The 136,059-nt window shown below is 34.8% G+C and overlaps 3 protein-coding genes across 3 annotated transcripts in view; 1 reads left to right on the top strand and 2 right to left on the bottom strand.

Moving 5' to 3' along the window:
* LOC133322001 (poly(ADP-ribose) glycohydrolase) overlaps positions 1-2,748 on the top strand; it is a 19,392-nt gene extending 16,644 nt beyond the window's left edge. Inside the window, exons 3-4 of the mRNA XM_061531069.1 lie at positions 51-1,615; positions 2,245-2,748. Coding sequence (XP_061387053.1) covers positions 51-1,615; positions 2,245-2,748 — 2,069 coding nt within the window. The remainder of the gene's footprint in view (positions 1-50; positions 1,616-2,244) is intronic.
* A 1,651-nt stretch (positions 2,749-4,399) lies between these two features.
* On the bottom strand, positions 4,400-5,940 carry LOC133322002 (histone acetyltransferase KAT8). The gene has a single exon (XM_061531070.1). The coding sequence runs from the start codon at positions 5,938-5,940 to the stop codon at positions 4,402-4,404; it is 1,539 nt and encodes a 512-aa protein (XP_061387054.1). The 3' UTR covers positions 4,400-4,401.
* A 29,151-nt stretch (positions 5,941-35,091) lies between these two features.
* Positions 35,092-105,165, bottom strand: LOC133322003 (mannosyl-oligosaccharide alpha-1,2-mannosidase IA). The gene is made up of 6 exons (XM_061531071.1): positions 104,308-105,165; positions 38,799-39,411; positions 38,513-38,737; positions 38,307-38,445; positions 35,761-36,022; positions 35,092-35,421 (listed from the first exon to the last, which is right to left on the bottom strand). Exons 1-6 carry the CDS (start codon positions 105,163-105,165, stop codon positions 35,272-35,274), a joined length of 2,247 nt encoding a protein of 748 aa, XP_061387055.1. The 3' UTR covers positions 35,092-35,271.
* Between the last annotated feature and the right edge of the window lie 30,894 nt (positions 105,166-136,059).

A 136,059-nucleotide genomic window follows, 5' to 3' on the forward strand; every position in this document is an offset into this window, starting at 1 on the left:
TTGATTTTCTCCTCTAAGCCGCTAGAATTGACAGCTGGTATAAATTTCAGGTCAAAATGAGGATACAACATGGCGTGGCTGTTGTATGGATGAAATTTATAGAAATCTAGATCCATTCGAATTGGAACATGTGGCTCCGGTTAAACCGTCTGACATACATACGGTGCTACACCACTTTCCCATACGGGACGATGACAAAACGCCACCAAGGCCTCTGAAAAGCCACCCGAAGTGGGATGCCTTCCATGTAAGACTGCCGTGTTCGAATAAATCACAATATCCAGTTGTGGCCGAAGATGGCACATCATCCATAGAGAATCGCTGGGAAATGATTGAGAAGGCATTGTTAAGACCCATTGAAAATTCGCGGGATTTGGAATCGGCCATATTGTCGTACAATACAAAATACGAAGGACATTGGACATTTCGCGCTTTACACAAACTCTTCGAAGAAGAATTGGATGAGGATGAGTCAAAGGTTTTCTTTGAGGATCTGCTGCCGCGTGTCATACGCTTGGCGCTTCGACTGCCGGAATTGGTGCAGGCACCAATACCTTTGCTTAAACAGGGGAAATGTCATGCGATAACATTGACACAGGAACAAATATCATGTCTACTGGCAAATGCATTTCTCTGCACATATCCACGTCGCAATACGCTAAAGAAGAAATCCGAATACAGTACCTTTCCAGATATTAACTTTAATCGATTGTTTCAATCGTCTGGATCTGCAGTACTGGAGAAAATCAAATGTATTTGTCATTATTTTCGTCGGGTGTGTCCCACAGAGAATGATCGCTCCAATGTGCCTACGGGATGTGTTACATTTGAACGGCGTATTATACCGCTAAGCGAACTGCCAAATTGGTCAGCCTCTGGCAAGCCATTGGGTGTGACACCCTTGCACATCAATTCGGCTGGCACGATAGAAGACCAGGGTGTTGGTTTGTTGCAAGTCGACTTTGCCAATAAATTTCTGGGTGGTGGTGTTTTGGGCGGCGGATGTGTCCAGGAGGAAATACGTTTTGTTATTTGTCCAGAGTTGATTGTATCGAAACTTTTTACTGAATGTCTGAGACCCTCTGAAGCATTGGTAATGGTGGGCTGTGAACGTTATAGCAATTACAGTGGCTATGCCAACACATTTCAATGGGATGGAAATCATGAGGACATGACACCACGTGACTCATCGAGGCGACGCATGTGTCATATTGTGGCCATTGATGCGCTACTTTTTCATCAGTCGTCGCATCAATATCGCGAGGAGTTAATGCTGCGCGAATTGAATAAAGCCTATGTGGGATTTTTCCATCCTCTAAGTACCACAGCACCGGGTGTTGCGTCTGGAAATTGGGGTTGTGGAGCATTTGGTGGTGATGCAAATCTTAAAGCCCTATTACAACTTATGGCCTGTACGGTGACTAGCCGTCCATTAGTATATTTTACCTTTGGCAATGAAGAGTTGCGTGATCAAGTTCACAAGATGCATACATATTTCATAGAAAATAATATTCTTGTCAAGGAGCTATGGGCGGTATTGAAAAAATTCTATGCCAGTAAATTATCCGGAACGGAATTGTATAAATTTATATACTGTGAATTGGATAAATTAAAGGTAAGCTAATACGATGTTATGTATGTTTGATTGTAAGTATGGAATGTTTTGTTGGTGGTAGATTGATTTCTTGACGTTTTCCTAACATTTTCACAGGTGAAGAACAGTTTGTGTTGTTTATTTCATTTCGTTGATTGAATTTGATGACAAATGATTTTGCATAATTTACTACTAGCGGGACCAACCAGCAACCAAGTTGCAGAATATTTTTTATTATATGATAATATTTATAGTAATCTAGTCCATATAAATACATATGTCTATAAGAAATATGAACTCAAAGATTTAAATATGGTATTAAAATAGATACATTTTTTTATTTATTTTTTAAAATTAATTTGAATTTTATTATAATTAGGATATGTAAAAACAAAACAAGCAAACAAACTATTATAATTTTTAAAAGGGTGGAACTGTTTTTAAATATTGGACTTTATGATCCTAAAGCGAGAACAAAGTAAAAATACACATAATTCCATTTTTTCATTAACGTAACATTAGCCATTTGATTCCTAATTTACTGCATACAAATCACTTTCATTTATTCTCTTTTTCTAAAAAAATACATTATTTTTCGTTTCCTTTTCCCCGCCTTCTTTTCTATATATCTCTCTATGGTATGTTTTCAGCGTAGTCAGCAGGAAAAACCAAACAATGCAACCGAAACCCCCCCGAATAATGTTCCAACAGCAATGTCAAAGGTTGAAACCAAGGAACCCAAAACATTATCGCCTAGTAAATCCCTTTCCCCAAAGCCAAGCACGTCCTTGAATGCAAAACGTAGCTTAGAGGAAAGTCTGGATGTATTCGCTTCGACATCCTCCGAAGCTGAGAATAACTCAAATATAACACCGCCGCCAAAGGTAACGGCTATCGATCTAAGTATATCGGATGATAGTGATACCGATCAAATGCTAGTGGCTGCCACCGATAGAGCCTGTGAAACCTTGACGCCAAGTAAAAACAAACAAGAAAAACAATCACCAGCAGCAGCAACAGCTAAACAAGGATCGCCCGGTATATCGAAGCCAAGACAACGTACACTTTTGGAAATGTTGGACCAGACATATAACCACATTACCGGGCCGGCAACAAAACGTTATTGTGTTAATAAATCACCTCAAAAGCCGTAATATAATAAAAAAACAGCAAGAAAATATACATCATGAAGACACACAACTAAATTTTAAATATATACTCAACTTTTTTTTCTTTCAATTTCAATTAAATTGTTAGTTAATCAAATGTCCCAATATAAAAAAATAAACAGATTTTATCTAAATTATGATAAAAATTATTTAAAATGGATGGAAATTGTATATAGACTTTATTCAAAAAAAAAAAAAAACTTTGATATGTAGGACGGAAGATCCTAATCATATCTAGGACTCGGAAAATATTGCAGACATCACTTTCATACTCTACATGAACTACCAAAGATCAACTCCAAGAACAGTGGCCTTAATCCTAACCGAATATACTTGTATATTTTCACATAGCGTCCATATACCTTTCTGTAATTAAAGGTAATATGCCCTTATAAAAGCTAAACTTATAGTAGAGTTCCGAGCTCTGGTTAATTTAAAATAAATGTTTGTTTTTAACCTTTAATTACTAATTTGATTCTACATTACATTGATAACGAATTCATTTTTCAAACCTGTGCTTGTTATAATAGAATTATTGCTCCATCGATATATTCCTTGGTATGGGAGGACAGAAGAGAAGCTTTACAAGGATAGATTTCTGGCAGAACAATGCATTTTGAAGGGATTTATTCCGGAAAAGGTTAGAATATCAACATCGTGTCTACCAAACAGTTGGTGTACTGTGCAACAAGTACTTGAAACCTACATAGAAATTGTTCGATCTTTTAAATTTTATTGATCCTCCCATAACCGGCTATAGACTCTGTACTCAGATTCCCATACCCATATACTGTCAGCTTTCAGGCAGATCTTTTAATTTATTTTTATTAGCAGATTGGGAGATTCAGTTTTTGCAGAGCTATGGATTTTTGAGGGATTTATTCAGAAGAAGAACAGTTGGTGTATTTAGCAATGAAGTATTGGACATCTACATAGATGTTCGACCACTTCCATTTTTTATTCTATATTTCAGCTTTCTTGCAGCAGATCTTCGGAATTTTATTTTAGTCAGATTGGGAGATTATTCTTTTATTTTATTTGGAACTTTACCAAAAGATATAGCGGATGGAGATTAAGGATCACTTTCAAACCAGCTTGACGTGTACTTCTGAGGACCCTACTAGTAGAAAGTGATGTCGATTCTTGCACTCTATCTAGGTCCCATTCGCCTGATATGGATATATAAATATTGAAATTTTTTACTCTGATTTGTCAATATTGAAAATGTTGAGCATTTGTAGGGAGTTGCCAGAAGAAGTGGACCAATAAAAGCAATATTTCCATGAGACACATGTTTGCCGTATAAAAGTGTATATACCCTCATCAATCATAAGGCTGAGGGTATAACCGATCTGATCATATAAGAAATTTACTTTATACAATAATAAAAGTAGTTTGATTATTTAATATTTCAGAAAAGGTCAAAATACTTTACAATATTCTTAATTATAAACAGTACTCTTGATTTATAATACTAATTAACCCAGTCTGCCATTCAAAACATTTCAAAATAAAAAAAAAAGAAAAAACAATTTTTTATGTCATCTTCATAAATATTTTCCAAATATTTAATAGTTTCTTATTTTTTTCTTTCTACAAACAAATTAATATTCTTTTTCTTATAACTAAATCTTAAAATTACATTTTCTTGCCAAATTTTCCACTGGCATTCCGTTTGGGCGGCACCCAACGCAAATAGGCAGGATCAACGGTAAGTTTTGGTTTCTTGAATTGTGGCAGTTGTAAATGTTCCAATATTGTCTTGGGTGTAACACAAATGACATGTTGACCCTTCCAATATTTGACCATTTTCATGGACTGTAATGTGTAGATAATGTCATCATGCGTGATGCCACTCAACTCACTCAGCTCTTTGATGCTTTGTGTTGTGGCACGGCAATCCTTCATCAACTCCAGCAATGTGTATGCCCAATAACTGCGATAACTAAGACGACCCAAATCCGATAGAGGTTTTTCGGGACTGCCAACAATACCTTCACGTCGTGACAGCTCATAACTAAATGCTATCAACAATTTACCGTAGCCTTTACGTTGATATGGTGGCAATATTAGGATGCAAGCAACATTATTGTTTTCCGGAGATTCTTTCTCTTTGGAAAAGTAGCCGACAATGTGGGCACCTTTCTTATCGATTTCACACAGGACATAGAAATAGAATGGTTCCACATCATAGTACAGGGTTTTGTGATCCAAAAACAATTTGGCCATCAGACACAGCAGTTGACAGTATAGTTTGTGATCCTTGCCATCTATTTCGAATATTGATATGGTTCCCTTGCGATAAATCTCATTACCAGGTGGTTGTCTTTGTGTACATTCTGAGGCATGATAACGATATGTTTTCTGGAAACGCATATATTTCAAACAGTATTCACACACATACAGGGTGCCCACTTTCCCATATTCATCTGGGTACGGACTAAAGTACCATGTATCGATTTCAAAGTGTCCAATACGCAATTTGTCAATATATTTCACTTTGGTTATGGCCTCGTGTTCCTTTTCCAAGGCAGCTGTTGTTGGATCCATTTCGGCGTATGTCTTTTGCACATGATTGATTTCATCGTGACGTCTCTTTTGATTTCGAGTTAATTTCCGATCACCATTCTCAGCCGCTGAAGGATTTTCCAAGGAGGCAATTTGTTGTTTGCTAACTTGTTTTATGGCCTTCGAACCACCCACAGTCTCGGAGACAACTGTGCCATTTCCCGCGCTACTGCTGTCAGTTTGTGTGGCATCTGTTATCCGATCCCGGGTAACCCATTCATCCAAACGTCTATTCAGTCCAACATAATGGACATAATATTCCGCTTTGGCACTGGAACCGGGTTCGGTTTCACGTGACTGAATTATTTGGGCGGGATGACAATTACCATCTGCCCTCTTGATCATATAAACATCTCCAGTGTTAATTTCCATTTCATCATTTGCTTCTGCAGAATCTGTATTGTTTGGAGGAGGATTTGTTGGTGTCTCGTTATTGCCGGCGGTATTGCTGCCGTTGTGGTTGTTCTTATTGCTGGCATCGCTGGCGTTGTTTCCTGCTTTCTCACTGGCCTCTGGTATTTCATCACAATTCATGTCTTCCACTTTGGTACCATCATTCGGCTGTTGATTTTCCTTTGCGGTTGTTGAATTTTTACTTTCGATAGCCATGTTTTCATCTATTTTCTTCGGAATTCTTAATTTTTTCTCACAAAAACATAAACATTTCACAACAAATTGATCAAAACAAAAAATGCTGTACAGTTTGGTGTTGTAAAGGTAGCGGTTACTTAATGCTACCAAATATCGGGTAATTATGATGGGGAAATCATGTTCGGTTGTGATTTAGTTGTTGCGATTAGTAACGAAGTATCGTAGCATGATGTTTTTGATGAGTAAAGACACAATCCCAATTTCTGCATTCTACACCATGCGATGTATAAATAAATTAATAATTTTGAATAAAAATTTATTTTAGCGTGAAGCTAAGGTAGTATAGAACAAGATACGTTAATAAAATTAAATAATATATAGAAATTCACTGATAGATGTATTGTTATTTTTAGTGTTTTTTTTCCAAAGGACGGTGGCGCCAAATGAGTTTAGATATAGAATAGGGATTCTTAGAGCGTTCCTATTCATAGAGATGCCTCTCGATTTTTCTTTTTTAAGTCGGCTATTTCAAGTTCCATAATAATTGCAAGTTTAATAAAAGGTGTTAATTTGTATTTTGAAAGAAATATAAAATTGTTTGAAATAAATATTATTTATTTAGTAATAAATGGGAATGTAAAGCCCCAAGGAGCTTGTGTCCCAAGGAGCGTAGTCCTTGGGGACGAATTCGAATAGTCGATATCAAGAATACCACCATTCTTATTGGAAACAAGTTCGGATAACCTAGCAGATCCCAGGTTGAGGCGCATAAACGGAATAAATGTAATCGGTTTGAGTAAACTGTGGACAACGATTAAGTCTCTCGGACCCTGAAAGGAAGGATGACAGGACTCCAGCCACATTTAATGACGTGAGTGTGACACATTCGAAGAAATCTACTGGCCCATTAGATCGACCTGAAAAGCATTCTCACCGTAGGAATGGTGTACTCGTAGACCATCCATCATCCGAAGTAGCAGCACAACTAAGATTAGGATAGTGCAACCGCCTTAATTCCTACTGAGGACCATACTTAACAAATGCCCAATCAACTGCCAGCTAAGCATACTGAATTCTACGAATTCTCTATGGACGCACGAGTTCCAAGCTCTTTCTTCAGTCATGTATCGTAAAAAATCGGAATATGGGGTTTGAAGTTCTTCATACACGTTACTCAAGCCAGTTAGTGTAGACTTTCTCACAGAATATAATACGGATATTGGTAATGTAATATACAATATGTTGTCAGTCGATATTTCAGACGAATCCGACAGTTCTTTGTAATCTAAAGGTAATCTAAGGTTTTCTGAGCAAGAATCAAGTAAAATTGAGAATGAGGCCTTTTTAAGATCGGCCGGGCCGAATTTTTTATACCACATGGTGTGCATTACATTTTTTTTAAACTTTCAGGGCCTTAATATGGGGCTATACCGTACATTAGGTGGTAATAGATTTTTCATGTACCGGAAAATAAACTATAGAATTGGGATTGAAAAATCTGCAAAAACCGGATAACCTAAAAAGTGGACCAATATTTATTATATTTAGTAGGAAGATTTTTTAAACAATAAGAACTCACAATACCAAATTACAGAAAATTAAATATTAGCTTGAATTTATAATAGTCAACATATTACGGGTGTATCGTAATTTGGGGACTATCTCGAAACATGGGTCCATATTGACAATTTTAGTAGGGATATTTTTCAGCAATTGAAATCTCGTGTTTTGTTGAGTTTTGGCACCATTTTATGGTACTTACCCTTAAAATAGCAATGTATGTGCAAAGTCTAAAACCGATCTCTGTCGTGGCTAAATCGATATAGAATTTTATTTTGACCAAAAATTTATGGGATCCGAGGAGAATATTTCGAGGTGTTGCATAGCCGTGCACAAAGACATACGGAGGTTTCTTTATGTACTTTAGAGTTATTAGCAAGAAATTAAAAAAAAAAAAAATAATAATAATAGGTCTATAGACTTTCTATTGATGTGTGATTAATTTTGATTCGTAAAATCCGTATGCAGATTAACTTTATAGGCATCCAAATCCGTACCAAGTTCGGCCTTTTTGTCTCTATTATTACATTTCTTTGGATTTTACGCAAATCTGTAAGGCCTTCTAGGGTAGTTGACTGGACTGTTTTACTCCTTGAAAACAGAATTATTTTTGATTCTTGTAAAAAAGAATATAGAGAATAATTTAAAATGATTATTCCGTCGATTTTGCATTTTCTTGATATTGGACTTTTATTTTTCAGAAAAAATGCACTATATCTCACGAATGCAAGGATGTAGCGATACCAAATTTTGTTCATATCCTATTTAGGATAGCTGCATTAAATCTGTAAACAGAAAATTTTTCTATGATTACCGAAAAAATCGTTCGACAAAGTGTTAATACAAAATATCCCTTGGGTCCTTGACATAGGTTATGAAACTGAATACTGTTGTAAAGTTTTCATGAAATAATTAGGTCATATCTCAGTAAGTAAGGACTTCCACAATAAAATATATCGCTGTAATCAGAAATCTAAGGGCTACTTGTGATAAAACTTTGGAAATTATTTGCGACCTATCCCAGTTTAATTTGATGGGTAGGATTATAGCGATATTGCAACTTCCTGTTGTTTTGTGCTAAAATCGCTGGTGTTTTCAAAATTTAACTACAATTATTAAGTAAAATCTAATTGGTGCTTTCCCTCTCAAACCAATATTTACTATTTTACACCGACAAATCGTCAACGTTTCCAGATAAAAGAAGATTGTTATAATCTTTGTGGTCGGTATAAACCATTTTTTGATATGTCTAGAAAAGTCAGGATGTCGTAGAACGTGAGCGGATGTTTGAACCTTTTTCAGACCTTCGAACGTTTTTATTGCTGCACCGGACATTTCGAATTTCTTGCATACTTTTCAAGGTAGAAGAAATTGTGCATACGGACTTCACGGGAGCTTTGAGGCAATTGAGTATTTCTGATCGCTGTAACTTTGCCGGGGTCGGTTTTTTGCTTCCCATCGCCAATGTTAAATCCCAAATAAAGGCCGACCGGTAACCATAAACGCTAATTCAATCTGTCAAAATGTAACTTTTAAATCGACTCTGCTAATATTATAGGTTTCGTCGATTCTGCTTACGATGCCATCTATATTTTGGTGCGACCTAGCAATAGAATTTAATTCTTAGATACAATTTATTGAGTGCATTCCTGCTCGTCCCAGCATTCACTTTTTTAGACCGGCGCCACCGTCATAATTTCCAGATAAAATTAGATCGTTATAATTTTTGCGGTCACTACAGATTTTTTTGAATAGAGTTAAGTAAACAAATTTGGAACAACACGCATAGAAGGCATCTATGTGTGTATACAGTTTTGTTAGTGACATTTCTATGATTGTATCCACATGACAAGTCTAATGAAATCAAAATAAAAATAGATTATTCATCTTCTTCTTCATCTGCAACGTTTCCATGATATAAAAAAAATGTTTTTTAATTGATACTTAAGTAAAATATTGATGCTGTTGCCAAAACAAACAAATTTCCATCATTCCGAAATTATATCAGATTGATATAGACACATACATATATTAATATAGATACATATTCATATATCGTCAACTGAAAGATCATGCGACAATATTTAGAATACGCTCGATTTGCGTGCCCATGTGTGTATGTGGGTATTTTTTGTTTGTTATTTTGAATTAGCGAAAAAGGGGCACGTTTGCCTCAGCACGTAAGAACATAACAATATTTTGTTAGTTTTTCGGCATTCACCAAGTGCCAATTTTTTAATAAAAACATGTATTGATAAGATTAAATACGTCACAGTGGGTGGAACTTTTAATGACTTTCGAACAAACAAAAACATATTTTTTTTCAGGGGGGAATTCACTATTTTTAAATACACACACACATACACACATCAAGAGTTCTATATATATATACATATATATTCATAATTGTATGTAATACCCTCATAGAAATTTGGAAACTGTGGCGACCTCAACCTAATGAATTTTCAATAAATTATTTATGTTTACATTTCAAATATAGGTTGAATGAAATTAAGAATAAGATTTTTTAAGATAATATTATGCTATTTAAAAGAAATCTAAACATAAAGGGGGAAACACGAGAATTCGGGCCTGGCATTTTAAGTTGGCTTTGTATGAAATGTAAATTTATAAAGGAATATCGAAGTCAATTTTGATTTTGGACGCCGTTCTCTTTTATTCTTGCACAATAAAATAAGCCAACTTAACATGCCAGTCCTGTAGGCCTATTCTGTAAAATTTTTAACAACATTCGACTGGAGTCTTCTTATGTGTTTTCCCCCCTTAACTCCGCACAACAATTTACCGGCTTGGAAGCATATCCTTATACTAATCTCTACGCCTTTTTCCGTTTTATATTTACAATTAAAAACGTCGTTTACTTAGCTTAACCCTTCACCCCGATTTTTTCCGTAATCATAAACAATTAACTGTTCACATGTTTAATGCACCTATCCTAAATAGGATATTAACAAAATTTGGCATGACTACATCCTTGCATTCCGGAGATACAGTACATTTGGTCTGTTCCCGTTCTGCAAGAATCTACTCGATTTTACTATTTTCTTCGATATCATAAAGGAAAATTCATTATCGTAGTAAAAAGTAGTATATTCTTGCAGTACGGGAACAGACCAATTATTTCTGAAAAATAACTCTGTGTGACACGAAAATTATTCAGGGTTTCTAATGTACCAATTCTGCTTAGTTGGAGTTTCTGGACAACGAAAATACCTTTGGGTTTTCTGAGTCACTTCCAAAATTTTAGTTTTATAACTGTAAATGTAGAGAAAAACATGTTTCATAGATTTTCAATTTAAAACTCGAATAACTTCTTTTATTTTTAAGGAATTTAGAGTAGAATCCCTGAATAATATTTTTTGTTTGTTTTTTTTTTCATAGCACAGTTTAATACCAAATGCAAAAATCGACGGAAAAATCATTTTAAATTATTCTCTTTAGTTTTTTTTTTTTTACAAGAATAAAAAATAATTCTGGAAGAATTCCTACAATTTGAATACGAAGTGGTTTAAATAATTTACTGTATGCACAAACGAGACGTAATTCAGCCCGCTCTGCCTAATTTCGTGTAAATCGATGGATACATAGAGAGTTCGGTGCAATAGTTACCTAAAATCGGACTAAAATATATATGGAAACTATATCTAAATTTGAACAGATTTTTCACAATTTCAATAGAATTCCAGCTCTGTCTGTTCATCAAAAACCAAATTGTACCAGATTTGGCACTTTTCGTACCCATATTCCAAACTTTGTCAAATCTACACTCCCACAGTAACCTAAGTTGCAACTTTCGGGATTCGAATTCTACCCGTTCACCAATGTCCAATTTGTATCAAATTTTGTGCTTTTTGTACCCATAAGTACGAATTTCCAAAACTACCCCAGTAATGTTATCCAATAATAACCTTTAGTCCACATTTAAGGATTCCAGCTCTATCCGTTCACCACACTCCAACAGTAATTTTAATCATAAATTTCAGGATCCCAGCCCTATCCGTTGACATAAATCCAAATTATAGCATATTTAGTACCATTTAGTACTTTTCGTACTTTAAGTTTGAATTGTCAAAACTGTCTCAATCCTGTACTCTAACAGTAATTTTATTTTCAAATATAAGTTTTTTATCCCAATCTAAATAAACTTAGTACTATTTAGTACACATAATCATGGAGTTTCAAAACTACCTCAATATCTCAATCCTACACTCCACCCTTAATTTTGATTCCAAATTTTAGGGTTCCCGCTCACACAAAACGAATTGTACCCTATTTAGTACCATTTAGTGCTTCACGTATAAAAGAGTTCGAAATTCCAATACTACCTTAATTCTTTGATTTGCATTATAAATTTAAGTTTTCCATCTCTATCCATTCACTCTGATCTAAGCTGTACCAAATTTAGTACCATTTAGTACACGAAATGACAAATTTTCAAAACTACCGACATATTTCAATCCTGCACTCCAACAGTAATATTAATTTAATCAAAATGTCAGGATATCAACCCTATCCATTGGTACCATTTAGTACTTTTTGTTTCTATAATTAAACTACGTCAATCCTACACTTCAAAAGTAATTTTAATTCCAAAATTCTGGAGTCCAACTCTATCCACTTAATCAAGTTGTACCAAATATTGTACCGTTTAGTACACATACGAACTATGCTTCCATGCCTTAATTATATATTCTAAAAGCAACCATTATTCCAAATTTCAGGTTTCCAGCTCTCCCCGTTCACCCAAATCCAAATTGTACCATATCTAGTGCCGTTTAGTACTTTTCGTACACACAAATACGAATTTCCACAGATGTCTCTATAGCTTAATCTTCAACAGTAATCAGAATTCCAAATTTCAGGTTTTAAGCTCATCCGTTTAAGCAAAATTCAAATTGTACTATGTTTAGTACGATTTAGTAATTTTCGTACCAATAAGTGCGAATTTCCAAAACTACCTCAATTCTACACTGCAACTGTCATTTTAATTCCCAATTTCAAGACTCCGGCTCTATATGTGAACCGAAATCCAACTTGCACCAAATTTAGTACCATTAAGTACTTTTCGTACACAAAGGTACTTTTTAAAAAACAAAAGTACGAAAATCTTAAATCATTTCTATACATCAACACCACTTCCCAACCTGTATTCTATATAAAATTTCAAGATTTTAGCAATATATGTTCAATATTTGTAGAATTAGAACTAAATTTAGTACTTTTAGTACACTTATAGGTCGAATTTCCAAAAACCCTTTTGTACATCTTTCTAACTTTCCATCAGTGACCCACATTCCAAATTTCAAATTTCTAGCTCTTCCCGTTCGCCTAATACAAAGGGTACCATATTTGGTACATTTTAGTACTTTTCGTACCCTTCTAGTACGAATCTCCAAAAACCCAGCCTTATCTCACGCCTACACACCAACAACAACACACACTCAAAATTTCAAGCTTCTAGCTTTAGCCGTTTCGTCTGGGCGATGATCTGTCAGTCACTCACTCACTCACTCACTTAACACTAAGCTCTTTTATATGTATAGATAAGCTCTAAAACATTTTGTTGCCTGTGGGCAATATTGGGCCACAAAGGATTAAATATAACCACTGTGGGAAAATTGTGCCACAATAGGGTTCAACTTCCTCCTCAGCAAAGGTCCTTAACCCTTAGTGACCCGAATTTTTTTCCGTGATCATAGAACAATTTTCTGTTAATAGATTCAATGCAACTATCCTAAATAGGATATGAACAATTGCTACATCCTTACATTCGGGAGATACAGTACACACATTCTGAAAAATAAAATTCCAATATCAAGAAAACCAAATGCGAAATCGACGGAAAAATCATTTTATATTATACTCTATATTCTTTTTTACAAGAATGAATAATAATTTTGATGGCAGAATTTGTATAATTCGAATACGAAGCGATTTTAATAATTTGGACTGTATATACAAATTAGTACTGTACCCACTTTGATATGTTCTCTATATTGAAAAGCTCATAACAAAAAATAGAATTTTTAGATTTTTCTTTTGATATGTGACTTCCATAATCAGGTCTCTACATATGAAATCCAAAAAATATATATTTATTAGCTGTATATAAAATATAAGCTCTAAAACAATTTGTTGTCTGTGGGCAACATTGGGCCACAAAGGGTTAATAGACTATTGATAGTGGTAACACACAGCTGCGGTAATAAAATGGGGAGTCCCTTGTCCTACTTTGTCCCTGGCATTTATGCCTTGCTGTCTACAGTTTATTCATCTATTCCTTAGCATGTGGCTGACCCAGGCTATGATTGCCTGGTCGACTCGAAAAGTCTCTAAGGATTGGATATGTTTTTCAGTGCCGACTTTATTGAAAGCTCTCTCGATATCAATGCATACAGCTAAACTAAACATTTTCTTCTGGAATGTGCTTTTAATTTGTGATCTTCCCTTTACGTACGCGTGATGTTTGTACTTTAGCGTATCGTCACGCTGGCCGTAAGGCTAAGGCTTATAATAGCCATCGACAAATCAGCTCGTCATAACTCAAAAACTTGATCTATGGCGAATTTATCCTTTTGGGGTTTTTAATATACTTGCCAAGGGTTTTATATGCCCATAAGGAATATTTCGTCAACCAAATCATGACCTCGATTTTGTGTCGCAGTGTTATTTGATAAATTACAAACTACTTTTACGAAGGACAACATTATTTTTATTGTGATAAGATTTGTGTATACCACTGTTCGTAGACTTATAACCATATTCAATTCAATTTTAATTTTGCCAACCACATACTAATATATGTATATACGCTACGAAATATGCACAACCTTGTGATAACAGTATCTAATTGTGATAATTTTTTTAAAAGAATTCAATTTTTTTGTTTTTTTTTACAAAATAATTAGGTAAACTCTGGAATCCTTATCGCAACACTTATCCGAAACTTATTTAGTCAATAATAACAATAAAGATGTTTTGTTTTCATTATTTTGAATTAATTTTTGTTTTTAGAAATGGGTGCATACAATAAAAGAACTGCAAATGTTTATACACAAAAAATAAGATTGCAATATATATATATATATATATATATATATTACAGTACTCGAAGAGATTAATTTGTTGAAGTAAGTGTAAACAATAAATGATAAATACTTAATATTCGTATTTATTTAACGCGCCAAAGCTATTTATATACGACAGGCTAATTATTGAAGTGCATTTTTTAGATTGAAGATCCCAAATCCTTCTAAAGACCACTTATAGATATAAATTATCAAAATCTCTTACAGATATAAATTATAATATCTTTATGAAGGCATGGATTTTAATATATATATATATATATTTCTAAAGATCAAATAGGTGTGAATTTTTTAAGGAATATTTTTTTAAAGGTCATTGAAAGGCGTGGATTTTTAAAAGAATATTTTTCCAAAGACCATATAGGTGTGGTTTTTTAACGAATATTTTTTCATGGCCTATAAAAGGCGTGGATTTTTAAAAGAATATTTTTTCAAGGCCTATAAAAGACGTAGATTTTTAAAAGAATATTTTTTAAAGGCATATAAAAGGCGTGGATTTTTAAAAGAATATTTTGGAGTTTTTAAATAATATTTTTTCAAGGCCTATAAAAGACGTAGATTTTTAAAAGAATATTTTTTAAAGGCATATAAAAGGCGTGGATTTTAAAAAGAATATTTTTTCAAGGCCTATAAAAGGCGTGGATTAAAAAAAAAATTTCAAGGTCTTTAAAAGGCGTGGATTTTAAAAATAATATTTTTTCAAGGTCTATAAAAGGCGTGGATTTTTTAAAGAATAGTTTTTCAATGCCTATAAAAGGCGTGGATTTTAAAAAGAATATTTTTTCAAGGCCTATAGAAGGCGTGGATTTTAAAAGGAATATTTTTTCAAGGCCTATAAAAGGCGTGGATTTTAAAAAGAATATTTTTTCAATGCCTTTAAAAGGCGTGGATTTTAAAAAGAATATTTTTTCAATGCCTTTAAAAGGCGCGGATTTTTTAAATAATTGTTTTTTAAGGCCTAAAAAAAGCTTGGATTTTTTAGGCCTTAAAGTACAGGTCGCATTTATGATCCGATTTGGATGAAATTTTCGTCTGATTTAAGGTAAATGGGGCACCAAAGTCCCTATATATCTTTCGAATTGAACGAAATTTCCGATCATGTAGCTCATCTCGAAAGAGAAATTATTAAAAAACATGTACATGAATGATCCTTCGCCCTAAAAAGGCATGAAAACAAAAACTCCAAAAATTCAGCTTGAGCCCAGCTGGGATTTGATTTGGAACCAGGGTTTCCCATGACATCTGTTGATGTCCGGCGCCTTAGCGTTCAAAGCCACCTCCTTATCTTCCTAAGGTTGCACAATATGGAGTTGCATACCACTGAAGAAAAATATTGTAGTCTGTATTGGAAAAAAGTCCGTCACTACAAGAAAAATCTGCTCTGAAAAGGAATGTTCTGGTGTGATGCCAAATGTCCGAACCTTGACACAGTTGAATTTCATTCGTAAATGCAATTTCGCAACAATAGTAGACATAAATACAACTTATCAAGTAAAGACATTTGTAAGCCACATTGCCCAATATGTCTGATGAGCCGCTTAACCAACGGCGAAACGCGTCGCATAGTGGTGGTAATGTAGTATCTCTCTGGCTTTCCTTTTCATTGCAACTCCGATCATGTAGCTCATCTCGAAAGAGCAATTATTAAAAAAAAGAAACTTGGCATAGAGTACTGAATTAGGTCCAGAATGATGATCGGTTCAGATATAGATTTAGCTCCCATATATATTTTCGTCCGATTTAAGGTAAATGGTGTACCAAAGTCCCTTACTATCTTTCGGTTTGCACGAAATTTGGCACAGCGTAATGAATCAGGTTTGGAATGATGTGTGTTAAGTTTCCTAAAATTGGTTCAGATTTAGATATAGCTTTTATATCTGAAAAATTTAGTATCGTTGTGTTTATGGATCCAATTTCAATTTACCGGTCCTTTTAAATACGACGTCTGTTTGGGTTCATCTGTTGAATATACCCAAAGTGGTGAAGGGTATCATATAGTCGGCCCCGTTCGACTTTACTACTTTCCTTGCTGGTTAAAGAATATTTTTCTAAAGCCCACAGCGTGGATTTTTGAAAGAATATTTTTCCAAAGGCCATATAGGCGTGGATTGTTTAAGAATATGTTTCTAAAGCCCATATGGGCGTGGATTTTTTAAAGAACATTTTTCTAAAGCCCATATGGGCGTGGATTTTTTAAAGAATATTTTTCCAAAGGCCATATAGGCGTGGATTTTTTAAAGAATATTTTTCTAAAGCCCACATAGGCGTGGATTTTTTAAAGAATATTTTTCTAAAGCCCACATAGGCGTGGATTTTTTAAAGAATATTTTTCTAAAGCCCACATAGGCGTGGATTTTTTAAAGAATATTTTTCTAAAGCCCACATAGGCGTGGATTTTTTAAAGAATATTTTTCTAAAGCCCACATAGGCGTGGATTTTTTAAAGAATATTTTTCTAAAGCCCACATAGGCGTGGATTTTTTAAAGAATATTTTTCTAAAGCCCACATAGGCGTGGATTTTTTAAAGAATATTTTTCTAAAGCCCACATAGGCGTGGATTTTTTAAAGAATATTTTTCTAAAGCCCACATAGGCGTGGATTTTTTAAAGAATATTTTATTTTATTAGAATGATATCAAAATCTATAAATGGTTCACCATGTGAAAAACATATAATCGCCCATATAGGTTGTGAATCACATGATCACTGCCCATATATATCATAAAATTGTTTCTCAAAATTTCCATACTATTACCTGGTGTGTGTGTGTAAACGCCCTTTGTAACCTCAACAACTCAAGCAACAATCACTTGTTTACATTCTTCTTATCGCTGAATTGTAAAAAACAAACAAACACACGTTTCACTTTTTCATTATATACAAACATATATAAAATCATTTTTGTTTTTATTTTTAAATTCATTGTTGGTGTTAGAATTAGAACTGCCACAATATTTCTAATGGAATTTTTTCAAAGAATGAAAAAACAACTTTTATAAAATACACAAATACCATGATATTGTTGTTGTTATTGATAAGTACATACAAATATTTGCGTAAAAAGCGGTTACATGAGATAATATTAATTTTGTTATATGTATGTATTTTTTGACAATTTAAAATTGTATTACTTCTACTTGAACTTAAATACTAAGTATTCTTAAAGCTATTCAGACCATCTTAAATGTTAATAATAATTTGACATTCATAATGAATGCATAAAAATTGCTTTTGATTGTTGACAATTGCAGCGGACCATTTTTACAGACGTTAGATAAATATATTTTCTTAAAAATCCGGCTTTTCAAAAACTCCATCTTCAATAGTATCGTTTGAAATTTGAAAGATTCTGCCACATTAATCTGGTAAATAATTCGGTGTGGGAACTTCCATGATTCTTCAGAGAGCTGCTGCCGAAATTGCACTTCTTCCAACGAACGAAATTCCATTTAATTGACGTTTGTAAAACTGGCCCTCCTTATATGATTTTTAAATGCTATTAAATCCGTTACAATCCATTATCCTCAAATTTACAGCGAAGTTCGCTTTTTGTTTTCCTCCTCCCGACAAACTCTACAGAATGGCATATGTTCTGGAGTGGGCGGAGCTGTACCGGATATGGATCCAATGGTCGAAACAACAGGAAAGTGATTCCAGTGGGGGCATGGCATTTGCTTGGGAACGGCCAAAGGGAAAGGCATTTTGATGGTTTTGTTTTTTAGTTGGGGTTGGTAATTATTTTGTAAAATGACAATCTGAGATTTATGAACTAAACTAGTTCTGCGCTTTTGTTATTATTTTGCGTTTTTGTTTTGAATCTTTGTTGCGCTCTTCACTTTGGAGTAATGTTCTTAAGCGTTTTCTTTTTTTGTTTTTGTATTTTGAAGCGCACACTTCTCACACTGGTATTCTCACTTTACTTGTTGTCGCCTTGAGTTTTCTTTGTGAACTGAGCTGCTAAATACGCGTGGCTGGACATAAATAATTCCGAAATGTTGAATACATAGCAAAAACAACAACACATCTACACTGACGCACACACACACACACAGGCAATGCTATAGGAAAAAATACGACGTAGTATCGTTGTGATTCGTCTACCCTGCAATGTTGTATGGCTGGCTGTACTCCATGTTTAGTATGCCTCTCCTCATGCTGTTGCTTTTGTTGTTGTTGTTGAGATTGTCTGCAGCCACGGCCAGCCACTTGTTTTACAACTCTTCGAATATGAATGAATACAATCAATACGTTTGTCGTTTGAAAATGTTTTTGTTTTTCAAGACCCTAATAACAGATAAACTGAGTGGTTATAGTAGAACTGAAAGTTAAAAAAATAATAATAAAAATTGTTTTATTATGTCGTATAAAACCTTATAAATTTTACGAAATGAAAAATTTACGAAAATGAAATGAAACAAATCGACTGCATCTGCGGGCGACGAAAATCTTTGAACACAAAATGTGTTCCTGATGTGCGGAAAAAACGGAAAATATTGGGCGCCAATCCAGGGCGGAAAAGTGACCAATTCAAAGTTTTGGCCGGTCAAAAAAGCGTTGCTTTCATGATTTATTTGAAATTCTCGCATGATCTTAAGAAAAACAAATTATGGTGTACCATTCCGACTTTAATATAACAAGTTTTGTAAAAAAAATCCACAATCCAGGCGATGAAAATCGTTGACTACGCAACTTTTCTCGAGATGCGGAAAAAAACCTGCGCCAACACGGGATGGTCAAAAAGGATCTCTTTTAACCGTGTTTTTCGAAATTATCGCAAGACTTCAGGAAAACAAATTATAATCTACCATTCATAATTTAACTTCTAAGTTCTTCCAGCTGAACTATCCCAATATGTATAACCAGTTTCACCAAAGAAATAATCGCCCTTTTGCTCGCTCGTCTTCGAAGACCCACACACACGGTCGACTGCTTGCTTGAATCAGGTTCTTAGGCATAGATCCATGATAAACCGAAGTCATTGGGCGCCAACTCATGTCAGAAACTTCATCAATTCCAAATTTTAGCCGGTCGCTGCATTGACCTGTTCGTTTTGAAATTCTGCAAGATTTCAGGAAAAAGAAATTATGGTGTACCATTCAGATTTTAACTCATACATTCTTCAAGCTGAACTGTCTCAATATGACCAGTTTTGTAAAAAAAACTACCGAGCTTAGGCTTTCAAAAACTTATGCCAAGAACAACTTCCATTCGATCCCGCTCGTGATAGTTTCAGGCTCTTATGCATGGAACCATGATTCGTCACCTTTGATGTGCGGAAATAAAACGAAGCCATTGGTCGCCAATTCAGGGCTGATAAGTCATCAATGGTGCACCATAGATCGAACAAGATATATGGTGCACCATTTACATAAGATCTGATGAACCAACTGTCGAAACACAATTCCACTCCGATTGACCTGACCCAAAATCCTGATGTTTTAACGCAACAATAGCATCTTCCGCGCGATCTTTTTTATGTGCGAAAATAAATGATAATAAAATTAACATTCATATAATAAATGATTTTCATTGGGCGCCAAAAGTGGTCTGCGTGGCGGATAAGCCGTCAACTCCACGTTTTGGGTGGACAAAAACACGCTGGGTTGAGCCGATATGTGAGACCTCGCAATCCCATGGTTCATAATGATTCCACTTCCCTTGTTCATCAAAGGAATTATGTATGATGTGCCACTGAGAATTTACCCACTATCAAGACCCACCGGTCTATAAATTAATGATTTCATTATACAGAACGATATGGGCCTTTTTTGGTAACGAGAAAAACGTTTTTATGGATTGAATTAAAACTGGTGGAAGTAATGATAACGATTGTATCTCACATGATCTTGCATTATCAATTCCCGAACGTCTTCAATATTCCCCTGCACAACAGTCATTTTTGGACGACATTTGTCTTTGGTATTTTTGGAGTTTGGGGACGCATTCCGGTTTCTAGAATGATGAAAAATAGGCATATGCAACAAAAGTTCAAAGTCGTAGCCCAATTTATCAACCCTAGTGTTTGTATTAACCATATTAATGTCCTGATCCAGCAACGTACACAGGATTTCATTTCGAGGGGGGCCCGGCAGTACAAAATGGAAAAAAATCGCTGTTGCAAACATAAATTTACTGTGAAAAATTTTCATTTCGGGGGGGGCCCGGGCCCCCCGGGCCGCCCCCCTGCGTACGTCCCTGTCCTGATCGATATTTGGTGTTTTGAATGTCCACCTCATTGTGGAGGATATAAAAAATTTGGCACATCTGAATTTAAAAACGATTTTAGATAATGTTTCCTGTAATTTATTTATAATTTTTAATATATGGACATGATTTCTCATATAAGGTATTCTCATGGTCCTAAAAACATATCTAAACGATGTGGATTAAAAAAAACTTCCAATAAATAGGAAAAATTGACATAAACCACTTTCTAAATAAACGACTCATATAAAGATACCACCCCTATTCGTTATGTCGAAAGTCGTAGCATTTTTTAAGCTGAGTGTGTAACTTGGCATTTAAATGTCACAGAGGATAAATAACCTCTAGAATCAGGAGATCCTGAATAAAGGATGTTCGTGACCGATTTTATATATTCTGAATTCGTTTCCGACGACCTTACGTTTTATATAACATTTTCGTGGTATTTTAAAGGAAATAATTTTCGTTATTTAAATCTTTCTGACCAGATCTTCCAAACGAAGGGGCTATTATTCTGCACTTCGCATTATTATAGGTCTAGGCTTTTACAAATCATTCATGTAATGGTCCCGATCATTTTAGATATTATAAGTTTGCAGATCCAATTTAAACCCGGGTTTGAGTGCACAGTGCATAAACATACTGCTAGCAGACAACTTTGAACGTTCACTACATGGTGGTTGGTATAAAATATCGGTGTATTTACTTGTTTTAATATAATATACTAAAATATTAAACTCTGTATATCTAAACAACCATGATATTATAAAAATTGTCCTATATCTCCAGAGAAACCATATTCTGTTGAACGACGACGTTTTCATTGTGTTTTTCCTATTGCCTCACATTTTCTTTTTGTCTGCCAACCAACCAACAAACATGTTGCTGTTGTTGTGTTACCGCCATGTGCCGTCGTTTCTTATCGTCATAGTCGTCCGGACGAGAGCTGTAAACTCTCTATGTTGTTCTTTGTTTTTCTTTCGAATATCTGAGAGATATTTGTTTTTGTCGTTGTTTGTTATTGTTTCTATTTTCTGCCGGTTGATTCTATGTTTTGTTTTTGCCACAATCGTTGCTCGTTGTCGACGACGAGGTCTTTCGCCTGTATTCCATAAGGTCTTGTTATTTGTTTTGTTATTGTTGTTGTGTTTGGGTGAGGTAAGACCTCATAGATGGATGGATTAATGTAGGCAACAAAAACAACAGCAACACATGGCTGGCTGGTCGACGACGGGTAATAAAATCAAAACATAACGTAAGCAGACTTTCTAGTCATGCCCACCCACTAACTCAAAACGCTTATGTATTTATACGCACTTTAAAAGAGGGGTGTGTTAATGGAATGGACAAGCATATACCTGCCAAGTATACACTCAAAGAAAAAATAAACAAATATGTGTTTTTTTATCAGAAAGACAAAGACATTTTTATTTGATTATGTATTTAGATAACTTGTATGGGCAACATATAAAATAGTAAAGACTTGACAGAATGTATGATTAAAGTGATATGATATTGGAAAATAAGTAAAAAAACTTCAATCTGTGAAATCAGAAAACTAAAATTTGGACCGAAAAGGTTTTGTGTCTATGGGCAGCCTGAATAAATTAAAAATTTTAATATTTCTTTCAATTTCCCATTCTCGGGGTCAAAATGTTTTCAAGCGAAAATCTCAAGAAGTCTTGAAGATATAGCCGATTTATTCAGTCAGCATCAAATGACGGCTGGATGGCTTCTCAATCTTTAAACTCGTTTTCTCTAAACATTGGTTTTGCGAATGGCGGGCACGATAATTCAAAAACTAATAACCCAATCGCTATCAAATTTTTACTCGTTTCTCTGTGATTGTATAGCTACCGTATGAACTAGGATAAAGCCAATCGGTGAAGATCCTGCTTATTTGTAACTTGGTTTTTGGCCAAAAATAGGCGATTTTCCAAAAATATTTTTTTCAAATGTCCGCCATTTTGTTAATTTTAGAGCTAAGTCATACGAGAGCCAGACATGTACTCTTTCTAACACCTTGGAATTTTCGGATTCCGATGTTCCAGTGCGGAGTTATCATGCCTGCCATCAAAAAATAGGACTTTTCTTTAATTACATAAAAACAACAACAAATCAATCCCTTAAATCAAGTTCGAACATGGGGAATATCGGACTACTCCTATCCAGATTTCATTCAAACTTTGCACAACCTAATATTTTTGCCAATCCTGTATTTTGTTGGATGATGAGTCTCTGCCATCAACATTTTCAATTTTTATAAACCAAATACTAAGAGAATGTATTGTCCGGTTTGACCCATAATTTGCATATCGTAATATTATATTTTTATCAATCTTAGTAAAGGTCCGAAGATGGATCCCATCGGTTCACTCCTTCGGGTACCACTCCCACGAATGTTCAACATTTTGTGAATCCAAAAACAATCGTTTGGAATGTTCGATTTGATACAATTTACCCAAATTTTAATATTTCTCTTAAACATAAATCAATTTCGAAGGTGGTCCACCCCTTCTGGTCAACATAAAATTAAAATTAATTTTATAATACCATGTGAAGGATAGATGGATGTGAAGGTTTTTTTAATACATTTTGGGTATATTCTACAAATTCACCTAACATACTTTTCGAAAGAACATTGACATGAAATTGAACGAAAGATATATAAGAACATTGGTGCACTATTTACCTTAAATCAGACGAAAATATTACTTACTTACTTAGCTGGCTTGTTACAGAACGGTTGTTCCATAAGCCGAGCTTAAAAAAGATTTCCAAGCGCGCCGGTCTTGTGCGCAAGTCCACCAATTTGGAAGACCACGTTCCAAGATGTTGTTTTCTACTTGGTCTTTCCATCTAATTCGTGGCCTTCCCCTTCTACGGGAACCATCCGTAGGCTCATTTTTATATGCCTTTTGAGCTGGGGCTTCTTCATTCATCCGCACAACATGGCCTAGCCACCGTAGTCGCTGCAGCTCAATACGACTGACTATGTCGATGTCTGCGTATAAATTGTAGAGCTCGTGGTTCATTCGACGCCGATATTCACCGTCGACGCAGATCGGCCCGTAGATCTTTCGGAGAATTTTTCTCTCAAACACCCCAAGCGCTGCCTCATCTGCTTGCGCAAGTACCCATGCTTCTGATCCATATAATAGCACGGGTAGTATCAGCGTCTTGTAAAGTGTGAGTTTGGTCTGGCGAGAGGTGGCCTTGTTTCTAAACTGCTTACTTAGACCATAGTAGCATCTGTTGGCCATCACAGTCCTTCTCCGAATTTCAAAACTGATATCATTCGTTTTATTTATGGCGGTACCAAGGTATATAAAGTCTTTAACTACCTCGAAGCTGTAGTTCTCAAGTTCCACAGTTGGTCCGAGTCTACTGGACGTCTTGCGCGTTGATACCATCAGCTTGGTCTTCTCGCCGTTTACTGCCAGACCCACTTTGGCAGACTCCTTTTCAATTTGTTCAAAGGTGGCTGTTACCGCTCGCAATGTTCGACCCATTATATCGATGTCATCGGCGTAGGCGAGTAACTGGTGTTGTTTGGTGTACAGAGTGCCATTTCTGTTCACCTTTGCGTTTCGTATGACCTTTTCCAGTAGGATGTTAAAAAGATCACACGACAAACTGTCACCTTGTCTGAATCCTCGTTCGGTAGTGAAGGGCTCCGATAGGTCCTTTCCTACTTTAACGGCTGACCTTGTGCCACTTAAAGTTATCCTGCATAGCCGTATTAATTTTGCAGGAATGCCGAACGCAGACATGGCTTTAAACACCTCTGAACGGATAGGGCTGTCGAATGCGGCTTTATAGTCGACAAATAGGTGATATGTGTCGATGTGTTTTTCGTGGGTCTTTTCCAGGATTTGGCGCAGAGTGAAAATCTGGTCTATGGTGGATTTGCCAGGTCTGAAGCCGCATTGGTATGGTCCGATGATGTCATTGACCATTGGCTTCAATCGTTCACACAGCACACTGGATAGCACTTTATATGCGATGGGAAGGAGACTTATTCCTCTATAGTTGGCACATATCGTCTTGTCTCCTTTTTTGTGCACGGGACACAGGATGCTGAGGTTCCAATCATTGGGCATGCATTCATCTAGCCAAATTGTGTTAATCAGCTGGTGCATGCTCCTGACCAGCATCTGGCCACCAGTCTTGAATAGTTCGGCTGGTAACCCATCGGCTCCTGCTGCTTTGTTGTTCTTGAGCCGATTAATTGCTTTTATGACCTCATCTTGGCTAGGTGGTATACACTCTATACCATCATCTCCTATTGGTTCTGGGGTATCTTCTTCATCGCCACTATTTGATACTAGCAGCTTTTCGAAATGCTCCTTCCAGATCCTCAACACGCTGTCTGTATCTGTCACCAGGTTTCCTTCTTCATCTCTACAGGAGGATGTGCCTGCACCAAAGCCTTCGGTTTGGTGTTTTACTCGTTGGTAAAATTTCCGGACTTCATTCTGACTCCTGTACATCTCGATTTGCTCACGCTCACGTTTTTCTTGTTCTTTCTTCTTTTTTCTGAAAACACGTTTCTCCTCTCTCCTTTTCTCCCGATAATTCTCCATCACGTTACGTGTTGCTACTGTCTGCAGGGTTGCCCTATACGCTGCGTTTTTCACATCAGTAGCAATACGACACTCCTGATCGTACCATGGGTTTCTTGGTGGTGGTTTTTGGTACCCAATTGTTCTTTTTGCTGCAGTTTGTAGGGAGTGGGCAATTCTTTGCCATTGTGCTTCTATACTATTATCGGGACAAGAAGTGCTTTCTTCAAGCAGATGGGTAAGTTGAGCGGAGTAGGCCTCGGCTACCTGTTGTGTTTGCAGCTTTTCGACGTCGAGTTTCCGTGTTGTATTAGATCGCACCTTTGCTGCAACATTTAGACGGGTGCGTACCTTGGCTGCCACAAGGTAATGGTCCGAATCGATATTCGCTCCTCGGATCGATCGGACGTCTAAAACACTGGATGCATGCCTTCCGTCTATCACAACATGATCAATTTGATTTCTCGTTACTTGATCAGGAGAAATCCAGGTGGCCTTGTGTATATCGAGATGCTTGAATCTGGTGCTGCTAACTACCATGTTTTTTGCTGCCGCGAAGTCAATCAACCTCATGCCGTTATCGGATGTTTCTTCATGAAGGCTGAATTTTCCGACGGTGGGGCCAAAGATATTTTCCCTTCCGATTTTTGCATTAAAATCTCCTAGCAGGATTTTAATGTCATGGCCAGGGCAACGGTCATATGCTGTTTCTAGGCGCTCATAAAATATATCTTTGGTCTGTTCATCTTTATCTTCGGTCGGAGCATGGGCTCAAATTAGACTGATGTAAAAGAACTTCGCTTTTATACGGATTATAGCAATTCGCTCATCTACTGGAGTGAATCTGGAGACAAGGTCTTTTATTCTCCTGTTAACCATAAATCCGCAGCCAAATTCATGTCTCGTTTCATGGCAGCTATAATACAGGGCGTAATCGTCTGATTTACTTACGCCGAAAATATATGGGAGCTATATCTAAATCTGAACCGATTTTCACGAAACATAGCACACATCATTATAGACTCAATTTAGTATGCTTTGCCAAATTTCGAGTAAATCGAAATATATTTAGAGACTTTTGTGCACCATTTACATTAAATCGGACGAAAATATATATGGGAGCTACATCTAAATCTGAAACGATTTTCACGAAACTTAGCACACATTATTATAGACTCAATTTAGTACGCTATGCCAAATTTCGTGCTAATCGAAAGATATTTAGGGACTTTGACGCACCATTTAGCTTAAATCAGACGAAAATATATATGGGAGCTGGAGATATATTTTGTACTCTATTCAAAATTTCGTGCAAATCGAAAGATATTTACATTAAATTGAACGAAAATATATATGGGAGCTACATCTAAATCTTAAGCGATTTTCACGAAACTTAACACACATTATTGTAGACTCAATTTAGTACGCTATGCCAAAATTCGTGCAAATCGAAAGATATTTAGGGTCTTTGACACACCATTAAAATTAAAGGGTCAACATTGCCGTGGATTTTTAAAGAATATGTTTTCAAAGGCCACCGAATACGTGGAATTTTTAAAGAATATTTTTTAAAGGCCACCGAATGCGTGGAATTTTTAACAAATATTTTTTCAAAGGTCACCGAATGCGTGGAATTTTTAGAGACTATTTTTTTAAGAGTACACACATGCGTGGATTGTTTAATGAATATTTTCCAAGAGTCAACATAGGCGTGGATTTTTTAAACAATTCTTTTCTCAAGAGTCAACATAGGCGTGGATTTTTTAAACAATTCTTTTCTCAAGAGTCAACATAGGCGTGGATTTTTTAAACAATACTTTTCTCAAGAGTCAACATAGGCGTGGATTTTTTAAACAATACTTTTCTCAAGAGTCAACATAGGCGTGGATTTTTTAAGCAATACTTTCTCAAGAGTCAACATAGGCGTGGATTTTTTAAAGAATTTTTTTCAAGGATCAAAATAGGTGTAGATTTTTTAAAGAATATTTTTTATAGGGACACAGAATGGCGTGGATTTTTTAAAGAATATTTTTTATAGGGACACAGAATGGCGTGGATTTTTTAAAGAATATTTTTTATAGGGACACAGAATGGCGTGGATTTTTTAAAGAATTTTTTTCAAGGATCAAAATAGGTGTAGATTTTTTAAAGAATATTTTTTATAGGGACACAGAATGGCGTGGATTTTTTAAGAAAATTTTTAATGGGCCCAGAATGGCCTGGATTTTTTATAACTCCTCACTAGAACGTCGGAACCCGAAAATTCCAACGGTGTTAGAAAGAGTACATGTCTGGCTCTCGTATGAACTAGGATTATTGACTTCGCTCTAAAATTAACAAAATGGCGGACCATTCAAAAAATTTTTTTGGAAAATTGCCGATTTTTTACCAAAAAACAAGTTAAAAAATAAGGAAGACCTTCACCGATTGCCTTTATCCTAGTTCATACGATATCTGTACACTCACAGAGAAACGTGTAAATATTTGGAATCGATTGGGTTCTTAGTTTTTGACGTTTAGTTTGCTGACGCAATAAATCGGCTATATCTTCAAGAGTCCTTGATATTTTCACTTAAAATTTTGGAGGGACATTCATGAATTAGTTTAGATTCGAATTAAATCAAAAAAATTTTTGATCCCGAGAATGGGGGGGTCCCCTTAAGGCATTTTTAAAGCCCAATTAAGGCATGTATATATAAGTGTCTCGTCTAAATTTTGGGTTTAGACCCCATGTTGTAAGATAGGGCTTATCGGTCCAACCCTTCTGGTACTTCCTCCACAACATTTTCAACATCATCGTCAACATTTTCAACATCATCGTATTTTTCCCAACTCTAAATCGAGTTCGATGATGGGACCCACCGATCCATTCCCTCTGGTACCTCGCCTACGAAGGGCCAAAATGTTTTTTTAATCCAACAACAATCGTATGGAATGCTCGATTTGATACAAAATACCCACATCGTAATGTGTCTTTCAAACTTTAATCAAGTTCGAAAATGGGATCCATTGATCCAATCCTTCTGGTACCTACCACATAAAATTGTCAACATTTTACTTAAATAATTTAGAATGTAATCATTTTTAAAGTAATTTTATATTTTTTACTATTTGTATTTGTTAATTTATCTCTATAAAATGTTTTCTTTCCACGAACAATTTTCATGTAACAAAATCATTTGCGTGTTAAGTGGACTTCGTCACATGGCGGCATGCTATTTTAATTACATATAACCCGTTGAAGTGGTTCTCAAGTAAAAAATAAACATTGGCAATCAATTGATATTTAATAATAATCTACGAACTGAGAAAAGAATACTAATATTAAAATTGCAATAATAATTGGCAAGAGGAAAAAATATGTATTTGTTTACAGTGAACTCAAAACAATGTTATTGATATGTGTATAGTATGAACGTGCATTTAGAAAATTGCACTACATGCTTCATAAGAAAGAAAGTTGTCAAATATAAATGCGATATTTAACATTTCACAGACCATTTAAATAAACTATTTTCTATTTCACATTCTTTTCATTCAATAAATTAAAATTAAAATTAATAAAAATTAACATTATCACATTGAAATAGATTGATTGTTTATATGCACGCCTAAAAGTATGCTCCAGAAAATATCAAGATAAAACATGAACCCATTGAAATTAAACTACCTTGTATTGTATTTGTTTTTAAATATAATTTATTTATATTAAAATTTTCTTTAAATATTTTATTTATTTATAATAAATTTAAACTATTTTATTAAAGTGTCACTTTAACAAAATTACAAAATTATTAATTAATTATTACATATGCACTGCAAATTATTAATATCCTCTGTTAAATATATAAATATTTAAATTCTTATTCGACAAAAAAATGTATATAAATATTGGAATTTTTCATATATATTTGTCATTACAAATTATTAACAAATGACAAAATATTTGTTAATATTAAACATAAGTTGAAATAAAAAAAAATAATTACTGAAAGCAAATAATTAAAATGTAAAGAATGTTTGGCTGCAGATCAAAGAAGAGACACAGTGAAAGTAGTATTTAAGACATATAGAGACAGATCTAGAATTATAAGACATATAGAGACAGATAGTGTAGAGTGTAGGGACATTGATTTTCAGTTTTTGCTAATTATTAGGTATGCCATACATTTTTTATTGGCAAATATAAGTTTGAGTTGTAATTGGATTTTTTGATAATGCTCTTTGTAGGTGTTTTTTTATTTATTTTTTCAAGAGTGATTTTCTTTACGGCAAAGTTATTGATAGATTTTTAAAAAAATTGTGGCTACAGAGAAAATTGATAATTTAATCTAATTGTATTTATACTAATTTTTTTTAGCTGGTATTTTAAATTTCTTTTTTTTTTTTAATTTTTTTAATTAAAAAATTCTACCTTTTTTGTATTTGAAATTACTATTTTAATATTTATTATTTACAACAATATTGTAATATCTTATAAAAAATTTACAATATAATTATTTTTTAATATTTATGTGTATCTTTTTTGCAAAACTTTCAACTTTTGCCTAAGATACAGCAAAAGAAAAGTTTACAAATTTATTCCCATTACTGTTAGGGATTTTATTTAATAAATTTGTATGTTTTATTTTTGTTGCTATTTAATACTTAAAAAATAATATTTACTTTTTTTCCATGTTATATATTGTTTTTCAAATACAAACACACTTTTATATATAATTTTTTTTTGTTTGTTTATTGTTTTTTAATATTTATGTATATCTATTTTATCTGTCATTTATTTTTTACTTTACACTGTCATTGTATTATAAAGCTTTCTTGTTTTGTTTATTTTTTTAATATTAATTAATTATTGTGTAATAATAAATTTTTTTGTAGTTGTTGTTTGTTAATAATTTCAATTTAGTATAATAATAATTATTATTAACTATATTTGGCGTTGAAGAAAACCTTTTCTAATACATTTTCATTGTTGTCGTTTTTTTATTATTATTTATGATTTATATCTTGGATAATAATGCAACGCTTTTGTTGTAATTCTTTGATACAGTCAAATACTGTTATGACGAACTTGTAGAGAATTTCGGAAATATATTCGGGTAATTGTTTGTGTATATACCCTTTGGAACGATTGATTTTCATGCGTTCGATTAGTTATAATTTCAATCCACATTATGGGTATATTTTTCTTTTTGCTTTTACACAAACAATTCGATTTTTGAAATACAATTAAATGAAATAAGGTTTAATAAAATCGACAGAGGGAAACATTGTGGATATTGTAGATTCCTTGTTTAGATACGTTTTGAGAAGTTAAAAAATCCTTCAGGAACTCTTGTTTTGACTTACTAAATCATGCGTTCGATTAGTTTTAATTCCAAACCACAGTTTTGGAATATTTATCTATTTATTTTACCCAATCTATTCGATTTTTGAAATACAATTTATGAAAACGAAATACCAAAAATTGGCCTAGGACCAACAAAATACCTAAATTGTGGTGGAATTTTAATATGCGATCTATGTCAAAACATGAACCTATATTAAAAATTTTTCCAAAGAAGTTTTATGCCCAACAAGAATTCGGAATATCAATACCTGGTAAATGTGCTTAACTATAATAAAAAGGTGGACCGGTATATAATTTTCAATGGTTAACATCCTATGAATTATGTCAAAGTATGTGCAAAATTTCAAGGCTCTCCGTTATATCTGAAGGATATACAAATCAACTCTCGCTTAAAATGAGTCAATCGATGAAAATTGTTCGATAAGTTCTTTAACCTGTACGACTAATATAATCTAATTAAGAGCAATATTTCTTTTTAATTTTTTTTCGCCAACCAAATGCGATTGAAATCAGTTTTAGTCAATTTCCTTTAAAAAAAATCCAAGGTTTTTCGGATCAGAATGAATCCAGTGTGGTTATCGAACACAATATGAAAATTATAACCTAAATAGTGTATATGGAACCGTGTTTATCCAACACTTACAATTCAAATAAGACTGAAATCAATAATCAATTGTTATGAAGAAATATTTTGAAAATTCTTAAAAAAATCGGCAAACTTTTCTTAAATATATAGGACAAATACAAATTAGCGCATGTATTGTTTTTCTGAGGAACACCCCTATTCTAATGTTATTCATAGATCTCAATCTGTTGAGAATTATATAATAAATAAAAACAAGTAAAGAAGTGTCAGTCGGTGTTGCCGTCAGATATATACCCTCACCCTATGGATTTATAAATATTGAAAATGTTGACCATTTAAGTGGGAGGTACCAGAAGGAGTTTTCCAATGGGTTTCATATTCGGACATAACTGGTTGTGCAAAGTTTGGTTCAAATCGGACATACCATTCGCCTGATTTTTGATTTAGAAATATTGAAAAATGTTACCCTTTGTGGGGGAGGTGCCAGATGGAGTGGACAAATGGGTGCCATCTTCCTACTTGATCTAGGCTTGGTAAATATAACAGGTTGTGCAAAGTTTGTTTCAAATCGGACATTCCATTTGCCTGATATTGGATTTAGAAATATTGAAAAATTTGACCCTTTGTGGGGGAGGTACCAGAAGGAGTGGACCAATGAGTCCCATCATCCTACCTCATCTAGGCTTGGTAATGATAATATGTTGTACTAAATTTTGTTAAAATCGGATAGTCCGTTTGCATGTTATTATATAATTAATTTTTAGCACAATTTTGACCATTTTGTGGGAGAGGTACCAGAAGGGGTGGGCCGATAATCCCCATCTTCGAACTTAAACTAAGTTTGAAAAAAATATTAAGATGTGCAAAGTTTGGATGAAATCGGTTACTCCCTTCGAGAGTTATCATGCGCACCAGTCAGACACACATACATACGGACGGACATGTGTAAATCGACTCCAAATATTCTGAAACTGAATTGCTCCAAAGAAATGTAGGGTCTAAATCCGTTATTTCGATTTTCACCGTATCAAAGTGTATATACTCTCATTAGCCATAAGGCTGAGGGTATAATAAGTAAAGGTCTGTCCTGTGATATCCTATACAACTGCCAAAAATTTGTCGGCTTCGGCTTCGAGTTTGGCCAAGATTTCGAGACATTTGCTTCTTATAGTGCGGTGTATTGTATAAATACTATAAATCAGGAAACTATAGCCAATATCGGGTACTCCATTGGTTTCACATTAGATTTGACTCTTTGTATGGGAAATACAAGAAGGAGTGGGCCGATTGGACACATATACCCACACGTTTGGTAAAAATCGTGTGACGCGAAAACGTTTGAAGCAAGTTGTATACTCAATTCTTCATATATCGAAGGTATCAGTATTCAACATATTGACTCTATGTCGGCTACAAGAGGGAGTAGGCAGAGCAATATATTCTTTCCACTCTCTTTTTCTTGTTTTATTTCTCAAATATGTGGCTAAAACACAATGGACCAGGAGCCTCAAGAAAAGTGCATCAGACCGTATAATTTTTCACTTGTCTTTCTAAACAGCAGTAAGAAAGGGTGAATGCCTTCAATCACTAGTGAAAGTGGTTTCGTACAACTTGAATCACCTTTTACAGTTTTGCTTAACAATTTTTGACCATAGGAATGTAAAAAGTAGTGGGGAACAACAGCAATACCTATTCAGCGGGTATGGAGAACACAATTGTTTTGAAAAACTTTAAATATTTGAAGCATATTCTGAGAAATATACAAAAAATATATACTTGAACAATTATGGATCAAAGGATTTCATTCTTCAGTATATACCCAATCATAGATTGGAAGATTCCATTTTTGAATATATACACTTCCTAGAGTATATACATGACAAGACTGATTCTTATTAATCTTGATTTGAAAACGCATTAAAATAACTCGATTTAAAATTAAATAACCATAATCGATGAAGTTAATATGTTGAATCACAAAAATGTGTTTAAATTAATGTAATACAAACTATATTAAATATATAATCATCATTTTTTTAAGTTACATTTATCAAATTAAATTTCAAAACATATACAGAGTTTTTATTTTATTTTCATTTTTAATTTTTTTTATTCGAATACAAATATCAGCCATTATTATTTCTATTCATCTTTGTTTAATGTTTGCTAAATTATTAACAAAAAATTAATTAATTTATTAATTTTACTTAATTAAGACATTTAATTATATATGTATGTATATAAAGTTGCCTCAGTTGCAAATATTGAGGAAATTTTATGTGCAGGTAGGTAGATAATTTAAAAAAAGAACTATGAGGAGAAGACAGTATTTATTTAGTTTGTTTGTTGTTGTTTTTTCTTGTTTTAAGTAGAACATAATATAAATTATGAATAAAAGAAACTATTAAGAATAAAATTCAAAAAATAATAACTAAAACTTAAGAGACAATAAAAAATTATACTACAAAAAATAATTAAAAAAACATAATTATGAATGATTTTAAACTTTTACATATTACAAATATTTTGACTTTCAGTTATTTGTATTTAGTATGTGTATGTATAAGACAATAAGTAATTTACAAAATAGAAAAATAATTCTACATTAGGGTGAAATTGGAGTAGATTATAGCAATAGCATAGTTACAACTATATAAATGTGCGAATTATTTTTCTTAAAGTAAAAGCTATTATTTGATGTTTTTTTTTCAATTATAAAACAAAAATAATAATAAAAATCAAAATTATAAAAAAAAACTAATTTTTTTGTCAAAACGCAAAGGAAAAAATTAATTTTTTGGAAAATTATTTAAAAGAAAACAATAAAAATAAAAATGCTTTGGTGAAACTCAGGCGTGATGTTGAGGTCAGATTGATTTGTTTGAAAATAATTATTGGGGGATTTTTAAGTGTAAGGTAATAAATTTGGAGAATTAGAAATTATTGTATAGTGAGATTCTGTTTTTAGTTAAATAGATTCTGCAATATGCAAAAAGTGCATATTTAATTTAAGTATTTAAACAATCTGACCATAATATAAGGGTTTTGCAATTTATTTTGGTTTCCAAATCCTTATTGTAGTCGACTAATTGGAAAATAAAATATTTACGTTCGTAGCATTTAAAAATATCTCTCAAGAGACACAGTGTGGTCCACATTTAGACATGATGTTCAATGATAAGAACATAATATCAAAAAAGATTTTGTCTTGCATTCGAACTGTTTTAATTTTATCAAGGGAATTATAATTGATCTGGTTTGTATCAATGGCATAACTTACCGCGAAGACTTGGAAGGGTATAAACAATGAAAACAGAAAATATTAAATAGGTCTACGAAGCATTCAGGTTGGTTTTCAAGTTGATGCCTTAAAAAGGGGGAAGTTCATAACAGTTAAGTTATACATTTGCCATTACTTAGTTGGGGAATTAGATGTCCAGGAAGTGGGTTAAAATTTGTATAATAATGGATAATAAAGAAGTAAATGGTTCATTCATTGACGAGTACAAACTAACAGTTTAGACTGTCAGATTTTCATTCGATTTATAAGTGTTCAACAACAACCCTGACTATTCAAGGTTTTTGAATACTTTCGTGGACGCTTGAAAATAAATTGTCACACTATTAAGCCAACCAGCAAACTGTTATTTAATAGTGATAGTATTGACTCCATTTTCGATAAGACTGAAGAAGATAGTGATTACCAGCCAGATCAGATTTTTAGAAAAAATTCGAAAATGTGGTAAATTGTAAACATAATGGTTATGGTAAACATAACTTTCTTTTTTCCCCAATTAGTTTCATTCTACATAAGGATTTTCATATTGCAAATTATAATTACCAATAGCATTACGATCTGAGATTAACGAAAACAGCGATAATAGATATAGAAAAATAAACTTAAAACAATTACGAGCAGCATATGGAATAGATTTGTATCTAAGGCGATATCCCACCATTTGGCTATATTTGCATTTTAGGAAGCATTCGTTGCTGCGGCCGATGTTGATGCCGCTTGGCGATAATATATATTTGCCCCCTTGACGGGCAATGGATGAGCTTCAGTATTAAATACCCATTCGTCTAGAGGTATCAGCGAATCATCCGAGAACAAGAGATATAGATACTAAATGGGAAAAAGGAGAAAGAGAAGACAATAATTGTGAATAAAATTCGTTTTTAATATCGACGCCTCCGAACCATAGTATGCTAAGTCTGAAAAGTGAGTTTTTCAGTAGAAGTTTTCAAAGTATTGAAGTTTCTTTAATCGTACGTGCCATACTAAGTACATTTTTGCTTATAACTTTGGTTTGGATTGGCCGATGATTACCAAAATTTCAGTGAATGTAAATTAAGGACCGTAGTATCTAAAAACGTAAAGAACTTTAAAACATGCTAAGTCGACTTAGCATACTATGGTTCGGAGGCGTCGATATGTATATAATTTTTATTTGTTCAACCTTACCTTAAGTGTTTCGGCCAAAAAGAAACTCTGTTGTACATCATCTTTTTGCGGTACCTCCTGATAGACATTCTTAATACCGGAATAACCATGTGGTGTACGACAATGTTGTTCCAAGGCTTGTACAGCATCCCAGCCCCAATCACGATATTTTTGATCGTGCGTCAAACGCCACAGTACAAAATAGCTTTCAACTGTTTCGGGTCTTAGAATATAGTATTTTTCATTTGATTTCAAGGCACGTGCCTCGGCGGCTTCACTGAAGCTGTAATGAAAACAAAAACATGATGGAAAGTTAATAATTTATATCAGTAGTGTTGGCGGCGTATTTGGGATATTATTTATATTTTGTTATAATTAAGGGATATCTTTTCTTCAGAATACTTCATTAAGTTCGGAAGAATTTAAGGAATGTTCAAAAATAGGTTTCTTAGCAGCACACTTCTGTTTTGATAAAGTAAAACATTGTTACGGGGACCAATAGGTCAATATTTCGTTAAGGCCCATAAAAGTGGATTATTAAAAGAATATTTTTTCGAGGCCCATAAAAGGAGTTGATTTTTAAAAGAATGTGTTTTCGAGGTCCATAAAAGGTGTGGATTTTTAAAAGGATATTATTCGAGACCCATAAAAGGCGTGGATTTTTAAAGGAATATTTTTTCGAGGCCCATAAAAGTCGTGGATTTTTAAAAGAATATTTTTTCGTGGTCTATAAATAATCGTTTGCACTGAGGCGAAGTTTTGAGTCCCTATAGCTAACCAAAAATCATGGGATCCTAGTCTTATGCCCTAAAGGATTACTCTCTTCCACTGATGTAGATTTGGCGGTATTACACACTCAATCTCAAATTTCACAAGAGCTGAAATGTAATTATGCGGACTCTAAAATATTACTCCCTTCCACAGATGCAGATTTGGCGGCATTACACACTCAATCTCAAATTTCACAAGAACTAAAATGTAACTATTCACACTCGGAATTTTTAAATGCAACAAAAATCGTGAGTTCTGTCCAATTGCGGCAGAATACGACTTCATTGTCACCGCCATCAGCAATTTCATTCTCTAGTTGACAAGATGTGGGCTCTTCAAAAATGGAATGTACTGGTTGTATGTCGGCTACTGGGCGGACAGGAGATACGAGTGGGTGTCCCAAAGAAACTTTAGAATCTTAGACAGTTGGCTCCAGCACCCAAAAGTGCCAAAGAAAATACTTCGGGTGCAATTTGCTATTGTCAACGATGTGTAGTTAAGAACTGCAACTTGATCAGCGAGAGGAATTTCCTTTGAATCAAGATGCACCTTGAGGCCGTGTGGGAGTATGACATAGACTATCTTCACAAGGCCACTATGGAACTTCAGGTCAATAAAATACCCTCTGCCTCTATGATAATGGGAAGACCTCTATTGAGAAACGAAACTTGACAGTATTGGCAACTCTTAAGTCTTCCAAAGGTGTAGAGACGACAACTCGGTATATAACCAGAGAGTAATCACAAGCCTGACCCCGATGAATGGATCTATTCAATTGTCATCTGAAAATAATTTTTCAGAAGAACGGAGTGGGATTAGCCGGAACAAACAGGGCCACAAATAGTGAAAAAGGAGTCTACTGACTACCTTTTTAAGATAAGAAGTGACCTTGAACCCCTTTGGAAGGGTAGTAAGTTATCTCTTGTATCGGTTGATGAGGTCCCGTGGCTTCGTGGTGGATTCCACCTTCTTTTATTGGAGCTTTATTAAACATTGAAATGTTTTGGAAACAGAACGTAGATCTTCGAAAGAGTGAGTTGAGAGTTCTCATCATTTGCAACGGACAAACCATAAAAACTAAGAAATGGACTAAGAAATTGTTATGACTTCTGGGATACTTTTTATTGAACATCGAATATATTGGTCCACGTTTTGGTATGTCTCCCGTATAACGATACTCTCAATTTTTGATATTGTATGCTTATTTTGGGTTTTAATTGGTTGTCGAATTAACTTTGGTCCACTTTTTTGGGTAGCCACCAACAACTCTAAAAGTACTGTATTTTGGGAGCTCGGGTACGTTTTTTCAACCAAAAATTATCAATCTTGGTCCACCTTCCAGTACCATAATACGGTACCTTCCAAATGTTGGATTTTTTGGGAGCTTGGACAAAGTTTTCAACCGAATTGGCTCTAAATTGAAAATTACGGAGATTTTGGACCAAGTTTATAACGATATGGTGGGGAAGTTGGCTCCAATTTGGGTTTTATTTGGGTATCAAATCTTCTTACTAAATCATTATTAAAATCTATTATAGATTAGGTATATCCTTAACTTTAATTTGTTCATATTCAAAAGATTTCGGTATGTTCAAGTGTCTGTAGTTTTGCACGACATGACACTCATATAAAAATTCCAATCGATTTTAGGATTTTTTTTTTGAATGTGCACCTCATGATGAAGGTAATAAGTAGTTCGATCAGGCTGAACATTACGATATTTTTATTTGATTTCGTTTCCAATAGTTTGTATATATTGTAGTTGAGGACGTTTGAAATGTCGATTAATCACGTACCGGAAAGCTTCTGGTCCTAAACGTGTTGTTGTTCTAATATAACTTTCGTGACAGGTATTCGTAATACCTTTACCAATGCTCATGAATTTCTCGGTATGTTCGTTTTGTCTTGTATTAGCACCCAAGGCAAAAAGGCCACCTATTAGAAAAAAAATATAAAATATATATTAACTTACATGTTAAAATTACAAAATGTATTTACTTACCAGCAAAACAGGCTAAATGATCCATTTTATGTTCCAAACGATCAAATTTCAAATCGGAAACATAGGTTAAGCCATTGGGACTTGTGCGCACCATTTTATCAATAATGGCAACCATGGCATCGTCAAACATTTGTCTGGCTTCTTCGTCCGTTTGTCCAGATTGTATCCAGGCTTTTAGGAGATATTCATAGAAACTGTCACCCAAGGCGCCCAGAGACATGTGTACTGAAATTTAAAAAGAGAGTTATAAAAAATATTTTCGGAATATATATTAAATCAAACTCACATTGTCCCCATTTGCCAGTTTTGGGATTCAAAAAGTTGGGATATAATCCTTTGGGTTTTTCAATATCTTTCAAAATCTGTCGTATGGTCTGGACGCGTTCCTTGTACAATGGATTGCCGGTGATGTCACTCAAATAACTAAATTCCAAATGTAGTGTACCAAATTCGGATAGAATTGAACTTGCACCCGATGCCCAACCATAATTTTTACTCATACCAGTTTTAGGATTAACCAAACCATATGGAATACCAGTTGGTGTTTGGAATGCAGGTAATAGCTTATCGGCAACATGTTGTGCTTTGTCTTTGTATAAATTATCCCCGGTAAAGGCGTACATGGTTAGTAGGCCGCCAATAAAACGAATATTCGTTTCGAATACTGACAAATCAGCGGTAACATTATCGAGAGAGAATTTACGTTCAATCCAGTCACGACCTTCTTTATATTCATTCTCCAGACCCATTATGTAGAGAGTATCGAGACCATCGATTATTGTGGCACCCAGCTCTTGGGAACCAAATATGCTACCGATGTGGGCACGTTGTGATAGTGGGCGCAGCTCATTTTTACCCCATGCGTAAAGTTTGTAATTTTGCCAGGCATGTTGCATCATCTGAAAAAGAAGAAGAATTGGAAAAACAATTAGTTTATGGGTTGGTCGAAATCGTAGATGCATGGGCAGGTATTTATTAAAAATCTGTTGTGTTAAAATTGGGGTGGATTTGTGTTGAAATCAAATATTTTTCTGAGGTGCCTGATATTTAGCCCTATAAATAAATACACATTCTCAGCAGGAAATTTGCAATAGAAAAATACTACTTATCCTTCATAAAAAAATATCCGTAGCAACACATTTTGGGGGGCCTCTGGAGGATAACAAGTTGGACAATTCAATAACTGACTTGCCTAGTAGTCCCATCAGCAGCTCTTTGTTTTAAGCTATTAAAACTTTCTATTTTTTGGTCATTATATTTAATCTCCTGATATTAATTTATTATGCCCAATAGTATGCAATACTCTGACATTTTTTCTAATGCCCCTAAGATTATACTATGCCAAATTGATATAATCCGTATAAAAACGAAGTTCTTCCAGATTAGTCTGACGGAAGACAAAGATGAACAGACCAAAGACACATTTCATGAGAGCCTAGAAACAGCATATGACCGATGCTCTGGCCATGACTGTTATGAGATTTTAATGCAAAAATCAGAAGGGAAAATATGTTTGGCCCCACCATCGGAAAATTCAGCATCCATGAAGAAACATCAGATAAGGGCATGAGGTTGACTGAATTCGCGGCAGCAAACGATCAAACAAAGAGAAATCAAATTGAACATATTGTAATAGACGGAAGGCAGTCATCCAGTGTTTTAGACGTTTGATCGATCCGAAGAGCAAATATCGATTCGGATCACTACGTTGTAGCAGCCAAGGTACGCAATAGTCTTAATGCAGCAGAAAAGGTGCGATCTAAAACAACACGAAAATTCAACGTCGCAGCTGCAAACACAACAGATAGCAGAAGCCTACTCCGCTCAACTTAACCACCTGCTTGACGAAAGGACTCATTGTCCCGATAATAATATGGAGGCAACATGGCAAAAAATTGCACATTTCCTACAAACGGCAGCAATAGCAATACTTGGGTACCAAAGACCACCATCAAGAAGTCCGTGGAACAATCAGGAGTGTCTTAATGTTATTGATGTGAAATATAAGCAGCGTTTTTCACAACCCTGCAGATAGTAGCAATTGAAGTGCCTGATATTTAGCTCTAGAAAAATACACATTCTCCGCATAAAAGGGTTATAAAAAGTTGGGCAATTCAATAACTGACTAGCCTTCTATTCCCATCAGCAGCTTTTTGTTGTAATCTATTAAAAATTTTTCCCATATTATTTGTTCATTTTATTTTATCTCCTGATATAAATTTATTATGCCCAAAAGTATGCAACGCTTTGGCATTTTTTCTAATGCCCCTAAGGTTATACTATGGCAAATATCTGCCAAAGCAATAAAACGTTTATTAAATATTTAAAATAATAATCTCACAGCAATTAAATTAATATATAAATAAACATTTACATAGTTACAACAACAACAACAATGAAAAAATACCACCAACAACAATTGCTAGCCAAAATCACACCATTGTTGTTTTTATGATGTTCACTATTAGTGAAGTTCTCTAATACCTTAGGAAGGAATAGCGGTTGGTCGGTGATTACATAATTTGGTCCATAGGTATTTCTGTGTATTTTTCGGTGGTTTTCGGTTCATGAGCCAGCATATAATACAAGCTAGACAAATGCAGCAGCAGCTTACCATAGCCAACTGGTTGGTTGGATGACTGGCTGGCTGGTTGGTTGCTTCGCTGTCTGACTGCCTGGCATTGTGCCAGGAACCATTTCAAAATTTTTAAGTCAAACAATGACAGAATGCCAACATCAAAGCCTCAACAATGTCGCTCTTGTTCATTGTTCCATGAGCATTGTGTTTTATTGCTGATGTCGTAGTAGTAGTTGTTATTATTTTTTTTTGGTTTAGTTGTCAATGTTTGTTCCCTCTCTCTCTCTCGCTTAGCAGCTTTATTTTAGTTTGCTTGTGCTCCAGACAACAATAGAACTAATGGCCTAAAATGCTCGCCACCAAACTCAGACAATAGCTGGAGGAGGCGGAGGAGGCTGAGGGGAAGGAAAAGCCTAACGGAAGGTTGAGAAAAGCTGCTTAAATGATCATTTAAATAAATAATTGTTATTTGAAACTGTCTCCGGTTAGCTAAGGATTTAATTGAAATTAATGCCTATGGGCAATATAATATATTTTATGTGTATGTATATAAATATATATAAAGGGTAGAACGGAAGGGCAAACGACAACAATTTATTTGTGGCGGATTAGATAAAAGGCTAATAAGTGTAAACATTTTTTCAAGATAATATTAAAAAGTCATTTGAGCGTAGTGTTTGGTGCAGGGTAGGGTATTGCGGTTATCAAATATCTGGCGAATGGATACGCAATGTTTATTATTGGTGTATTTTATATGTGACAATCATGGATCATGTAGGGGATGATAGATACCAAGCAACGGCTCTGATTGGTTTTAGCATGGCAAAGCTCAGGTTTATTTTGGTCCCTCATTTGTGGACACCTACCTACTACTACTAGCTACTTTATATCATCCATTGAAATAGAGAGCTGATATTTGCCGCGAGTCACCCATAGAGCTATAAAAAAGGGTGAGGCGTATGGCTAGTTGTCCACACTAGTAAACCCCTCCTACTATGAAAAAGTTAAGAAAAAGAAAACCAAAGCCCCTAATGTTGACGACCCCCTCAAGCGTACATACATATATAGGACCAAGATCCGCGAATCTGCATATGGAATCTGCGCAAGTTGTACAGAACAGGCACAGTTTTCGCTTTGGCTGATGTACTCAAGAAGTACCAAACCGGCTTTGTTGCCTTATAAGAAATGCGATGCCAAGGGACTGGCGTAAGTAAATCAGATGATTTACTTCATGTTCCATGGCAGCTATAATAGAGGTATGTATTATAGCTGTTATGAAACGAGATATGTATTTGGCTGCGGATTTATTGTTAACCGAAGAATAAATTACCTCATCTCGGATTCACTCTGAATTGCTATATTCCGTATAATAGCGAAGTTCTTCTACATTAGTCTTATTTGTGCCAAATATATATTTTTCGGGTGTCTAGAAAAAGGATATGTCCGCTGCACTGGCCATGACATTAAAATTCTGCTAGGAGATTTTAATGCAAAAATCGGAAGGTGAAAATATTTTTGGCCCCACCGTCGAAAAATTTAGCCACCATGAAGAAACATCAGACAACGGCATGAGGTTGATTGACTTTGTGGCAAAAAAAAACATGGTAGTTAGCAGTATTCGATTCAAGCATCTCGGTATACACAAGGCCACTTGGATTCCACCCGATCAAACAACGAGAAATCAAATTGATCATGTTATGATAGACGGAAGGCATTCATCCAGTGTTCTAGACGTCCGATCCGGGGAGCGAATGTCGATTCGGACATATAGAAGCAAAAAGGCAAAGAATTGCCCACTCCCTACATACTGCAGCAAAGGCAACACTTCGGTACCAAAGACCACCATCAAGAGCCCTGTGGTACGATTGGGAGTTGTGTAATGCTACTGATGTGAAAAGCGCAGCGTATAGGACAACCCTGCAGACAGTAACAATACTTAATGCGTATTTTCAGAAGAAAGAACAAGAAAAACGCGAGCGTGAGCAAATCGAGATGTACAGGAGTAAGAATGAAGTCTGGAAGGAGCATTTTGCAAAGCTACTGGTATACACATGGTGGCGAAGAAGAAGAGGTGTTTAAAGCCATGTTTGCGTTCGGCATTTCCGCAAAATTAATACTGCAATGCAGGATAACTATAACTGGCACAATGTCAGCAGATAGAGTCGTAAAGGACCTCTCGGAGCCCTTTAATACCGAACGAGGATCTAGACAAGGTGTCAGTTAACATCCTGCTGGAAAAGGTCATATGAAAAGCAAAGTTGAACAGAAATTACACGTAATCTGGCGAGAAGACCAAACTGACGTTCAATAGACTCGGGCCTATTGTAGAACTTGAGAACAACAGCTGTGAGGCAGTCAAAAAATTTATATTCCATGGTTCCGCCATAAATAAAACTAATGACATCAGGTTTGAAATTCTTAGTAGAATAGTGTTGATAAACAATTCAAAAACAAGGTCACCTGTCGCCAGAACAAATTCACACTATACAAGACGCTGATACTACCCGTGCTGGTGTATGGATCAGAAGCATTGGTACTTATGCAAGCAGAAGAGGCAGCTCTTGGAATCTTTGAGAGAAAAATTCTCCGAAATATCTATGGATCTGCGTCGACGGTGACACACATGTCTAGATCGACGCAGATGGTCGAGATATAACTACTAAAATGTGGGTCTATGACCAATATTTCGCGGCGTTACAAATTCTGGAGGCCGTACAAAGCTATAATATGGCGGGTGACTCATCAATTCATCAATACGGCGGATGAGTCATCAATTCATCAATACGGCGGATGAGTCATCAATCAAGTTGTGAGCGGTAAAAAACGGGTGTGGAAGAAAGAGACGTGAAGAAGCATACCAGCAGCTATTTTCAACAAGAGTAAACGTATTTTACTGTCTGGTGCTCATGTTGGTGAAAGAAGCGCTGTTTATTGGAAATTGATTGTAAATAACACAACACATGGTGGTACGCATTAACGCGTACTGAGTATGTTTATCACATAAAATGAAGAGGTATGAGTGCCAGACCTTGCTTACTTATCTTCAAAATATTTTTTCCTAAAAATCGCTCAATTTCGAATTTTATATTTGATTTACCCTATCCAAACTCAGGGAAAGTTGTAAAAATGCACATTCGACACTATGTTAAAAATGTGTTGAAAATTTAAATCGACAGCCTTGAAGTTTTTTTTTCAAATATTTCTCTCTCTTAGATATATGTAGGTGTAAAATGTTATACTTATATTACAAATTATAATAGATGTTATAACCACATCCAACAGCTCACGTTACCATACACATGGCAGTCGCAGAAAAAAGGTGAAACTAAGCCTAATTGAGATGATATTAAAATGCATGACAAAAAAAAATAAATAAAAAAACATACAACAAGACCAAACAATTAAGCCTTTGTAATATGAGATCTGTCTGACTAGAAACGGACCCGAGTTTGAATGTAAAAAATAATAACAACAACAAAAAGATATCAATCTATTTCCATAGGAGAATCACATTCATACATCATCCATGTCTCATCAGCAGATAGGCGACTAAAGTCAATGTCATTATGGCGGCTACAAAATTGCACAAAAAAGGGGCAATCAATTTTATACACCGCGCCAACGGCAACAACAGAAAAAAACATTGAAATGAACAATAGCATCACAAAACTATTTAATTAAACCGCATATAAATTATTTCAGATATTATACCTCTGCAAATTGAACTTTAATAGCGCAATGTAAAGATAAGGGGAGAAAAATGAAAACGATGCACAAAAGATACAATAATGTTGTTCGGTTTCTTATCGAAAAATTAAAATCTTTGGAAAAAAGAGATTTACAATAGAAGAAAACAAAATCAGAAATAAATTATAATTAAAAAAATGTGTATCAGATGGAAAGTTAATATTGAAAATCATTGAATATTATGTTGCTTTTATAATTAAGGTAGTATAACACAATATGAAAATGAAAATACTTCGAAGTGAGAGAATAAGTCCCAAAACCTTTATACCCACCCCACAGAATATCTTAAAATTAGAAAAAGTCAGGAAATATATATATATATATATATATTAGGGCGGAATCTAATATTAAATCCAAAAACTTCGATTAAATCCAGTTCCTAGGATGATTGTATGAAAAATTCTAGGCAACTTTGGTGAAGGAACCATAAGTCTATCTTGATCTTCATTTTCAAAAAAATGAATTTTTACCTATAACACAATTTTGATTCAAAATTCGGTTCGACAATATTTTCCGGGGGTGAACATATATGACATAGCATGAAATTTTTTAATTTCGGTTTTCTTGCTGAATATTTACCGATCACTATCAAAACAGCCCTTCTGATTAGTTGGCCAGATTCCCTTCCCCATGGAAAGTTTGCCATGTTTCTCGAATAGTTGTGATGTCTAGAGCGTCTGAAAACCCAGAAAAAAAAAACAGTGGGCGGAGCAGTATAATCGGACGGGGCCGACCACATGATACCCTACACAACTTCCACGAAAATCTAACTTTGTGTGGTTCTATATTCCGATCTTGGGCAATATTTGCACTCTCTTGGCCTTCACCGTGGGTTGAGTTGTTATTCGGTTTTCAATTGGGCCTATAGACCGACTAGAAAAAAACACAAAAAATTAAGTTTTAGGTCCACTTTATCCCAATATTATTATCTGATAATCATCGAAAATTATAGGCGTTATCTTTGGCCATACCTGGATCCTCATGGCAAATTTCAAAGCGATCAGCGTTATATTTTCGCCCCCTAGGGTGGTTACCTGTAAATATTTAAGTTTAACTCCCACATCTGAGTACATACCAAAATGTAATTGGTATCAATTTGAAGCTCAACCCTCACTCCTCTTGGATATATTGTCAACTTCTGGGTCTATGTCATTCAGGGGTAAATATATACGCTACAGAATACAAATTTTGTCATTTTTCACACAAACGTTAGGGTCCATTTGGCAAAACAGGCATGCTTATTCTTTGGATCGATCCCCTTCTCCATGTAAAAGTTTGTGATGTTTGGCCCATAATTGCGGCGACCTGGAGCGACCAGAAAAACTGGTCCATAATCCACTAAATATTAACCGAATCATCCACTAAATATTAACCGATCTTTACCAGAAATAATAGGGGTCTTCATTAGCCAGAACCCATCCTACATGCAAGATTTCGTGAAGATTGGTCCATAACTGTGGCCTTGTGGAAAAATTGGTACAAACACAGAATAAAATCGGTTTTGACACTAAAATGAGTTTTCATATTTTTAAGATTTTTTAAGTTTAGGCAGATCTTCGAGTATGGGTCCTTCTATAATCCCGTTTTAAATGATTTCTGGAAAAGGGGACAGAAAAGGCCCCACCAGAGAGGCGACTGTGGGTTAACTTATTATACAAAAATATTTCTCAAATTTATATCAGCAATATAGCCAAAAACACCTTATTCCTTAAAATTCAAGAATTTTGAGAAATCTTAATCCGAATATTTTCAAATGTCTTGGAAATGGGAAATATTACATGCAAATTTTCGTGAAGATTGGTCCATAACTGTGGCCTGTACGGACGGACGGACACCCATCATCTAGATCGACTATGCTAGTCGGGATATGACGATCGGCATACTTAAAGGTGTGTCTAGGACCAATATTTCGCGGCGTTACAAACTCTTGGGGCTGCACAAAGCTATATATAATACCCTGACAACATAGTTGTGTAGGGTATAATAAAGTTGTGGTCCACGTTATCCCCTAAATGTCATCTGATCACTAGTGAAAATTATAGGCGTCGACCTTGAACATAACCGGAACCTGAAGCAAAATTTCCTAGCCATCAACGCGTAATTTACGCCCTCTAGTGTGGCGATGCTAATACTAAAGATAATAAAAATAAAAATGGTATCAATTTAAAGGTCAACAACTATACTTGGATATACTATCAACGTCTCGGATCGATGAGTAAATATATGGACAATAGAATACAAAATTTGTAATTCACATAAAAGTCTGGGTCAATCTGACCGACTAAATATTGACCGATTTTCATCAAAACAGTCATGCTTATTCCACGTTCAGACCCATATCTCTGTGTAAAATTTCGTGATCTGCGGGTCATAATTGTGACCTATAGAGCGCCCAGAAAAAGAGACAAAAATAAAGCTTTTGGTCCAATTCGTGACCTAAATATTAACCGATCATTATCAACAACAACAGGGGTCTTCTTTGGCCAGATTCCGTCCTACATGTAAAATTTCGTGACGATTTGTCCATAAATGTGGCCTGTATTGTGCTTACAAATTATAATGGACAGAGATATGATGATCGGTATACTAAAAGGTGGGTATAGAGCCAATATTTCCCAGCGTTACAAACTCTTGGGGCTGCATGGGGGTTATAAAGAAACTGGGACTTATGTTGAAAATGTGAATCAGTTGTTTATCATCCTATGTTCAGGAGTGCCGAACATATTGTGACAGTTTGTAATAAGGTTTGCCATGTTTAGAACACACAGTACTTACTATTCGCTTTATATAATTGAATATGTTTTTATGAAAGAGTTTGTCATCTGTGGGGAGGTACCAGAAGCAGTTGACCTATAGACGAATCTAAACCAGGTGAGTAGAATGAGTGGATCGATGTGTCCCAACTTCAGACATGACCTAGGCTTCCTAAAAATAATACGATGCGCAAATTTTGGAAATTTGATAGTGCGTTCGCTAAATATGACATTTACTAATTTTCAAAATTGTTTTGTGGGAAGAACTAGAAGAATTGGACCGATAAGTTGCACTCTCCATTATTATGCAATTTTGGTTAAAATGTTAAAAGCTTGGTTCCAATCGGATAGTCCGTTGACCATTATATGGAATAGTTACCAGAAGATAGGTATATAATGTTCGATTTAATACAATTTGTACATATTAACCTTAACCCTTTGTGAGGGAAGTTCCAGATGAAGTGAACTCATGTGTCACCTATCTTCGGACCTGATTTAGAGTTGGTAGAAATACTATATCCGGATTAATATGGAATCTAAAAATATTACAAAGTTTGACATTTTCCAACCGAAAGGGCCATAATACATCTGTGCAACAAATTACCATTATAAGGCCAGGTTTTGACATTGCCCCCTAATTAAGGTTCCGCCCAATTTTCGACATTTATAGACTTGTAGGCATAATTTACACCCGAGAAAGCAGTACTTAGGCATTTCATATTTTTGGTAAAAAATACGTCTCCCTAGAAAATGTTCAAAATAGGTCAGTTTTGTGTTAATACATACCAGCCTAGTTTTCCAAACTTAGTTTCTGAAATTTGGTATAAAAACATAAATATAAAAGTCCCGACTTGAAAAAAAAATCTTGAATGTACAAATCATGGCTTTGGGGATAAAAAAAGTTGTCAAAAAATTGAACCATTCGACTCACACAACATCAGAAACAGCTTTTTATACCCTCAGCCTTATGGCTAATAAGGGTATTTACATTTTGATACGATGAATATATGCCTCATCGAAATATTGGTTTTAATTTTCTTTTGACTAAAAAAATGTTCCTCTGTTAAACTTTGCACATCTTAATATTTATTCCAAATGTAGTTCAAGTCCGAAATGGTAAATATCGATCAACTACTTGTGGTATCTCCCACACAAAATGGTACAAAAATTATTTGTATAATATAGGAAGATGGGACCCATTGGTCCAATAGTTTTGGACCAATTGTGGTATTTGGAAAAAATTGTGGAAAAAAATGAATTTTATAATATCGTTCGAACGGGCTATCCGATTTGAACCAAACTTTGTACAACCTATTACCTTTACCAAGTCCGAAGATCGGACCCATTGATCCACTCCTTTTGGTACCTCCCCCACAAAGGATCGACATTTTCAATATTTATAAATCCCATATTAGGCGAAAGTAATGTCCGATTTGAACCAAACATTGCATAATCTATTATATACACAAAGCCTAGATCAAGTTCTCCCCCAGAAAGGGGCAGTATTTTATAAACTTGCAAATTTAATAAAATTGAAGGGAATTGAATGACCGATTTGGTCAATATTGAAACCGAAACTTCTTTGACAAAAATGTATACCTTATATTAAGCGATTAATAAAACCTGTGCGTAATTCCGAAGACCCCCGCAAACCATAGTTTTTTACTTGTTTATGTCGCACTTTCGTCAATTGAAGCATGTTTGTAATTTCGAACCATATAAACCAATTTTCTAAAGTCAAACCTAAAAACAATTAATGGAAATAATGACCGATCTTATGCCAATTTAAAATGGCGAATCTATCCCAAGGGTACTTACTATAGTGTTGTTTACTTTTTCCTTTCAGTCTCCAAAGAAAAAAAGTTTTTACTTACTTTAATAAAAAATACATTGCAAGTATAAAATTTATATTTACGAACAGAATAAAAATATTACAAATAAAAAACATCTATAGAAAAGTATTAAAAACCGTGCAACTAAATAGGGATTTTAAACTTTAAGCCAGTTATTTATTTCGATACTCGATACCTACGTATCAAAACTAGTGATGTACAATGAGACCTTCAAACCGAAAACGTCATTGCAGAAAGTACCCTAATGACCAAGATGCCCCAGTCTCCCCTACTATTTGAAAATCATGTAGGGGAGATTGTCCTGTATTAATAAAATGGTGAATTGGTCATTACTTTACAAAACTCGCCGAAAAGACTCAAACGGAAGATTTACTTTGGCTGAAGATAGAATGTGTATAAAGCCTTAACATAAAATTAACCATTTCAATACATTTCCAATACCCCAAAAGTAGGCACCTATATTTAATAGTCTACTCAAGACAATAATAAAATAAATATTTCATATATTTTATCGAATTAAACTAATTTTCCCACATCTGCCCTGGAGGTCATCTCCTTTTTTTCTCACACCTAATATTTCACAATTTGTTTCGTGTTGCCTATACGAGTATTTTATGTCCATTTCAATTTTATTTCTATTTCATTTTTCTCTTTTTGTATTCTTTTTCTTTGCAATTCAGCAACGACTTTAACCTACTTCTTTAATTGTTATTGCAATGGAGGGCATCAAATGCAGTTGCCCGTTGTCATAGTCAGGGTCCACCAAAATACACAACACTGGCTATCGCCATTGTAGTTGTAGTCGCCGCCATCGTCGACGACTTCGTTCTTGTAGTGGGTGATTTCTGCCATCGTTTGAAAGGTTATACTGCCGTCAATGGCTAGCTGGCTGACTGACTGGCCTAAGTATGTGCGAAACTTTGTTTGTTGATGTTGTCGACTTCGACGACTAGACGACAAGCATTAGTTTTTATTATATCTTCTGGAGGGCATTTGACACTCATGACCATTGTCATTATCATGACTGTCGCTGGGGCAGGAATAGCAAAAGCTCGGTACGTACACAATTTGACTATTTGTCTGTCAGTCTGCAAACAATGCCGTTGAGTAGCTGGACGATAATGACGACAATAATGAAGATGCCAATTTGTTCTTTCAAGTACACTTTAAAAAGGTTGAAAAATTAAATTTGATTCGAAAATTAATTTATCTTTGATTAGCAAAAAGGGATTCCTGAAAAATTTGAATTCCTGAGAAATTTGAAAATGAAATAAAATATTCTAACTCAAAAGCATATACATTTGGTGTATACTGAGGTGATGGTATTGACCAATTAAAAGGGACAATCTTCGTTGTACGATTCCTGAAGACTCAAGGGTGATTTTCTGCTCACATACTAACCTGCATTAGTAAACTGGCTATATCATCTAAATTAATACAACATTGTGGCCGGAACAATTATGTGGGCGACGGACAAGATTTTCTCGATTTTTGGAAGACTATCCCATTTAGGCAGGGTGATCCCGCTACTGGTAATTTACGAAATTTTGCATAGAGAAGATGATCAGGCCAAAAAGTAAACGTGCCTGTTTTGCAAATTTTGTATTCTATTGTGGATAAATTTACTCCTGAAGGACATACCCTGATAATATACCCAAGGGAAGTTGTAGAACATTAAATTGATACCAATTATATTGTTGCATGTGCTCTGATGTGGGAGTTATACATAAATAAAGGTGTCTAAGTGTTATGATATTGTTTAGTATTACTAGAGGACGAAAATGGTGCGCGGATCACTTTGAAATTTTACATATGGCGATTGGTCCATAACTGTGCCCTGTATCGTGTTTACAAATTATACAGACAGACGGACGGACACGCATGCCTAGATCGTCTTAGCTAGTCGATATATGACTATCGGTATAATTAAGGTCTAGGACCAATACTTTTCGGCGTCGCAATATCTTGGGGCTGCACAAAGCTATAATATCCGGACAACATAGTTGTTTGTGTTTTTTGAGCCTAAAAGTATACACCACATACATAATTGGTTACTCTATATTACACGAACTAAACGCTTTAAATTTGGAATGCGAATTGAAATTGAAAACTTTACAAATATTTTTTTTCAAGTGTACAATTTCTATTGTTTTGTTAACACCACGTTATGACTTTGACCATAGTTGCTGGCCATAGCCCAGTTGCCATTCTATCAGCGTTTATTTCATTTTCAATGTTACCATTGTTTATATTTTTACGTGAAATTTAAATATGGACTATGGATTTAAAGCGGGGACAAACAGAGCTATGATTGCATAGGAGGGATTAACAATTTATTAAAATTTTAAAGAAGGTCAAATTTAAAGAATATATCGGACAATTTTAACGAAGTATGATTCTGGAATTTTATGAATTTTTCCACATCAATTTTTTATGGTTTGCAATCACGAAATTAACAAAAAGAAGGGAATTGTTTGCTGATCCCAAATACTAAACTTTGTTTAGAAAATGTGATAGCCGATTCCGAAATATTTTTGGTGTCATATTTTGGTAAAAATTAGGCGGAGAGGTATACATTTGTAGATTTTTGGCTTAAAAACAACACAATATAAACCTAAAGAAAACTGTAACCTAAACACTAACACGTGTTTTATTCCCTCAGCCATCGAGGGTATATAAACTTTGAGACGGCAAAAATATGCCTCATCGAAATATTGGTTTTAGACCCCATATTTTATTTGGACCAAATCCGTTTCAGACAATTCGAATTCGATTTACAAATGTCCTTTCGTCTGCCTGTACAGCTGGTGCGTACGATGACTCTCGAAAAAAGTAACCGATTTCATCCAAAATTGGCACATCGTAATGTTTCTTCTAAACTTAATATAAGTTCGAAGATGGGATATCTCGGTCCACTCCTTCTGGTATATCCCACACCAAATGATCAAAATAGTGCTAAACATTATTTTTATAATATCATGCGAACGGACTATACGATTTGAACCAAACTTTGCACAATCTTTACCAAGCCTAGAGCAAGTCCGAAGATGAGATCCATTAGCCCACTTTTTCTGGTACTTCCCACACAAATGACAATATTAAATCCGAAAACTATTTGATAAAAATATTAGTTTGAGGAAAAAGAAATCCATTTTTTGTGTAAATGGTTTAAAACAGTTATGGTAGATTTTTAGCTCCTGGGCGTTGATACGACTGCTAACATGCCGGTCAACTTCGATCATTGCTCCGAATTAATCGACATTTTCGACGACCGGTCTACCTGTGCGAGGTACATCCTTAACATGATAAATTCCTGAACGGAATCTACGAAACCAAAATTGCACATAATTGGCTGTTACAGTAACGGAACCATAAACACCATTCATAATTTTAGCTGCTTGGTTTGCATTTTCGCCTTGGTAAAAGAAAAACTTAATACCCTGTAACTCACAACGGAATGCACCAAACAAAATAATTTTTTTTTTTACTGTGAAATCTCACCCTTCCAAGGAGCATAAATCTGAAATTTATGCTCCTTGGATGAGAAATCTCTCAGTACAACCATCTGCCAAAAAAATGGGTTTATTTTTCCCCAACCTAATATATGCCTTATTAAAAGCGATGCCTTAAGCATCCGACTAAAACATTAGTTGTTTGCATGAACCCGAACCATATCCGAAATGTAAAATGGAAGCTCCTAGAAGAAAACTCATATTATGATAGGACCTTGAACATACCGAAAATACATGAGAATAGGATGATTGAAATTCCCAAAATATCTAATAGTGGGGGCTGCTCTTATGTGTGGATATAACAAAAATGGAGATCAATATTGATTTCTCAAAATACCGACTTGGGTCAACGTTAATAATTTTTAGTGCGAATTAGTGCCAATTTGATTGAAAAATGTGTCAAAAATGGGTTGGAAATGTGTTATACACAGAGAACTCAAAATAAAAATTACGGTCACGTTGGAAAACGTGCTCAAAATACAGTTATTGAATCTTGAGTCAATATTAGTAATTTTCTGTACGGATATGTGTTATACAATGAAAACCGAAAATAATAAATTTGCAGCCAATTCGGTTGGACCGTGTCCAAAAATCCCCAGAATACCAAATACTGGGGAGTACTGTTATATGGGGGCTACCCAGAAACATAGGTCAATATTAATAATTTTTGGTATGACGATGTGCTATACAATAAGAATCTAAAATACCAAATTATAGACAATTCGGTTGGAAAACGTGTTTGAAATTCCCAAAATTCCAACTATTGAGGGGTACCGTTATGTAAGGGCTACCTCAAAACGATATATCCTATTTGTAATACCGAACATTCTAGGAGTAACTGCAAGGTCTGTGCAAAATTTCAAAGACATTGTCTGGACAGACAGACTAAGAGGCGAGAATCGACATTGAATATATACTTTATGGGGGTCTGCGATGAATATTTCGAGATGCTGCAAACGGAATGACAAATTTCATGTACAAAAAAAAAAAAAAAAAAAAAAAAAAAAAAACAAGAAAAAAACCAGTGAGCGGAGCAGTATTGTCGGACGGAGCCGACCATAATCCACCAAAATCTAACTTCCTGTGGTTCTATATACTGACCGTGGTCAATATTTCGCCATATTTGCACCCACTTGACCGACTAGAGGTCTACAAATATTACTAATATTCAGTACAGCCCTTCTTCGACTGTAATGTTGGGCTTTCAACTGTGGCCTATAGATCGACTCCAAAAACACAAAAAATAAATTTTTTGTCCACTTTATCCCAATATTTTTATCTGATCATCACCGAAAATTATAGGCGTTGTCCTTGACCATACCTGGATCCTCATGGAAAATTTCATAGCAATCAGAGCTATATTTCTGCCCTCTAGTGTGACAACGGGTTACTAAATAATATCTGAACATGCCGCCTCTGGCGTTGATGACGTATTGTGACCTTTTTGCTGCATTTTCCATAGCTTTTGCCAACATTTCGGCCGGAATAGCGGCTATTTCTTCACGAATGTTGTCCTTGAGCTCTTCTAAGGTCCTTGGCTTGTTAACGTAAACCTTTGACTTCAAATATCCCCACAAGAAGAAGTCAGGCGGCGTCAAATCGGGCGAACGCGGTGGCCAGTCCAAATCACCACTTTTCGACATCAAACGGCCCGGAAACAAATTCTTCAGAAAATCGATTGTTATGCGACTTGTGTGCGGTGGAGCGCCGTCTTGTTGAAACCAGAACTGCCTCTTGACTCTTTGGATGAATAATTGGCATCACAACATTGGTCATCATGTCGCGATAACGCTCCTGATTGAAGGTAACAGCATGGCCATTTTCATTTTGGAAGAAAAACGGTCCAATGACCGTTTTCGCACTAACGCCGCACCAAACTGTGACTTTTTCGTCATGAAGAGACACTTCTTGAATCTCCTGAGGATTTTCAGTGGCATAAAAACGGCAATTTTGCTTATTTACGGTCCCATTCAATTTGAAATGGGCTTCATCGGACATGATAATTTTGTTCCAAAATTGCTCGTCATCTTCGGACATTTCGATGACTCTCTTTGGGCCCATTCCAATCGACGAGGCTTGTCCGCAGGCAACATTCTTTGCGTCAATTGAATTTTGTACGGGAACAAATGCAAATCAATGCGAATAATCCGTTGTAAAGTGGACCGAGCCATTCCCAACTGCTGAGAACGGCGTTTTTGGGATGTTCTTGGGGACCTCTCAACACTGGCTCGTACGGCAGCGATATTCTCGGCCGATCGCCTTGGTCGACTTTATATGGCCTCTTCGGATTAGAAAGCGACTTACCAGTCAAAAATTTTTCGTATAAACGCTTAATGGTGTTCTTAGAAGGCGCACTTCTCACATTTTTTAACGTTTTAAAAGCACGTTGAGTTTTCACAATTGACTTCTTCTGTTGAATGTAAATATCAACTATTTCAGAGCGCTCGCGTGGCGTGCATTGGTTCATGGTAAAAATCTGCTTGGGCTGACGCTTCAAACGCGATGTGACATCTCTGCCAAAAGTTATGGCGTTGCCAGATGGGTCCGTCGAAGATGCGCAACCCTGTTTATATTATCAACTTCTTGGGTCTATGTCCTTTAGAAGTAAAAAGTATATGCTAGAGAATACAAATTTTGTTATTTTTCACACAAGAGTCAGGGTCCATTAGAGCTTCTAAATATTGACCGATCTTTATCAAAACAGGCATGCATATTCTTTAGCCCGGTCCACTGCTCCATGTAAAATTCGTGAAGATTGGTCCATAACTGTGGCCTGTCACACATGTCTAGATCGACTCAGCTAGTCGGGATCTGACGATCGGTATTCTTAAAGGTGCGTCTAGGGCCAATATTTTGCGGCGTTGGGGCTGAACAAAGACAACATAGTTGTGTAGGGTATAACAAAGAAAAAAATACGTGCTTAATTTCACCAAAAAAAAAAAAAACAAATTTTTGGGTTCCTAAATTTTGAAAAAATGTTGCAAGGAGATTTGATAATGTTTGTAATAGATTCATAATTCCAAGCCCCAACATCTAATTATCAACTCTACAGTTACGTATAATTATTGTTTGTCCATTTGTTTTTATTTGTCAACAAGTTAGCCTTATTAAGGCTTTCATTTTTATCTCAAGTACTTTAGAAAATAATAAAAAACAAACACATTTACATACAGTTCTCTAAACACTATTTAATATTTACACAACACAATATTATCCTTGCAGTCCTCACTTTATTGCTGACCCTTTTTTCTGCACTAGATTTGTTTGCAATTTTTGCCATAATTTATGTATTTCATTTTCTATTCCTACAGCATTCCACCCACCCTGTCGACTTCACTGATTTTTGTAACATTTTAACAACAACAATTGTGTTCATTTTGTTGTTGTTGTTGCTGTTTTACTTGGTTATTAATATTCATTTGTACTTGAATTGTCAACATTCATTAAAAGATGTCAGTGTTGTGGCTATTGTTGTTGTTGTTGGTTTTGTTGTTGTGGTTCTTTATCTTTTCGTTGTTTAGTGTTTGTTTTATTGTCTTTTGTTTTGTATTGTATTTCTATTTACATTGTCTTAATGTTTTGTCATTTGTTTATTTGTTATTATTGTTGGTTTTATTGTTCTTGCAGCAAACTGTTGTAGTGAAAGTGTTTTTCATCGCCTTAACGGTCATTGTTAATGTGCCAAAGATATAGGGAGGGAAGGAGAGGACGAGAGAGTGAGAATGTAGGAGAGCGAAATCACAATCCAAGCCTGTAATTAGCCACTATCTATTTAACTGACTTTCATTTGTTAAAAAACTTGGTTAATTTGTTACTTGTGTTTGTGTTGGTGTTGAAGATGGCGCTGATGGTGTGGTGGTATCAGTTAATTAAAATCAATTGCCATTTAGTAGCATACATTTAGGATGCAGGTAAATAAGTACAATTATTTATTTATGTCGTTAAGGCGTAGCAGTGTTAACGATCTTTTCTTTGGCTTAGAGTGTTCTCTAGAGGTCGATTAAGGACTAATCACGGACATGAATATAACACGTGTCCAATGCGTTACGTATTTTTTTTTGTATTTCTGTATTCTTAGCTTCTATAAAATTAATACATTTGAATTTTTTATTTATTCCGCCTTGGTTTTCCGTTTTGTTGAATCTGGCTATGATTATTAGATGCGTTTCAGATTTGACATTAATAAATAAAAGTTAAATTAAAGTCTATAAATCTTATTGGTTGCAGGGTAGGTCTGTAACTTGGGTATACGATTGGGTATAGACTGATGGCATTCCTATTGCAAAGTCGACTTGCATCCAATAGCAGCCAGTGAAATCCAGCAATGCAACTCATGTATGTTTCTCGAAGATGTGTGTTGCTGCATTTGTATATCCTCAGCCTTATGGCTAATAAGGGTATAAACCCTTTGTTTCAAACAATTTGCAGTCGATTTACCAATCTCCGTTCATCCGTCTGTCTGGTCGGCTGGTGCGCACTATAACTCTCGAAGGGAGTAACCGATTTCATCCAAACTTTGCACATCGGAATATATCTTTCAAACTTAGTTTATGTTCGAAGATAGGGTATATCGGTTCACTCCTACTGGTACCTGCCCCACAAAATGGTTAAAATTGTGCAATAAATTAATTTTATAATACAATGGAATGGACTGTCCGATTTGAGTCAAAATTTTTACAGCCTATTATCTTTACCAAGCCCCGAAGATGGACCCATTGGAACTCATTCTGTTACCACCCACAAATGGTAAAAAATTTCAATAATTTCAAACCAATGTAAGGCTCGATTTGAACCAAACTTTGTTCAGCCTCTTATCTTACCATGCCCAGATCAAGTTTGAATATGGGACCCATTGGTCCACTCATTCTGGTATCTCTCCCACAAATGGTCGAAATATTTACACATCTAATTTATATGTATATACATCCAATATCGAATTTTGTATTTTCTTTACCAAGCCTATATCAAGTCCGAAGGTGGGACCAGTCGACACTCTCCTTCTGATAGCTCTACAACAATAGGTAAATATTATAAAAATAGAAAATCAAATCAGTATTTGATCAACATTAACTCCGAAACCTCTTCGATAAAAACGAAGCAAATAATAGAACTTGTGTGTAGTTCCTGTCTGCAACACCGATTGACACTTTTTTACTTGTTTTATCAAATCGTATATTTCCATATTTAATCAGACAACGTATCTGTGTATTATCAAAAATTTGACCACCTGTCGGGGAGGTACCAGGAGGAATAGACCGATTATCGATATCTTCGGATCAGTTATGGATATGTTTAAAATATTATGATGCGCAAGGCTTGGATCAATTAGCAGCATATGAGATGATTGTGAACATCTTTACCCTTTGTGGAATAGGAACTAGAAGGAAAAATCCGAGAGATCCCATCTTTGGATTTATCGTAGTTTTAGTAAAAATTATAAAACGTTTGGATCTCATATTGTGCACTCCATTTGCTTTATATAAAATATCAAAATTTTCAAAATTTTGACATTGATGGTGCGCCCCATCATGCGACCTTATGAAGATCTACAATGTGCCAAGTTTGCATCACACCAGACACCAAAAATGGTACCTACCTCCCAAAGTTTCATATCTTTGACATATAAGGCAGTTAAGAATATTACGTTGTGTGATACTCGATACAACGTTCCTAAAATTTGGTTGGGGAACAAACTGCCAATTATATGCAATTTTGGTTTCGTAGATTCCGTTCGGGAATTTTTGATGTTAAAGATGCACCTCGCACAGAATATATCTTTCAAACTTAGTCGAAAATGTCGATAAAATCGGAGAAATGATCGAAGTTGACCGGCATGTTAGGAGATGTAAAATCGTCCAGGAGCTAAAAATCGACCATAAAACTGTTTTAAACCATTTACACACAGCTGGATTCAAAAAGAAGCTCGAGGTGTCGTGTTCCACCAGGACAACGCAAGTGACTCACCAGAAACTTCGAGAGCTTGGTTGGGGAAGCTTTTTCACGCATTGCTAAATTTCTTTAAGCCGAATAGTTCTGTAATTATTTTTATCGAATTACGGAATGAAACTTTCAGCGACTCTAGTTTGTGGGCCGCTGAATTCAAAAATTTGATTTATATTTTTTTCTTATCAGGATAATTGACAGGATCAATTTTTGGTGCTCGGGTACAGGTTTTTTTAGATGATTTATTGATCGTATTATGAGTGTGACCATATGGTCACACTAGCACAGCTCGGGTTAATGATAAAAAATTGGTATCTAGGGAGGATTGTGAAAATCGACTCCAGAGTTTTTTGCAAATAGACAGCAGGACTTCTATGAGAGAGGCATTATGAAGTTACCTTTAAAATAGCAACAAATCTTACAACAAAACTGTGCATATTTGGCCGAAATCGGACATTCGGAAGTATGTTAAATAAAGTCCTATAGTTCATATAAAAATAATGGATTTTTCCCCCACCCTAATAATTATATTATCGATGTCACCGAACATTTCTAAATCGACTCCAAATTTCTTCGAAGCATGAAATGATCTGAAATTCCATCAAAAATTTTAGTTGGGTTGGTGTGGCCTATTTCCTCCCGGGGGCTACGCCAATAAGCAATATTGTCGCAGCTGGAGCTTGGAAACTAGCTCATCCAATTAACAGCAACATTGTAATTCTCAAAATACCAAAAATGTGGGTTTCCGTCAAGTGAGCGCTATACCAAAATATAAAAAATATAAATTCGGTTGAAAATCGTGCCCATAATACTAAGGTGTGGAAGGTATACTATGGAGTCGTCCCAGAAACTTTTGCCAATCTTGGTTTTTGGTAACGAGATTTTCTACCCAATAAAAAGCCTTTCTTTCTGATGACCTTTTCAGGATTGGCAAAATAAATCAAATTTTCCTAAACAAAACCATTGGTCTACTCGTACATTACACATGAAATAAATACCACTAGAGAACTTTTGCATGTCCTGCCACAAATCCCTAACCAAAAGCCTTTTGTCCATGTCACGTTTGTTGATTTTAAATTCTAAAATCCATGGGATTGCAGTATAAAGCCAATCCATTATCATTAGCATCATTCAGTCGCATTAGATGGAAATTGTATCATGCGGCTATTATCCACAAAATTCCGATACAGATATTATGAGCTTGTGTGTATAACCACTATTTACCTACTTCTATGCACATCTATGTATATTTAGCACATTCTTGAGAGGAGTACACAATTGAATAGATCTGTGAGAGGGTGTGTGTTTTATAGGCGCCATCGGTTAGCAAATAAACCATTTTTATTATATTTTACATTCACAAAACAACTACATTCATCATAGCCTGATGACAATGGTATTTAACGATGACGATGATGGAGGCGTAAAATAATCAGAACAAACATGAAAGGTTCTACACAACCATTCATCGGTCTATGTATCTATCTAAACATCCATTCTTCTATCGCATCCATTGAAATAGTCATTCAGCATGTTTTCCATTAAAAGGCTGGGCAGAACAACAAACCCGACAACAAACATGTGCTCCTCATCAGCACCGTCATCTATTCAGAGACCGATAGACAGGCAGACAAATAGAAAGTCATTTCGACGAGTGCGTCTATCTTGTTGCGTACGATGTGCCGGCGACACTTAGCGCCACGACACTTTATAATTGAAGATAAGCAAAGATGTTCGAGAGCCAGTCATATGCTGCGCCTTCAGCTACCGTTCATAAAAAATGACAGATAATTTTTCAATTTTAAATTGAAAAATTTTTTCGCTACGATTGCACAATGGGTTTTTGTGGCATTGGCTGGCGCTACTCTGCGGTTTAATACTCTACAAAGAAATTTATTGTTTACATCTTTGTCGTTTATTTAATTTAAAAACTATTAATTTTTATTAATTTGTTATCATGCGAACGGATTAGGGAGCAATAGATGTGAAATATTTTATTAAGGAACAAACCACTGAGCGGAGTGGTATAGTCGGACGGGGCCGACCATACGGTACCGTACACAACCACTACGCAACTCTAACTTTATGCGGATGTTTATTCCGAGCCTGGGCAATATTTCGTGATATTTGCGCCCTTTTGCCCGATTAGAGGTCAACAGCACATCTTCCTTACACTGACATATTTTCCGAGTATTACTAATATTCAGTACAGCCCTTCTAATTACTTGTCCAGATTCTCTTCACCGTATGTGTTGTGATGTTCGGCTTTTAATTGTGGCATATAGATAAAAATACATAAAAAATTAAGTTTTTGGCGCACTTCATTTCAAAATTATTATTTGATCATCACATAAAATTATAGGCGTTGTCCATGGATTGGAACCTCATGGAAAATTTCAAAGCGATCCGAGATATATTTCCGCCCTCTAGTCTGGTAATGGTTTACTTAATAATATATGAATACGTAAACAACTAAAGTGATTTGCGTAACTCCCACACCGACAATATAATTGGTATAAATTTAAATGTCAAGCACTCCTTTTAGATATACTATCAACTTCTCGGGTCTATGTCCTTCAGGAATAAATATATACACCATAAAATACACATTTTAGCATTTTCACACAAAAGTCAGGGTCCATTTGACCCTCTTAATATTGGCCGACAGAAATTACCATTTTCGTCTCGGTGGCTTCATCTGCAAGCTACATTGTCGCATCTGGTGCTCAGAAAACACAAGAGTTTTTGTTGAGAAGTCTCACCGTCCACAAAGTGTGTATGCTTGATGTGGTTTATGGTACGGTAGGGTTATTGGATGTTACTTTATCGAATATGATCATGGGTCAATATTGGATTACGCCATCGAGAAAAGATTTATAATTTTTATAGTGAGAATTGGATAGAAAAATATTTACTTTCAACAAAACGGAACTGCGTGTCAAGCAAGCACCGAAACCAATGCTCTTTCGTGGGAAAAGCATCCGGATCGCGTTATCTCTCAAGGAGTTGATCACAATTGACCAAGGATATTCTGTGATTTAAAATCTTGCGACTTCTTCCTTCGATACACAATTTCAAGACAAGGAATTTCTGTAAAATCCAGGAAGCCTTAAAAAACATTTGGCCTTCAAACGACCAAGATGTCTTAGGATGTTTTATAGAAAGTCAGGAGGACTTTTATAGAAAGTCAGGAAGTATTTTTATTATAGACGATCTCCTTGTTATAGCAGCCCAAAAAGACTTATAGAAGACCAGGAGATTTTATTATAGAGGGCTAGGAACTATTTTTATAGAAGACCAAGACGTTTTTTTTAGCAGACATGTAGGCCTATTCTGTAACGTTTAATAAATATCGATATTGATATTAATTTTTATGTCGTTGTTGTAAAAAAGTAAAAGAATTCAACTACTGCAATTAAGTAACTTATAACGGTCCGAAAATTTACAATTTAGTCTTCACATAAAATCGTTTACAGTAACGAAAATACCATTTGGTAAAAATGTAGACATGGGGTCTATTTGGAGTTATATTGAAAATGTTCTGTAAACATGCCAAAAATATGGTTAATTCGGTGCGTAAATACGCAGAGGGCCGTTATACCAATAACTATAAACGAGCTGGACCTTTCGGGAGTTATACCCACAGATCGAACGTCATTAATAATGTTTGTAGGTATTTACCCACCCTGTGAGAATAAAACATCAAATTAGAGCCAATTCGGCGGAAAAACGTGTGAGAATACGAAAAATTGGGGTGTCTTTATACTGAAGCTTTACCTCCATTATTAGAGCTCCATTCTCATTTTAATCGTAGCACGAATTTTTAAATAAGAGCCAATTCGGTAGTACAAACATATCTGAAATCTTAAGAATACCGAAAATTCAAGGGTATTGTTTTATAGGTTCTATATCAAAATGTATATATTGACCAGTTTTAGGTAGGAAGATTTGTCACCTAAGTAGAACTTAAAATATCTCATTTCTCTTCAATTTCAAAATAAAAAAAGGATATGCAAAAGATATTTCAGGTCCTAGTACTATAAAAAACTGAGGAAAATACTCTTTATAAAAAAAAATTATATGGAAATCATTTTTCAGGTCCTAGTACTATTAAATTAAAAATTATAAAAAAAATATTCCGAATAATGGAATATGGGAAGATTTTGTAATCAGTGATTCGATACCCAAAATACCAACGGGTTTCGTAAAAAAAAACATGGGGGACTAATAAAACCAATGTCATAACAACGTGTATCAACCCTCCATAACCATGAGGGCGAGGGAATATGTCTTATAGAATACCAAATTGTATTCTTATGGAATACTCAAATGGCTTTTTATAGGCGGCCAAAAGGTCTTATTCCTTCTTAAAAAATCGAGAAAAAACTTCATTGGAAAATCAATAGTTCCTCTTTTGGTCTTTAAAATTCCTATTGGGATGGAGTAACCTCAGGAAACCCTAGAAGGAAAAAAAAACGTCATAGATCCAAGGTCGGAGATATGGCGAATAATAGCTAACATGAAGATACAGTTTTATAATCGAGTTAGAAGAACAAATGTTCTACAAAAAAAAATCTCAATATCACTGACAAACATTAGGAGTTTCGTGCACCATTTACTTAAAATCGGAAGAAAATACATATGGATCCATATCTAAATCTGAATCGGTTTCAACAAAAATTGACACACGTTAGACTACACTAACTTCAGTACGTTGTGGAAAATTTTGTGGCAATTGGCCTAACATTAGGTCTTTGGTGCACCATTCACTTAAAATCGGACGAAACTATTTATGAGCTCCTTATCTAAATATGAATCGATTTTTACAAAACTTGGCACATGTTTGGCTATACTAATTCCAGTACATTGTGCACAATTTTGTGTCAATCGGCCTAACTTTGGGTCTTTGGTGCACCTTTTATTTAAAATCGAACGAAACTATATATAGGAGCTATATCTAAATCTGAACCGATTTCAACAAAATTTGTCACACGTTATGTCAGAGTAACTTCAATACGTTGTGCAAAATTTGGTTACAATCGGACCCACTTGGGGTGTTTGTTGCAGCATTTATATCTAACTTCTTGGTTATACTAACATCAGTACGTTGTGTAAAATTGTATGTCAATTTTGTGTAAAATCGAACGGAATTTTATATGTGGAAGCTATATCTAAATCTGAACCGATTTCAACGAGATTTGCTAGAGATTAATTTTTATTAACTACAGTTCATTGTGCAAAATTGTGTGGAAATCGGACAAACTTTGGGTCTTTAGTGCACAATTTACATAAAATCGGAAGAAAATATATAGAAGCAGTATCTTAATCTGGACCGATTTTCACGAAACTTAGCATACATCATCCAAGAATTAATTCAGTACGTCGAAATCGAAAGATATATCGGGACTTCGATACACCATTTACATTAAATCGGATGAAAATGTACATAGGAGCCATGGACGTACGCAGGGGGGCGGCCCTCCCTCCGAAATGAATTTTTTTCACAGTAAATTTATGTTTGCAACAGCAAATTTTTTCATTTTGTACTACCGGGCCCCCCCGAAATGAAATCCTGTGTACGTTGCTGATAGGAGCTATATCTAAATTTGAACCGATTTCAATAGGATTCGTCCTTGGGCCAAATAAGAATTCATCCGATACGGATCATAAATGCGATCTGTACTTTGTTTACAATTTACATGGACAGACAGACGGACGGACATGCATAAATCGATTCCGCAAGTGATTCTATGCATATTCTCAAAAGAAACAATATGTCTAACTCGTTTCCTTTTGCCTGTTATCACAAAAAGCGCGGTATAAACAGAAAAAGTTAAGTGCTTGGGAAACTTCCATCTCTGTTAAGAACACATGTTCAATTTAGTTTCGATCTGGCAACTCCTTCATATAGAAACAGTTGTTCAAAAAAGACGCATCCGCAATGGAAAAATTTGAAATGCGTGATTTCATTGTAAAAAAATGCAGATGTGTCTTTTCTAAACACCTAATTTAACATATGTTCAAAAAAACATATGTTCATAACAGAGATGGAAGTTTCCAAAACACTTAACTTTTTCCTGTTTATATCGTGATTTTTGTGCTAGGCTAGGAACTTTCCGAACTGCCATCGTAGCTACATAATAGACATCTAAGGTGGCCAGGAAATAAATGATCTTACCATATATACGAACTTTGATTTTTTCCTTCAGGGGGTTTCCATGAACCCACCATTTATCTTTAATCCCCAATAGAAATTTTCCACCTCCCCCAAAATCTTGTCGCACAGTGTTATTTATCGAATTTCGAACGCTAAAACCAGAAGACAGTTGACCTCTATCTCTCTCTCTCTCCCCGAAAGGACCTTCTTCTAATCCCACCAAAAATTACCGCACTTTGTCATCTCTGCCGCATACGGCGAATACTTTTGCATTTGGCACGTTTCATTTCAGCAGTTATTTACTTATAGTTCAGTAATCGCTTAAAAGTGTTTTATTATGCGTTCTAAATCCCAGCATGGTTTGTCCATTTGGAATGCAATTTATTTTCCATTACCATAGCTGGCTTTGTTAGATGCGCTATTCGCATTTATATCCGCCACCCTCCACAACATCAGAAATTCGCAGAATACACGAGCTGTTATTTGGTTTTCAGTTCATTGCGAGATTCCATGTAAAATAGTTTGCTAGGAAGCAAGCAAAGCAAGGGAACAAAAATACAAACAAAAAAACTATTTTCGAAAGCAAAGAGCAAACAGTTAACCGCTAACAAAATAACAACTACAACAATGAAGCAACAAACAAGCTGTTACCAGCTGGACTTTATTAGATGACTTGGTTTAATTGAGTGTAAAATTGGAAGTGTGGGTGAGAGAGAGAGAGTGAAAACAGAAAATTTTATGTTGTAGAAATAATTTTCCGAGCTCGAACACACACGCAAAAGCAACAATACATTACTTATGGTAATTGCAAAAAAGTAATGCAAGATTTTATAAAATCTGATAAAAAAGGATGTTCTTTCCGAAGGATCTTTCATATTCCTTAAAGAATAGAATTAAATTTTTAACATATGTTTCAATACTTGCCCCATTGGCTGAATGTGTATCCCCTTCCGTTGACTTACCTAAAATGAAAATAAAAAAAATTAAATTAATATTATATTGAATTAATATCAATACCACACAGCATAAATTTAAGATATTCAATATGTCCATAAATTTAATTCTCTTTTCACATATTCAACTGAAGGACGATGCATTTTCAACTTCAATTAAATAGAATCCTTTTAAATTGATAAATGCAATTTTGTGATGATTCCTAATTACTATTCATTGGAAATTAATAGACTATCACATAAATATATATAAATACATATGTCATAGTATTCGGTATACATATGTAGATTAATGTAAATATTAAAATGTTTGTGACAGGTCATATGTATAAGTACATATTTACACATACACACATGCATAAATAATTTAAGCATAATGTCACATGGTTATATTCGGAGAATTTGGCAAGGTTGAATTTTCTGCTTATGGGATACACACAGTAATTACATTATAGGACATATTAGTTCGGAGGGTGGAATAATTAATGTGGACTTTAAGGGTCGATTTTATTTATTCAAGATGTTTAATGGGCTGGTAAATCAATACCAATGCTTGTTAAGGTTTGTAACTTTGCATATATATATTTGAAGATTTAAAAGAGAAGAAAAATAATTTACAAAAAATTGTTGTTGTTGTTTTTTGTAATTAAAGAAAAGTCCTTATTTTTGATGGCGGGCATGATAACTCCTCACTGGAACATTGGAATCCAACGGTGTTAGAAAGAGTACATGTCTGGCTCTCGTATGAACTAGGATTATTGACTTCGGTCTAAAAGGATTATTGACTTCTTGGATTATTGACTTCCGACCTTTGAAAAAATAATTTTCGAAAATCGCCGATTTTTGACCAAAAACCAAGTTAAAAAATAAGGAAGATATTCACCGATTGGCTTTATCCTAGTTCATACGATAGCTATACACTAACAGAGAAACGTGTAAAAATTTGGAATTGATTGGGTTATTAGTTTTTGAGTTATCGTGCCCGCCATTCGCAAATGTGAAAAACGTGTTTAAAGTTTGGGAAGCCCTTTAGCCGTCATTTGATGCTGACACAATAAATCGGCTATATCTTCACGAGTTCTTGAGATTTTCACATGAAATTTTGTAGGAACATTTTTGAATTAGTGTAGATTCGAAATTAATCAAAAAAAATTTTGACCCCGAGAATGGGGTGGGGGGTCCCCTTAAGTGGGTATAATTTAAAAACCACTATAAGTCAATTTCTTCTTATATCTTAACAACTTTGTTGTGAGGGTATTATAACTTTGTGCAGCTCCAAGTGTTTGTAACGTAATATTGGTCCTGGAACCTTTAAGTATACCGATCATATCTCTGTTAATCGAGTCGATCTGGACATGTGTGCCTTTCCGTCCGTCTGTCCTTTATAATTTGTAAACACGATACAGGCCACAGTTATGGAACAATCATCACGAAATTTGTTTATGTCAGACCGGTTATGGCCTATGAACATCCCTATCGTTTTTGGTAAAGATCGGTTAATTTTTGGGGAATAAAATGGACCAAATACCTAATTTTTCGGGTTTTCTAGTCGCTCCAGAGTTTGCAATTACGGCCCGAACATTGCGAAACTTTATATGGAGAAGGGGATCGGGCCAAAGAATAAGCATCCCTTTTTCGATAAAGATCGCTCAAATAGACCCTGACTTTTGTGTGTAAAAAATTACGAAATTTTGATTCTATGGCGTATATATTTACACCTGAAGGACATAGACCCGAGGAGTTCATAATATATCCCAGAGGAGTGGTTGACCTTTAAATTGATACCAATTATATTGTTGTATCAATTCGGATGTGGAGGTAACACTTAAATATTAGGTTGTGGAAAAAGAAAAATATTAGGCAGGTCGTCGAAAATTTCGATAAAATCGGAGAAATTATCGAACTTAACCGGTGTGATATCAATCGTAACATCGTCCAGGCGCTAAAAATCGACCAAAAAATGGTTTTAAACTATTTTCACAAAGCTGAATTCAAAAAGAAGCTCGATGTTTGGATGTCACACCAATTAACAGAAAAAATTTGGATGGATCGAATTTCCATCTGCGAAGCCTTGGCCAAACGGAATGGGATAGACCTATTTCGTAAAAGGATGGTGACTATAAGCATGTGCAAAAATCGTGTCAAAGAGTGGTAAAGCACTTCAAACGGTGGTCAAACCAGGACTAACGGCCAGGAAGGTTCTGCTATGCATTTGGTGGGACTGGAAGGGGATTATTTATTATGAGTTGCTTACATATGGTCAAACGCTAAATTCTGATCTCTACTGTCAACAACTGGACCGTTTAAAGATAGCAATTGACCAGAAACGGCCAGAATTGGCCAACAGGAGTGGTTTCAATGCTACGTATTCAAATATTATTTAGTAAACCATTACCACACTAGAGGGCGGAAATGTCGCGCTGATCGCTTTGAAATTTTACATGAAGTTCCAATTATGGTCAACGGCTACAATTTTCGGTGATGAACAGATAATAATTTTGGTATGACATCGACCGAAAACTTATTTGTTTGTGTTTTTTAGAATCCATCTATATGCCAACAGCCGAACATCACAATACAACCCACGCTGAAGGGAATCAGGACAAGTAATTAAAAGGGCTGTACTGAATATTGGGAATATTCTGAAAAAATGTCAGTGTAAGGAAGAGGTGCCCTCTAATCGGGCAAGAGGGTGCAAATATCACGAAATATTTCCGTGGCTCGAAATAAACATACACAGAAAGTTAGAGTTCCCTGGAAGTTGTGTATGGTATCAGATGGTCGGCCTCGTCCGACTCCGCTCCGCTCACTGTTTTTTTTTTTACTTTTTTAGGATTACGTTTAAGTTTTTTATATCCTCAGTGTAGTGTCTAATAAGGGTATATACACTTTGCTACGACAAAAAATGTGCCTCATCGAAATATTGGATCTAGACCCCATGTCGATTTAAATCGTAACATTACTCCCAAACTTAAAACAAGTTCGAAGATCGTGAATATCAGCCCATTGCTTCTGGTACCTCTCTCACAAAATAGTCAAAATTTGCGGAAAATTAATTTTGTAATATCATGAGAACAGAGCAAAATTTGTCAGACCACTTCCCGTTCTGAACCATTAACACACATTCAAAGGATGCAGAAAAAACATGTGTTATAGGTGCGTGGGAGCAATTGAAGGTGTGTGGATTAATTATCCAATAAAAATGTGCTTTGAAAAAGATTATTTATAGAGTGAAGCCAAATGTCGGACCTTAATAAAATTGAATTTAATTCGCAGATGCAACTTCGTATTAACTGCGACATAAATACAAGTTTTCAACATACAACCTATGTTAACTCGCATATCCCAATATGTCTAATGAGCCGCTTAACCAACGGCGAAACGCGTTGCATAATGGTGGGTTCGTAGGTTCTTCTCCCGGCTTTTGAGAATCGAAACAGAAAAACTGATTTAAAAATTTTCGAATGTTTACCTTACCTAGATCAAGTTCAAAAATGGTACCCGTAGGTCCATTCTCGCCAACATTTTGAAAAAATTTAAATGCAATATCAAGCGAATGACTTTGTTAAATGTAAGTCAAAAGATGTTACAGAATCGGACTATAGGACAAAAAATTAAATGTTTGGCCTTTAATTTCAATTCTCCTTTGGTCATACTTTACGAAAATGTTCTAGTAATATTTTATTTCATTTCAATTATATATGATTTTCCAATTCTATTTATAGATTGTATCACTTCAGTATTCTATTGTAATTGATAATTTTCAATTAATTTTGTACTCAATTTTTAATTGAAATTTCGTAACTAGAACGGAAATGCATTCAAGTCATTAGGGTGGGTGACTGGATGTGTGTGTATACACAAACGAATATAATTGCAAAATGCAGTAGCCCGAACATGTATGATTGTCGAGATCGAAAATAAAGAGCATAGAAATATTTAATGATTGTGTCATTTTTATTGTATTGTAACAATGAGGTATTGCAAGGTGAGAGGCAAACAATGACATGTTCAGAGGTCATCTTTCAGTTGGATATCATATACTACTCTTCGAAATATATGACGCCTAAATATATGCACATTGGTGTGTTATAAGTAAACACCAACTAATTAAAAAGAGCCCGAGGTCATTATTTTGGACGGGGCACTCATGGTAACCCTAATAGAAGTTAATACCACATAATAAGTTCCGATTAATATTTAAATCCCATACTGTGAAATCCCATGTGCATCAAAACCTTAACTGAAGTTTTATGAAGATAAACAGAAAAAAGTTACATCGATTGTCTTTGATAATTTAGAAATGATAGTTGGGAACGAATTAAAATGTCCTAACAACAGTTCAATATGAACCGGATGAGCTGTAAGGCAAAAATTATGTATTCTCTGAAACATCCTTCCAATTTATCTGAGGAGGCAAAATATCCTAGACATAATATCGAAAAGCTACCAGAACGCAAAATAGGAAGTCAATGAAAGTCTGGCAGTATGAGCCTTCTGAATGTCTCGAACTGTGAATAGAAGAGGGGTTCACATCAATACTGTTAAGTATTGATGGATTCTAGTCTAGCAAATTTAATGCTAAATCAAAAACCATTGAGAGGAGCATTATAGTCAGAGGGGGCGTAGCATATCATACCCTACACAACTACCACGAACATCTAACTTTCTACGCTTCTATATTCAGAACCTGATCGATCTTCATCAAAGCAGTCATGCTTATTCTTTGACGTATAATCTCTTGGTGGCCGATTCATAATTGTGGCCTATAAAGCGATCAGAAATACAGACAAAAATTAAGTTTTTGGTCTATTTCATCCCCTAAATATTACCGGATCATTACCAAAAACAATAGGGGTCGGAAAAATGTGGGAAGTCTTCTACAAAGAGAAACAAGAGGACGGTACTTTCGTTGCGATTGGCTTAGACGATATGCCTTCATAATCAACACGATGAAGGCTAAGATCATGACATTTGATGTCTTAAAATGCTATTTACTTCAAAGTCTACACTGTGGTGTTCGAAAAAGCGAATAAGCCACGAAGGAAACATTGAACTCCACTGGTGTTTGTAATCAACAAAATATTCGTTGGATACTATGATCACAATAAAATGGTATTTGGATATGTCTATCTGTAGAAATCATGTCGGATGTGTCGGTTCATGTTTAGGTATAGACCATATATAGAGAGAGAGAGAGAGTTCGAAGAAACCAGAAGCCAGAAATCAAACATCTTTAGCATTAGGGAAAAGGTGCGAAGTAATGAACTAGTGGTACGATTTTTCGAGATGTCTGTATTGGTCGCCATGTCCTTCATAGGGGGAGGGAATAAAAAAATTGTCACTCGGTTTGTTATACCATAAAACATTCTTTGTATACTTCACGATCACAATAAAATTGTATATAGATCTGTCTGTCTGTCTGTACAAATCATGGCGGATGTGTTGGTCCAACTTTGAGTATAGCCCTTTTATGACGACACCTCCACATATTCGAAAGATATTCTTTAGGTAATGTAATGGTGTCAGGCCAAATTTTCCAAACGAAGTGACCGTAATTTGGCATTGTGGGATGTTATATTGTAAAAATCTTGATTGACCGTATTGTACATGAATAAATATCTTCATATCTTGATATGTATGTAATTTTTGACATTACATGTCTTCAGTAAAGTCCAATGAGCACATTCCGTTCTATTGACTCGATTAAAATCCACAAATAAATCCTCCCAACATCTATTAATTTAAATTAATCGCAAAACCCCAATTCAAACCATGACAACAACGCCTAAATGTATGCAAACACATTATGCCACAGATAAATGTCAACATTGAATTTATGCAAACTCTCCTCCTCCTCCGTTCATGTTTAAACGATATTGCCAAACTTTTGACACAAACACGTTTTTAGTCAACAACCACAATCTATCGTTCTGGATTGTCGCCCAAAAATTTGGATTTCACCTGCCGTTAGCAATTTCATAGTCATCATTTAGATTCATTGTTATGTAGTAGACCACACACATACACACATTATGCAATAAAATTTGAAAAAAAAAACACACAAATTTAAACCATTTTGGTATCACACACTCTCGTGTCGTAAATATATTTCTAACAAATGTGAATGCATAAAATTTATGGTTGTCTAGCAAAAAATATGGACTATTGTGTAAAAAGTTGAAGAAAAACGAAGAAAAAGAAGAAATGTCAAACACACACAAACATACACCCACATCCATAGATATAATGGGGATGTCATTGTTGCCAAAAACACTCATACATATACACTTTGAATGGGGGAGGAGGATAGCATCCTTGTTCAGGGTAGGCTGGTATTTAAAACATATGTCCCTACTGTAGCACACACACACACATAAAGATATACACATACAAATACACACTGACACCTTCTACACCTTTAAATCCCACAATTTACAACCATCCTTTAACTTAAGTTGTAGGATAGTCAAATTCCATGTCACATAGGCGGTATTTATATGTATGGCAGAGTGCATGTGTGTGTGTGACAACGTTTAGCTTGTTACCTTCTTTCAGCTGCAATGGAGTATAAAACGTGACTTGTTACCTTAAACACGTGCTTAAGAATCCAATCCTTTAGCCGCCTGCTGTGAGTTGGCCTTAGGGAAATGGAACAAAAAAAAAGTAACAACAATGTTATGTTTACGTCATGGGCAACCACTCAACTTTTTTTTTGTAAAGTTTGTAGGAAGAATACAGTGCCATGACATATAAGTGAGCTCTAAGAAAACAAAGTTTATGGAATTTAAAGAGCCTGGTGGAAATTGTTTTCAGAACAGAAATGCTGATATGAAAATTTCAAATCATAATGGAATTAAAATTCCGATTGTATGTTTTCTATGACAAAAATTTGCCTCTTTGAAATATTGGAAGCGAAGTTTCTTTGCAAAAACTGCGTTTTCGAAACGGTTATCTTTCTTCGACAAAAATGTGTCTTTTCGAAATAAGGGTCTAAATTAGCGAAGTTTCTTCGAATCAGCCATCTGTCTACTGGGTGGTGCCCACTATTACTCTCGAAGGGAGTCGCCGATTTCATCCAAACTTTGCACATTGTAATATTTCTTACAAACTTAAATCAAGATCGATATTTCCCCGTAGTCTATTCATTCTGCTACCTTCTAGTACCCACAAAATGGACAAAATTTAGCTGAAAAGTTTATAATATCACCCTAACGGAGTATTTGATTTTAACCAAACTTTGTACAATCTAGTATGGTATGGTACTTATAGATCCACATCTCTGGAATCTCCATCACAATTTGTCAACATTTTCAAAAAAAGGTGTTAATTTAATTTCTGCTATTCCGAAATTTGTATACCCTTCACTAAGAGCTGAAGGCCTCAATACCGTAATAAATTGCCGTCAGGATAATACGAAATACCAAAATGCAGAGACTCAGATGGGAAAATTGGGGTAGGACCTTGAACATGCCGAAAATGGCGAGTGTTGGTGGAGAAACATGTCAAAATCCTGAAAATTCTAAAAATTGAGGTAACAGTATTGATCATGTTTGGCAAGAAGATCCCAAATGAAAGCTTAAATTATCGGATGAAAAATGTGGCAAAAATACTGTATAATGGGCGATATCGTTACATGTGGCCTACACTGAAACTTAAGTCAATATAGATAATTTTTGATAGGAAACTTCATATAGATTGAAAAACGTGCCAAAAACATTTTTTTTTTGATAGGAAACTTCATATTGATTGAAAAACGTGCCCAAAACTCCCAAAAATATTGAAAGTGGAACTATTTTGTTTGGCTGGAAGATTTGCTATTAAATAAGAATCCAAAAATTCCAAATTTGGAATACGGTTAAAAAATGTGTCCAAATTTCCCAAAATATTGAATATTGGGGGGAAACGTTATGGGGGCTATATCAAGTGACTGTGCAAGATGTCAAACTCTATCTTAATATATAAATCTCTTATTAATATTTAAATCTCAATAGATTTCAACAAACAGACCGACAGGTGACCATAGAATTTTGTGCGGATTTTTTGGAAACAGATTGACAAATTTCTTATACACTTTACCTCCACAAACGTCTGAATCTGCAATATAATCGAATAATCAAAATGACTTGCGATATGCTATTAAGCGGAACTTTCGCATGCGGAAGAAACAAGAAAGGCTCTCCATCCTTAACGTTTAGAAAGTACACGTTGATACGGATTATGATCCGACCAAGTCGCTGGATTTTTCTTTTTTAGAAAATGTGATTGGATCAGCAGTTACGTTAAATGGATGGCAATTGTAGATTGAAGATAGTATTGATATGTAAAAACGGCCCATGTAAAATATAAGATCTACCCAAACTGCTCAGAATCGATGTAACAAATCGGAAACTCCTGTATGAGAGCTATGCTTCTCAGTGTGCCAACATCCACCAACTTTCGAGGGAAAAACTTTAGAAGGATCTTCTTAAAATCGAATATGGGGAGGTTTACCGATATGCAGCAAGAGTCAACGAACCAGAAATCACAACTATGTAGTTAGTAATGGTCCTACAACCTGCTTTTGGTATATCTATCATAATATCTAGAATAGCTGAATCGATGTGCGTCCGTTCGTCAGTCCATTATAATTTTTAATCGAATTCCAGGCCGCAGTTATGGATCGTTCGTTATGAAATTTTTAACGTAGCTCCGGTTTTGGCCAACGCCGACACCTATATAGTACGCGATCTAATAAATGTTTAATATTTAGGTGTTGACATGTAAAAAAAAACGTTTTTCGTATGTTTTTCTAATCAACAAACTATTTGTTCCATAAGCCGAGCTTAAAATAAAATTCAAGGAGCATCGGTCTTATGCGCAGCACTTCCAATTTGAAATACCATATTCCAAAATGCTGTCTTCCAGTTGATCTTTCAGTCGAATTCGTAGCCTTCCCCTTCTAAGTGAACCATTAGTTGGCTCGATCTCACAATATGACCTATGCAACGTAGTCGCTGCACCTCGATTCGTCTGACTATGTCGATGCCCGACGGCGTTATTTACCGGCGATGCAGATCGGTCCATAGATCGTTCGGGGAATTTTTCTCTCAAACACTCCAAGAGCTGCCTCATCTGCTTGCACAAGTACCCATGCTTCTGATCCATTTACTGCCAGACCCATTTTGGCAGACTCCTTCTTAAATTGTTCAAAGGTGGCTGTCATCGCTCGCAATGTTCGACCCAATGTCATCGACGTAGGCGAGTAACATATTTTGTTTGATGTACAGAGTGTCATTTCTGTTCACCTTGCCTCTCGTATTACCTTTCCCAGCAGGATGTTAAAAAGGTCACACGAGAGACTGTCACCATTTCTGAACGATCGTTCGCAGCTTTATAGTAGACGAATAGGTGGAATGTGTTTTTCGTGGGGTTTTCCAAAATTTGGCGTAGAGTGAAAACAATGGTGGATTTGCCAGGCCTGAAGCTGCATTGGTATTGTCCAATAATGTCATTGAACATTGGCTTCAGTCGATGGGAAGGAGTCTTATTCCTCTATAGTTGGTACATATCGTCTTGTCTCTATTTTTGACACGATGCTGAGGTTCGAATCATTGGAGATGCATCCCTCTAACCAAAAGGTACGAATCAGCTTTTGCTTGCTCCTGTTCAGCATATTACCACCTGTCTTGAATAGTTCTACTGGTAACCCATCGGCTCCTGCATCTTTTTTATTCTTAAGCCAAATTATTGCTCTTCTGACTTCATCCTGGATAGGTTCTGTTTCTGGGGTTTTTTGTTCACCACCACTATTTGATACCAGAAGCTCCTTCCAGATCCTCAACACGCTATCTGTCATCAGGTTTCTACCTTCATTTCTACAGGAGGATGGGCTTCAAAAAAACATTCGATTTGGTGTTTTACTCGTTGGTAAAATTTTCGGACTTCGTTCTGACTCCGGTACATCTAGATCTGTTCCCGTTCATTTTTTCTTCTTTTTTCTGAAAATACGTTTCTCATCTCTCCTTTTCTCCCGATAATTCTCTCTCGCATTACGTGTTGCTACTGTCTGGCATTGGTTGCATTGTGCATATCGAGATGCCTCATGCCGTTTTCGGATGTTTCTTCATGGAGGTTAAATTTTTCAACGATGATGCCAAAAATATTTCCCCTTCCGATTTTTGCATTAATATCTCCTACCAGATCTTATTTTGTTTCTAGGTGTTCGTAAAATATGTCATCTTGTTCTTCCATTGGAGTTTGACCACAAATAAGGCGGATGTAGAAGAACTTCGCTATATACATATGTTTTCCACCTTTTGGAAAAATACAAAATCCATCCTTACCTAAAATCATTAAGAACGATTCTATTTCGACAATAAAAAAGTATTTTACAAAATTGTTTTTGAACATATGTTCAAAAACAATTTTGTATTATATAATACAAGAAAATTACTTTACTAATACATATGTGGATACTGTATTGACATTTTTAGGCCTTTTGTAACATTTCTACAAATTGTTTTTTGTTTCTCTCTTTCGAATTTGTTATTTTTGTTTCCCCCCCTTTTTAAGATATTTTACACCATTAACAAAATAATATATACAACCTATTGTTGTTTCGGATTTTACAAAAGACAACTTTTTTTTTGCAAAAAAAAAAGAAAGTTAAACGCTCAAATGAAAATGTTACATAAAAGTCAAATATGTATACACATGGTAGACAAACAAATTGTAGTCTACTTTTAGGCAATATATCTTTGTGACAAATGATGCATATTTCAACTTTAAGTTGTGTGTACAAATTTGTATTGCAGTTTTTAAGGTAAAATGTAAATTTTGGAAGTCTTTAAAAGTTTGTATGTGTGTGTGTTTCCTTTTTTTGGCAATAAATCAAAAATGTTAGAGTACTAATTGAGGAGAATAATTAAGTTTTATTGACTTAACTTCAAAAGCAATCGCTTATTCTAAGCTACTTTTGGGAAAACGAAGGGGTATACATTAATTTTGAAATATACTGAGGGAAATTTTACGAATGTTTTAAATAAATATAAAGATGTCTTAAAAAACAAATCCGGCTAAGTTGAGAAAAACAAATTCTTATTATTATTATTGTTGTTTGTGAAAAAATACGATATTTCGATAAATTTAAACTTCCGATAACTAAATATTCGTTGGAAACTACATTACACTTTTAACTGCAACTTCTTTTATTTCAAACATAATTTTCTTCAGGAAAACTAATTTCTTTCAATTTTAATACTTCATAAATCTCAAATCATTTGTCGTGCAAAAAGTAAAAATAAAATATAAAGAAAAACATGAAAATTTTCCCAATGAAAACGAATGATTTACGGAAATACGCAAAACATTTCCTGAAAATTATAAAGAGTGGAAAAAAGTAGCAGTTTCCGTAAACTGTCAACAATGACAAATAACTTTTTTTATATTATTGTTCGTTTCCATAGAAGTCAGCAACGTAAGGTACGGAATTATATGGAAATCGAAAAAAATTAGAAATACGTCTTCGACAGTTGAAAGAAAAGAAATTTTGGTATGTAGTATTTAAGTTTTAAATACGTAGTATTTAAGTTTGATATCTTCTGATTTAATATCAACCGAATGGGCTGTGGCTTGATATTTTAGGGTTCCCATTTGGTAGCCCGTCCGTGCGTTGTCCGTCTATCTGTCTGGCTGGCTGGTGCACACGATAACTATCGAGGGGAACAATCGATTTCATCCAAACTTTGCACATCTTTATATTTCTTCCAAACTTACTTTAAGATCGAAGATGGGGAATATCGTTCCACTCCTTTTGGTACCTCCCCTACAAAATGATCAGTATTGAGATAAAAATAAATTTTATATTGACATGCAAACGGATTATCCGATTTCAACGAAACTTTGTACAACATATTATCTTTAACAAGCCTATATCCAGTAGGAAGATGGGACCCATTGGTCCCCTCCTTCTGGTAAATCCTCACAAATGGTCAAAATTTTCAATATTTATGAATCCAATATCAGACAAATGGAATGTCCGATTTGAATCAAACTTTGCACAACCTATAACATTTACCAAGTCTTGATCAAGTTTGAAGATGGGACCCATTGATCCACTCCTTCCAATCCTCCAAGGTTCCCCACAAATGATCAAAATTACCAATATTTATAAATTCTTCTGCTACCTCCCCCACAAATGATCAAAATTTTCAATATTTATAAATCCAATATCAGGCGAATGGAATCCGATCAAGTCCAAAGGTGGGACCAGTCTGTCCCCTCATCTGGTACAAAGGGTAAATATTATATATTTGATCAACATAAAATCCGAAACATGTTCGGTTGAAAAACGTGTCAAAAATTCCCAAAATACTAAATATTGGAGGATACCCTTACATGGGATATATTCCAATGTCAGCAAAATTTCAGCTCTAACTTAAATATTGCGAGCTCTATCGTAATATCTATTGCGATTTCAACAGAAGGATATGCATAAATCGATACAGAATTTCTGATCAGGAATATACTTTTGGGGTCTCCAGTGAATATTTAGAGTTATTGCATATTTAATATAATGGTGGAGGGTATAAAAATCAATCACGAATTTTGGACCGAACCATCGTTATCGCGCTTCAACCCTATTATTCACCGGACTTGACCCTCACTGACATTTTCCTTTTCCTATAATTTAAGACACCGATAAATGGGAAGTCTTATGCTTGATTGAGGACACAAAAATCGAATCAGGCGCTGTCGACAAAACCAAATTGTGCGTTTGAGAAGTGTTAAAAAACCCTTTGCGTAACATATTATATTAGAAAGAGATTATTTTGAAGGGGACATTACAGATTATGATGGATGCATAGACACTTTTTTGAAAATTAAAATATCGGCTGTTTTGTGATCAGACCTTGTACATTCATACAATTGATGTGTGTCAAAAAATTTAATTTAGGTTTCTGATATAATTCGAATCTTATTCAAAAATGTCCGTGAAAATCCCAACAACTTTTGAAGAATAAGTCGATTAGTCAACATCAAATGACAACTTTAAGCACATTTTTCTCGAAGCAGTGTTTTTACGAATGGCGGGCACGATAACTCAAAAACTAATATTCCAATCGGTTCCAAAAATTGACACGTTTCTCTGCCAATCGGTGAATCACGTCCTTTTTTCTAACTTTGTCTGTAGTTAAAAATACGCGAAATCCCAAAAAAAAAAATTGTTTCACAGTTCAGCCATTTTCTTAATTTTTTAGCGAAGTCAATAATCCTAGTTCATATGAGAGCTAGACATGTACTCTTTCTAACATCCTTGGAATTTCTAGATTCCGATGTTCCAGTGAGGAGTTATCATGCCTGCCATCAAAAGTAAGATTTTTCTTTAATCACCAAAACAACAAAAACAAGAATGGGGGAGGTCCCCCTAATAATAACCAGTGAGCGGAGCAGTATAGTCGGACGGGGCCGACCATGTGATACCCTACACAACTTCCACGAAACGAACTTTGTGTGGTTCTATATTTTGATCTTGGACAATATTTGCACTCTCATGACCTTCACCGTGGGTTGTTATGTTCGGCTTACAATTGTGGCCTATAGATTGACTCGAAAAAACACAAAAAATTAAATTTTCGGTCCACTTTATCCCAATATTATTATTTGATCATCACCGAAAATTATGGACGTTGTCCTTGACCATACCTGGATCTTCATGGAAAATTTCAAAGCGATCAGCGCTATATTTTCGCCCTCTAGGGTAGTAATGGGATACTAAATAATATTTGAATACGTAAGTACCTGTAAATATTTATGTGTAACTCCCACATCCGAGTACATACGACAATGTATCAACACCTTGGGTCTGTGTCATTCAGGATTAAATATATACGCTATAGAATACAAATTTTGTCATTTTTCACACAAAAGTCAGGGTCCATTTGACTCGCTAAATATTGACCGATCTTTATCAAAACAGGCGTGCTTATTCTTTGGCCCGATCCCCTTCTCCATGCAAAAATTCTGGAGCGACCCGAAAAACCGACAAAAATTAAGTATTTGATCCATTTAATCCCCTAAATATTAACCGATCGTTACCAAAAACAATAGGGGTCTTCATTGGCCTGAACCCATCCTACATGCAAAATTTCGTGAAGATTGGTCCATAATTGTGGCCTGTATCGTGTTTACAATTTATAATGGACAGACGGACGGACGGACACACATGTCTAGATCAATTCAGCTAGTCGAGATATGACGATATATGGGTCTAGGACCAATATTTCGCGGCGTTGCAAACTCTTGGGGCTGCACAAAGCTATAATACCCTGACAACATAGTTGTGTAGGGTATAATTAGCCACATGTGCGCTGATAAACCAAGAATTTCTTCGGAATAAATGCCAGTATAAATATCATGGTTGAAATGCCCCTAAAAATATGCAATTGCATTAAGTTAAAATAGCTTCAATTTTTTTTAACCAAAAAACAATCTCTTCCCCGACCTGCCACACAAAAATAACAAATCTATAAATTTTTTTTTTGATAGAAAAAAAAATCAATACAATTTCACATATTTATATTCTGAACGATGCTATTTCATGGAAAAGCCACATCAATCAAAATGACAGAGAGCGGAAAAAATGGCATTTCCGTTTTGTGGTTATCGAAGTGTGTATGTGTATCGGTTTTTTCCCATAAAATAGCTATCTTTGTCATTGCCGAGAACAACTGTTCTACGTACGTATATCGTTTTCCATAAAAACTATCGTTAAAATGAAAATTTTATTATTATTGAAATACGTACGTACGTACATTGACTTTGACATATACAACACCCTCACAGAATGATGTTTCGAATCGATACTTCACAATACAATGTCATTTCTGTTGGATTTAATAAAATTTAGATCATATTCGTTTGATAACTATGCCGATGGTCATTGTGGGAAGTGCAACAGCAACAACAAAAACAATAAAATTGCATAAAGTTGTACAACAGATGGGTATCGTCGAGTATTCTTATTGGTAAATGTGGATCATGATAGTGTCCACATATGAAGAGGTATACCATTTTGTTGGTTGGTTATGGTTATGGTCATGGTCATGTGCTATTAAATCAATGCAAACATATATCTATATATAGATGCCAATGGAGTTTGATATTAGTATCTGCTGAGAATATACTTGTGTTTCTAATTTTTTTCGATCTACGAATGACTTGTAGAAAGTTGTCCTTCTACACCGTCAAAAATAAGAGGTATTTTAATTTTTTTCAAAAAGCATTTATTTCTGTATTGAACCGAACTAAATTGAGAGTAAGTATGCGGGAGGAAAACTGAGAGATCTTCAGCAAAAATGACATACAAAAAGAGAAAATAGAGAATATGTGTTTAGTTCCTGAGTGATTTATTTGTTCGTCCATTAATAACTATATTGTCCAGATTTTTTAAACACGATTTTGGTGAAGGCAACAGCTTCTGTTTCGATTTTACTTTTTATATCCTCAATTGTATGAAAACGCTTTCTCTTCATCGATGCCTTCAGTTTTGGGAAGAGAAAAAACTCAGTGAAGGCCAACGGCCCACGGGCTCAACTTTGCCATATAATTATACTTATCTCTTAAAAGTAAATTTCATAGAAATTGTAAACCCGAACATATTCCAACACATTCCAATATATACCACGGATACTCGTCATGTAAATGCTAACAGCAACTACAAAAAATGCAGAATTTTGCTTCGAACCCAAAAACACAAAGTTAACAAACATTTCAATTCATTTGAATGGAAGACAATGGCGGATGCCTGCCTACATGGATCGATGGATGAATGGAATGACGGACGGATGTGTTGTGTTTTTTCCTTTTTTTGAGCCACGAAGCCAGAGTGACAATATGCAAATGAAAGACAAAAACAGAAGCAAAAAAAAAAACACAAAAAATCCTTTAATGCGAAAGGGCTCGCAAAAAAGAGTTATACGTTAGCTAAGGACAACGAACATATCGCTATGGTTGAAGTTTGTACGTGTGTTTGTGTGTATGCGGGTACAACAAAGTACAAGGACACATCTTTTGTTTTATGGCTACAACCGAACAACAACGGATGAATGTAAAACGAGAGGTACATGGACAAATGTCTTTGTTGTTACGCCATAAAGTTGACGATTATCGATTCGGAATGCCAAGGAATGTGTGTTATTTACAGGCAAGACGACGATAGCAATGATATCAAATGAAACTGAAATTAAGGGAAGGCACTAAATGGTACATAAAGTAATTGTTAAATTCATTTAAGGGTTTTTGGATATCACTTAGAATGTGAAATGGTGTTGGGTTTGATCTTAAGAATAGATAAATAAATGGTTTGATTGAGATTAAGAATGAGACACGTTTGTAAATTGAAGGGAGTCTTTATAGACGAGCTGAAGCCAGTCTTTATAGAAGATCGAAAGGCAGTATTTCTAGAGTCTTAATAGAGGAGCCAATGGGATCATTTATAGACAAGCTGAAGGGAGTCTTTATAGACAGCTGAAGGGATTCTCTATAGACGAGCTAAATCGATTCTTTATAGACGAGCTGAAGGCAGTCTTTATAGGCAAGCTGATTGGAGTCTTTCATAGACGAGCTGAAGGGAGTCTTTCATAGACGAGCTGAAGGGAGTCTTTCATAGACGAGCTGAAGGGAGTCTTTCATAGAAGGGAGTTGAAGGGAGTCTTTCATAGAAGGGAGCTGAAGGGAGTCTTTCATAGAAGGGAGCTGAAGGGAGTCTTTCATAGAAGGGAGCTGAAGGGAGTCTTTCATAGAAGGGAGCTGAGGGGAGTCTTTCATAGAAGGGAGTCTTTCATAGAAGGGAGCTGAAGGGAGTTTTTCATAGAAGGAAGCTGAAGGGAGTCTTTCATAGAAGGGAGCTGAAGGGAGTCGTAACATCCCCCCGGCAGTCGTAACATCCCCCCGGAGCTAAAAATCGACCATACAACTGTTTTAAACCATTTACAATTGACCAGAAATGGCCAACAGGAGAGGTGTCGTGTTCCACCAGGACATCGCACACACATCTACAGTGACTCGCCAGAAACTTCGGGAGCTTCTTTGGGAATTTTTAATGCATCCGCCATACAGTCCTGACTTGACACCAAGAGATTGCCATTTTTCTTCTGCATTGCAATTGGTATATAGGAAGGATTCAGAAAATCGACTACTAGAGTTTTTTTTTGCAAATAGAGAGCAGGACTTCTATGAGAGAGGCATTATGAAGTTACCATTAAAATGGCAACAAATCAAACAACAAAACGTTCCATATTTGACCCAAATCGGACATTCCAAAGCATGTTAAATAAAGTCCCATAATTCATATACAAATAATGGATTTCATTTTCCCCAAACTAATATATAAAAGAGCTTAGTGATAAGTGTGTGAGTATCTGACAGATCATCGCCGAAACGAAACGGCTGAAGCTTGTATTTTTGAGTGTGGGATGTTGTTGGTGTTTAGGCATAAGATAAGGCTGTTTTTTTTTTTGAAATCGAACTAAAAGGTTACGAAAAGCACTAAAATGTACTAAATTCGGTACCCTTTGTATTAGGCAAACGAAGAGTGCTAGAATTCTGAAATTTGGAATGTGAGTCACTGATGGAACTTTAGAAAGACGTACAAAAGAGTTTTTGGAAATTCGACATATACGTGAACGAAATGTACTAATCTTTACTACATTTGGATCTAATTGTATATGTATATATTGAGTATATATATATATATATATAGATATAATCTTGAAATTTTATGTGGTATAAAGGTTGGTACTAAATTTTGAACTATTTGCATTTAGTTGAGCGCTCAGAGATGGAATCCTAAAAATAGGAATTAGGATTACTATTGGAGTAGAGGATTGATGTAACTTTAAAAAAGTGGTACTTATGTGTATCACTGGTCCTAAATTGGTCCTAAATTAGGTACAAGTTGAATTTAGGTGAACAGATAAAGATGAATTCTTGATATTGGGAATTAAAACGACTGTTGGAGTGTAGGATTGAGGTAGTTTAGGAAATTCGTACTTATGGGTACGAAAAGTACTACAAGGTAATAAATTTAGTACAAATTGGATTTTGGGTGAATGGATAGAGCTGTAAACCTGAAATTTGGAAAGCTGTTGAGGATGGAGCTATATAACCTGCTTTATTTGTATGAAAATACTAAACGGCACTAGATTTGGTACAATTTGAATTTGGGTGAACGGAGAGAGCCGGAATCCTAAAATTAGGAATAGCGATTGCTTTTGGAATGTAGAATTCAGATATAGAAGTATATTACTTATGTGTACTAAATAGTACTACATTTGGTACAGTTTATGTTTGAGTGAACGGATGGAGAAAAATGTGAAATTAAAATTACAGCATTAAGATAGTATTGGAATTTCGTACTTATGTATACGAAATGCACTAAATGGTACTAAATATGGTAGAATTTGTTTTTTTGTGAACCGGTAGGGCGGGAACCCTAAAATTTGGAATTAAAATTACTGTTGGAGTGCAGCTTTGAGAACTGGATGTGGTTTTGAAAATTCGGAACAACTCTAGTTTAGTAAAAACGATCAAATTTTTCTGAAACTTTTTCCAGAGGTAGGTATTTTTACCCTAATTATGGGGATATCTTTTTTTCTTGGGGGACGTACCCGGTTACCCGGTTATTTGACGCGGAAGTTCGGGTACGGGTACCCGGTTATATCCGGTTCTACGGATCCGGACAATATAATATGGGTATCATTTTAAAGGTTATAAAAATACCTTTCCATTGAGTGGTAATATGATCTTTGGAGATTTAGTCAAAAACTGGGTTTTGGTCCCCGATTTTTTTGAAAAACTCCCTAAAAGTCGAACTTGGGTCCATTATAGTCCCTTTCCAAACAAGACTAAAATGATAGACCACGGCTTGCCCTTTCCAAAATGGTGCGATATGTGGCTGTATCTGTTGTGGATCAAACGATATGGGCCTTAGAACCCTATAAAAACAAGGAAAATCTTTCTACATGACAGAATCTCCTTTTAAATAGCATGGTGTTTTTTGGATGACCGGCCTTCGGCCGGGGATTTGAGACTTTCTCCTATGGACAGATGCCAACACCGGCTAACGCGACAGAAACTCCTTCTAAATAGAATATTTTTTTTTGTGTAGCCGGCCTTCGGTCGGGGATTTAGACTTTCTCCTATGGACAGATACCAACACCGGCTACGCGACAGAATCTCTTGTTAAATAGAATATTTTTATTGGGTGACCGGCCTTCGGCCGGGGATTTAAGTCATTCTCCTATGGACAACACCGGCTAACGCGACAGAAACTCCTTCTAAGTAGAATATTTTTTTGTGTTGCCGGCCTTCGGCCGGGGATTTAAGACTTTCTCCTATGGACAGATACCAACACCGGCTACGCGACAGAATCTCTTGTTAAATATAATATTTTCTTTGGGTGATCGGCCTTCGGCCGGGAATTTAAGACTTTCTCCTATGGACAGATGCCAACAACGGCTAACGCGACAGAAACTCATTCTAAATAGAATATTTTTTTGTGTAGCCGGCCTTCGGCCCAGGATTTAAGACTTTCACCTATGGACAGATACCAACACCGGCTACGCGACAGAATTTTCTTGTTTTTGTAGGGTTCTAAGGCCCATATCTTTTGATCCACAACAGATACAGCCACATATCGCACCATTTTGGAAAGGACAAATTGTGGTCTATCATTTAATGATGGGTTGAAGCGAACCATAATGGACCCAAGTTCGACTTTTAGGGAGTTTTTCAAAATAATCGGGGACCAAAACCCAGTATTTTGACTATATCTCCAAAATGGTTTGAGATAACCCATGTTACCACTCAATGGAAAGGTATTTTTATAACCTTTAAAATGATACCCATATTATAATTACCGGATCCGTAGAACCGGATATAACCGGGTACCCGTACCCGAAATTCCAGGTCAAATAACCGGGTAACAGGGTACGTCCCCCATAATTAGGGCAAAAATACATACCTCTGGAAAAAATTTCAGAAAAATCTGATCGTTTTTACTAAACTAGAGTTAAGCCGAAAATTCTTAATTATGTGTACTTAATTTGATACAATTTAGTTTTGAGTGAACGGACAGAAATGGAATAATTATATTTGAAATCAAAATTACTGTTACAGTACATGATCGAGTGTAGTAACTACTTATAAGTACGAACAGTACTAAATATGGTACAATTTGGATCTATGTGAGTGGGTAGGGCTGAGATCATGAAATTTATGATGAAAATTAATGTTGGAGTGTAATATTGAGAAAGTATTAGAAAATCGTACTTTCGTCTAGTAATAAATGGTACTAAATTTGATACAATTTGGTTGTTGGTGAACGGATAGAGCTGGAATCCTTAAATGTGGACTAAAGTTTATTATTGGCGTTCATGACTAGGGTATTTGGGAATTCGATCTTATGAGTACGAAAAGTGCTACATTTGGTACAGTTTGGACTGATGTTAGAGCGTATGATTGATGTAGGTATAGAAATTCTTACATATGAATATGAAAAGTACTAAATGGTACTACATTGATACAATTTGTATTTGGGTCAATGGATAGAGTTGGAATCCTCAGATTTGGAATTAAGATTACTGTTGAATTTTAGTTCAAAATGCACTAATTTTTGAATAATTTGGATTTGAGTAACGTAGATAGCTGGAAACCTAACATTTGGAAAGTGGGACGGAGAGTAAAAGAGAGTACAAAATGGTTTTTGGGACTAAATATGACCAAAAACCATAAATGAAAACAAAACACAAGTAAAACATCGTTAAGTTCGACCGAACTTTTTATACTCTCCTCCATTAGGTGTCCGATGCTAATCATTTTTGATTAGAAGATTTGTCACCTAATGGGAACCCATAATATTGAGTTGGAGCCAATTCGGAATGGCAAATGCAGCCCATCTAATATTGGAGGGACGTATATTTGTGTTATTAACAACATAAAAACTACACATTTGACATTCAACAATTTATTAATATGTCACTAAAACGCTTTTCACAGATACAAAGAGTGGTAGTGACCTTTCGAAAAAGTTTCCCTCTCTTTTTTATTATTGCAAAACAGAAGAAGAAGAAGAAAAAAATATGAGTACATACTTCACATTTCATTGGCAATATGAGATTCTGGACAATCATACTCAATAACCTTGTTGACATTTGAACAAGGATTTCTTTGTGATGTTTTCATGTTTTGATACATTGTTCGTTAGTTTACTCGTGGGAGTAAACTTTAGCTTGATACGCTTTGTTACCTTAACGAATTCAGTTGATGAAACTTAGCAACAAGTCTGCAAAACAACACATACCTGGAAAAGATAGAAAAGAAGAATAAAAAATAACATGGATTAGTTATGGAAAATATTTGCATATATATAAAAAAAATATATTATTTATAAATTTATAATAAATATGTGTATACAAAATGTTATTTTAAATATTTATACTTTGTGGAATCATTTCTAAAATATATTCTCATAAATTCTAAAATCTATTATACACAATACCTCTTTTCCGAATATTGAAACAATTTCTATATTTTTGAAAATTAACATTTAAACCAGTGAGCGGAGCAGTATAGTCGGAAGGGGCTGACCATATGATACTCTACACAACATCCACGACAATCTAACTTTCTGTGATTCTATATTCTGAACTTGAACAATATTTCGCGATATTTGCACCCTTTTGACCGACTAGAGGTCAACAGCACCTCTTCATTACACTGATTACTAATATTCAGTACAGCCCTTCTAATTACGTGTCCAGATTCCCTTCACGGGGGGTTATGTTGTGTTGTTCGGCATTAAAATGGCCTAAAAAACAAAATTAAGTTTTCGGTCCACCTCATCCCAAAATTATTATCTGATCATAACCAACAATTAATGGTGTTGTCCTTGACCTTACCTGGACCCTTATGGACAATTTCAAAGCGATCATCGTTTTATTTCGCCCTCTAGTGTGGTAATGGGTTACTAAATAATATCACAGTACGTAAGCACCGTATATATTTAAGTGTAACTCCCACATCTGAGTACATCCGACCATATAATTGGTATCAATTTAAAGGTCAACCACTTCTTTTTGATATACTATTAACTTCTCGGGTCTATGTTCATCAGGGGCAAATATATACGCCATAGAATACAAACATTGTAATTTTTCACACAAAAGTCAGGGTCCATTTGACCCGCTAAATATTGACCGATCTTTATCAAAACGGGCATGCTTATTCTTTGGCCCGATCCCCTTTTCCATGTTAAAATTCGCGAAGTTAGGGCCATAATTGCGACCTCTGGAGCGACCAGAAAATCAGGCAAAAATAAAGTTTTTGGTCCATTTCATCCCCTAAATATTAACCGGTCTTCATTGGCCAGAACCCATCCTACATGCAAAATTTCGTGAAGATTGGACCATAACTGTGGCCTGTATCGGGTTTACAAATTATAATGGACAGACAGAGGGACGGACGTACACACATGTCTAGATCGACTCAGCTAGACGAGATATGACCGGATCGGTATACTTAAAAGTGGGTCTAGGAGCAATATATCGCGGCGTTACAAACTCTTGGGGCTGCACAAAACTATAATACCCTGGCAACATAGTTGTGTAGGGTATACAAATGTAATAAATATTTATAAATGAAAATAACAAAACCCGTTTTCTTATGACTTTTGGCTGTCATACAAATGCATTTTTCTCCCACTCTTCTTTTTTTTTTGGTCCCACAAATTACCAATAAATTACCGCAAAAACCCATGACAAAGAAAAATAAGCTGAAACTTTTGCAATGTTGTTATCATAATGAAAGAAGAAGAAAAATAAAATTGCCCAAGGCATTATAGAGAGGAAAAAGTTTTTGTTTTTCGCAGAAGCTTAAAAAAAATGAAAACAAAATTCAAAATGTGATGACGACGAAGGCTACTAAAGAAAACTAACGAAGAAACAAAGACAAAAAACATAACAAAAAATGTCAAAACTAATTTTTTGTTGCGCAAACTTTAGAGCGTTTAACTAAGAAACTTCTATTGGGCGTTGAATTGTTTTCTTTGTGGTTTGCTACTGTTATTTTGTCGAAGGCTCATAACAATGGAAGCTAGGGGTTTCTTTTATATTGCATTGCTTGGTATATACAAACAACTTGAACTTGTAAGACTAAGGAACAAAATTTCATAAAAAAATGCAAGAACTAACAAATAATAAATTTAAGAGGCACGATTGACTTGAGTTGTTTGTACGGAATGCCAGCAGGCACCATCTACAAATAGTTGACACTTGCACTAGAAACGAAACACGAGGCAAATTGAAAGCTATTTGAAGTTTTACCAAACAACGAATACAACTCTAACAAAAATCAAAATGCATACAATTAAGGAAGACAGCCAAGTAAAATTTGCATAAAATATTATATTCGTTTTGTTTCATTTGTTTTGGCTCTGTTTACCGTGACAAAAAATATAAAAAAAAAAATAATTGAATTTTGTACGGGGTGGCGTATAAGTATTTATAATGGAAGGACAAGTGCACGTATGAGTTATTTGAAATATTCACAAATAATATTTATTATACGGTAATATTAATATTTCTAACACTTGACATACTAAGACTGTTAAGGTAAATATTGTAGTTTGTTGAACGTAATGAAGTACAGTGAACTCTCGATAATGTGAACACTGAAACTGACATTGAAATATTGAAAAAAAAAACAGGGAATTAGCGGTAAAAAAAAGCTAGTCGAATCGAAACTGTGAAAAAATTCGAAAATATGAACTATCCCGACATTAATTAGTACACATTATCGAGAGTTCACTATTTTGGATCTATGTACATTATCGCGAGTTCAGTGTATTGCATAAGCTTTGAGTATTCTCCTCAATATAATATTGATAGAAAAAAAATCGGAAATACTAATAGTGACAGGAGAAAAATTAAATAAATTGGGGCGTGTATAAAGTAGAAGTTTGGAGGGGGATAGCAATAATAATAGTATAACAATAGAAAACTGTCAAGAAAATTTGCATAAAATATTATGTTAGTCTCGCTTAATTTGTGTTGGCTCGATTTGAAAATCTAAAAGATTTGGATTTGGTAACTGGTGGCGTATAAGTTTGTTTAATACGGAAACGTGAGCGTATAAGTTATTTGAAATATTCATAAATAATATTTATTATACGACAGCGTTAATATTGTCATGCTAAGTTAACTTAAGGGAAACATTGACTAAATATTAAAAAAAGCTAAAAATATTCTGATATTATTCTTCCTCATGAATACCATAATAATTTTTAGACAAAATTGGAAATGAAGTAAAAGTATTTGGTACTCAGTGACGTATCAGTATTTTTAATTCGAAGACAGGTGAACGTATGAGTTATTTGAACTAATCGCTAATAATATTTACTATCTGATAGTTTTTATGCTTCAAGTACTATGTAGACGATGTTTAGTAATGGAACTGCTATATTCTTTCATGCACGAATCAAGTATTAAAAGCAGCAACAAATATTCTGGGATTATTCGTGCTTATAATTTATATTCGACTTATATATAGAATATTACATTCTATATGCGGAGGACACATACTGAAGGCGTAGGGGATGATAGATATCAAGCAACGGGTCTGATTGGCTTTAACATGGCGAAGTCCAGGCTTATCTTGGTCCCTCCTTCATCTCAATTGTGGACACTGTCCTACCCGCGATGCCACCTGGGGAGCTATTTTCGTTCGCTGTTCGCTTTGGCGGACGTACTCAAGAAGTACAAAGTCGATATTATTGCCTTACAGGAAATTCGATGGAAAGGGACAGGCGTAAGTAAATCAAACGCTTACGCCCTGTATTATAGCTGCCATGAAACGAGACATGAGATTGGCTGATATGAAAAACGCAGCGTATAGGACAACACTGTCGACAGTAGCAACACGAAATGCAATGGAAAATTATCGGGAGAAAAGGAGAGAGTAAAAACTTATTTGCAGGAAGAAGAAGATAAACGTGAGTGGGAGCAAATCGACATATAAAGGAGTCCGAATGAAGTCCGGAAATTTAACCAAGGAGTAAAACATCAAACCGAAGGCTTTGGTGCAGGCACATCCTACTGTAGAGATGAAAAAGTAAACCTGGTGACAGATACAGACAGCGTGTTGAGGATCTGGAAGGAACATTTTGAAAAGCTTCTAGTATCAAAAAGTGGCGTGGAAGAAGATACCCCAGTACCAATAAGAGATGGTGTAGAATGTACACCACCTAGCCAAGATGAGGTCATAAAAGCAATAAAGCAGCTGGAGCCGATGGGTTACCAGCCGAACTATTCAAGACTGGTGGCCAGATGCACCAGCTGATTAGTACAATTTGGCTAGAGGAATGCATGCCCAATGATTGGAACCTCAGCATCCTGTGTCCCGTGCACAAAAAGGAGACAAGACGATATTATGTATATATGTGCCAACTATAGAGGAATAAGTCTCCTTCCCATCGCATACAAAGTGCTATCCAGTGTGCTGTGTGAAATACTGAAGCCAATGGTCAATGACATCATTGGACCAATGCGGCTTCAGACCTGGAATTCCACCATTGACCAGATTTTCACTCTGCGCCAAATCCTGGAAAAGACCCACGAGAAACACATGGACACATACCACCTATTTGTCGACTATAAAGCCGCATTCGACAGTCATATCCGTTCGGAGGTGTTTAAAGTCATGTCTACGTTCGGCATTCCTGCATAATTAACACGGCTATGCAGGATAACTTTAAGTGGCACAAGGTCAGCAGTTAAAGATGAGGCAGCTCTTGGGGTGTTTGAAAGAAAAATTCTCCGAAAGATCTACGGGCTATCTGCGTCGACGGTGAATATCGGCGTCGAATGAACCATGAGCTTTACAATCGACGTATTGAGCTGCAGCGACTACGGTGGCTAGGCCATGTTGTGTGAAAGATTGAGAATGCCCCAGTTCAAAAGGCATATAAGGGGAAGGCCACAAATTAGATGGAAAGACCAAGTAGAAAACCACATCTTGGAACGTGGTCTTCCAAATTGGTGGATTTGCGCACAAGACCGACGCGCTTGGAAATCTTTTTTAAGCTCGGCATATGGAACAACCGTTCTGTAACAAGCCAGCTAAGTAAGTAAGTACATACTGAAGGCCTTCCCTAGGAATGATTTCCACATATATCATATATAGAATGTGTTTCATATGCACCTTTAGAAGGTGTTTCATCTACCACGTACCTTTCGATTTAGAGTAGGACAATAGATTTAATTTTATTTTTTCGGTAAGACCAAACATTAAAAATGTCAAAAATAAAAGAATATCCAAGAAAATTTACATAAAAAATATTACATTCGTTTTTTCATTTGTTTTGCCTATATTGGCGTTGAACAAAATAGTTCCATTTGCTTAGCAGTGGCGTATAAGTAATTTGAATACGGATACACATGGACGTATGAGTTATTTGAAATATTCACAAATAATATTTATTATACGATTGTGTGAATATTTCTAACACTTCGCTTAACATTAGCGGTTATTAAACGCAATGAAGTATGTAAGAACGCTAAGAATATTTTATAGAAGAAATCTGATATACCAATAGTGACGAAAAAACTAATAACTTAGAATATACCTAAATTATTTAGAAGGTAGAAGGTACATATACCAATGAAATATATGGTGACAAAATTTCCTGTTATAGTATAAATTCTTCAAAACTATCGACCTATGGATAATAAGGAGTTGATTTCCAAATCTCCCCATAATTTAAAAATATTTCAGATAATTATTTTCATTCTCACCCAGCCCTCGCCATGTGGTAGAATAGTTTTTTAGATTTACAATTGTTCATAAATTGTGCATATTGAAGCCTATGATTGACAATAATTGAGCAACTACTCGACATGTCGACATACGTGCAAAAATCAATCAATCAACCATACGTCAAGTGTTGTGTGGTTGAAAATTAATTATATTTAATTAATTGCACAATAGCAGTCCGACATTTAAAATCAATATAAAAATTTACATTTGAACATCACAAAATAGGCTATGGGTTGTTTTGTGTCTTAAGTAATTAAAACCCCATATCGGATTAGGTAAATAAACCAATTGATCCCCAAAGACATTTTATAATTTACACAATTTACATAAAATTCAATATATTGCAAATATTGGAAATTTTTTTAAAATTCAATTAAAGTGTCAAAGTTTTCAAAGCAATACCGGACGGTCCTTGAATTTTTAAAATGCCATAAACAAGTCTCTCTCTCTCTCTCTTTAAACATAGCGTATGATTTATGACGTACATCATACGCCCAGTGGTATTTCAAATTAAAATTAATCATGTACACAAAATCTAAATTATAAAAATAGAATTTATATAGAATCATATCAAATATACAAAAACTAAAAAAAAAAAACTTATAATTAAACACAAGATTTCATCGCTTCATACTGCTAACAAAAATGTGTTGCCCATTCAACCCTCTTAAATGAAAATCCTTATATTTATGAACTCAAATTCAGCACCCCGGAAAATTTACATATCTGAATTCCAAAAAATCCAAAATGCAATTTACTTGCGACCAAAAAAAACGACAACAACAAGAGAAACTTGAAACAAAAAAATACGATGGGGGGAAATTCTTCCTAACGAATATTTGCGATTCAATTTGGTATTGTATCAGTTTTGTTTGGTCTTTATCTCGCTCTTCGTTTTCTTTCTCCCCATCGGTATTAAATGTTTCTCAGAATAACCATTTCTAGTCAGGGTCAAGGATGTGGTTAAACTGCACTACTTAATGTTTAAATTGATATTTTTTGGGGGTTGCCACCAAAAAAAGCGTATTTTTGTTGATCCGTTTTTTCCCACGCAATTTTCATTTATGAGTTGAAACCAAAGTGTTAACTTTTGTGTTTACGGTTTGTTAGTTGTTAGTTTCTGGTTGTTAGTATTGTTGTTGTTGTTATTTTACTGTTATTAAAAGTTTCCTGCGGCTTGCAATAGATTATGTGTCCTCTGTCTTTTTGTGTGTGTGGGTGTGTTGTTTTTGTTGTGCAGAAAAACTTTTTCTAGTTGCTGTCGTTGTTTTGCATTTAATAATAGAAGCATAACACGATAAATTGTTGTGAAGCGCATTTTGTGGATTATGCTGCAACGGATTCTAGATTTGGAGAGGGAATGGTTTGTAATGGATAAATTAAGAGTTTAAATTTAGTTTTTAGATCTGTAGTATAGGTCATCAGGACTGGATTGTTGTCTTACTGTAGACATAATTCTATGTATCTAAGTGTGATACTTCTGTTGGATTTCTTCTGATTTTATTCTATGTCTTGGAGAAATCGGCCTTACAAGTGAAGAGTTATTCTATATGAAAAATCAGTTTTTATGAAGAATAAACCCGATACCGGGTTTTCAATATATTATTTCTTTATACTACTATAGAAATCTACTTTTCCTCACACTATCGTCTACAAGATTACTTACATTTCAGTCCTATTTAAGAGTGTTTTTAATAGAACATCAGGATTGGAAATCTATTTTAGAATTATATATATGTGGCGGGTGTCGATCGACACTTTGGTATTTTTTAGTGCCAAACTTGCTTTCAAAAATTCTCCAGACACAACAGTCCAACGGATTGGTATCCGGAGATATTGGTGCCCATAGTGCGCTGGAAAAGAAGCGAGGAATATCATTTTGTTACCATACTTGGCTGGCGCGTGCTGAGTGCGATGGTGCTGAGTCCTGTTGGAATGTCCAACGTCTGCGGCAAAATGTTAGCGTGCCCAATGCTTTAATACAACCTCCAGAATATTTTCCCGTCGGTTAATACGATCGGAGAACGGCCATCAGCTTGAGTTCTGTTGGCCAACCGAAGGTGCACATTTTCAGTTGACCTCTTTGGCAAGTAAACACGATAATTTTGTTTGTTTACGAACTGATAGAATTTGTCATTCCATGATTTTGGTGAGAAAAACGACTTCGTAGAAAAAAGAAATGACGTAAGTCCCGTGTCAGCGCCTTGTCGTTATTTTGAAGGTGTAGACCGTAACTGAAGTGACTGTTATTTGTCATGTTGCCTTATTTCTGGAAATCATTGCTGCACAGAAAATTGCCAATAGAGGTTCATGATTTGTTATGTTAAAAGTAATTGTGGAATTCTCCTAAGTGTCTGTAATTTGGTATTTGATTTCAAAGGCAAGCTGAGAACCTGAATTTTTAGGTATTTTTTATTCCCGCCAAATAGTGGAGAACATAAATAAAAATGGCCCGACCGAACCTAACTACGTTTTTTACTTGTTGATTGATCATGGGGTACCAAGGCATGTTTGATATTTGAGAAAATGGCGTTGGAAGCTCTAAGGAAGCTATATTTCTTATGGAACCAATTTTGATGAATACTTATTTATGATACTGTCATTATTGCCAGGCTTCAGTATCCGTCTAGGAACAATATGAAGTGATCTTAGGTGAAGTGTTCAAGAAAATGACAGAGATCAGTCATTGTTACTGTTGTGATTTAGGTCCTAGTATACATTTTCAAAGCTACTAAATCGTTGTTCACAGTATACGTCTGCCTATAAATTCGTTTCTATTTTCGATCACTATAGATGCTCCTAGTGGAGCATATATAGTGCCTCTCAGATTAGGTAGAGTTGTATCGAGAGAAATTTGATATCATATAGGGTATGATATCAACAGGACAGACTCATGATTGGTGACTTAAGCGATATATAAGGCTATGTCAGCAAGTGGTGTCTCTGAAATGCCCTCCTATCAACCCAACATCAGATGTGTTAGTTAGTGAAACGATTTGGCGTGCAACCTGAATCGTAGTTGTACTCTTTATTGTCTTATTGACGAAGTCAATGCATTTAACCCATTCTAATATATCAATTGCGGATATCCCAATATCCTTATGAAAATTCACATAAATAGAAAAAAATAAAACATTTCAATGTCAGAAACGAAGCAACGATTGTACGCCGCATTTCAAAAAAAGAAAAAAATACCAAATGTCAAAATGGCGAACTATATCAAATACCACGTACATTAGAACATTTGAAACGTGACAACGTAATGATGACAATGTACATCACCACACTGCCAACAACCAGGACAACCAATAGCAACCACAATAACAACAACACAAAATATCATTCAACCATAGCTAAAAAGGGAAAAGGTCTCATGTTAATGTTAAATTGTGATTTTGAACAATTGATTTGAAACTTAACTTTTGCAATTATTCAGTTCGACAACAAATGACCTTTTATGTAATACGCTTTGCGCAGCCTGAAAGTATGCAATGATTTATTAGTGAGTACAAAACAAGAAGCCTACTGGTGGTATGCACAAGAAAATGAAGACGACGACGACGAAGAAGTTGCAAATGGAATGTTGAAAGTATTGATTTTTTAGTTTTTTCTTTGTTTTTGTAAAAACAAAGTTTAGTTCTTAAGCTGGTTGTGTTACTTCGGTTTCTGTTTAGATGTCCTTGAATGAAATGAGGAAGTCGTAGAAGAACTTTTTATCCGGCATTGGAGTACAGTTAAGACTAGAAAAGTGTAGAAGAGAGTTATTGAGAATGAAATGAAGTAAGAATAGCATATTGTGTTTGGCATGACATTTTTCTATCGGCTACTATATAGAATTTTTTGAAGTGACATATATTTTATATTTGCATTTTCCAACAGAAGTGACTGTAATTTGACATTACGGATTTATGGAGGTTACAAAACATCGTTGAAGAAATTTTTCATGTTTTGATATAACCTCCATATAATACCGGCAATGGGACGTGAGTTTTTGCCGGTTATTTAAAAGATTCATACCTATTTTCATACCGATGGAGATTTAATTTGCTACTTTGCCTTCTTGAATGATGAAAAATACTTTAACCGAAAAATAGGCCCATGTTTTAAGCCCAATTTTGCAATCGAAGTGCCTATAATTTAGCATACTACCTTTTCGACGGTTCACTCTAAATCCACAGCTCTATCGGTTAACTTAAAATTCAAATTGTTCCAAAATTCACATATCGCAATTCTACACTTCAAAACTAATCTTTATTCCAAATTTCAGAATTCCAGCTCTGTTGGTTCCCCCTAATCCAAATTTAGTACCATTTAGTACCCATCCTAAACTTCAACAGTAATTTTAATTCCTAACTTCAGAATTCCAAATTAGTACTTTTCGTACACCTAAGTACAAATTTCCAAAACTACCTACATATACCAATTCTACACCCCAACTGGAATTTTAGCTCCAAATTGCAGGATTCTAACTCTATTCAAATTGTACCAAATTTAGTACCCTTTTGTACACATAAGTACAAATTCACAAAACTACTTACATACCTCAATTCTGCACTTTAAAAGTAATCTTAATTTCAAATTTACTACTATTAGTACCTATAAGTACAATAATCCTATTACTAAATTTCAGTGTTGCAGCTCTATCGATTCGCATAAATTCAAATTGTACCAAATTTAGTACACATTAGTGGAAATTTCCAAATTACATATACTAATCCTACATCCCAGCAGTTATCGTGTCTCCAAATTTCAGGATTCCAGGTCTATTGGTTCACCCAAAATTCAAATTAAAAAATTCAATTAAGTACCAAATTAAGTTATTTCCAAATTGCATACAATTATATACAATTGGACCAACAATTTGGACCAAATTTAGCACCAAAATTTGTGCACATTAGTAGAAATTTCCAATACTTCCTACGTACCAAAATCCTAAACCCTAAACAGTGATCATAACTCCAAATTACAGGATTCCAGCTATATTGGTTCAATCAATATTCAAATTGCACCAAATTTAGTACACATAAGTACGAATTTCGCAAACTACCAACACACCTCAATTCTACAATGTAGTAGTAATTTTATGTCAGAATTTCATTGCTCCAGCCCTACAGTTCACTCAAATTCAAATTGTACCAAATAAAGTACCATTTAGTTATTTTTGTACACATAGGTAGAAATTTCCAAAACTACATACATATACCAATCCTAAACTTCGACGGCAATGATAATTACAAATTTCAGGATTCCAGTCCAACCCTCTAATTTCAATTTTTAATAAATATAGTACAGTTTAGTACTTTTCGTATACATGAGTAAACGATTTCAAAGCCACCTCCTTATATGGAACCTACTTCTCAACCTAAATTCGCATTCCAAATTTCAAATTTTTAGCTCTATCCATTCACATGCTACGAAATTGTACCAAATTTAGTACAGTTTAGTACTTTTCGTATACTTATAGGTTGAATGTCCATCAGTGACTATCGCTTCAAAGAGTTCTAGCTCTACCGAGATCTAGTTCTACCGGTTCGCCAAATACAAATGGTACCACATTAGAACTTTTCGTGCCATTCGGCCTTATCGGACCCTCACCTCCTATTTCAAAATTCTAAATTCAGCCGTTTCGTCTGGATGTTGATGAATCGTTAAGTCAATCATTCAGTGAATCAGCCAGTAAGTCAGTCAATCACTTTACTCTTTTATAGTATAGATTCATACACTGGACCATTCAGGACCATTGAATTATCCGTAATATTGAGCCATAATATCAGGGACCGTAACGGTTATAACTTATATCAAATCAGGTAAAAAATAACTGTTATTATGTGACCTAAATAAAAAAAATCCACTTTAATTAATTATTTTTTAACGGAAAAAATAAACGTTGATTTTTAACTATTAAAAATGATTTTTATTTTTTCCGTCAAAAATAAAAGTCTTTTTGGGATTTTTATTTTTTCCGTCAAAAATAAAAGTCTTTTTGGGACTTTTATTTTTTCCGTCAAAAATAACAGTTTTTTTGGGACTTTTATTTTTTCCGTCAAAAATAAAAGTCTTTTTGTGATTTTTATTTTTTCCGTCAGAAAATAAAAGTCTTTTTACGTAAATAAACATATAGAGTTTGGTACCCGTTATATAACCTTTGACCTAATAGTCAGGGGAATGATTCTTTAATTTATATTCATGATTTGGTACACTAGACTATTTTTTAAAAAATTATAACAAATATATTTTACCTTTGATCTTGATTACTTATGTGTACACTTATTGTAATAAGGACAGAGATTTATAAATTGTAATTTTATAACTGATTACAAGTTGTATAAACTTCTTTACATAAAAAGAGTTTTATTTCCTGACGGAAAAAATAAAAATCCCAAAAGGACTTTTATTTTCTGACGAAAAAAATAAAAATCCCAAAAAGACTTTTATTTTTGACGGAAAAAATAAAAGTCCCAAAAAGACTGTTATTTTTGACGGAAAAAATAAAAGTCCCAAAAAGACTTTTATTTTTGACGGAAAAAATAAAAATCGCAAAAAGACTTTTATTTTTGACGGAAAAAATAAAAATCATTTTTAACAGTTAAAAATCAACGTTTATTTTTTCCGTTAAAAAATAATCCTTAACATGGGAACTGAGAGTGTTTTCTCAAGATCACTCAATATCCTCAATGGGCTCCTCAGTACGAATCTATTGGTATATGACACTATTAGTGTCCCATGTCTCTAACATGAAGATTTTTTTGTTCGCATTTTAAAAAATAACTGTTATTTTTGGTCCCTGCATAATATGAATATTTTGTTTTCTTTTTCATAGGTCTATTCGACCTGTCATCAGTTTAAAATTATCCATACTCATTCATTGGCCAAATCCCTATTTATGTGTAAAAAATAGTTCCGTTTAGGTCATTATTGTTTATACGATCAATTTATAACCGATCATAGGTGCCGATATACAGGTGTCGTCTTTGGCCTGCACCGAACCTGTAGTTCCTAACTTTGACTACAAATTATAAATAACAGACGAAAAAACACGATTCAGTTAGTCGAGATATAACCATAGATATACTAAAAGATGGATCTAGGACGAATATTTCGTGGCATTAAAAACTATTGGGGCCACATAAACATATAAAACCCTCGCAGCATAGTTTTATAGGAAATGCATTATGATCACCTTTGACTGACAATTATTCCTTGAGCTTCATTATATTTAATTTGAATATAATATATTTTTTTAATAATAATGTTTACAAATACGTTGCATCTTTATAAATATTCAGGATATGTCTAATGAGCCCCCATTTTCTTCCGATTTCTGTTTTTCCCTCCCCATTTAACAGCTATTCAACTTCTATATTTTAACATGCGGAAGGCCACAGAAAAACAAAGACAATTGTTTTCTTCACCTTTTAAATTAAATAAAGTTTTGTTGCTGTTTTTTTTTCATTCAAGGTCAACTATGTAGAAAATAAATAATATTTGCTTTAGCCGTTGTTGCTGTTGTTATTCCGGCAACTTATATTGGTTTCATAAAAACAAACCTATCTTGTTTTGGCAAAAAGCGAAGAAACAAAATGAAAAAATATATAGACTAATATTGTTTATATTGTATAAAGTTGTATCATTGCACCGCCACAAGTTAGGCAGATGTGTAAAGCAGTACGGCTTTAGTGCTGTATACAATACTTGCACGTTATATATGTATGCACATATATTTGGGAATATTGCAGTTTTGCTTTTGCAGCAGGTGAAAATCGGCTAAAAACACAAACTCAGTGCTGTGAAATTGAATCAAGAAATGGTTAAATTCGATTTTTGTTTTCATTGTACATGAATTTAAGGTTTATAGCGCCTAAAACTATGCACCACACAACTGTTACTCTTTTTTTTAAATTGCAAGTTGGAAATAACTGCAATGCCAGTTTATAGCGTCTAAATTAAAAGATAGATCGATATTGTCCGACTAAAATGTATGTACATTTTCTTTTTATTATTTTTATAAAATAACTTTGTACATGCCATCTAAAACTATGCACCACACATGTTTATTTTGTACGTACAAGTTGATTAGAACAACTATGTCAGTTTAAGGATAGAGCGATGTTGCCTATAATATGACTATTATTTTATTTTTTATATATAATATTTTTTATAGTTTACGATACCTGTATATAGACACAGGACTTAAAGTAAAATACAAACCTGGAAAAAAAATTTCGTTAGAATAAAATATTTTATGAAAATAATATAAAGAAAATATTTTTTCAAGAACTCTATAAGGCGTGGATTTTTTAAAGAATATTTTTTCGAGAACTCTATAAGGCGTGGATTTTTTAAAGAATATTTTTTCGAGAACTCTATAAGGCGTGGATTTTTAAAGAATATTTTTTCGAGAACTCTATAAGGCGTGCATTTTTTAAAGAATAGATTTCTGAGAACTCTATAAGGCGTGGATTTTTTAAAGAATAGATTTTCGAGAACTCTATAAGGCGTGGATTTTTTAAAGAATAGATTTTCGAGAACTCTATAAGGCGTGGATTTTTTAAAGAATAGATTTTCGAGAACTCTATAAGGCGTGGATTTTGTAAAGCGTGGATTTTTTAAAGAATATTTTTTCGAGAACTCTATAAGGCGTGGATTTTTTAAAGAATATTTTTTCGAGAACTCTATAAGGCGTGGATTTTTTAAAGAATAGATTTTCGAGAACTCTATAAGGCGTGGATTTTGTAAAGCATATTTTTTCGAGAACTCTATAAGGCGTGGATTTTTTAAAGCATATTTTTTCGAGAACTCTATAAGGCGTGGATTTTTTAAAGAATATTTTTTCGAGAACTCTATAAGGCGTGGATTTTTTAAAGAATATTTTTTCGAGAACTCTATAAGGCGTGGATTTTTTAAAGAATATTCTTTCGAGAACTCTATAAGGCGTGGATTTTTTAAAGAATATTTTTTCGAGAACTTTATAAGGCGTGGATTTTTTAAAGAATATTTTTTCGAGAACTCTATAAGGCGTGGATTTTTTAAAGAATATTTTTTCGAGAACTCTATAAGGCGTGGATTTTTTAAAGAATATTTTTTCGAGAACTCTATAAGGCGTGGATTTTTTAAAGAATATTTTTTCGAGAACTCTATAAGGCGTGGATTTTTTAAAGAATATTTTTTCGAGAACTCTATAAGGCGTGGATTTTTTAAAGAATAGATTTTCGAGAACTCTATAAGGCGTGGATTTTTTAAAGAATAGATTTTCGAGAACTCTGTAAGGCGTGGATTTTTTAAAGAATAGATTTTCGAGAACTCTGTAAAGCGTGGATTTTTTAAAGAATAGATTTTCGAGAACTCTGTAAAGCGTGTATTTTTTAAAGAATAGATTTTCGAGAACTCTATAAGGCGTGGATTTTTTAAAGAATAGATTTTCGAGAACTCTATAAGGCGTGGATTTTTTAAAGAATAGATTTTCGAGAACTCTATAAGGCGTGGATTTTTTAAAGAATACATTTTCGAGAACTCTATAAGGCGTGGATTTTTTAAAGAATAGATTTTCGAGAACTCTATAAGGCGTGGATTTTTTAAAGAATAGATTTTCGAGAACTCTATAAGGCGTGGATTTTTTAAAGAATAGATTTTCGAGAACTCTATAAGGCGTGGATTTTTTAAAGAATAGATTTTCGAGAACTCTATAAGGCGTGGATTTTTTAAAGAATAGATTTTCGAGAACTCTATAAGGCGTGGATTTTTTAAAGAATACATTTTCGAGAACTCTATAAGGCGTGGATTTTTTAAAGAATAGATTTTCGGCGTGGATTTTTTAAAGAATAGATTTTCGGCGTGGATTTTTTAAAGAATAGATTTTCGAGAACTCTATAAGGCGCGGATTTTTTAAAGAAAAGATTTTCGAGAACTCTATAAGGCGTGGATTTTTTAAACAATAGATTTTCGAGAACTCTATAAGTTGTAGATTTTTTAAAGAATAGATTTTCGGGAACTCTAAAAGGCCTGGATTTTTTAAAGAATAGATTTTCAAGAACTCTATAAGGCGTGGATTTTTTAAAGAATATTTTATAGAGAACTCTATAAGGCGTGGATTTTTTAAAGAATATTTTATAGAGAACTCTATAAGGCCTGGATTTTAAAGAATATTTTGTTAAGAACTCTATATGAGGCGTGGATTTTTTTAAAGAATATTTTTCGAGAACTCTATATGAGGCGTGGATTTTTTAAAGAATATTTTTTCAAGAATTCTATAAGGCGTGGATTTTTTAAAGAATATTTTTTCAAGAATTCTATAAGGCGTGGATTTTTTAAAGAATATTTTTTCAAGAATTCTATAAGGCGTGGATTTTTTAAAGAATATTTTTTCAAGAATTCTATAAGGCGTGGATTTTTTAAAGAATATTTTTTCAAGAATTCTATAAGGCGTGGATTTTTTAAAGAATATTTTTTCAAGAATTCTATAAGGCGTCGATTTTTTTAAAGAATATTTTTTTCGAGCAACTATAATGCGTGGATTTTTAAAGAATATTTTTTTCGAGAACTCTATAAGGCGTGGATTTTTTAAAGCATATTTTTTCGAGAACTCTATAAGGCGTGGATTTGTTAAAGAATAGATTTTTCGAGAACTAAAGCAAATTTTTTTTAAATAAAGCAAAATGCAGATTTAAAAAAATATTTGTTCAAAACAGCAAAATGTGGATTTAAAAAAATATTTTTTTTTTTCAAGTAAAAAAATATTTTTTTAAATTATAGCAAGGCCGTGGATTTTTTAAAAAATATTTTTTATGGTATGCTTTAGATTTTTTCGAAAAAACGAGGCTTGACATTATTAAAAAATATTTTTTTGTTTTCAAAATAAAACAAAAAGTGGTTTAAAAAATATTTTGTTAAGATATATCATGGCGTGGATTAAAAAAAAAATATTTTTATACAAAAAATATGTTTTTAATTATAGCATAGCAGGGATATTTTTAATATTTTTCAAATTATGGACGCAAGCTCTTCGTAATTATCTGTTAATATTTGGGGGAAGACTACAGGGTTCCATATATACATATTTCTATTTTGTTTAATATGGAACAGCAGTCGAGAAATTTTTCACAGAATCGGTATTTAACTGGTTTACATTTTCAGACCATTGTCAGTGGGGTATCACTGTAATGCTTTGCTTAATATATAAAGCCCATCCTTACCTGAAAGGTTTTAAACAGCTTATGAAAAATAAGTTTACCAAATTTTAGCCCAAAGTATCAAAGTTCCAATAACTTCTGTATAAAATATTGTTTTAATTTGATTTCGCATTATTACGAACAATAATTAAAGAAGTAAAAAAACTTCTCCTTTCCCAAATGTGCCACAGTGCCATTGGGCGGGAAAATTCATTAATTTTTCCTGCGACAGATTCGCTTAACACAGTCTGAAAAGTAAGAATACAAAACAGGCTACTCACCTTTACGACATGAGAACGTTTTGGATAATCAATCATTGAGGCATTTTTGTCACTTATCACCAAGAAAGGCGGCGACACAGTGGTGGTGCTGGTGGTCGTGACTGTTGTTGTCGTTTGTTCTGATGTAACAGATGTTGTTGGCGAAATCCCACCGCCATTACCATTTAACAAATCATCATTGTTGTCGTCGTCTTTGTCGTTATCCATCAACGAACCGGAACCGACTACGGAAGTGGTAACGGATACTGGCATTTGTGATGTTGCAGCAGCTACATTTGGACTCTGGGACATGACTGCTTCATGTCTTAGCTTCTTGGCGTCGGCATCATTCGATGGTATGGCATTGATTTCTTGTATTTGTAGTGTGTCAATATTTCTATCATTGTCCACAATTCTGGCATTGGGCCACAGGCTGGCTGGCTGTTGTTTACTTTGCTCATTCTCCGCCTGCTTAAATGATGACGATGAGGAGGAGGCGGAGGATACATTGTGTTCTGTCATCATGCCGGTATCTTTGTCAAAACGATAGATATTTTTCGGATGAGCCTGGGTGTATTTTGTTAAACGCTCATCGGCTGAATGGTCAATGTCGCCCACTGTTTCAACGTTGCTGTAAACACGCTTATTGCCATTATCATTGCCATTGTCGTCATCAGCATTATTATCATCATCGTCGTATTGCGGATGCTGTTGATTATTGGTGGCCATACTATCGCTGGCAACTTTTTCATTTAAGCGAATAATATTCGATAAATTGATATTATTGATGAGCGTAACACCGCATATCGCTACCAGAATGATAACGAAACAAATGCCGCCAATTAAGAAAATGGGCGTTTTAGAATTTTTCGGACACATGTTGAATGATTTCGTTGAATGTTCGCTTAGGTTCGGCTTTGTTCAAGGCGTTTCAATTGTTGATTGTAGAGCGAGGTACGGTTCGTTTTTGCGTTTTTAATTAAACGCCAGCGGTAAGGGGAGACTTGAATGTCGGTTTGTTGGTTTGTTTGGAATTGCGTGTTTCAGTTTCTTTTTGATTTGTTTTCAATATAATTTGTGTATGACTTTGAAATTGTTGTTTTGTTTGTTTTCTTTTTTTTTGTTTTGCTACATTTCTATGGAATTGGAAGTTTTCAACATTTTATTAATGCAAAAGTAACAAACACTTGCAGCATAATTCATACACACACTCACTATGTTGAGGGATGGATTTATTTTTATATTTTGTACCAGTTTTATTTCGATGGCTGGATGAACTGATTTTTTGGGGTTAACTTTTCAAGGAAATAGATATTTTCTCAGTAAGGTTGAATTACTTTGATGGAGAAGTGTATAAAAACGAAAAAATTACATGGAAATAAAACACGCCATGGAAATAAGTTGGCTAAACAAATAAATTTCAAAAATCTTCCTTAACTTCTGAAGAACACAAAATAGAAAATAAATTAAAGCAATCAATGGGACAAGGAACTATTATTAAGCCGAACGGGCCGACCACACAACCTGAACCTGCTAAAATTTCTATTGTTGTAAGGGAAATACAACAAAATATTTAAATATTCAGAACTCCTTTACTAATTGAAGTATATCCTCAATATCCAATATCGTATATCCAAATAATTGATATCGTCCGTCTTTCATATAGTGGCAACTTCTTCGAAGAAAATTGGAAGTAGAAAATTGCATGCAGCTCTCGTATAGAGAGAGGAATACCTCTAGGTGTTCTATAGGAAGAACATGAGGTGCAGCTCTTCCACAGGAGGAAGAATACCTGCAGCTCTTCCACGGGAAGAAGAATACCAGCAACTCCACTTTAGGGGGACGAATATCTCCAGCTCTCCTATATGACAAAGAATACCTTCAGCTCTTTCAACGGAAGCAGAATATCTGCAGCTCTTCAACAGGAAGAATACATACAGTACTCCTCTAAGAAGAAGAATTTCTGCTTCTCTTCCATATGAAGAAGAATTTCTACAGCATTCCTAAAGGAAGAAAATTGCATGCAGCTCTCCTATACGAAGAAGAATACCTCCACGTCATTTACAGGAAGAAGAATACCTGAAACTCTTCCACAGAAAAAAAAAATACCTATGAAAAATACCTATGACTTCTCGAAATTGACATATGCGACATAAGTCTAACTCAGTCTGTTCCGTTGACTATTCTCCGATATCCAATAAAAACCAAGCTTAGTCCTTAATCAGATATCCTTCCCAGTGTGAAATTTCGTAATGTTCGAACTCTGTAGAGTGTAGAAAAACATACAAAAACAATTGAAACCAGTAAGGAATGTAGTAAAGTCGGACTGAGCCGACTATATGATACCCTTCACCTCTTTGGGTATATTCTACATATGTATCCTAAGAGACGTCGCATTTTTGAAGGAACATTGACATGAAATTGAACAAACTTAAATATGCGATATTTATCTACATCTAAACCGGCTGACATCAATCCCTACACATGCCATTCTGTAACCTATGCTAAACTTTGTAAATCGATTTAAAGCAATCTCGATTTAAATTAATCTCAATCAGACATCCATTGATTACTAGGTGTACACTTAACATTAATAGGTCGAAATTATATATGGAAGCTATACTATATCTATATCTGAACCGATTCCAAGGAACCTTGCCAGATATTAATTTATATTAACTTCAGTACACTGTATCAATCGGCCTAGCTATGGATCTTTAGTGCACCATTTACTTAAAATCGAACGAAAATATATATATATATATATATATATGAGATGTATGTAAATCTAAACTTATTTTCACGAAACTTAGCACAACACACCATACAAAATTTAATTTAGTTCGCTATGCCAAAATTCGTGCAAATCGAATGCTTTTCAGGGACTTGGGTGTACCATTTACATAAAATCGGCCGAAACTATATATGGGAGCTGTATATAAACCGGAACCGATGTTCACCAAATTAAACACACATAATTCTAGACTTAATTCAGTATGCTGTGCCAAATTTCGTGCAAATCGAAAGATATATAGGGACTATGGTGCACCATTTACATTAAATCGGACGAAAATATATATGGGAGCTATATCTGAATCTGAACCGATTTTCATAAAATTCAATAGGGTTCGTCCTGATCTCAATCTATGTTCTAGCTTTAATAACGTATCCAAACTCATTAAAAATCTGTTTTCACACTGCAACAAATCCTGGAAAAGACCCACAAAAATATATCAACACATTCCACTTATTCGTCGACTATAAGGCCCCATTTGACAGCCCAATCTGCTCAGGGTTCTTTAAATCCATGTCTTAGTTCGGCATTCCTGCAAAGTTAATATGACAGAATAACTTTAACTGGCACAAGGTCAGCATTTAAAGTCGGAAAGAAGCTCTCGGAGCCCGAACGAGGTGACAGTTTGTCATTAGATCTTTTTAACGTCCTGCTGGAAAAGTTTATACGAGATGCAAATGTGAACCGAAATGACACGCTGTACACCAAACAGCATATGTTACTCGCCTACGCCACCTTCGAACGAATTGAGAAGGAGTCTGCCGTTATATGGATATAGTTTTTCGGAACTTCCCAGAAGTAGTGGAAATACATAGGCAAATTTTCATAGCTTTTCATAGCGGATTCTTAATAAATGGCCAAACCATATTTATATGTTTTCCTAGTATTTAGTTTAGCCTATGATCCGGAAAATCATGAAATTCTTATGTAAATTGAATAATTTCATAAAAAAAAATCCCATCGATGTTCAAACATTTAATTTTCATACAAAAAAACATTTATAAAAATTTCCCCGAAAAATCTGATAAGTTTCCTATCGATTTTATACCCTCCACTGCAAAAAATATGTTGGAAGAGATGAAAGCAAAGCAAAAAATTGCAATTTTAAAGGATACGTCGTTTCTACTTAGTCTCCCTACCGGAGCCATATGATATATTTGCCAAAGAGCAAAAAAAAAAAAAAAAAAAACACATACACATACACACACCCTTTCAAATTCTCTTCACTATTCATTACCAATTGTGCTTTACACTTGTTCATGTCATGTTGATATTCAACTGAAATTTCACGATTTTTTCCTATAGTTTCACATATAGCTGCATTGGAATGGTGTGCAACGAGAGTGTGTATGTGTGTGTTTGTGTAAGGGCGTAGGTGTCACAAACTACTCGGTGTCAAGTGCAGTGCAGTGTTAACTCTTACATGCACATATAATTTTTTTATACTACTTTTCCTATAGTTTTTCTTCTTCTTCCTTTGTTAAGTTGCCTGCTTATGAAACTTAGTGGTAGTGTTAGAAATCCGCCACACACCCACACTAGCGCTCAGTCTCAGCTGTGTGGTGTGCGGAACGTGTTCGCATTTAGTAAAAACATACAATTAAAATAACAATCCTCAGAATACTAATGCATTTTTTATTCTTTTGAATTCACGCTTAGTTTTTTGTGTTGTTGTCTGCCTGCTTTCTTCCTTGCTGTGAATCAGTGCGTGCGTGTAATATACGAGTATGTGTAAGTGTGTTGTGACAGCATGTACTTCGTTTTCTGTTTCCTTAATTTTGCTTTTGATGAAGTGATTTTTACTTTTAGAAAAATACACTGAGAAATCTGATGTCAAGATATCTATGGATAAAAAGTCGCAAAGTTCGGCTGAGCCAAACCTCTTCCATAATATCTACAAGTTAAAACGTCGATATGTTAAGCCGAACATATCTTTTGAATAGTAAATGTGAATAAATTTGAAATAAAACCTTAAAATACCGAAAATGGTGTGGTGGACCCAATACCAAAACATGGCCTGATACATTCCATTATCAATACCCAACATCCTAAGGGTAAGAACATTTTATGTGCAAAATGTTAAACCCCTATCTTCATTCGCTTCATATGAAAATGACGACATTTTAAATTGTGAGTGAGCTGATATGTGCCGTGAGTTCACCCATAAGAACTATAAAAAACGGGTTGAGGCGTCGGGTTAGTTGCCCACACTCGGAAAACCTCTCTTACTATGAAAAAACAACGAAAAAGAAACCCAAATCCCCCAACGACCCCGCAAACGTATAAAGGACCTTGATCTGCGAATCTGTACTTGGAATGTGCGTACCTTGTACAGAACAGGCGCAGTTTTTGCCTTGGCGGATATACTCAAGAAGTACAAAACAGATATTATTGCCTTACGATGGAACGGGACTGGCGTGAATAAATCAGATGATTACGCCCTATATTATAGCTGCCATGAAACGAGACGTGAATTTGGCTGCGGCTTTATGGTTAATAGGAGAATAAAAGTCCCCATCTCCAGATTCACTCCAGTAGATGAGCAAATTTCTATAATCCTATAAAAGCGAAGTTCATCTACATAAGTCTTACTTGCGCCCACGCTCCGACGGAAGACAAAGCTGAACAGAGCGCCTAGAAACTGTATATGACCGCTGCCCTAGCCATGACATTAAAATTCTGCTAGGAGATTGTAATGAAAAAATCGGAAGGGAAAATATTTTTGGTCCCACCGTCGTAAAATTTAGCCTCCATGAAGAAACATCCGACAACGGCATGAGGTCGATTGACTTCGCGGCAGCAAAAAACAAAACACCATCTCCTCATCAAGCAACGAGAAATCAAATTGATCATATTGTGATAGACGGAAGGTTCGTACCCGCCTTAATGTAGCAGCAAAGGTACAATCTAATGTAACACGGAAATTCGACGTCGAAAAGCTGCAAACACAACATATAGCAGAATACTCCGCTCAACTTACCCACTTCTTTGACGAAATCCGAAGGCTTTGGTGCATGAACATCCTCCTGTAGAGATAAAGAACGAAACCTGGAGACAGATAAAGACAGCGTGCTGAGGATCTGGAAGGAGCATTTTGAAAAACTTCTGGTATCAAGTAGTAGCGGTGAAGAGGATACTCCAGAACCAAAAAGAGTTGGCGGTAGAGAGTGTATATCACCAAGCCTAGATGAGGTCAGAAAATAAATCAATCGGCTGAGGAGTAATAAAGCAGCAGGTGCTGGTGGACTACCAGTCTATTCAAGACTGGTGGTCAGATGCTGGTAAGGAGCATGCACCAGCTGATTAGTACAATTTGGCCAGAGAAATGCATGACGAATGATTGGAAACTCAGCTTCCAATCGCATATAAACTGCTAACCAGTGCTGGGTTGGTCCCAATGAGGCTTCAGATCTAGCAAATTCACTATTGACCAGATTTTCACTATGCGCCAAATCCTGGAAAAGACACACGAGAAACACATCGACACATTCCATCGACACATGACAGCCCTATCCGTTCAGAGGTGTTTTAAGTCATGTCTGCGTTTGGCATTTCTGCAAAATTAATACGGCTATGCAGGATAACATTAACTGGTACAAGGTCAGCAGTTAAAGTCGGAAAGGACCTCTCGTCCGAACGAGGATTCAGACAAGGTGACAGTTTGTCGTGTGAACTGTTTAACATCCCGATTGAAAAGGTCATACGAGATTCAAGGGTGAAAAGGAATGGCACTCTGTACGCCGATCACATCGATATAATGGGTCGAACATAGCGAGCGGTAAAGATCGCCTTTGAACAAATTAAGAAGACGAAAAGACCAAGCTAATGGTATCAACGCGTAAGACCTCTAGTAGACTCGGACCAACTGTGCAACTTGAAAACTGCACCTTCGAGGTAGTAAACGATTTTACATACCTCGGTACCGCCATAAACAAAACTAATGACATTAGCTTTGAATAGTGTTGGCCAACAGATGCTACTGTGTTCTAAGTAAGCAACTCAAAAGCATGAGTACCTTCTTCCCGTGGAAGAGCTGCAGGTATTATTCTTCCTTTGAAAGAGCTGCAGGAGTCTTGTTCCTGCGCAAGCGCTGCAGGTATTCTTCTTCCTGTGGTAGAGTTGCATGTACTCTTCTTCCTATGAAAGTGCTGCAGGTATTATTCTTCCTTTGAAAAAAAAAAACTGGAGCCGATCTGCGTTGACAGTGAATATCGCCGTGGAATGAACCATGAGTTGTACCATCTATTCCCGGACATCGATATAGTCAGACGTAATGTCAGACGTCATGTTGTGAGAATGAATGAGGATGCCCCAGCACAAAGACATATAAAAGCGTGCCTACTAAGGGCTCACGCAGAAGGGGAAGGTCACGAATTAGGTGGAAAGATCAAGTGGAAGAGAACATTTCGAAACTCGGCTTATGGAACAAATGTTCTGTCAGAAATCAGCTAAGGAAGTAAGTAAGATGTTATATATACCAATATGATCTGGCGACCAAGATGAATTTCGGATATTTATTGCTCATTGTTCATGCTCACGAACATTATGATCAATGTGGAACTCGAAAACCAAAAGCATGATAACTAATAATTTAATCGTGATTGTAAATCGTCAACCTCTATTTTTTTTTTTTGAAATCAATTCATGACTGTTTTTCTTATTCGGAATCAATTTTACCTTACTCAGTTTTCTTTGAGTGTATTTGAAATCTGTGCACAAAGTTGTTTATTTTTTTTTCTTCTATTTTATTTCTGTGGTTTTGCAACACTAAGCAGAACAATGAACAGTTAAATGAGTGTGTATGTATGTGTATGTTTAACATTCTTAAAATGCTGTTAACTATTACATTTACAATGTGTATTTGTTTTATGTGTGTGCTTGTGTGATTAAAACACGTCGTTCTTTATTATTTTTACCATAACTAATGTCCTTATATTGGTGTTAATTCCGTTTAAAGTGTCATTCACGCTTCCGTTTTTCTATTAAATAAGTTTTCAGTACTATTTGTGATATAAAGTTTAGTAATGAAAGGGCCATAGTGTAGCACGGCTAGATATATGATACTTTACACGATTTTGGAACATATAAGGGACATTCTAAGATACTCTACACCACCAAATGACAGAAATATAGTTTGAATAATGCGAAAACTTAGTGCTAATAAATAATGAGCTCATTTCGCAACTTTTCTACACGGAGATATTTACCCATCGAAAAACCAAAAAATCTAAATAAGAATACCTAAACATTAAAAAATTGGTCAGAACTTCTAAAATATGGCCTTATATTAGCTATGTGAGGCCTCAACTAATGTCCATTTAGCATTAAAAAAAGAGTTCCTTCCGCAGAAACCTAAGTGGTCGAATTTTGATTTAATGCCACCAAAAATGCCACTTGACCCTACCTGCCATATGGTACACGACCAGTGATACTATTGGTCGTCGTCAAATTATGCTTGCGTGCCCCGCAAGCATTCTCACTGCATGAATACTAATTTAATGGACAAATAGCCATTGTTAATACTTTATTTAATTATCCATTATCGCCGACGAAAATCATTTATGTGAATATTTGCTTGAAACCATTTGTTTATACAGCAATTACCGACATTAAAAGCCAGATCATCAAACACAATTCACCATAGCTATAAAGAGCTGTTGCTGTCGATATCAAAAGCGAATAAAACCATAAGGGATTTCGCGAATTCTGAGAAAATCGGAAACAGAAGGAATCCCAACCACATCACATCGACAGCTAAGAAGAATACCAAAAGGGTTTACGCATACAACAACTTGGTGAAATGCCAAAGTGCATGAATGCGAAATAGTCGGCAATGACAAACATACACAATATTCGTAGTATACTTTAAGGCTGCTGTTCAGTTGTTTTATTTAAATTTTCATTTTCCGATGAATTCAGGGTATGCGGATTCTGTGATATGTGCATATAGCCAGTGACTTTATAGTGGCAATTCGGTGTTTCTGTTTTTTTATTTTGTAATTATCGTAATAATGAAGGTCGGAAAAGGACCGAGAGAACCAAACGACCATAACGACAATAAGTACTCCAGTGCAGTAATATAATTTAATTTAATATAAACATATTAAGGTTATCGGATTACAGATGATATATTTTATATGGACAAAACGAAATGGAAATGATATAGAAGCACTGGATGAAAATATGAGGAAATAAATATAAGTAATGGAGTAGGAAAATTGTAAAGCTCAACAAAGGATCGATGGACAATTATTTTAATCAACAAAAACCCCTTTGAAGAAGAGAAGATTTTTTTCTATAGGAATGACAGAATTCAGGTTATTTTTCTATAGAAAACATCGCAACCTAAATTCTCGTAAGAGGGCATTTTTTCCATAGAAGAAAATTGCTGACATTCATTCTCCTCTGAGGGTCTTCATTTTCTACAGAAAAAAATGCAGAAAAGATCGACAACCATAGTTCTCATCTGAGGTCTTTTTTCTACACAAAAAAAAAAAAAAAAAAAAAAAATCGCCACAACCTTTTGAGGAAGAACTTTACTCTATAGAAAATAATCGAAACCGCATTTACTAAAGGTTTTTTATAAAGACAAAGGCAAATATAGCAAACATTTTTTATGGCTTATTTTTTTACTATAGGAATAAATCTCAGAACTCATTAAATGAGGTATTTTTATACCCTTAGCTTTTATGCTATTGAGGGTATGTACACTTTGATGCGGTGAAAATGTGCCTCATCGAAATATTGGTTGTAGCTCCTTTGTTTCTTTGGACCAAATCCGTTTCAGAAAATTTCGAGTCGATTTACACATGTCCGTCCGTCCGACCGTTGACCGTCTGTCTAGCTGGCTGGTGCGTACGATAACTCTCGAAGACAGCAACCGATTTCATTCAAACTTTGCACATCTTTATATTTCTTCTAAACATAGTTTAAATTCGAAGATGGGGAATATTGGTCCACTCTTTCTGGTACCTCTCCCACAAAATGGTCTAAATTGTGCTTAAAATAATTTTATAATAATATGCAAACGAACTATCCGAATTTAAGGAAACTTTGTATAACCTATTATCTTTACTAAGCCTAGATCAAGTTTGAAGATGGAACCCATTGGTCCACTCTTTCTGGTACCTCCCCCACAGAGGGTAAAAATTTTCAATATTTATAAATCCAATAATAAGCGAATGGAATACCGATTTGAACCAAACTTTGCACAACCTATTAAGTCCGATCCGAAACCTATTTGATAAAAACATATTTCTTATCTTAGAATCAAACCTCATTTCAGGAGCTGTTTTACTATAAGCAAGAAGTCGGAAGCTCGGTTAATGAGGTAATTTTTTCCATAAAAAATAACTCAATTTTTTCAAAAAAAAAAAACAGTTAATTAGTTGTTTTTTATACCCTTCACCACTCTGTGGTACAGGGTATTATGTCTTTGTGCATATGTTTGTAACAGGCAAAAGGAATCGCACCACACTCGCAAAATGTGTCCGATTGAGACAAAATTTTGCACAACGTACTAGATTAGTTTTGTGGAAATCGGTACAGATTTAGATAAAGTTCCCATATACGGTTTCGTCCGATTTTAGGCAAATTGTGCACCAAACTCGCAAAGTTTGTCCGATTGAGACCAAATTTTGCACAGCGTACTAGATTAAGTCCAGTTTGATGTGTGCGAAGTTTTGTGGAAATCGGTTCAGATTTAGATATACCTCCCATATATTGCTTCGTCCGATTTTAGGGAAATTCTGCACCAAAATCGCAATTTTTGTCCAATTGAAACATCATTTTGCACAGTGTACGGAATTAGATCCTGATTGATGTATGCGAAGTTTTGTGTAAATCGGTCCAGATTTAGATATTGCTTGCATATATAGTTTTGTCCGACTTCAGGTAAATTGGTCACCAAACTCGTAATTTTTGTCTGATTGAGACAAAATTTTGCGCAGCGTACTGAATAATGTTCAGCGTCATGTACATGAAATCGGTTTTGATTTAGATATAGATCCCATATATAGTTTCGTCCGATTTGATGTATATGGTGCACCAAAATTCCAAAATTTTTCCGATTGAGACAAAATTTTGCACAGCGTACTAAATTAGGTCCAGTTTGATGTACGTGAAGTTTTGATGAAATCGGTTCAGTTTTAGATATATTTATCCCATATATAGTTTATCCGATTATATGTAAGTTGTGCACCACACTCCCAATATGTTTCTGATTGGGGCAAAATTTTGCACAGCCTACTGAATTAGGTCCTGTTTGTAATTTATGAAGTTTTGTTGAAATCGTTTCAGATTTAGATATAGCTCTCATACATAGTTCCGCCCGATTTTGGTAAATGATGCACCAAACTTTCCATAATTTTTTCCGATTGAGACAAAATTTTGCAGAGCGTATTAAAATGTGGACCTACATTGATGTAAACGGAGTTTTGTAAAAATTGGTTCAGATTTGGATATATCTCCCCTATAGCGATTTTTTGGTAAATGGTCCACCAAACTCCATGTTTGGTCCGAATCATTTTAAAAAATCTAATATATGAAATAAAAATCCACGCCTTGACGGTCATTAAAAAAATCATATAAAAACCCACGTCTTGACGGTCGTTATAAAAATATAATTAAAATAATTCACGCCCTAATGGTCATTTTATAAAAAATAAATTTTAAAAAATCTACGCCATGCAGGACCATAAAAAATATTTTTTTTTTCAAAATCATAAAAAATATTTAAGGAGTTAATTTGTTTCTATAGAAAAATATCACCTATATTAATGAGGTGTCTTTTTCCTATAGAACAAAATCAAATCCCAGTTAATGAGTTCTTTTTCTGCAGAAAAAGATACAATGATTCTGATTTTCTATAACAACATTTTTTTATTTCCCCCACAGTGCGTATAATCATTATAAATTATACAAAAGCCAATACGTATACGACCTATTATACTATTCCATCAATTTGTAATGTAACACTGTGTTTGCATATCCCATATACGAGTATGTGAGCAATCCAATCCATGTAAATAAAGTCCATATGTTAGCAGTGATGAGGATGATGATGATGATGCTGCTGCTGTCGTCGTCCTTGATGTATGCAACAAGATATGACGTTGATGACTTTATGCCTCTATTTAGTTTTCTGTTTTTTTTCTTCTTGTTTTGTTTCTGTTTTGGTCTAGCTTTCTTCTAGGAAATACTATGCAAAGGACCTTCAGTAATATCATGGAAAAGCATCTTGCAATTTACGTTGAAACAAACAAACAGACAGCTCTACATACGCACGATTCCTTTTCATAAGTTCTTGCAAGCATTCTTGAGAAAAAGAAAACATAAATGTGTATGTGTGTGAGTGGAAATGATGAGTTAGCACTAGAAGAGTTTTGACATTTACTAAAGGATATGTACGTGCAATTTGCAACATGACATAAGTTTGTGCGTTAAGTGTAGTTGCTTTTGAAAATATTCCATATAATTGAGAGAATGTTTCTAGAATTCTTTAACGAACACACACACATTCACGAAAAAATCTATGAATAGCTGATGCCAGAAATGCAAACATTACCTGCCACTTCTATTTAAAAAGAAAATAATTACATCTGTCATAACGAGCACACCAGCTACCATCCATCCAACCAACAACAGCAACAGATGTTCTAATGATGACTAGATAATGACTGTGTAACCCTGAAGGGTATGCTTTAGTTTTCCATGGGGGTATTGTAAAGTGTTACGACAATGTTATTGCCCTGCAAATTTGTATGTCATAAAAAAAGTTTCATCGTATTTTTTCTTTCGTTCTTGTTGTTTGTATGAATTTTCTTCGCTATTCAGTTTTTCTCATTCTATTTTCTATTCACTTTTATTTACACAATGTTAAATCTCTAAAGAATGATAAGTACGAGTTAAGGACCGAAGGAAGTAGCAATGACGCAGTTTTTAGTTTACAGTTGAACACAAATATTTAACTGAATTTTTTTCTTGAAAAAAAACCTAACAACTTTTTTTCAGAAAATCTACGTGTTGTGGATCTTAAAAATCTACCAATTGACGATCTTTAAGAAAGGATTTTTTTAATCTACGTCTTTTCAATATTTAAACAAAATATTTCTAAACAAATCTACGACTTTCCAATTATCGAAAAAATATTTTTTTAACCATCAGGCCTTTTCGATCATTGAAAAAATATGCGATTATACACTGCGTATCATAACTATAGACGCACCCTTAATTCAATTGGTATCTTAGTTGACAAATAAAATGGACCCATTAACTTATTGTTCACAATAAAACGATCAAAAACACGTATTATTCAACAAAAATAATTAATTTATTCTTTATGGTTTCGCCGAATTCTGCAATTTCAAAATTGCTGGTGTTGCATAACTATAGACGCACTTTTACAAAATTAGAAAAATTAATTTTTTAAAACTTAAATAAAATAAAATAACTTTTATAAATAATGTGTAGGGCCTCCCTTATTTTGAATAAGTTCAAAAATTTTAACCATCACACTGTTGATCAAAAGTATTCGCAAGTCTTCATCGATTGACCGCTATTCATCGATAATCACTTCTTGGAAATAAAATAATGTTTGGTATTGGCGGTTTTCTGCATAGATACGACGAGGCAAGATTCCACACATGTTCTCGATCGGATTCTGGTCGGAAATTTTAATATTTTTCGATTTTAACCATACTTGAGTATGGCCACTTTTATGAACTGGTGCGTTGTCCTGCTAAAAAACGAGTCCTTGATTGTTGCTGCTTTCCCAAAATGTCAATAATTTGTCTTCCAAGACTTGAACGTACTCCATTGAATTCATCCGACAACATGGAAATGTCAAATAATGGCTATAAAATGCTCCCAAGGCCATTAAGGAACCGCCACCGAAATATTGTATTAAGAAATAACGATATTTCGGTAAACGGGAGCATTTTATAGCCACGGAATGCTTTATTTGACATTTCCATGTTGTCTATGAATTCAATGGAGCTACGTTCAAGTATTGGAAGACAAATTATTGCCATTTTGGGAAAGCAGCAACAATCAAGGACTCGTTTTTTAGCAGGACAACGCACCAGTTCATAAAAGTGGCCATACTCAAGTATGGTTAAAATCGAAAAATATTAAAATTTCCGACCAGAATCCGATCGAGAACATGTGTGGAATCTTGCCTCGTCGCACAGTGGGTTAGAATACCCTGTTTCCTTGGATTAATTAAAAAATTAAATTTTAAGTATCGTTAAAAATTTTTGCACACGGTTAAAGTATATAAAATTCTACATCACTTGTCGTTGAAATAAATGTCAAAAGTGGACTGGTGTTTTTGTAGTGAATCTTCAAAGTCAAACTTCATACAAATTTTTGTGCCAAAAAAGGCTGAAAAAAGTGAAAAGGTTCCCGTTGAAAATTTTATTTATTTTAAAAAGTATTGTAAAAGTTAAACATTTTTCAACGGAACCATAAAGTTTGGGTTATTTTGCAAATACTTCGTTAACATTTGAGTATGAAATTGTGTTTGGAAGTGATTAAGATTTAGTTATTTATATTGAAAATGCCAAAAAAATTAATATTTTTATATTTTAAATGGATAAATAGTTATTATACGTCCACATTCGTGTCATATTTTTTGGTTTATATTAAAGAGGACATAAATCTGTGTTATATTGCAAAATTTTACGCTGCCCTTTTGTGCCTTTTAGAAGCTATGCATTGTTTAATACAAGTGTTGCAGCAGTCAAATTAGCTAAAAGTCACATTGATCTCGTGGCTGGTGATGTTGTTGAGTGTTGTGTTTTTTTGTTTTCATGTTATTTTTTCTAATTATTTTATTGTTGTTATTTTTGTTTTTTTTTTAATAATATTCTTTGTTACAATAATATTTTGTTTTTGTTTATATTAATAATATTCATTGTTCTGACAAATAGTGCCTGTGTTGTGCAGTTTCAAGTAGTCGGGTAAAAGGGATCTTTATTAGCATTTTTTATTGATACAAGTTCGAACGTTGTTTTTTATAATCGTCGAAGCTTATGATGAATTCGAGCGCTCAAACAATGAATGACAAGATGACATTTTTAGCTAAAGAAATCAAAAAAAAAAAAAAAAAAAAACGCACCAAAACGCTAAAAAAATCTGCCGAAATAACAAAAATATATGTTAATTTAATAAAAATGCACGTGTCGGTTATAGCTGTATCCAGTGGCCATGAGATTAATAATGAAAAATTTCAAATGTATGCACACAATACAGGACGACTTTTTGTTGAAACGTATCCTTGGTATAATATGCCTACCATTTTGCACAAGTTTTTTATTCACGGACCCGAAATTGTGTCAAATGCCCTTTTGCATATTGAGCAATTATCAGAAGTTGGTGATGCTGCGGACGGAGATGGCCTGTCAGAAACAGTGACGTAAATGACATACATTTCCGACGTATAATACATATGTCAGAAACGTCGGAAACCCACTCAAAACCATTATGTTTTTTATAAAATAGCTATTTACATTTATCGATTTGGAAATAACGTATGCTTTATTCAAATTCATATCGAATATCAAAATTTTTTTCTTAAAAAATTCAGAATTTTTTATCTGTTCTAGTAAAGAATAACCAGATATACAGTAAAAATGATATATGTTCTTGAAAATTACTGTATATGGTGATAATATTGAAATAAATGACGTTTACTACATTTTATGCAGGTATACGACGTTTACACCTTTTTGACAGTCGAAAACCTGAAAATTCGTCATACGGACCATCCCTGGCTGCGGATGATGACGATGTGGATGATTAACTTTAAGATGTATAAAATCCAATGTTTAAGTTATCATATTGTACTCCTTGCACTATATACCTACACTGATATTTGGCACTATTTAATAAAATTATACTCAAATATACTTAGAAAACATTTTTTTTAACTTATTTTAATGGTATTAACTAAAAAATAAAGAAAAATTATTCTAACATAGCTTCCCTGATTTGATCCAAGAAAACATGGTACTCTAACCCACTGTGCGTCGTGTCTATGCAGAAAACCGCCAATACCAAACATTATTTTATTTCCAAGAAGTGATTATCGATGAATGGCGGTCAATCGATGAAGACTTGCGAATACTTTTGATCAACAGTGTGATGGATAAAATTTTTGAACTTATTCAAAATAAGGGAGGCCCTACATTATTTATAAAAGTTATTTTATTTTATTTAAGTTTTAAAAAATTAATTTTTCTAATTTTGTAAAAGTGTGTCTATAGTTATGCAACACCAGATATTGACCTTTAAAAACATATAAAAAAAATTAAATTTACCACTTGCCGATCTTTCAAAAAATACATTTAAACAAGTGAAACCAGTAAGTAAAGTCGGACTGGCCGACTATATGATACCCTTCACCACTCTGGATATATTCTACATATGTATCCTAACAGGAAGATTGACATGAAATTGAACGAACTTAAAAATTTTCGATATATGCCAAATTCGTGCAAATTGAAAGATATCGGACGAAAATATATATAGGAGCTATATCTAAATCTGAACCGATTTTCAGGAAACTTTACATCATTATTGTATACTTAATTCAGTACGCTATGCCAAAATTCGTGCAAATCGAAGGGTATATAGGGACTTTGGTGCACCATTTAACTAAAATCGGGCGAAACTATATATGGGAGCTATATCTAAATTTGGACCGATTTTCACGAAACATAGCATATATCATTCTGGACTTAATTCAGCAGGCTATACCACATTCCGTATCAATCGAAAGATATATAGGGTGCAACATTTACATTTAATCTAAATCTCAACCAATCTAAATCTCAACCAAATTTTCACCAATTTCAATAGGGTTCGTCATTGGGCCAAAAAAATGAGCTGTGCCAAATTTCATCCAAATCGGATGATAAATGCGACCAGTACTTTGTTTACAATTTAACAGCAACAGACGGACGGACGGATATGCATAAATCGACTGAGAAAGTGATTCTGTGTATATTCATAAAATGAACCATGGGTCTATCTCGATTTCTTTTGCCTCTTACAAACATATGCACAAAGACAGAATACCCTGTACCACAGTGTGGTGAAGAGTATAAAAATCTATGCCTTCCCGATATATGAATTTTTTTTTTCTTAAAACTTCACACCTTGCCGAACTTTCAGCTATTTTTGTCCAATCTTTAACTAATCCATACCTTACTGACACATCAAAAAATATTTTTAAAGCAATCCACGTGACTCTGGTCCACAAAAAATTCTTTTTTTAATTATACCCTACACAACTATGTTGTCAGGGTATTATAGCTTTGTGCAGCCCCAAGAGTTTGTAACGCCGCGAAATATTGGTCCTAGGCCCACCTTTAAGAATACCTATCGTCATTTCTCGACTAGCTGAGTCGATCTAGACATGTGTGTCCGTCCGTCCATCCGTCTGTCCATTATAATCTGCAAACACGAGTTATGGACCAATCTTCACGAAATTTTGCATGTAGGATGGCTCCGCCCCAATGAAGACCCCAATTGGACCCCTATTTTTGGTAAAGATCGGTAAATATTTAGGGGATGAAATGGACCAAATACTTACTTTTTTGTCGGTTTTTTCTGGTCGCTCCAGAGGCCGCAATTATGGCCCAAACATTTCGAACTTTTACATGGAGAAGGGGATTGGGCCAAATAATAAGCATGTCTGTTTTGATAAAGATCGGTCAATATTTAGCGGGTCAAATTGGCCCTGACTTTTGTGTGAAAAATTACAAAATTTGTATTCTATGGCGTATATATTTACCCCGGAAGGACATAGACGCGAGAAGTTGATAATATATCCAAGGGGAGTGGTTGACCTTTAAATTGATACCAATTATATTGCCGTATTTATTCGGATGTAGGAGATACACTTAAATATTTACATGTGCTTATGTATTATTTAGTAACCCATTACCATACTGGCGGAAATATAGCACTGATCACTTAGACATTTTCCGTGAGGATCCAGGTATGGTCAAGGACAACGCCTATAATTTTCGATGATGATCAGATAACATTATTGGCATGAAGTGGTCCGAAAACTTTTGTTTGTGTTTTTTTTCGAGTCGACCACAATTGAAAGCCGAAAATCACAACACAACTTACGGTTAAGGGAGTCTGGACAAGTAATTAGAAGAGCTGTTTTAAATATTAGTAATATTTGTTCACGGTGAAGAGGGTGCAAATATCGCGAATTTTTGCCCAAACTCAGAATATAGAACCACATAAAGTTAGACTTTCGGGGAAGTTGTGTAGTTCATATGGTCGGCCCCGCCCGACTATACCCTCCGCTCACTGGTTTTTAATTTAAAATATTTTAGTTAACAACGAATATTTTAAGTCGATCGTTGAAATATAGTTTTTAAAACAAATTTCCCTTGCTGATACCACAAGGTATTGTTTCTTTAAAAAAGAAAACTAAAATGTATGCCTTGATGTAAATTTAAAAAAATAGTTTTTTTTAATTAGCTTTGCGTCTCTCCGATCCTTCCTAAAATATTCTTAAAAAACAACGCATTTCCTGATTTCTTTTAAATTTCTTTTAAATCCATGCTTTGGATTAAAAATTAGCCTTCCCTCAAACCTTCGCATTGGTGTCCAAATTTAAAGAAAATCTATGCATTGCCGATCCATGAAAATACTCTTAAAACTTAGAGAAAAAAATTAGAAAAAATTTAACCATTGATAGTCCCCGAAACTCTGCGAAAATATAGTCTATAAAAAATGTTTTATAGAATAGATTGATTATAGAAAAATATTGAAATATTTAGAGGAAATTGATGAAGGCGAATGATTAATATTAATACTATGACCATATGGCGTATACAAATGTTTATATATTGACGAAAAATAAGCATACGCTACGCTTTCATAAAACTTTTTTCTTCAAATTGAATTGAAATTAATTTCATAACAAAGAATGTCATATTTTTTTGCCATAAAGTACTCAGAATGAAGCACTCTTGAGATACAACGCTACATTTATATTTATTTTCTTATGAGATATTCACATTTCACAGAGATATGCACTTTAATAGCTACAATAGTATCGAATTATATGGTTGCAACCCTTTTCATTTCACTAACCGCTCTAGGAAGAAGAAAAAACAAAAACACGACAAAGAAAGGAAATATAAATAACAAAATCTAATATGATAAAAAGGATATTTGTTTAAATAAAAAAAAGCAAATCCTTTTGAATATTCTCTTTTTTCCATTAAAAATTCTGTGGGGGTAATATTTTACCCGGTTCTTTAGTTTGTCATGTTTCTGCATTCATATAGAATGGTAAAATACATTCATCTTAGCTGTTGACATACTTTAGAGAGAGAGAGAGAGAAAAGACAAGAGGATTTGTAAATATACTCATAGTCATCAACATCATCATCATCATCGTCATTGTGAATATGAGTATAACAATATTGTACTTAAAACATGGTCAGAGATCCAATAAAAAATAAATAAAAAATACTGAACAAGTAGAAAAAACATAAGGCAAGAGTATTATAGTAACAGGTTCTTCTCTGTATCACAGTAAATAAGAAATAATTTAATATAGGAGGGAATAAAACCTACCCCTTGTTTTATTCCCTCCTATATTAAATTGCAATCTAGAGTAAATATAACCTATTTAAAGAGGAATAGAGTAGGTCAGGGCACCAGTGGGTACTGAAAGGGTTGGACAGTTGTAAACATGTTGAAATTAAATACTTTAGTAATTAAGGTCTCAATTTCAATAAGCAACCTAAACCTGTTCAAAAATCCCCAAATCATATCCTGTCGTTCGTGGCGTATAATTAATTATATAAATGTTTTACAATTTATAATACTCATACGTCACAAAGTCTGCATATTAATAACAATTATACGCACCAAGGGTATAATAATTAATTTTTATACCCTCCACCATAGTATGGAGGGTATATTAATTTTGTCATTCCGTTTGTAACTCATCGAAATATTCATTTCCGATCATATAAAGTATATATATTGTTGATCGGGGTAAAATTCTAAGACGATCTAGCCATGTCCGTCCGTCCGTCTGTTGTAATTACGCTATCTTCTGAAGGAATTGAGATAGGGTGTTGAAATTTTGCATAGGTTTGTCTTTTGTCTGCAGGCAGGTCAAGTTCGAAGATGTGATATATCGGTCCACGTTTAAGCATAGCTCCCATATAACAATACCATCAAATTTTCGGTATTTTTGGGTTCTTGAGCGCATTTGTCAATCGAAATTTACGCTGAAATTTTATACATTGAGTTCTTATTGGGTACTAAATGTCTCCACAAAAAATTATAAATATAGGTCCACATTTTCTGGTAGCCCCTACCTCCTAATTTTCAGTATTTTGGGGGTTTTAATCGTATTTTTTCACCGAATTGGCTGTAATTTAGTATTTTGAGTTCTTAATCTCTCCACAAAAAACTATAAATATAGGCCAATTTTTTCGGATCGCCCCCATATAACCCCCTTTTTTATTTATTTTAAAATAGTTATATCATTTGTTCCCGTATTTAGGCTTAGCCCCTGTGTGGGAGGTACCAGAAGGGATGGACCGATATTCCCCATGTTCGAACTTGAACTAGTTTTGGAAGAAATAATAAGATGGGCAAAGTTTGGATGAAATCAAAAATTTTTGAAACAAATTTGGTCCAAAGAAAAATGGGGTCTAGAACCAATATTTAAAACCATAATCGGTATGTAGAAATGTCGGTACAGGTACACTTTTTGGTATGTTCCCTATATTTTTATTTCAAGTACCTGTCAAAATATTTTTGGTGGAGGAGTTCGGCCGGGCCGAACTTTGGATACCCTCCACTTTTTCACTTGTTTGTATATATTTTTAAATTTACAATCGCTTTTTAAATTCCAGTACATCACTCGTCATAATGTATAGAAATATTTCCAAAAATTAAAATTTTCTCCATAATCAAAGAAAAAAAAAACGCAACGAACGAAAAAATACACCGAAAACAACCTTGATTTCAAAGCATGAAATACTAATTAAAATCGCACACTTCAAACACGTAATTACGGCATGCACAAATGTATGAATGCACGGAATGAACGTCCTGAAAAGAGAAGCAAACATGGCATAACATAAATCAACTGCAATACATACAAACACACACACGAAGAAATCGTTAAATTTTTGAAATACGACAAGTAAAGAGAATAATTTTTATGACATAAATGTATATATTTATAGGTACATTGTAGTTAACTCGATAAATAATATAAACAGTTATAACGAAATAAAAACAAGCATACAATATCTTCATTGTATAGTGTAAATTATACAAATGAAGAGAAATATTTATGGTTAGAAATGAAGATGTGGGAGAAGCTGCCAATATTGGCAAATATCCACTAGGATCGACATTGAACATCTTATATTTTTCAGCTTCAGCTTCTTGGTGGCGCTATTTCCTGTCATACCCATTTTTGTGTTATTCTCAGGAGTTGATGACGAGGTTGATTGTTAGAACTTAGGAGTCTTCGGATGTATTCAATTCGAATCGTTATTACAAATATTCGAAAAACATTTTGAAAGAATTTTTTTTCCTTCACAGCTGGGATTCGAACCCGGGATTAATCGGTTTATATAGTAGAGCAATATTTTTGAAACTATCTATGTAACATAATGTGTTGTGTTGTTTATAGTGACTTCAAAAAAAAGTATACCGAAAAAAAGTCAACTAAGTGACCCCTCCATTCCCGATTTTTTATTTTTAAGATTTTAAATGGGCTGGTAATTGAATACCAATGCTTGTTAAGGTTTGTAACTTTGCACATACATATATATTTGTATTGTTGTTGTTTTTTGTGATCAAAGAAAAGTCCATATTTTTGATGTCGGGCATGATAACTCCTCACTGGAACATCGGAATCCGAAAATTCCAACGGTGTTAGGAAGAGTACATGTCTGGCCCTCGTATGAACTAAGATAATTGACTTCGCAAAACAATTAACAAAAAATTGGAATATCGCCTATTTTTGACCACAAACTAAGTTAAAAATAAGGAAGATATTCACCAATTGAATTTATCCTAGTTCCTACGAGAGCTATACACTACAGATAAACGTATATTATACAATATTAAGAACTGTCTGATTCTGGGGGAGCTGAACATTGAGCTTACCAAAAAAAAAAATCAATGGACATTTTTATTTTGTATCAAACACTCCCCGTCACTGGTACCACCCATCATGAGACGGTCTTCCAAAGAGCTGAATCGTTTTAGATCCGTATTTGGGATCTAAATTTTGTGCGTAAAAAATTTTCAATGATAATTTTCATTTTGTACCAAAGGACCTCCCATCCATCATGGGATGGTTTTCTAAAGAGGTGAATTGTTTCTGATCCGAATGTTGGATCTAAATTTTGTACATAAAAAATCAAATGAAAATGGTTTTTTGTACCAAAGGGCTCTTGGTGTTTGGTACCTACCACATATCATGAGGTGGTCTTCTAAAGAGCAGAATCATTTCTGATCCCAAATTTTGTGCATAAAAAAATTTCAAGGAAAATTTTTATTTTGTACCAAAGGTCTTCATGGCACCCATCATGAGATGGTATTCTAAAGAGCTGAATAGCTTTAGATCCATATGTAGGACCTACTAGAAAAGGGATCTATGACAAAATCGACATCTAATTTTTATCTGGGAATAATAATTCACGTGTTTCACTGCAATGAAAATTTGAAGAAATACAACATTTTATCGTGGATGGTATGAAAAAATGCGGCTTAAGGAAAATCGGGGGGATTCGATCACTGTACCAGTAAAATTAGACGTATTGAAATAAGAACCAATGTCGGTGTTTACCGTGTTACTCCACTTGTTTTCGAAATATTGACCCTTTGTATGGGAAGCTACCAGAAGGAGGGCACCGATAAGCTTAATTTTTCGAGCCGATCAATGTTTAGTAAAATCATAACGTAGTGCGGTGTCCATGATCTTCCTATACTATTAATGAAAATGTGGACCGAGACATAGGTTATATTTATTTGTCGTTATCGTGCGCAACAGCCAAGCCAAACATTTCAAAAACACCTCCAAATTATCTGAAACAGATTTTGTCAAAAGACACATGGGGTCTAAAACCAATATTTCGATGCGGGACATTATGGATCGACTTAAAGCTGAGGATATAAAAAAGGCTAGTTTACGATTTTTTTTGTCGACATGTAACAATGGATAAAACATAACTGCATTATTTCTACCCACAATAGTCGTCCGAACCGGATATTCAGCAAATAAAATCAATAATAGTCGGGTTCAATAAATTTAGCAACTTTATTTTACTAGTTTCTTATAATACTTATACAAGGCATTGAAACCGTGAAAATTTAATATCTAGTTGAAAAATTTAGAAAACCGAAAACATTTTTGACATATATGTTTTTAGAAAATAATTCGGGCCAATCCGACAGCGACAAGAAACGGTTAAAATCGAGAACAGATCATTAAAACGTAAAAATATCGATTTATCGTCTTTGCGGACCTCACCTAGAATCTCATGAGCAACATTTTTGTAGAATATTGAGAGGATGAAAAATTGCATGTTAAGAATTGGAGTCCGGATCAATAAATTCAGGATGAAAAGGACATACAAGGAATCGAGTAGGAAGGAATAAATGTTCTACACAAATATTCCTCATTTCGATTTTACTGAAGAAATGTAGGTTCAAAACAAAAAAAAAAAAAAAAAAAAAAAAAATTGTCACACATATCTCCGAACTTTGACCTATGTCGAATTTTTCGCTCTGGACTTTTCATAAACTATCATTCCCAATAAAAATTTTCCACCCCATAAAATCTTTTTGCACAATGTTAGCTTCTTGCAACCTTTCACTGTCTGTTTTCAGAACTGAAAAGATTTATGGGATAAACTGAATCGGGCAGCAAGGTTTATATCTTTTAGTTTCCTCGTGCAGAACCGTACGGACCCGTACCATATATTAGAAGAAATAACATAAATGTGGGGGAAATTTAAAAATGAGTCTCAGACAGCACTAAAGAAATAAGAGGAAATTGCGATTTTTGCGGAATTTTGCACGAAATGTCATCACCATATAAAATATGTAAGGCTGATTTCTCGCCATGTATAATCAGACAACTTGGATTAAATCGTCATACTTCTAAACACTATATTTACAAAAGTAACGGATTTTCGTTATATTTTATAATCTCTGACATTGAGTCCATTCCAAAAAAAAGTTATACCTTTAAGATTTTTTGAAAAATTCCACAAAAGTCTCACTTGAACTGAACTTTTCGTTGGATGTTCATTCTCAGGATAAAGAGATTAGCCAAGCTTTGCAGTTGTAAGACGATTTATAGCTCTTTCTTCTTCTATCTTCGCTGATATACGTGTTGTTGTATGTGTGTATGTTAGCTTTCATGTTTTAGCCGGGTTTTTAATTGCCTTTGGCCTTGAATCGTTGTCAGGTTTATTTTTCTTCTACTCTTCTCTGGTAGTGGTAGTAGCAGCAGTGACAGTTGTTGTAAAGAGTATAAAATTGCGCTTGTTTTTATGTCTATGTCTGTGTCTTTATATGAGTTCGTGTGCGTGTGTGTGTATTTGTGCCTTAATTATGCTCTTGCTGTTGTTGTTTACTTAGAAGTGCATACAAGTAGCCATGTTATGGAAGGGGGTTGCGTATGTGTGTTGGGGTGTGTTGTGCTCCGAATGAATTTCAACCTTTTTTGAAAACTTTTTGTGTTTTGAAATTTTTTGTTTTGTGTAGTTTGTTGCCATTTGTCTTGTTTCTATCCTAATGATATCTAATTGCAGTTGCTGTTTGTTGATTGTATGCGTTTGTATGTAATTTAAGAAAAAATAAGAAAAAAAGACCAGAAATAAAAAGTGGAACATCTTGCTTATTTAGAAGTAATCAACAATACATAAAAAAAACTGCAAAGTACGAACAAGTTTAGAATTGAAAAAAGCTAAGCATTTAAAGGTAAATAAAAACTTCAGTAGTGTTTGGCGGGTTATTTGGGATACCATTTGTATTTTGTTTTCGCAAAATAGTCAGGCTTAATCCCAGTTTGTTGTTTTTATAAAAAAACAACTATTTATTAGTGGGGTCGTATCGCTGGTAACGTAAGAACTTCGAACTGTCACAAGAGACATTTGAGTTTGAAAGGTTTTTTGTAAAGAAGCTATTAATAGCTTCTGGGGAGAATATCCCAACAAAAAACTAAGGGAACTGATGAGGATCAGTGGCGAGATCCGAAACTATAGTCTTCCCTGCCTTACCCCTCGGCGGACAATGCCATACATTCCCCACTAATAAATAGTTGTTTTTTTATAAAAACAACAAACTGGGATTAAGCCTGACTATTTTGCGAAAACAAAATACAAATGGTATCCCAAATAACCCGCCAAACACTACTGAAGTTGTAGACGAGGCACGGTCATACTGTTTGGTTTATTGCTTTAACTAGCAATACCAACAACAACGTTATGTGCATTCGTCACAAAGTGACGACACATAGCAGTGGGAAATGTATTGTAGTTGTCTGTAAATGCCTTGTTGACCACGAAGTCAGGCGCCAACGAAACGAACTTCTCATTGGGGTCGTATCGCTGGTAACGTAAGAACTTCGAACTGTCACAAGAGACATTTGGGTTTGAAAGGTTTTTTGTAAAGAAGCTATTAATAGCTTCTGGGGAGAATATCCCAACAAAAAACTAAGGGAACTGATGAGGATCAGTGGCGAGATCCGAAACTATAGTCTTCCCTGCCTTACCCCTCGGCGGACAATGCCATACATTCCCCACTAATAAATAGTTGTTTTTTTATAAAAACAACAAACTGGGATTAAGCCTGACTATTTTGCGAAAACAAAAGGTAAATAAAAACTTTACTTCAGATATATCATAACCCATATTTAGAACCATGATAATTTGTCGGCAGTTTTCGGTTCAATATCGGTTAGTTTCTGAATGTATAGAAACTTGAAGAAATATTCGCGATGGTCTCCATGGGAAATAAATCCCTGTGAATTTAGATTCCGATTTAACCTATTTTGTCCTACGAGTCGGTTCAGTGATCGATAGTGGAAAAAATAAATCTTCTCATATCCTCATAAAGACAAATCGATGAAATTACAGCCTCTGACGAATTTGAGTACTACTCTACAATGAAATAGATATATCCTTATTTAAATGTTTTTTTGACTCTGTCTAGGACACCAGACAAACTAGAAATGTGTCGATAACAGAAGGCCTACGCTATTGCACAAGACGAGACGTTAGCGAAGTAAAAAACCGATGCGGTAATTCGTGAACGAATGGCGATTGGAGATTTAAATAAATACTTTTTTAAAAAAATTGTCAACTTGTTATATGAGGAAAGGCGTGGTGGCATGTCGAATTTATGTGCAAAGAACATTGAGCTGGAAAGTGGTGTGAAAGTAGCTGTAAATGAAAAAAAATGTTCTGCAGCAACCATGCAGAAATGGAACTCTCAGTTTCACTGCAAATAAAACACCGGGTTCTGAAAAAAATATATATTTAAATAATTTTTGTTATTTGAATTTTGCCTTGTAAGGGCAGTGATGCTTTGAAAGTAATTTTAAGTGGTTATTTATACTCTTTCGAGTCGAGCTTGATGATGTAACACTTCCAAAACGGTTGCGCAAAAACATGTGTATACCAGGAAGCAATTGTAGGTGTGTGGATTAATTATCCATCGCTACATAAAAAATCTGATTTGAAAAGGACTATTCCTAGAATGAAGACAAATGTCGAACTTTGACAAATTTGAATTTAATTCGCATATGCAAGTTTCGCATCAGGGCGGAATAAATGCAAAATATCAACGTACGACATTTGTAAAGCCACATAACCCAATATGACTGATGAGCCGCTTAACCAACGGCGAAACGCGTCGCATAATGGTGGGTACATAGGTTCTTCTCCTGGCTTTCTTCTCCTTTTTTTGTCTAGCTTAAATGTAATGACCTGAGAAATCAATTTACCCAAAAAATTGAATTAACTAGTGAACAAATACGATCGCAATCATTAAAAAGCTGATCGCCATAGGTAGCGAATTATGGATCTTTGCGTAGGAGTTCAAACCAAACATTACTTTGTTTACAATTTTACATGGACAGACGGACGGAGATGCATAAATCCGAAAGTGATTCCATGCATATTTCCAAAAGTAACCATGGGTATATCTCGTTTCCTTTTCCCTGTTACAAACATATGTGGTGCAGAGTATAATGATCCACTTCGACTCTTGCCTAGTAATTCCGTTGACTTCTGCTAAATATCGGCAACACTGACATACATTTTTATGCCCTCCACCATAGTATGGAGGGTATATTAAGTTTACTTTTCCGTTTGTAACTCAATAATCATTTCCGATCCTATACAGTATATATATTCTTGATCAGCGTAAAATTCTTTGACCTCTAAACGAATGGAGATAGATCGTCAAAATTTTCCATATAGTTGTATTTTGTCTGTAGACAGATCAAGTTCGAAGATGGGCTATATCGGTCCACATTTAGGCATTGGCCCCATATAAGGGTACCCAAATTTTCGGTATTTTAGGGTTCTTGACCGCATTTTTTTTACTAAATTCGCTGAAATTGGGTACATTGGCTTGTTATGGGGTAACACATTTCCTCCAAAATTATAAATATAGGTCAGGTACAGCACGGGTTGGCCGGTCGTCGAAAATTTCGATAAAATCAGAAGAATGATCGAAGTTGACCGACATGTTGGGAGTCATAACATCGATCAGGAGCTAAAAATCTACCATAAAACTGTTTTAAACCATGCACAATTGACCAAGAACAAACAGATTTGGCCAAGACGTGAGGTGTCGTGTTTTACCAGGACAACGCTAGGTCACACACATCTACAGTGACTCGCCAGAAACTTCGGGAGCTTTGGGAAGTTTTAATGCATCCGCCATGCAGTCCGGACTTGATACCAAGCGATTATCGTCATTTCTTGCATGGAAAAATTTCTTAAATGATAAACCAGTGAGCGGAGCAGTATAGTCGGACGGGGCCGACCATTTTATACCATACACAACTACCACGAAAATCTTACTTTCTGTGGTACTACATTCTGAGCGTGGGCAATATTTCGCGGTATTTGAACCATATTGACCGACTATAGGTCAACAAATATTACTAATATTCAGTACAGCTCTTCTAATTACTTGTCCAGATACCTTCACAGTGGGTTGTGTAATGATGTTCTGTTTTCAATTGTGGCCTATAGATCGAGTTGAAAAAAACACAAAAAATTTATTTTCGGTCCACTTCATCCCAATATTATTATCTGATCATCAAAAATTATAGGCCTGAATTTCCGCCCTCTAGTGTGGTAATCGATTACTAACTAATATCTGAATACGTAATCACCTGTAAATATTTAAGTTTATATCCCACATCCCAGTACATACGACAATATAATTGGTATAAATTTAAAGGTCAACCACTTCTCTTAGATATATTATCAACTTCTAGGGTCTATGTCCTTCAGGGGTAAATATATACGCTATTGAATACAAATTTTGTCATTTTTCACACAAAGGTCAGGGTCCATTTGACTTGCTAAATAGGGGTCTTCATTGGGCAGAAACCATCCTGCATGCACAATTTCGTGAAGATTGGTCCATAACTGTGGTCTGTATCGTGTTTACAAATTATAATGGACAGACGGATGGGCGGACACACATGTCTCAGCTAGTCGAGATATGACGATCGGTATACTTAAAGGTGAGTTTATATCAATATTTCGTGGCGTTATAAAATCTTGGGGCTGCAAGTTATAATACCCTGACAACCTAGTTGTGTAGGGTATAAAAATTGGTATCTAGGGAGGAATGTGAAAATCGACTACTAGAGTCTTTTGCAAATAGAGAGCAGGTTTTCTATGAGAGAGGTATTATGAAGTTACCTTTAAAATGACAACAAATCATCGAACAAAATGGTGCATATTTGGACATTCAAATCGAACATTTCGAAACATGTTAAATAAAGTCCTATCGGCATATAAAAATAATGGATTTCTTTTTTCCCAACTTTGTGTATATGGGAATGAGGTCTTGTATTCTAACACTTTAGTATTCTAACACTTAATACTTAGGTCTTGTATTCTAACACTTCCATAGAGGTTACAAGGACAGCGATTAGATCATGTATAATTTCATAAAAAGAATTCAACACCTTTTTGAATTCCTTTTAGGGGCTGTCACTTGAAAAATTACGTCTAAGTCAAAATCACAGCGTCGATTCAAGACCCAAATGATAAATTTTGTGAGTCTATCGAAGACATAGGCCAGCCACTTTGGAATTGGGTAATGCAAATTTTTATGAAAAGGATATGATCCTGTATGTGGTGGACATTTGGCTGCTGTCGTTTTTCATGGTAAAGTTTTTCATGGTAAAGTTCATTTATTTAAACAATTTTCAAAATTAAATTTTTCTAAAAATCCTCATAAAAATACAGTCCAAATGCAGATTTTGTTGTTTGAGTCCTTAGTAAAAAACTGTTTTTAATTTTCTCTGTTCCCCAATTTTAAGAGCCGGGTCTACAAATATTCTGATATTATCAGTCAGTAGCTTGAGTATTCATGTCAATAATTTAACACTCCCTCAGGTATGCATTTCCAAGCTATGAATGTACCATATGTTTGTTATAATCTGCTTTGCTATACGAAGTTCGGTATATCATAATTATTTAATGAATTCACTCCGAATTGCGTTAAGTGTATTTATTTAAAACAATTTGCAATGAAATCCGCTTTTGAATGCTGCGTTGAAATCCATCAGCTTTTTTCTGACGTTCGATGTTGTTGTTGTTTATATCCTCTGTCAGTGCATTTTCTCTCTGCGAATACGAAATTGCAGCAAATAGCCTAGAGTTATTTCGTTTCCTTGATGAAGGACTACGGTATGTTGTGTGATGTTTTGCTTTGTTTTTGTTTATGACAAAGCGTGACGGCAATGAAAACAAACTCAAAAAAAATACGATGAAAAATGCCCTGTGAAAATGAAAAGCGGGAGAGCATCCAAAAAACAAACAAAAATGATGATGATGGGGAAAAATGTTAGCAACAGTTTGTAATGAAAAGCTCTTCCCGAAAAGGTCGAATTCCGTTGGCTGGGATGATGGCAATGGGAAACAAATATGAGAAGGACTCGATGAATGTGTGAGAGTAATTCAAGTAATAGCTAAAATACACTGGGGGATTAAAAAAACAGGGATTTTTGTTTTGCTTTTTGTTATTTTTTTTTCAAAATTACTTTCACTTTTAAATTTCGTTTTCACTTCGTTGCTCTCCTTTCTCTTTTTTATTATTAGAATTAATTGAAATATCACATTTCAATTTATTTAAATTTTCAATTAATAAAACATTTCATTTTTTTGCTTCAAATAATTGTTGTTGTTATTTCGGCTCACTATTTATTATTTTTTTCGGTTTTCTTTATTTTGAATATTTGTTTCTTTTCTTATTAATATTATTGCCAAACGGAACATGCGAACGAAAGAAAACAAACAAAAACAACCGCCCGTTCGTTGTTGCGACAAAAATAAAACTAAAAACCCACATAAAAAGTATTTGAATTTTTATGGTCATCTCAGATGGGACCGTACGGCGTACAATTCCATTTCGGTTCTATGGCGTTCTTAAGCTCTTGCAGAACAAAAAAATAAACAAACAAACGAAATATTAAAGAGCCGAGAAACGAAATGGAAATGAAGCAAAGCCATCCAAAACAAGAAAGAGGGTGGGTGGTGGCTGTCAAAATAATTTTGCAGCTCATATATGCGGGTGAGACAAAATAAAACTAAAAACAAAAAAATAATGGCAAAACAACTGTCATCGTATTTCCGACCACAACAAACACACCACATTTGCATTCCCCTCTCCCTGTACCTGTCTTCATTTATACTTTGTTATATTTTGGAGCTTGAGCGTAACCACAAAATTGCTTGAGGTAGGTTACCCGCCGTTTAATTTTATTTACAACTCACACACACACTTTTGTGGCTCTCTCTCTGGCATTCACTCTCTTTTTCCCCCCTTGTCCACGACCCATGACAATTTAAATTTCATTGGGTGTTCTTTTACCCCACCAAACAGACAACAACAAAAAATTGGCCACACGTGCAGCCATTTGGAATTGAATCAAAACAATTTCTCCTTTTCTTGTGCAGCTATGAAACTAAGGAAAACAAAAGAAAGCTGGCCAAAATTTCCCTTATTTTCTTGCAGAAGGGGTAAGAATTTTTAAAAGTTCATAATTGAGGAGTTTGCGCAATAACTGTGATTACATTTTAAAAATAACCGTCAATTTAAATCACTAAAGTATAAATGAAAAGCTTGTCGATTGTTTGTAGCTTTCGAATAATTGGCAAACCTTGCCAGATTGATGGAAATTTAAAAAAAATTAAAACAAAAGTAAATAGAAATTTAAAAAATGGAAAAGAAAGGAAAACGAATGATACTGAAAAATTGTGGTATGTTGAAAATTAATGCCAACATATATATCCAATAAAGAGAGGACCCAAATCGAACGGTTCTGACTAAATGATATCCTACGCCACTTTTGATGTGGTGATCCTGGCATATGTGCACCGATTTAGGCTTGGTTTAATACTTAAAATTTTTGGTTGTATGTCTACAATATTCTGTCGATCGGTAAGACGAAGCATCATTGGTGGACCTTGACATGAAATCGGACGAAATTATACGTGAACTGACTTCAATGTGTCCATACAGCTGTCATTCGGTTATCTATGCAGAATTTCAATTGATCTGATTTGAGGTTTTTTGTATCAAAAAAATTTTTTTTTGGGAGCTATAGGTAAATCTAAACCGATTTATGGAAATTGGATCGCTAAGAAAAACATAATGTTAATGCGAAACACGTTTAGTATTTCTCGCACTATCGGATC

Source organism: Musca vetustissima, unplaced genomic scaffold (genome assembly GCF_032173495.1).
Source record: "Musca vetustissima isolate MV318-11 ecotype Yass unplaced genomic scaffold, APGP_CSIRO_Mvet_v1 utg17149, whole genome shotgun sequence".
Lineage (NCBI taxonomy): Eukaryota > Metazoa > Arthropoda > Insecta > Diptera > Muscidae > Musca > Musca vetustissima.

What these genes read in the sequence shown, in the direction of transcription:
- LOC133322002 (XM_061531070.1), bottom strand. Translation starts at nt 5,940, where the DNA reads ATGGCTATCGAAAGTAAAAATTCAACAACCGCAAAGGAAAATCAACAG.
- LOC133322003 (XM_061531071.1), bottom strand. Translation starts at nt 105,165, where the DNA reads ATGTGTCCGAAAAATTCTAAAACGCCCATTTTCTTAATTGGCGGCATT. An exon ending in TTAGGACCAGAAGCTTTCCG is followed by an intron (nt 36,023 to 38,306) that starts GTACGTGATTAA and finishes TTTTCATTACAG; the next exon opens with CTTCAGTGAAGCCGCCGAGG. An exon ending in TTTTGGCCGAAACACTTAAG is followed by an intron (nt 35,422 to 35,760) that starts GTAAGGTTGAAC and finishes TTTCCCATTTAG; the next exon opens with TATCTATATCTCTTGTTCTC.